We start from the raw sequence: 144,179 nt of genomic DNA, 5'->3' as shown, positions 1-144,179 counted from the left end.
AAAAAACACAATAAATTAAACACTGTTCCCCGGCAACGGCGCCAAAATTTGGTAGCGCTTAATCGTGTCACGCCCAAATTACCCAACTAAATCAGATAAACAAATAATGAAGTAGTGTGAGTAGGGATCGTTCCCACGAGAAAAAGGTAAATTTAATGTGTTCTAAATAAACTAAAGGGGGTTTTGAGATTGGGATTAACTACTAAAATTTAAGCAATTAACATTTAATATTATCACTAGCATGCAAGATCAAAAATTAAACTGGAAAAATCAATAAGAGACGAGACTTGATATCGGTCGACTACACCCTTGATATTTATTCATTCAATCATCGATTCCCTAAAAATAATTAATCATATCAAATATTCATCATTGGAAAACTAATTCTTGTTTCACCTTAATTTTAGTTAATTAGACACCAGCATTCTAGATTAACTCTTACCCCATAAATTAAACCAATACCAGCGATCAGATTTAAATACGGTAGCATTCAAACGAGTAAAACTGATGAATCTAGACAACACATGCACCAGCGAATGTATTTAGCCTAGTAAATAGTTGATCCTACGGTTTAATAAATTCAACAACAGAAAATATCAAACGTAGTTGCTTCGCAAATTAATTGATTCAAACAATTACGGATTTGAATTCTAATTTAGCTATAGTTTTCATAGCAAAATCCTAAGATGGCCAATGCTAAAATCTCACACACAAACATGAAATAAAACAGATCAAAAATCGATAGTCAATAAGAATTAAACAGTGAAAATTGAATCTCATGAATAAATTATATCAAGGTTTTGTCTCTCTCAACCAAGTATAAAAGTTAGTTACAACGATTCATCAAAAACTCAAGAAAAATTCAAAAGAAGAGAAGAAAACTTGAGAGAGCGATGGAAAATAAAATATAGCCGCCTTAGAGATCTCCAAAAGTATGATAATAATCTCTAAAAATCGGAATTAAAGCCTAATAAAAGCTAGAGTCCAAAATAACAAAGTTTCCAAAATTACAAAATATTTCCCGAACAGACTAGCGCGCTCGATCGCATGAGTACGTCCGATCGAGCTCATGAAAAATTGCGTTCTTACTTTTTTGACTTTCCTCGGCCGCACTCGATCGCGTGAGTTCCTTGGATCGCGCACTTGAAAAATGCTTTGCCCACTGCCTTGAATCTTCAGATGTCGCGCTCGATCCTAGGAGTATATCCGATCGAGCGCATGAGTCTTTGCAAAAATCCAATTTCTTCTTAAAGTTTGATAATTTCTACACATTAAACCCGGAATTATATTATGTAGCTAAATGCATGCATAAAACAAAACTAAGATAAAACATGAACACATACATATGAATGTATGCAAACTACTAACAAAATAACATTAAAATATGCAAACAAAACACGACTATCATTGTTCGTTATATAATGTTTGATACGATTTTAATAATAGTGATTAAATTTATATATTGGCTTGTAATGAAGAAATTAACCTTACCATAATAAATGTTATTTTTCATTGTTATTCAAGATCTTGCACATAGACCTGGCCACGGTCCGGGTCCGCCGGTTTCGGGTTGGTTTTTTACCAACCCTTAACCGGCCCGCCCATGGTCGGTTCTGGTCCGGATTGGTGAACCGGCTGTTTCGGTCCGGTTAACCAACAGTTCAGGGTCCGGTTCAAACCTTGTAATTTAAAAAAAAACTCCATTTTCTTTTGAATGCGCAGGGGTGGCGCGGCTGCGCCTATCACCTGCGCCGTTGCGCAGCTGCTGCGCATTAATTTCAGCAAAGCGGCCGCGTCTCTCACCTGCGCGGGCGCGCCAATGCTGGCGCAATCCTGCGCAGCAGCCGCGCGGCCGCGCAGGTGAGAGGCGTGGGCGCGCCTCTTGGGCGGTGAAGGCCTGAAACTGAATTTTGCATTCAAATTTTTTTAAAATTTTTTTATAAGACATATGCGCAGCATTGGCGCGCCCGCGCCGCGATGAAGGCCTGAAACTGAATTTTTCATTTCAAACTTTTTTTAAAAAAAAATTTATAAGACATATTCTTTAAATAAACTCAATCAAATAGTTCATATCTCTATAAAAATATCTATTATATTTATTAAATAAATATATATTAGAATTTTAACATCTTATATTACCAATCTATAACATTTTATTCTGCTTCACTCGCATTTTATCCCGTCGTAGTTTCGGATATTCCTTCGATATCATCTTGGTCTTCTTCATCACTTTGAATATGTTGTGTTCGAGTAGCGGCTTTTGATCAACCATTGAGCAAACATTGGGCTTCCAAATTTTCCATATATTGTATACTACAATTGTCTACTAATGTACTACGAGTTAGTACAGCTAGTATTAAATTTTTTAATACACACCAACACCACCATGGTAAAAATTATGGAAGATATACCAAATTTAACATAATATTATACCACAATAAGTCTCTATCATACTATCTTTTCCATCTATTGTACTACTGTTCAATATAATCGATACTGCGTTTTTGCCCACGAACCAACACCACCATGATAAACATGTATGAAAGATGTACCAAATTTAACATAAACTCATACCGTAAATAATCTCTATTGTACTTACTTTTTTCATCTATTGTACTACTGATTAAAATAACTAGTACTACGTTTCTGACTACAAACCAACACCACTATGGTAACCATGTTGGAAGATGTACCAAATTTAACAACATATAATACCGTAAATAGCATCTATTATACCTCATTTTCCATATATTGTACTACTGGACAATATAACTAGTGCTGCGTTTCTGACCGCACACCAACACCATCATGGTAAATATGCATAGAACATGTACCAAATTTAACATAAACTCATACAGTAAATAGTCTATATTATACTTCATTTTCCATTTATTGTACGACTGATTGATATAACTAGTACCGTGTTTCTTACCACGAGCCAACACCACCATGGTAAACATGTATGGATGATGTGCCAAATTTAACAATACATATTACCTCAAATAGCCTTTATTATACCTCATTTTCCATATATTGTACTACCGGACAATATAACCAGTATTGCGTTTTTGACCACGCACCCACACCACCATGGTTAACATGTATAGAAGATGTACCAAATTTAACAACACATCATACCACAAATAGCCTCTATATATACCACATTTTCCCTATATTATACTACTAGACTCTTAAACCAAATATGCGTTTCTGGTCGCGCGCCAATACCACCATGGTAAACATGTATAGAAGATGTACCAAATGTAACAAACCATCATATCGCAAATAGTCTCCATTATACTTCATTTTCGATCTATTGTACTAATGGTCAATATAACCGGTACTGCGTCTGACCACCCACCTACATCACCATTGATGTTACAAAATCAGGTCATTGGATGCATGTAGTGACCCGTATTCGTAATTTACCATTATTGAGTAATTAATCATGTAATCATGCTTGGATTAAGTAAAACATGATTAAGGATATTCCTAAGGAGTTAACGGAGTCCAGAAATGGATCCAGAACACTCGAAAATGGCCGAAAGGGTCCAAGACTCGAGTGGGATCGGAACCACCGATCCAGGATCGGAGCCTCCGATATTGGTGAGTTCGGAACCACATCGAAAGCACGGAGATCGGAACGTCCGATCAGGATCGGAGCTTCCGATCAGCTGTCGGTGACAGGTGTGTGGTTGCATGTGGACCGAATTGACATGTGGCGATCGGAGCGTCCGATCGGAGAACGGAGCTTCCGATCTGCCGGAACGGAACGTCCGATCGAGGAACGGAGCTTCCGATCGACGTCTATAAATATGAGGTCCGAGCTCCTCATTTGGTGCCAATTCCGAATTCCTCTCCTCCGCCCTAGTAGCTCTATTTTGGGCTTTGGGTACTCTTATTTTAGAGTTGGAGTAGGAAATATATATTAGTATAGTCAGGCAGTGTCTGACATAGTAGCGAGGCAGTGCTCGCGTAGCGGAGCAGTGCTCGAGGCTGTGGAGCTGCAGCAGGGGTGTGCCCCTAGTTGCAAGGTAGTCGCCATCAGTGGGGTGACGACGGACGTAGGTATAGCTATGGTCTCCTTAAATTATTTAGGAGTATGCAGTAGCTTAGTTAAGGCTTTTAGAGCTTTATTATTGATGCATGGGTAATTGCATTGTAGTAGCAGTAGATGGACTAGTAGGCTTGGAGTCTAGGTCAGCGGAGCTAGGTTTGACCAGCAATTGTAGAGGTACGTAAGTACTGACTGAGATGGCCAGCATGATATATATTATATGTGTTGTATGAGTATGTGCTATATGATTTACCATGTTTTACGGTTTTAGCACATGCATATGTTTTTACGGAGACTGCATCGGGATGATGTGAGTCATGATAGTTTCCATCAGTCGAGGCGATTCTTCCTGAGGATTCGTGTCTTAGGAATATACGAGTACCCCGCAGAGTCGCTCTCTAGCCGGTACTGTGTATTCCCGGCGCCCAGAGAAAGTGATTTAACCATTGATTTTAAAGTCATTTATGTGTTGCATATATTATATATATCATTGCTTCCGTATTGAGCTTAGAGCTCACGTCCAGTATTTCTGTATGGACACCCCATTCGACGAGGCAGTTGTAGGTGCAGGTTGAGCACCAGGGGCTTGGAGTAGCCAGAGACCAGTGAAGACGGCAAGATTAGCTGTAGGTCTTTACCTTTAGGTTATTTATTCGATTTGGTTGTATAAATCGAATTTGTTTAACCGGTTGTATTCTGCCGGTTTGTTTATTTAAGTCTTCCGCAGCGACTTATTTTAATGCATGTTTAATTATGCTCATAATCTCTGATTAGGTAGTGGATCCGGGTTGGGTTGCTACATTTATTGGTATCAGAGCATATGCATGCAAGAGACTTGGGATATAGTAATGAGACTTTGGGTTATCCTTATAGGATTGACGAGACCTTGGAAGAGGTGTTGATGCGGCGATCTGATTGCCCCAAGACTATCATAATCGGAAGGATTTCTGAAGATTTGGCTTATGGGATTCTAGCAAGAGCGGGCATGAGAGATGGATTGTGTCCGAGTTTTCAAGACTTCTACTCATGTGGATCCTAGCTTTGGATCGAGTACCGGATGCCAGAGGCAGTGGTATAGGATTGGTGAGGACTTACTTGATGCTTGCATCTGTACAGTCATTACCATGATTACACTACTCTGAAGATTCTCCATTCGTAGTTGGAGAGATTGTCAGATAGATCTTCACCAGAGAATGCCTCGAGTGCCTAAAGCATGACAGGTTTCGAGAGTGAGATCTTTAAACTCATGCAGAACATAGTTTTGCCGGTATGTTTGTATCGACGCTTTTGGTACACGTACGGGAAACTTCATGTTCCAAAGCATGATGTGGTTACAAGAAGAAGGCTGATGATAGATCGAGAGCAGAAGATGTCGACTGACATGTACTGACGCAGAGCATAGCTGGTTAGCTATCATGTGCCATTTCTCCGGAGTTCTTTGTAGGAGGACATGTAGAGAGACTTGGACGAGGAGTATGCTTGCATAGATGCATGTGTCGATGAGAAGCTTCATGCTCAAGGAACAAGACTTGTACGATGATTTAAATACTGTATCATTGTAGTTGTAAACAGTATTTTCAGTTGTAAAGAATCATCATACTTTGGTTGTATCATTTTAAGTTGGTTGTACATTTCATTGTATTTTGAATACTGTATATATTACATGGGATTGTAATAAAGAAATTGTACATAACTTGAAGCAATGATACGTGTGTTATTTATTCAGCAATTGTGGATGATTGCATGATTTTGCTAAGATTGGCATTGTTCTAGTTGATTTGTGTTCGACTATTGTAGCTCATGAGATTTGAGTTGGCCGACTGTGACAGTTTGACTTGTGATTAGTCTAGGCGTTATCCTAGGATTGATCTAGTTAGTCAGTGGACTAAGTTAGTGCCAGCGATGAGTGGACTCATCTGGGGGCAGTAAGGATTATTCGGTTTGGAACCTTTGGGCTTTGTTCTAGGTTGTTTCCTTAGATCAGTAGGTTGTCTGACCTTCGTTAGGTTGAGAATTGTGATGATGGGATTTCATCAGGGTTGCCAGGTCAAGTATATGCCGAGAGTTGTGGACTATGACCATGACTAGACGTGATGGGGCGCGACCCTATGCCAGTGTTACTCTGGAGTCCTTGTACTTCAGAGGTTGCCTGGGAGCCTTTGTGCTTCAGGATATGGCGGTGGGAAGGCTACTCAGTCTAGGGATTTGGCGACAGTCCCAACAGGGTATGACCTTGGATTAGATATCAGGTTTGATATCGATGGTTTGATATCTTCTAGCGTGCCAGAGATATAGTTGGAATATTCTGTTGTGAGAACCAGTCTTGGAGGGATTCCTTGACGAGTGTGTACCTAGAACAGATAGGTTTTGACCTTTGGGATTACTGCTAGGCGTGTGGATCTAGTAGGTGGACGGATTCTACCAGCGATGACTAAGGGTTGTCATCAGAGTATGGTTGGAATTTTCCTGTGATAGGAATTATCCAAGAACTTGGTTAGGATGTTGTTTTCAACGCGTATGCGAGGACTACTCCATGATGAATGACTTCATCAGTATCGGATTATATCAAGTGTTGAGGATTGGACATGACTATTGAGATGTGAGGGAAGCGTGGCCTATGACCGGGAAACCTTGTTGATTGTCCAGGAGGGTTATCATGGTGAGCTACCTTGGTCTTGTATAGTCGTACAATCTTAACAAGAGATATGATCAGGAGCGTGTCCGAAGATTGTTGAAATCTTTGGGATTCTTTAATTATTCTTCTTGGACTTGACGAACCGTGGTGTTCATTCCGAATGAACGAGGTAAGGATAGTGAGTCCAGTGGTTGCGCTAGTACTGTCTGATGTTTTTCAGAAGTTGAGCGTATGATTTTCCATGGGATGGAAATGGGCTTAGTTCATCTCGATGTTTGCCTTGGGTGAACAAAGCAGCGGTTAGTAGTGCTGGGATGGCGCAGGATTTGTGCTAATGACTACTAGTGATTTTTGGCTAACTCCGTCAGAGTTAGATGGATTAAGTCATGTATACGAGGTAGCTGTCAATAGAAAGACACGAGATTGTGTCATGAGATTTCTAATAGCTATAGTGCGGTTACCAAGCGTTGGTTTGTTAAAACCAGAGAGTTTTTGGTAATCCAGTGTTTGAAATGGTAGACTTGGGACAGTCAAGTCAAGAGAAATTGATCAAACCACTTAGGTGTTGATGGTCAGGAGTTATCCGATTGATAGATTTGAGTATCAATCAGTAAATCGACGAGGTCGATGAGTAAGGTCCAATCAGTAAAGAATTGGATGTAGCAACAAAGAAATACTTGGGATAGTATTTCGTCGCTTTATGCTTAGGAGATTAGTACTTGGTACAATCTGAGAGCATTCGACATTTCGAATGATTTAGAGTCTCTAGGTTTGCCAGAGATGAATCTATCGAAAGATTACAATTGACTTGTATGGTCAAGTTAAGTGATAACTTGATGTTAAGAACAAACGAAGAAATTTGTAACTCACAAGATAGTGTTTCTGTGACGATGACTTAAGTATGCCGTTGGGTTTAGGATCCAATGAGGATTGGATGTTTCTATGGACATTAGTTGTTTGATTTTGGGATGTGACTCTAACCAGGATCTAGTACTCTAGGTCTGGCAGGGGGTGACGTTAATTTTCAGCGTGTGGTGCGCGAGATCATTGAAATGATCGAGTCAGTAGTTGATCGACTAGGAAATCGACGAACTAATTCGTTCAGTGATGAGACTGATGCGTTCAGCAAGGAAGCGATTTGACTATTGAGATCTGTCGGGATTTAGTCCCAGGATCAGAATGTCAACCTGGGTAGGTTGGGACGAGCGATGATGATATCATCAGGAACTCCGAGTTGAGTTATACCAGGCGCATGTAACTGTTGAGTTTCGAGACGGAACAGGAAGCGTTTCCATATGTCTGTGTACTGTGGAATGTCCCAGTCGAGCATATTGGTGGGAGCTTGCCTTAGTCTTGTGTACAGTGATTGCGAGTATGTATAACTGTTGGGAGAATATCCATTGATTTGGAATTCAGGGGTGAATAACCTATGGCTGAGATGATGTTGATCGTCAGAGGCTAGGAAATGACTTAGCGTCATTGTTGGAAAATGATGATGGTTTTCATCATAGCAGGGTGCTGAGATACCCTAAGAAACATGAACTGTGATTGTTACTAGACTGGATGGTCTGAGTTCCCAGTATTGCCTTGTCTGTATGGCATGAGAAGGATAATCAGTCTATGGAATTGTGTTAAGCAGTTATGTTGTAGTTTGACCCTGTGTCAACTAGATTCTCCTGAAGAGAATTAGGGCTTGTTGTGTCAGCACAGTGTTGGGATTGTTTCCTAACTAAAGGTGTTGATCACTATTGACTTTGGAACCATTGGATGGTTAGTTTCAGTCAGGTTATGACTTGGACTTCGACAGTATAAGATCTTTACTTGGAGTGATAATCTTGATCAGTCAGATGATTGCATCCTTTGCGAATCAATGAGATCATGGTTTCGACGAAGGACGTATCAGTGCCACGATACGTTGTTGACAAGGAAGATCGATTGCCATCGAGTAGCGCATTGGTTTCCAGTTAGGACAATGCTGTTGTGGTTTAGAGTTTATGCAGCTTGCATATAATTAGACAACAGTCTGAGTATGTCGGAGGCTATTTCGACTAAGACACTCGGGCAAGAATCTGTTTTACGTTCTCGAGGTGTTACCCTAGATTTCGAGGACGAAATCTTTTAAGGGGGGGAGAATGTAGTGACCCGTATTCGTAATTTACCATTATTGAGTAATTAATCTTGTAATCATGCTTGGATTAAGTAAAACATGATTAAGGATATTCCTAAGGAGTTAACGGAGTCCAGAAATGGATCCAGAACACTCGAAAATGGCCGAAAGGGTCCAAGACTCGAGTGGGATCGGAACCACCGATCCAGGATCGGAGCCTCCGATCTTGGTGAGTTCGGAACCACATCGGAAGCACGGAGATCGGAACGTCCGATCAGGATCGGAGCTTCCGATCAGCTGTCGATGACAGGTGTGTGGTTGCATGTGGACCGAATTGACACGTGGCGATCGGAGCGTCCGATCGGAGAATGGAGCTTCCGATCTGCCGGAACGGAACGTTCGATCGAGGAACGGAGCTTCCGATCGACGTCTATAAATATGAGGTCCGAGCTCCTCATTTGGTGCCAATTCCGAATTCCTCTCCTCCGCCCTAGTAGCTCTATTTTGGGCTTTGGGTACTCTTATTTTAGAGTTGGAGTAGGAAATATATATTAGTATAGTCAGGCAGTGTCTGACATAGTAGCGAGGCAGTGCTCGCGTAGCGGAGCAGTGCTCGAGGCTGTGGAGCTGCAACAGGGGTGTGCCCCTAGTTGCAAGGTAGTCGCCATCAGTGGGGTGACGACGGACGCAGGTATAGCTGTGGTCTCCTTAAATTATTTAGGAGTATGCAGTAGCTTAGTTAAGGCTTTTAGAGCTTTATTATTGATGCATGGGTAATTGCATTGTAGTAGCAGTAGCTGGACTAGTAGGCTTGGAGTCTAGGTCAGCGGAGCTAGGTTTGACCAGCAATTGTAGAGGTACGTAAGTACTGACTGAGATGGCCAGCATGATATATATTATATGTGTTGTATGAGTATGTGCTATATGATTTACCATGTTTTACGGTTTTAGCACATGCATATGTTTTTACGGAGACTGCATCGGGATGATGTGAGTCATGACAGTTTCCATCAGTCGAGGCGATTCTTCCTGAGGATTCGTGTCTTAGGAATATACGAGTACCCCGCAGAGTTGCTCTCTAGCCGGTACTGTGTATTCCCGATGCCCAGAGAAAGTGATTTAACCATTGATTTTAAATTCATTTATGTGTTGCATATATTATATATATCATTGCTTCCGTATTGAGCTTAGAGCTCACATCCAGTATTTCTGTATGGACACCCCATTCGACGAGGCAGTTGTAGGTGCAGGTTGAGCACCAGGGGCTTGGAGTAGCCAGAGACCAGTGAAGACGGCAAGATTAGCTGTAGGTCTTTACCTTTAGGTTATTTATTCGATTTGGTTGTATAAATCGAATTTGTTTAACCGGTTGTATTCTGCCGGTCTGTTTATTTAAGTCTTCCGCAGCGACTTATTTTAATGCATGTTTAATTATGCTCATAATCTCTGATTAGGTAGTGGATCCGGGTTGGGTTGCTACAATGCATGCATAAGGTTGTTTTAACCATAGATGTTACAAACATATACAATGGATACATATATATGTTTTTGTTAATCATCATACATGCTACCAAATTAGACATTAGAATGCATAAACATGTGATAATCATTATAGATGCCACAAAATTAGACATTTGATGTGTAAACATGTGTTATGTATGCATCCAATGTCCTAATTTTGTAGCATCAATGATTACTAACACATGTTTACACATTAAATGTCTAATTTTTTAGAATCAATAATGATTATCATATGTTTATGCATTATAATGTCTAATTGGTAGCATATATGGTAATTAACAAACAAATGTATATGTATCTATTGTATATGTTTGTAACATCTATGGTTAAAACCTTATGTATGCATCCAATGTCCTAATTTTGTAAATCAATAGTCATAAACATGTGTTTACACATCAAATATCTAATTTTGTAGAATCAATACTGATTATCACATGTTTATGCATTCTATCGTCTAATTTTATAGCATATTTGGTGATTAATAAACACATGTATATGTATTCATTGTATATGTTTGTAACATCTATGGTTAAAACAACTTTATGTATGCATCGATTGTCCCAATTTTGTAACATCAATGGTGGCGTTGGTGCGTAGTCATAAATGCAGTACTAGGTATATTAATAAGTAGTACCATGGATGGAATATTTGGTATAATAGATATTATTTGCGGTATGTTGTCCTATTAAATTTGGTAAATATTCCATATATGTTTGCCATAGTGGTGTTGGTGTGTGATCAAAAACGTGGTACCGATTATATTTTCCAGTAGTACAATAGATGAAACATGTGGTACAATAAATACTATTTGTGGTATGATGTGTTGTTAAATTTGGTACAACTTTCATACATGTTTACCATGGTGGTGTTGGTGCGTGTCAAAAATGCAGTACCGATTTTATTGATCTGTAGTACAATAAATGAAAAACAAAGTATAATAAACATTATTTGCGATATGATTTTTTGTTAAACTTCCATACATTTTTACCATGATAGTGTTGGTGCTTGGTAATAAATACAGTACCGATTATATTAATAGGTAGTACAATAGATTGGAATATGAGATATAATAGGGGTTATTTGCAGTATGATGTACTATTAAATTTGGTACATCTTCCATACATTATCATGGTGGTGTTGGTGCGTGGTCAGAAATGCAGTACCGGTTTGATTGAGCAGTAGTACAATAGATGGAAAGGTTAGTATAATCAAGACTATTTACGGGATGATGTTTTGTTGAATTTGATACATCTTCTATACATGTTTACCATGGTGGTGTTGGTGCATCGACAGAAACACAGTATTGTTTATATTAATCGGTAGTACATTAGCCGACAAATAAATTACAATACGGTCTTATTGTTGTATAATCTTATGTTAAATTTGGCACATCTTCCATACATTTTTACCATGGTGGTGTGAATTTAAAAAACTCAGTACCAGCTGAATTTACTTGTAGTACATTAGTAGACAAATGTAGTAAAAAATTGGTTTTACTTGGTATAATATTTTTGTGCTTGATCAAAAACTTAGTACCAGTTGTATTGACTCGTGATACATTAACAGATAAATGTGGTTACAAATTGATTGTTTGTCAAATTTTGTACAATCAATAATGATTATCACATTATATCATAATAATAATGTCCTTCTACGTCCTGGCTACGATCGGACATCCACCGATCTAATTACATCACCATTAGAATGTGATAAATCTGTATTAATGTCAAATGTAGGGATTGGATCGACAACTTCCAAATAAGCTCTGCGATAATTTTTAACTTTTTAGCAAGAGTCACAAAAGTTATATATTGATAAACCCTTTGATTTAATCGCAGCATAAGCATGGTTTCAAGGGATCCCATTAATACCCCAATAACAAATTCTGCAGCCCTACCTCGTTCTCTCGCATGATACAGTTAATATTTGTTTCTTTTTAAAAGAAAACCCTAAAGCTAGATTTCTTCCTATTGCCTTCTCTATCCGTGGGTTTTCGCGGGAAGGTATTGTCGAATTCACCGGTGGTTGTCTACGTCGGTAGCTTCGGTGGTTATGGATTTATTTTTTCACAAATTGAGATTGAAGAAATGAGAGAAAATAGATCGGGAGAAAATGTCAAAATAAAGCAATAATAAATTACTTTTCCAACAATCGAAAGTTCTTACTCATTTTGAAGTATAACCACTAACAAACAATATGATTTTAAAATCAATCAAAAATAAGTATCCCTTTACACAAATATAAATCAACAATTAAACTAATAAAACTAGAAGAAATTATCAACATAAATATAAATATATAATTACCATAAATCGACACAAAATAAAACAATCACCACAAATTGGAGAAATAATTGGAGAAATCGAACCAAAATATCAAAACTTGGAGAGACACCCTGTGACGCCCGGGGCAGAAGAGGCAAGGAGTGATCGTCGGTGCCAAGAGGTTGCACGGACAATGAGCGGCTCCTGGTAGGCTTCTAGGCGGAGGGAGACATGAATGAACCGATCCCTTACCGGAATGAGAGGGATTCTGAGATTGTGTAGGTATGGGACTGCATAGTTGAGGAGGGTTTAAAAGATTTCATATGTAGTACTCATATCAAGAAGGTGCATCTTCTTTTCGGTAGCTCATCACATAAGAACTCCAAAGTTAAGCATGCTTGACTTGAGGCAATTTTAGGATAGGTGACCCCCTGGGAAGTTTCTCAGGGTGCGTGTGAGTGAGGACATAAGCACGCTGGAAAGACCCGTCTTGATAAGTGGGACGTTACAAATGGTATCAGAGCCGACCTCTCTTAGTACGGTATGGTTCGGGGACGAACCAAGCGGAAGCTGGTGGGCATGTGACGCCCGGGGCTGAAGAGGCAAGGAGTGATCGCCGGTGCCAAGAGGTTGCACGGAAAATGAGCGGCTCCTGGTAGGCTTCTAGGCGGAGGGAGACATGAATGAACCGATCCCGTACCGGAATGAGAGGGATTCTGAGACTGTGTAGGTATGAGACTGCATAGTTGAGGAGGGCTTAAAAGATTTCATATGTAGTACTCATATCAAGAAGGTGCATCTTCTTTTCGGTAGCTCATCACATAAGAACTCCAAAGTTAAACGTGCTTGACTTGGGGAAATTTTAGGATGGGTAACCCCCTGGAAAGTTTCTTAGGGTGCGTGTGAGTGAGGACATAAGCACGCTGGAAAGACCCGTCTTGATAAGTGGGACGTTACACACCCACTGTCTTCATCTCCTCCATTGCTTCTGCTTGTTTCTTGTCACGGCTCGCTTCAAAACATTCATTCTTCGTATGGCAATGGCCAGTGGTCGGTTCCATCGGTTGTCATTTTTTGCTAGAGTTTTCTAATTGACACTTGAGGGGGCATGAGACCTCAAATATGAAAAAAGAAGCATGAATTTTGGAAGAAAGAAAAAGCATAAAGAAAAGAAGGAAAACATTTGGTAATTTGGTAAAATAATAAAATTAACCATTTTGATCTAAAAATGCTGCTAATGGAATCATAACAAGATTAGAAGGCCAAAATAAATACGATGTAATTACTTTCGTGATACTTCTGCTAGTAAAACTTTGATCATTTCAACGAATGATACTGCAAATATAAACGTACAATGGAAGGTACCGAAAAAATTTTGCCACGAAAATGCAGGTCTTAGATAAGATCAATCACGTGGGCATTGGAGCAAAGAATGACAGTAATACTCCAAAGATTATACCACTAATACATTATACATCTCTACTAACATGAACAGTAAGAAGAAAATAGAGGGAAAATTACTCATATTGAATTAAATTATTGAAACAAAAAAGATTGCACTCATTTTGTGAGTATCATAATCACCTAAATATACATCGTTTTATTCAAACAAATCGTTCACTAAATCTGGTTTGAACTATCAAACTTACAAATAAATTTTCAGAACCGGACATACGATTGATTTCCAAGAATTTGAGAAGATTAAAACATTCCGGCACAGATCGCATGAAAATTGACCAAATTAAAAAACAAATAAGAAAAAAATCACTTTCTCGTTTACTTTGCAGCTCGTTTTCACCCATAGTTGATTGGTTCCTATGGACCCTGGATTTTTTGTGGGTTCTCGACGTTGAGGAGAAGAGAGGAGGAAGAGATTTAACTATCTCAACGGAATCGAAGAATGAGAGAAGAGATGAAATTGGGTAGAGTTGGGTGGCTAGGGATTTACGTTAGAATGAAAATTGGGGAAGGGGAAAGGGAAGTAAAGTGAATAAAAGGAAAGTAAAATTAAGAAGGTAAATAAAATAAAATAAATTATAAAGGGAAAATCTGATAAAATGTGGAATAGGGAGTAGAAACAAAGATTTTGTTGTGTTGGGGATTGCAGAATACAATTTTATGACATGGAGACTGATCATTAACTTGAGTTTTGGATTGGGGATTTATCTCCAAATTCCCGTTATATCAACCTAATATTACTCACTTTTTATTGGCTAATAACATTGTTTATTATTTTTAAAATTTAATAATTTAAAATATCATTGTATATATAATTACTAATATAATTGATCTAACATTTCATTCACACAATAAAAAAATATCATCTTCATAAATTTCATATCATGAATAAATTTTTATGAAAACAAATTAAATGAAATCGACATGTTAAGTAACGGGAAGTAAAGGGGGTCTTGTCCTAAATTTGATTTTTTATTGATACTTGTTTTTACTATTAAAATATCATTCCTTCTAAACCTATTTTATGGTTATTGTTATTATTATTTAAACATAACATTGTTTATTATTTTTGGAATTTAATAATTTAAAATATCATTGTATAAATAATTAATAATATAATTGATCTAATATTTCATTCACACAATCAAAAAATAATCATCTTCATAAATTGCATACCATGAATAAATTTTTATGAAAACAAATTAAATGAAATCGTCATGTTAAGTATTGGGGGTCTTGTACTAATTTTGTTTTTTTTATTGATACTTGTTTTTATTATTAAAATATCATTTCTTTTAAACCCATTTTATAGGTATTGTTATTATTATTTAAACATAGCATTGTTTATTATTTTTGGAATTTAATAATTTAAAATATCATTGTATATATAATTACTAATATAATTAATCTAATATTTTATTCACACATTCAAAAAAACATCATCCTCATAAATTGCATACCATGAATATTTTATGAAAATAAATTAAATGAAATCTTCATGTTAAGTAACGGTAGCCTTATCCTAAATTTTATTTTTTTTATTGATGCTTTTTTTTACTATTAAATAAATCATTTCTTCTAAACTCGTTTTATGGTTATTGTTATTATTATTTAAACATGGCATTTTATATTTTTAGAATTTAATAGTTTAAAATATCATTGTATATAATTCATATTTTAATTACTAATATAATTGATCTAATATTTCATTCACACAATCAAAAAAATTTCTTTGTATATGTTATTCATATTTTAGTTGTAGAAGACACCATTTTGACCAATTAAATGTCAATAATAAATGTCTAATAAAAAGATATATGAAACCATTATGAGGCACTAATTAATGCCCTATAAAAATTTACTTATATGTCCTTACACAAAATGTACTATGTGTGTTGTATATTACTTTTATATCCCTATGTATATTTATTAGGAATACATGGGCAAGAGAATAAAAGGGCAAAGTCGATAATTCACAATCGTAAAACTTTGCCATTTTATTAACTATTTTAGATAGGTATAAATATAAATAGATAGATAATAGATAATAGGTAATAGTAAATAGAGATCTTTGATAATATAGTATTTGTACTTAACCTATGGAAGAGGGCAAACATTGTAGAAAAAGTGATTCAAGATTGAATATATAAATGGACAAGTTAGTTAACTTCATGGTATTGCCATCCATCCTCTGGCAAAATTCGAGTAATTATCATCAATGCAATTGTGTTATTATTTGGATATCAACTATAATGTATATGAACGATAGTGCTATGGAAGAAAACGAATTTGGTCTCTCGAGGTAAGAGTAAATCTCTCTTTCCGTAAGACTAAACTGTCTTGTATCTATGTGATTTAACGGTGTAGACAATCATCTTTAATACTGTCGGATTTAATAGCACAGTGACATGTTTTCTTGAACTAGTCAACCTTTATGTAAAGCAATTCAATATTATTTACATAATAGTAACCTTAACATATTTAGTTCTCATGTTGTGTCCTGGACCATATCTTAGATTTATAAGTATTCCCATCAAAGCGACCATCACTTTGAACTTATATAGGTGATCTCCTATCTAGAGTAACCTGATGTAATCTACTTTTTAGATATCAGTAATATTCATTAAAAGATAACTTAACCTCACCACATGTTGCAGGTCTATCCTACTTGGTTGTTCTAGGAATGAGATATTGTAAATTCTAAGTACTTGAACTAATATTTATAACTCAGTTGCCCCATTGAACCAAGATTTTGGGATCTCCAATTCACAAGATTGGATTACTGCTTTAAACATTTATTGTGGGTTTTAAAGCTCATCCCTTTTAACAATTTGTACATTTGATCTTTGATTTTTTGCATTGCTTGAGTTTGTCCCTCGGTTGTTACTTCTCCGGTGATCCCATTGTTGCCCTTCATCGACAGTGAGTGTTTTATGATTTGTTCATGCGTTTGGACAGATTTTGGTTCATGGATTGTGTCAGTTTGAATAGTCAAATGAGCTGGAAGGCAAATGGCAGCAAGTGGCATATTCAATCGAGGACAACAAGGAGACATGCATTAAATTCATGCAAAGAAAATTCAATTGTGAATTTGTTTTGCATGTCCACACCGAAGATGAAGGTCTATAAATAGATGCATTCCGCGATACTTTCAGAGCATCCCATTCTCAAGTTCTCTCATCTGATTCTTGAGTGTTCTTCATCTCCCATATTTATTTTTATATATATTTGTGAGATAATTTTTTCTCCTGTATAAAAGAGTGAGTGTCTTTTTGGAAACACAGAGAGAGGTTGTAATTCTCCAAATATTATAGTGGAATCTTTTGGTCTTGCCCGTGGTTTTTACCCTAATGATTTTGGGGTTTTCCACGTAAATCTTGGTGTCTATTTTATTCTTCAATTTCCATAATTTTTATCTCGTGATGCCGCACCTGGGACCAACAAGTGGTATCAGAGCCTTGGCATAACATTTCTTAAAATTTTGAGTATGCTATATGGTTGCAGCTTTGACTGATCTTCCACATCAGAAAAGATTTTTTGAAGATTTTATAAGGCAGGATTCTTGTAGTCAAGATGACGAAAAAATACGAGATAGAAAAGTTCAATGGGAGCAATTTTTGCTGTGGAAATTGAAGGTGAAAACAATTCTAACAAAGGAGCGTTGTTTGGAAGCTATTGGAGATAGACCGACGGACATCACGGATGCTCAAAAGTGGAATGAGATGAATCACAATGCTGTTGCCAATTTGTACTTGACAATAGCGGATTAAGTCTTGTCAAGTATCTCTGAAATAAAGAGCGCAAAAGTTATTTGGGATACTTTGGCAAAACTGTACGAGGTCAAGTCACTACACAACAATATTTTCTTAAAGAGAAAGATTTATACTCTTCGGATGGCGGAATCATCATTGATGACCGACTATATCAACACACTGAATACTCTATTTTCCCGGCTCACCTCTATGGGGCATAAAATAGAGGAAAAAGAACTGTGGAGCTTCTACTTCAAAGTCTACAGATTCATACGATCAGCTCATCATCAATGTTACCAACAATGTTCTTTCAGATAATTTAAATTTTGACGACGTATTAATTGCGGTTCTTGGAGAAGAGAGTCGTCGAAGGAACAAGGAAGATAGGTTGGCAACATCGAAGCAAGCAGAGGCTTTATCGATGACGAGAGGAAGATTGACGGAGCGTGACTCCAGTGGGAGCCACAAATATGGTAGAAGTAAGAAGAAGAATATTTACTGCTTTATATGTGGCGGTAAATGGAAATTCAAGAGAGAATGTACGAAGAGCATCGAGAAGGGATCTCAAGGAAATGTGGCCAGTACTTCAGGCGGTGGTGAAATATTATTCAGCAAAGCAGCAACGGTTGCGGAAGGCAGACACAAATTTTGTGATGCATGGATTATGGATTCAGGAGCGATGTGGCATATGACATCAAGGAGAGAATGGTTCGACCAGTATGAACCAGTCTCGGGAGGATCTGTATTCATGGGAAATGATCATGCCTTGGAAATCTCTGGGGTCGGTACCATAAAAATCAAAATGTTTGATGGTACTATTCATACCATACATGAGGTACGACATGTGAAGGGTCTGACAAAAAATCTTTTGTCTTTAAGGCAATTGGATGATATTGTGTGCAAAACCCGTGTCGAGAAAGGGATCATGAAGAATGTAAAAGGCGCGCTTGTGGTTATGAAGGCGAAAAAGGTTGCTGCAAATCTATATGTATTGTTGGGGGAAACACACAAAGAGGCGGAAATAGCTGTTGCATCACTTGGTTCGGGGGAAGAATCAACAGTGTTGTGGCATAGAAAGCTTGGGCATATGTCAGAACGAGGAATGAAGATTCTATCAGAACGTAAGCTGTTGTCGGGGCTTACAAAAGTGACTCTACCCTTTTGTGAGCATTTTGTTACCAGTAAACAACACAGATTGAAGTTTGGCACGTCTACTGCCAAGAACAAAGGAATATTGGAGCTGATTTATTCTGATGTTTGGCAAGCACCGGTGGTATCCCTAGGATGAGCGAGATATTTTGTCTCGTTTATTGATGATTTCTCTATGAGATGTTGGGTGTATCCAATCAAGAAAAAATCAGATGTATTTTAAGTCTTCAAAGTTTTCAAAGCGCGGGTTGAACTTGATTCTGACAAGAAAATCAAGTGTTTGAGGACTGACAATGGAGGAGAATATACCAGTGATGAGTTTGATGCATTTTTTCATCACGAGGGCATCAAAAGACAGTTCAAAATGGCATACACGCCTCAGCAGAATGGAGTGGCAAATCGGATGAACATAACTTTTTTGGACAGAACAAGGGCCATGTTGAGTACTGCGGGTCTATCAAAGTCATTTTGGGCAGAAGCAGTCAAAACCGCTTCTTACATCATCAATCGTTCTCCTTCAGTGGCGATTGATTTGAAGACTCCAATGAAGGTGTGGACTGGCAAGCCAGCTGATTATTCTCGGTTACATACATTTGAAACTCCGGTGTACGTTATGTACAATGAACAAGAAATATCAAAGTTGGATTCCAAATCTAGAAAGTGTATTTTCTTGGGCTATGCTGATGGAGTAAAGGGGTTTCGCTTGTGGGATCCTACTGTCCACAAGCTTATCATCAGCAGAGATGTTATCTTCGAGGAAGATAAAGTGAAGGGAGACAAAGGCACACTGAATTCAGAAACTACTATCATTCAAGTGGAAAATAAGACAGACGAAGATCAAGTTTCTTGTGAAGCGGTACCAGAGCACGAGGTACAAGAACCAGTTGATTCAGAAGTTTCCAAAGTGAGACAGTCAACTCGAGAGAGAAGACCACCAGGTTGGCTTTCAGATTATGTCACTGAAAGCAACATTGTATATTGTCTATTAACAGAGGATGGTGAGCCATCGAGTTTCCATGAGGCTACTCAAAGCTCGGATGTATCCCTGTGGATGACAGCGATGCAGGAAGAATTGGAAGCATTGGACATGAATAAAACTTGGGATCTTGTTGCACTACCACGAGGAAGGAAATCTATCGGTAACAGATGGGTCTATAAGATCAAGCGTGATGGCAATAACCAAGTGGAGCGGTATCGTGCAAGATTGGTTGTCAAAGGGTATGCTCAGAAAGAAGGTATTGACTTCAATGAAATATTTTCTCCTGTGGTTCGACTTTCAACAGTCAGAGTAGTATTGGCAATGTGTGCGGTGTTTGACCTACATCTAGAACAATTATATGTGAAAACGGAATTTCTTCATGGCGATCTTGAAAAAGAAATCTATATGCTCCAGCCAGAAGGTTTTGCAGAAAAGGGCAAAGAGAACTTGGTTTTCAGGTTGAACAAATCTCTGTACGGTCTCAAATAGGAGCCGAGGTGTTGGTACAAGAGATTTGATTCCTATATCATGAGCCTTGGGTACAACAGACTCAGTTCAGACCCTTGTACGTTGTGGGGATCTCGGGTTGCTAATCTCGTTTTAGGGCAACTAATGATTAATTAAACAATTAATCAAACAATTAAAGAATAATAAATCAAGAGCAGAATATTTTTTTTAAAAAAATCCCGAGCCTCGCTCGATCGGTTAAAGTCAGCCGATCGAGCGAGCAAGAAAAAGCAAATCCTCGGGTATGTTCACATTTTGGCCTCGCTCGATCGGCCAAAACCTACCGATCGAGCGGGCAATAAAAATCAAGATCTCTGCCCGAGAAATACAAGTCTCGCTCGATCGGTAACATTTACCCGATCGAGCAAGCCGCCTTTTGCTCGAATTCTGCTGCTGACTTTTGCTGTCAAAACTTTGAACAAGGTATATATTATCATACAAATCAGTTCTAAGCATGTTATAAAATCTGAGAACATGCATACATTTATATACCAAGTTCCTATCAACAACTCATATAATATAATACATCCAATGAATAGCATAAAAGACATAAATCAATAAGCTACACTAATTCTCAAAAGTGAGCTTCTAAACAAGATTTCAATGTCAAGTTCAATGCTATTTAACTATCATTCTTCAACTTAACCCGAGTCCACACTTGCTACATCACTCTCCCGAGCTATCAATTTACTCTCAAGCAAGCTCCTGCCCCATCTGTTGCAATGCACACATACAAAACAAAGACAACAGCCGGATAAACTCCGGTGAGAAATCATTCTCAGTATAATCGACATATAAATGCGTTAAATAAATTCATATCAACTCTAAACATGTCAACTCAAGAATAGAGTAAACATAACGCAATATCGACTCAAACTTCAAATCAAGACTTCAATTTATATAGCGCGCTTACCTCAAGAATTGATTCTTATCACTTCATTTCCATCAAGAATCGTAAACGATCTTGACATGGATATCCATCTATCGTAGCCATTTCGGGCTAGAAAATAAGGTTAACCGCAACCTTGGCATAGAATCAATTCAATATACAATCATATCAAAAGTAATAAAGATCCACTACCTATGATGGATCGACAAAAACAATAACAAGTTCTCAATCAAAAGTAAAACATAACAAGTATGTGATTTGGCGGACTACTCAAGATTCATCAATCTCGAGTATCAGAGTCCTGACTCTCGATGTCATCTTATACCTTTCATTCTTGAGTTTGTCATGTTCCACATCTGGATAGGAAGTACCACAACTCCTACAAAATCTGATCATCCAAACATCAATCAATCTTCAATCATTTTCACTTCAATCTTGATCACTTCTTCTTCGGTTTCAAGTTGAGGTTCTTGAGTCAATAGTCTCCTATTAAACTCTGAAACATATAATCAAAACATGTATATCAAACCTCATTCTATTCAATCATTTTAGAATTGAATCAAAATCATCAATATAGATTCAATCAACATCATTTCAAACTTTAACTTCTTCTTATTCGATACAACTCGGAGTTGTGAATCGTTAGCCTTCGAAACTCAATTGAAATCGAGAAATACAAATGCCATAACATTCATAACATCTAAACAACTATCTCAACTCAGTTATAAGCTATCAAAACGATGTCAAAACATCAATCGGCGGCGTAGCGATTGAAAATCGGGAACCGACTTAATATCGACTTCGAAGCTAACTTATTTAACTTCATATGAAAATCATACGTGCATCTAAATCATTAATACATCATTCTAATCCTCATAACAGCAGCTAAATATATCAAATACAAGCCGGGAATCATAACAAGTTCGTTCCTTAGTTCATTTTCAATCCGACTTCGATATTGCACGGCATACGAACTCAAAACACAAACATACATTCATAATATGATCTTTGCCACATTTCAATCTTCAAAACATTCCGAGATAATAAAATACTTACATCAAATCTAAGGCCTCATCGTAAGGATTCCAGAACATCTTTCGGAATTGAAATCGGACGACCGACGCAAAAGTTACGGCGATTTGAAAATCGAAAAGAAAAGGAAATGGAAGAGGGTTCGAGCTCCTCTGTTCTCATTTCTGAATTTGATATTGACAGACACGTATCAAGTCTGAGTAAGCTTCAGAAAATCGGATATGTATTGCATATTTGAAATTTAGTCCCTCAAGTCTTCATTAATTGCAATTCAGTCCTCGGCCTTCTTTTTAATTCAATTTCAATCCTAAATAATTTAAGAATGTTAGAATTTAAATCGAAACTCTAAATATTCCCAAATTAAATATACTCGGATTAAAATAAATTAAATTCGGATTAATTAAATAATCCCGGCCGTTTGCACTTTAGCCCTTGCAACTTCGATATTTGCAAATCAGTCTCTGATCGGGTTGTATCTTCAAAATTCATCCTCTTTAATTCCCGAAACATGGAATTTAATCTTAAATCCCATAAATATTCAAATCGAATATTTATTCGTTTAATTTAAGAATTCTCGGAATTTAATTCTCAAAATCCGTAAATTCTCAAATTAAATATTTTCGGTTCGGAAATTTAAATCTATCCTTTCTTTAACTTCTCAAATCAATATTAGCCCATAAGATGGAATTAAATTCTAAAATCTCATAATTAATAATTTAATATTTTAGGGCCTTACATACGTATTTCAAGAGGTCTGGTGATGATGATTATATCATTTTGTTGTTGTACGTGGACGAAATGTTGGTAGCAGGCCCCAACAAAGATCGGGTCCAAGAATTGAAGGCACAGTTGGCTAGGGAATTTGATATGAAGGACTTGGGACCAGCAAACAAGATTCTAGGGAAGCAAGTTCACCGAGACAGAAGCAACAATAAGATTTGGCTTTCCCAGAAAAATTATTTGAAGAAAGTCTTGCAACGCTTTAACATGCAAGATAGTAAGCCAGTTTCAACCCCTCTTCCTATTAACTTCAAGTTATCCTCTGAGATGTGCCCTAGCAGTGAAGCAGAGAGGATGGATATGTCTCTAGTACCTTATGCATCAGCAGTGGGAAGTTTAATGTTCGCCATGATTTGTACAAGACCAGACATTGCACAAGCAGTGGGAACAGCCAGTCGGTATATGGCGAATCTTGGACAAGAGCATTGGAGCACGGTTAAGAGGATCCTTAGATACATTAAGGGTACCTCAAATGCTGCATTATGTTTTGGAGGATCAGATTTTACGCTTAAGGGCTATGTGGATTCAGATTACGCAGATGATCCAGATAAGAGAAAATCTACTACAGGTTATGTGTTTACAGTTGCAGGAGGTGCAGTCAGCTGGGTTTCAAAACTGCAAATAGTTGTGGCATTATCTACAACGGAGGCAGAATACATGGCAGCTACTCAAGCTTGCAAGTAGGCAATATGGATTAAAATGTTATTGGAAGAGCTTGGGCACAAACAAGAAAAGATTCCTTTGTTTTGTGACAGTCAAAGTGTCTTGCACATTGCAAGGAATCCAGCCTTTCATTCTAGGACTAAACATATTGGAGTGCAATTTCACTTTGTACGGGAAGTAGTAGAGGAAGAAAGTGTGGACATGCTGAAGATCCATACAAAGGATAACATAGCTGATATTCTGACCAAGCCAGTTAGCACAGAGAAGTTTGAGTGGTGTAGATCCTCAAGTGGCCTCGCAAAAACGTAAGCAGCGGGAATGGCAAGATTTAAAGGATGTGTGAAGATGTGTTTGATTCTCAATCAAATCTCCAAGTGGGAGAAATGTCAGTTTGAATAGTCAAATGAGCTGGAAGGCAAATGGCAGCAAGTGACATATTCAACCGAGGACAGCAAGGAGACATGCATTAAATTCATGCAAAGAAAATTCAATTGTGAATTTGTTTTGCATGTCCACACCGAAGATGAAGTCCTATAAATAGATGCATTCCGCGATACTTTCAGAGCATCCCTTCTCAAGTTCTCTCATCTGATCCGTGAGTGTTCTTCATCTCCCTTGTTTATTTCTATATATATTTGTGAGATAAGTTTTTCTCATGTATAAAAGAGTGAATGTCTTTTTGAAAACACAGAGAGAGGTTGTAATTCTTCAAATATTATAGTGGAATCTTTTGGTCTTGCCCGTGGTTTTTACCCAATGATTTTGGGGTTTTCCACGTAAATCTTGGTGTCTATTTTATTCTTCAATTTCCATAGTTTTTATCTCGTGATGCCGCACCAGGGACCAATAGATTGCTGCACCAACTGGCTGTGGTTTGATTATCATGTGCATTTTCTTAGTTGTTTGGATACTTGGTGATTGTCACGAAATGAAGCTGAATGAGGTGAAAATCGAGTCATTAAAGTATTCAACAAATCATAATTGTCTAAAATGATAAAAAAAAATAAATAAATTATATAACACTTTGTGATATTAAAAAGATGTTAAATAAATAAATTATATGCCTATATTTATTTAAATATTTTACGGTTATTCGTTGTGCATTCATGTTTACCCACGTGTGATGCACATATATCATACTAGTTGGTAAAAAATGTAAAAAAATAAGTATTATTAAATATGATATATATAAATATATATATATATTTTTGTGACAAACAAATAAAAAATGTGTTTTATATAATTGAGACGGAGGGAGTAACATTTTTAGTTCAATCATATAACTTCTTGGTTATAAAACATGTTTTTTACTAGTATTTCTAAAAGAATCTTGTGATTTAGTATCTCGTAGATTTGGACTTGTGGACTTTCCATTGAACTTTTTTTTTATTATTATTTTTTATTTTTTTATCAAGTGTAATTATTTTATAATTTATGTCACGCACCTCAGAGATGCTAGACTCTTTCGTTGCCTTTTGCTTTTGAATTTTTTACTCTTTGGGAGTCGTTTCTTGTCTTCTATTTCTTGATTATGTATGTTATTGGTATCACCTAAATTAATGGGTTAAAATGGGAGATTTCGTCAATAAAGATCTTATTAAATTGTTTGTTCTGTTAATTGGTTTCTTAATTCTTAGCATTAATCGTGTTATTCTGTTATTGCAATTTGTAAGACTATTTTATTATAAATAGTCCAAAGTGTATTGAATAAGATATATAAGGGGGTGTTTGCAATCACTAAAAAAAGTGATTGCTTTTGACTTGAAAAAATTATTTTTGTGTGTTTTTTAAACCTAGATTATGTGTTAGTTTATGCTTAATTTAATTGAAATTCAAAAGCTAGTCATGTGGTGATTATGATTCTACAAAAGTGATTCTTATAAAAAGGTCATTGTTAAAATCACTCTAATCATTTATTTATCAAACACAACCCAACTTTGATTTTTAGATTTTCACATTTGTTTTCAAACACTACCAACTTTTGATTTTTCTTAACTTTTTTATAATCTATAAATTAATCACTTATACAAAATCATAATCTATTGCAAAAACTCCCTTAGTCTTCCGCTTTCAGCTCCGTATTAGATTAGTCCATAACACTAAAGTACGAAGATTGGTTTTTACTCAAGAATGGAGCAGCCAAGAGAATGTGCACATTCATGCTCAACAAGACATTTATCGCGGTGCAGTCACAGAACGAACTTTGCTGTTTTTATCAATGAAAAAACCCAATGAACGAGAAGTTTTTGAGATTGTTCATCTACTATCTTCTATTCTGCAACAATCTGGACAACATCACATATCTAGGAACTACGAGTTTTCAGTGTACGATAGGATCACATGAAAGGGCTAAAAAATGTGGGATTCCTTGCAAGATCAACAAACGAAGGAAACATATAGATATTAATAATAAACAAACGAGTTGAATCAAACACAACCGGCACAGCAGAAATAGGATCACATGAGACCAGCAAGGAAAAGAGCACATAAAATCAGATGAGATGCAATCAAAGAACGAACAAAGGCTGCAGGTAACACAAACATGATGCTGGACAAATACATACCGATTAAAATACATCAAATGACGGCATTGAAGGTGAAGCAATACAGAAAACGAATTAATAATGTAGTTTACAAATTACATCAATTGTCTAGTACCCCAGCTCACTGGAACCTGGACCAGAAGGTCATAATTTCCAAGGTCTTGTTGTTCCTCTTGTATCTTCTTTGCAGAAGAATAGGCTGAATCCCTACAGAGTGCTAATGAAATCGATCGAAGTGTTGGTATTTCTCCAATACCTTCTGGGATTTCCTGTAAGCATCTAAGACACCGAAGTTCCAGTTTCTCAAGGCTAGGGAAATGAGAGCTGTCTGCTATCCACTCCACAAGATCCGTAAGTTCAATTCGTAAGGACTTCAATTCAAGGAATTGTCCTTCCACAGGGTTCCACTCACGCCCTTTTGCTGCATAATGTGCCAAATCCAGAACTTCAAGACGAGGCAGTGTGCCAACCACCGTCAAATCTTCCCAAGGCACTCCGCACCTTTCCAAAGTCAACTTCTTGAGTGATTGTGGAAAGCGGAGATTTCGCAGCACGTTCTCATAACTGTCAAAGATAAGTGATTCGAGATTGTGTAAAATGGAAAGATTGTATACTTCATGGTAATCCCATCCAATGCCCCTGGAGAATCGCTGGTAAGTAATTCCCAGTTTTTTTAAGTTTGGGATTCTATCAACGACCTCATCTGTACACTTGAAGTTCCTTATCTTGTAGAGTGTTTGCAGGTTTTTCAGAACAATGATATCTCCCCTGCCATTTTCTATGTTGGTGCTCGGTGGATCAGGCAAATGAAAGACTCCTACTTCCCTTTTCAGATGCCTGAGTTGTGGCATTTCCCATATTTCGGCGGGTAGATTTATTGGCATCATACCAGAAATGGTGACAGTCTGCAGATTCCATAGTAGGGATAGGGATTCTAAAGTATTCAACAGACTTGAAAAAATTCCAGCGTCGTAATCTATGAATCTAGAGTTAACTAATCGCACGATGTCTTCGGTAGAGAAGATATAATCCCTTTTCTGTATTGTTGGAAGTTCATGCAGCTTTGCCAACGTGGATTTTAACTCCTCTTCGTCGGAGCTTCGCTTACTAATAATCCGACGATTATTATCAATGACTGTGCTATGATTGTTGAGGCTATGCATCATAGTGACACGAGCAAATTTCTCATTTTGAGCTTCCCTGAGGCATAGGTCTTTGAAGAGATCATGGATGGTGCAAGTTTTGATTTTGTTTCTAGACCCATAGTCATGAACCTGAACAAGATTTCTATCAATTAGATCTTGTAAATTATCCTTTGCAATTTCCTCCAAACTTCTAGATCTTATCGGTTTAAGAATCCCCTCCGCTATCCATAGTTTAACGACCCTTGAAATTCTAATCTTATGGTCTTCCGGAAATATCGCCATGTAAAGGAAACATGGTTTTAGATGAATAGGTAAGTGCTTATAACTTAAAGAAAATACCTCAGAACAGAGCCCATTACCTCCCATATTTAATGACTCATATGTGTTTTGAGCAACATACTCCCAATAATGAACATTTAGGCTAGACTTTGCAAGAAGTCCACCGATGGCAACAATAGCTAGAGGAAGTCCTCTACAATTTCGCACGATTCTCTGTCCTAAATCCTCTAACTCAGGAGGGCAACTTTCTTTACCAAACGCCTTGTCACAAAACAAAACCCAACTTTGATCCTTGTCCAGAAAATGTAGTTGATGCGAGGTACACGATACACAATAGTCAGCAACATTTGATAGTCTCGTGGTGACCATGACTCGACTACCATTGTTATTATCCGGTAAAAACCTGTTTATGCCATCCCAAACCTTGACATTCCACATGTCATCCATCACAATGAAATATCTTCTATCAAACAAACTTCTATGTAGAGTTGATTCTAATTCATCATCATTCTCTTGAGTGATTTCTTCAACTCCCATCTCTTTTAATAGGTCTAAAAGGATTTTGTGCACGCTATATCGTTGAGATATTGTAACCCAAGCACAAAGATCAAAGTGGTTCACAATCAAGGGATCGTGGATAACCTTTTTAGCGAGGGTAGTCTTGCCGATGCCACCCATCCCGACGATGGAGAGAATCTGGAGACTTGATTGGTCCCCAGTGAGTGTGTCCATTATTTGAATCAAATCTTTATCAAATCCCACCATAGTATTATTGCTACTGGATGCAACTCGTACGAAAGAACCAACAGTGGCATCTTTTCCGATTTTGATCCCTTCGGTTCTCTTAATCTTCATCGCATCGTTCCTCAGAGAACGGAATTCTTCTAGAACATTCTGCAAATGTCGACTGAACAGAGTGGAGCTCCACAATATATTGGGGAGTGACATTATCTTTAAAAAAAGGTTAATTTTGCTAACAATGAATATCTGCTTCAAAATATCACTTTTGAGTTTAGAATTTTGACGAATTTGCAACTTTTGACGGAACAGAGTACTTCTAGCTTCAGAATCTTCAAGAATTTGATCCACCAGACGACCTTCGATCATATCTTCTGCTGCATATGCTAAGATTACAATTTTTTCCTCCAGTGCCCGAATCTCATCCCCCCTCGTCAGCGAAAACTCTTCCAGAAATTCTTGCAAGAAAATGATATTTGGAAGTAGAGAACGGATCTGAGCTTTGTCAAGAACAACCATTTGGCGCGGTGGGTGTTGCGATAACTGATCGAGAATATGCGTGAGAGAGAGAAGAGATGCATAAGCTGCTGCCATTGTTGATTTCTGATTTCACTGTGCCCAAAGCTGGGCTAATTGCATTTACACCCCAATGAAAAGTCTAAAAGGCATAAAACTCCTTGTGTAAAATTAATAGGCTAATGCATCCCTCATTTTTTTAAAATGTAGCATATTTCACCCCTATGTTATACAAAATCGGGTACATTTATACCCTCTCATAGGGGTTTTTATGCTAATTTTTTTAAAACATAGGGTCTAACATGTTATTAATTTTACACATGGGGTTTTATGTCTTTTAGACTTTTCACAGGGAATGTAAATGCAATTAGCCCCAAACCTGTGATATCTTTGTATTTAGACTTTTCACAGGGAATGTAAATGCAATTAGCCCAAACCTGTGATATCTTTGTATTAGCGTTGACTTTATTTCCATCGTGTTCAGCACAATTAATTTAATTCCCGTTTGGATCATTTCAAGGAATATTTCTGTGTATAAGCTGCGTTGACTTTACTTTCATTGACCTTGAATCATTATGTTATATGTTAAAAAAAAATTAGATGTTTTGTGAAAGGAGACGGGAGTTTTGAGACAAGTTAATTTTATTTATATTTATAATAAAAAATAATATTTTTGTAAAAAAATTTTATAAAACGGTCTAAATGGTCATTTTATTTAGACGAATTTTTTATATGAGTTATCCATTAAAATTATTATATTTTATGTCAAATATATTATTTATTATTATAAATATGAATACGGTTGACACGTCTTACGAATGAGACCGTCACACAGTAGTGTTACTCATACGTTTTAGCAAATAAAGGTAGGGTTGGTCTAAAAATTAAATAATATTTTTTAAAAAAATATTAATTTTTATTATAAATATGAAGAAGGTTGATGTGTCTCAATAATAAATAATATTTTTTATGGATAACGTAAATAAGATATCTGTCTCACAAAATTAATTTATAAGACCGTCCCACGAAAGTTTTTGTCATTAATTTAATTCCCGTTTTGGATCATTTCAAGGAATGTTTTTTTTCCTAATTAAATATTACTAATTTAATTTTTATTTTTATTTTTAAAAATTTTAATAATACGAAATTGAAAGCAAAATTTCAAACTAATAGTAATATATGCTTTTGGAGGTGACATAAAACGTGGCCACCAGCTTGTTAAAAATGATAATAAATAAATAAACTTGTGGTCTTTGGCACGCAGAGCAACGTTTTTTACTAATTTTTTTTTTCTAGTTGTAAAATATTTTAATTATTATTGAAATATGATCAAATTCAATATCTATTGAATTTTTTTGTGAAAATATATTGTATATATTATTGAAATATATTTTATTTTGTGAAATTTAATTAATGTCTAGTTTTTAATATTGTTAATTTTAGGGGTGGGATCGGGTTGGGACCCGTCCCGTAACTCCATTACCCGATTCCTGCTCCGATAAAAATCGAGATATTTTTTCTCTCGATCTCGCACCCAAAAAGTGTCGGGACCCGAATGTTCGGGATCCCGTCGGGTGGAAAAAGGGTAATCCCGAAAAATAATTTTTAAAAAAACTTTCTATGAAAATATTTTTTTAAAAAAATAATGAAAAAACTAAAACAATTTCTTAGTACATTACAAATAAATTAAAATTTCTTTATATATAACCATTAAAAACTAAAACATCTTATTAGTAAATTATAAATAAACTAAAACAACAATTTGATTATTACAATAAAAATATTTAAATAATTCAAGAGTAGACTATTGGAAAATAGTCAATTACGTATTATGTAATTTACAGAAAATAAAGAATTATATGCTCACATATTAGATGTCAGATCGGTTTTGAGATCATTTGGTATACCGACTCTGATTTAAGGGATGCCTAGGTAGTGTGAAAACTATGTTGGACTATTTAAATCTACTGTCAAGGTGTCATCTCACAAAAGAGTACTAAAAAGTCACTTGTTATAGTCTTATTTGACATGACGGTAGATTTTATAGTGTGTTATAAGACATCCAATCAAGTTTCATATTATTTAAGTAAGATTTCAGAGTGAATAATGACTATAAAGCACATCAGTAGTGGATCCATTTGCTAAGGGACTATCACCCAAAAGGTATTGTGTGCACATTATTTGTATGAGTGTTTTGTCAATTAAGGATATTCGGTTTTTGTGGGAGTTTGTAGTTTTAAATGCTTTTATAGACATGTTTCAGTTATTCGGTTTTTGGTTTATGGATACATAAGAGAAGGTTATTTCTGCAGAAATAAAGGTTTTGATTTATTCACACTCTGAATCTGTTATGGTTGATCTCACTAAAGTTTAAGGGTGGACCAGTTGGAAATAGGCATGTTAAGATCACGTTACATGAAATTTCCATGTTACACATCCACGTCATAATCCATGTCGTTCAACTATATGACATATGTGACCATTGATGGGTCGAGTTACGATAAATGTGATGAATGCCTCTTTGATCCTATGTTAGTATGATTGATGGACCGGATTAGCAGTAGATACATTGCGGTAATGACAGTGAAGTTGAGCTCATTTGGTAATTTTTGCAAAACATAATTATAAAGTTTCACATATACCCCAGTGGGAGATTGTTGGATCATAAATCCAACTTTGGGCTTATATGTAAATAATTATGTGTTGTGGACTTTCAAATAAAGTTAGCCCATAAAAGTGATCTAAATAAGTTTTGGTTTATTCGGGTTTTAATGTATCTAATAGGTTGTGACCTTTAATGTGTAAATAATAGTGAGCTTTTTTATTTGATTGATGGGCTTAAATAGAATCTCAAATATAAATAAAGGGATATGATCCCCAGATCACACGACGATGTAACAATCATTCTATTCTATTTTCATCGATAGTTAGAGAACATGAGAGAATTGAAGGAACTCTCAAGGCAAATCGTGTTGATCTGGAAGACCAAACCATGCAGATCTACATGAGTATCTATTGTTATGAATTAAGGTACGCTTCCGCTTAAGTTTACAGTTTTAATCTTGATGATTTAACGTGATGATTCTGGATTTAAGTTTATATGGAATTTTTCCCAACACAACATACTCCCAATAATGAACATTTCGGCTAGACTTTGTGTAACGCCCCATTTTTATCTTAAATGAGTTTATTTGATTTAATCAGAGATTTCAGAGTTCTCGAGCCGACTTGATTTTGATCAGGGTCTATTTTGCAAATTTCGGTTTTTCCAGGGACTAAAACACAATTTTGGACTTTGTTAGATATTTAAGCAAGTGTTGACTAATCTTTTTCACTCCATCTCTCCCCCATCACGCCTAGACTCCATTGAAGCCGCCTCCAACGCCTCCCAAGCTTTCAGATTTCTCCCCGAGCTCGATCCGTCCGTTAGAATTTATTTCTGAAGGCAGATTAGCGATCACGGCTGCGAGAGCTCCGTTATATCGTAAGTTTTTCTACGATCAGATACATTCTAGTTTTTGGGTGTTGTTAGAATCGTTCGAGATTCGAGTATGTTGTTCTTGACAGAGTTCTGACCGTTTATTATCTATCGGTTTTGAAATAGAGCGACGTTCGAAATTGTTATGATTTTTGGAAGCTATTTTCGAAAATGAAGTTTTGAGATGTGTTGGGTTTGACTCATTATTGTTGTCTTAGCATTGATATGAGTTGATATCGTTATTGAACTGATGTCTGCGTTTTTGGTTTGTTCAGTAATAGTCGTTATTCCGCCGGTTTGAGTTTTTGGGATTTCGAACCATTTTTGAGTTGTTGAACTTTGGCTTGTGAGTGATCGTTGTTTTTGATCATCTCTTGTCTTCGTACAGATTCGTTGGAGTTTTTCGAGCCCCGTGTTAACAGCATTTGATCGTCAAGAGATTGGACGAAGAACGGTAAAGAGATTTACCTTGAACCGTAGTTGTTGTTTAGATTGTATAGTCTTTGATACAACCTTTTATTGTAGCGTTTCTAGAGTTGGAGCTACTGCATTGAAAGGTAAAAGCAGTGATCGTTAGCGGGATAGCATACTCGGGACAGCTGGTTTTCGAGTTTTCCCTTAAAAATCACATATTGCATCAATACTTGTTCTAGCATGTGAAACTAGTATTTTGTTGATTGATTGAGCTTTCGTTATGTGGCTTATGTTTTATGTTTTGGTATGCATTCATTTTGAGCCAGCTTTGATTTCAACGGGCAGAACAGCCCTTTTTGTTTAGACTTTTTGGGAGCTATACTGTGATTGGCCTGGGTGTAGAGGTTTACCTAGTGTTAGCATTGTAACGTCCCGTTTTTATCTTAAATGAGTTTATTTCAGTTAATCGGAGATTTCAGAGTTCACGAGACGACTTGATTTTGATCAGGGTCCTTTTTGTAAATTTTGGAAATTTCAGGGACTAAAACGCAAATATGGATTTTTATATATTATCTACTCATTTGTTTGACTTGTGAATCACTTCCTCTTCTTCCCTAAACCGAGTTCCACCATTGTAGACGCCCCAAATCCTTTCCAAGTTTTGGGATTTCAGTCCGAGCTCGATCCGGTCGTTGGAATTTATTTCTGAAGGCAGATTAGCTATTACTGCAGCGAGAGCTCCGTTATATCGTAAGTTTTTCTACGATCGGATACATTCTAGTTTTTGGATGTTTTTAGAATCGTTCTAGATTCGAGTATGTTGTTCTTGACAGAGTTCTGATCGTTTATTATCTGTCGGTTTTGAAATAGAGCGAAGTTCGGATTTGTTATGATTTTTGGAAGCCATTTTCGAAAATCATGGTTTTGAGATTTGTTTGGTTTGTCTTGTTGTTGTTGTATTAGCATTGAATTGAGTTGATATCGGTATTGAACTGCTGTCTGCGTTGCTGGTTTGTTCAGTTATAGCCGTTATGCCGTCGGTTTGAGTTTTTGGAGTTTCGAACCGTTTTGAGAGTCATGAACTTGGCTTGTAAGTTGATCGTGGTTATTGATCAATCATATTTTGTATCTGAACATATTCGTTTGGAGTTGTCAAGCCCTGAGTTAGTAGCTGTTTGATCGTTTCAGAGATTTGAACGAAGAACGGTATAAAGAGTTTACCTTGAACCATTTCCATGTTGTTGTATAGATTGGTTAGACTTTGATACAATCTCTTTTGTAGCGTATCCAGAGTTGGGAGCTACTGTATTTAAAGGTAACAGCATTCATCGTAGCGGGATAGCATACTCGGGACTGTGGTTCTTGAGTTTTCCCTTTGAAATCACATACTTGCATATACCCTTGTTCTACCATGAGGAACTTGTTTCTTGTTTGATTGTATTGGATTTTGTTAAATGGCTTATGTGTTATGTTTATGTTATGCATTCATCTTGAGCCAATCTTGTTTTCAGCGGGCAGAACCGGCCATTTTGTTTAGACGTTTGGGAACTATGATTGAGTGGCCTGGGACGTAGCCGTTTCTCCTAGTGCTAGCATACTCATCACAGTTGCTCAAAGTCTAGAGGAGCGAGATACGTGGCACCACCTCGATTGGGAGAGTCGGTGAGTTGTTACGTGATCTTCTCCTCGGGATCCCAAAAGCACTGCAGCAATCCCTCGTTTATCAGTTTTGATATCCTGGTTTAAAGACATGCATTTCATTACGTTGTTATTGAATTTCTTGTTGCATCGAAAGCATGTTTATTGTTGTATTACTTGTTATGTTGCTTTTACTGGGAATGTCGTTCTCACCGGTTATCCGGCTGTTGCTTTGTTTTGTATGTGTACTTGGCAACAGGTGGGGCAGGAACCAGTCAGAAGAGGCATGGTTAGCTTCGAGGGAAAGTAGTAGAAGTGAGACTCGGTCTAGAAGTCGTATCAGCATGTACAACTAGTTGTATTGGAACATGTTTAGATATCGAACTTTGTCGTTATGTTATTGTTGTATGTCCTCTACTTCTGAACAGCTGTTGAACTCTTTTTATTTAATGTATTTATGATGTTTGGATCTTGATTGCCTTTGGTATTGTATACGGAACTTGGAAAGGAGTTTTGTAGTAAAAAATGCCAAAATTCGAAGGGGCAGCGCGGGCGCGCGCTCTGGGAGTTTTTATTTTTTTGGTGCGTGAACACTGCGCGGGCGCGCGTGAGTTTGTGCGAAGGCTCTGCGCGGGCGCGGGCGCAAAGTGCTCTTCTTTTAAAAAAAAAAAATTTCTTACTTTGGTCTTGGATCTTGTATGCTTAATTGTATGCTTAATTGTTGTTTATATACGAGATTAGTTGTTTAGAACCGAGGTCTCACAAGCATACTCCTTATAGTTGCACCAAAGTCTAGGGAAGTGAGATACGTGGCACCACCTTGATTGGAAGAGTCGGTGAGTCGTTACGTGATCTTATCCTCGGGATCCCAAAAGTACAGCAGCAATCCCTTGTTTACCAGAATTGATATCCCTATTTTAAAGACATGCATATCATTATCTTGAGTTGATTATGTTGTCTTGAAAACATGTTGTTGAGATATTACATGTATTAATTGTTATGTTGCTTTTACTGGGAATATCATTCTCACCGGTTTATCCGACTGTTGCTTTGTTTTGTATGTGTACGTGGCAACAGGAGGGGCAGGACCAAGTCAGCGTAGACCTGGTTAGTGTCAAGAGTAAGGGATAGAAGTGAGACTCGGTTTAGAAGTCGAATCATCATGTCAATCTAGTTTATGTTTTGCGAGCATGTTTAGTAATTCGAACTTCTCGTATTTTGTATTGTAAGCAAGAATCGATGTAGGTACTACCGAATCGAATGTTTTACGTCACAAAACTCTTCTTGTATTGTTATTGTCTTGTCAGATACTTTAAATGCAAGTGTTTAGTTTTGGTTGGGTTTCATTTCGGTGTTTTGGCCTTTCGGAGCGAGAGGACGGCGCGTGTGAAGCCACGATTATATGCATGTACTTGAAGGAAAAAGATGTAACTGTGAAGCCACGGTTATATGCATGTACTTGAAAGCAAAAGATGTAACTCTATCAGTCATATACACGCAAATAACTGATGGTATAATGATATTAAATTTCGAAATTCAAAGGGGCAAGAACCAACTGAACATAAGGAAGGGTAACAGTCACAATGATGGAGAGTAGTGGCTACTGAAACTGATGGAGTATGCTGTCAAATTCGAAATTCATGCTGTTGTAACAGTCAGAAATGTAACAGCCACAATAATGGAGAATGATGGCTGTTAATATGAGTTATTGACCATGAATGAGAGGCTCTTCAGTTTCTTCTTACACCTATATATGGTGGTAGATTCGGAAGGGAAATCACACAATTTTTCGAGCACAAAAGACTGAGTAAAACTCTGCACATTTTCGAGTTCCAACCTTCTGCCACTTTCGAAGCATAGCAGAAGCAGTACCAGTTTGATAGCAGCAGTTCGAGCATATTCCTGTCCAAAGTTTGAGCAAGGTTTCTGTCCCAGTTTCAAAGCAAGCATTCTGTTCTATTTTGAAGAAGTTTTCTGCTCACGTTTGAGGCTTACTATCAACATCAAGTTCTGCACGATTTCTTACAAATCGCTTAAGGTAAGAGGGCTTATATCTATATATGTTTTAAAAACGTTCATGATCGGTTTGTGAAAGTTCAATCGTACATCTCCTGGTTCATATTTCTTTGAATTATGTACAAGTTATTCCATGAAATTCCTTGTTATGCACTGTTAGAATTCGACTTAAGAAGTGGTAAGAATTCTGAAAACATGATAAGGTATTATATGGCCCTTTATGCGGTGGGTTATAATAACCGTTTAAGGCCTCGCCCCCTTATAGGAGTAAAAATTAGGGACTGATCAGTAGCCATGCTTAACAAGATGAATAACAGTGTTATGTCTAAGTTTATATGTCATTCATGATATGTATTGATGCTCAGTTTCAAGTCTCGCATTGTTCTGATTTATGTTGCGACATGTGTTGGAGCGTGCTTCCTTTGAACTCCTATATATATGTATATTCGACATTTGCATGTACGATTGGCCCCCTCTTGCTGAGTGTTTCCCAAAACACTCATCCCCTTACTTCCCTTCCCAGATACCGAAGAACAGTTGGATGATGATGAGCAACACACTTTCTGGGGTTGGTGATCAAGAATTTCTAGCAGTCTTACTAGTTTTATTATCTTTTACATTTCGCTTCCGCTATTGTCATGTTTTGGTTATTGTAAAGACATTTCTGGATTTGTAAAAGACTGGTTGAAGGCTATTTATGCACTACATGGCTTGTTGTTTTACGATTTAAAATTGTTAACAACGCCGATGCTATGTTCCGATCACGGGGCGTGACATTTTTGTGGTATCAGAGACGCCAGGTTCATAATCCGGGTGGGAATACCTTAGAAATTTTTTGGCAATTTCTCATAGTAGGCCAAAGGGCCAATGTAGTCCCCTCCGAAACGATATCACGAATCAAAGTCATCGCAAAATTATATTTTTCCATGAGGTAACTCATTTTTCGGCCGAATTCCTTCGTTTAGGCCTCCGAAATCATGTTTTTGCCGTTTTAGGAAAGATTTAGAATGTTTATAACTTTTTGTAGAAAACTCGAAATCCAATTCCGTCGATTGTGTCACGATCCTCACAGTAGATACTATCAGCTCAATTAAAAATCTCAAAATTTTCTTTCTTTGGAAAATTTTTCCGAACAGTCCTGTTTCGTTTGAAATTATTGCAAACTATTCATGTGTTGTGTATTTGCTGATCTCTGATATTTTGTTCTAAGCCTTTCCTTTACATTTGTTTTATTTCAGGAAATGGCGCCCAGTTTTCCTCGTACCCGTGCCCATTCCATCTTTCGCATGAAGCAACTGGTTATTGATAACCAGAAGCGTAAGATTACTCGACTTTGCGCTAAGGTTGTCCTTGCTAGGCGTGAGCAGAGAGAATGGGAGAAGAGGGCCAACACGTACTTCTATGAGTTAGAGAAAGTGAGGGGGGATAACATATATCTCCGTGATGACATGGACCTTAATCATTTCCGTGAAGAAGCTCTGCGCAACCAAGTGATTAAGTCTGAAGAAGATCATAACAAAACGAAAGGAAAAATGGAGGCAGCTGAGATAGAGCATAAGCAGACGAAAGAAAGATTGGGAACAACACATGACACCATAGCAGAGATTTCTGGTGTTGTTAGCTACTTGACTAATCAAGTGGAGCATGAGAAACAGTTGGGGCAGCAGTCCTGCACAGAACATGGGCAGCGTCGGCAACAGATGCGAGATCGCATCCAGCAGCTGGAAGCTCAAGTCCAGCAATTGTAGGGTACAATGGCAAACTTGAATAACCATAATGCCATTCTACTCCAGGCCGTAAATCAAGTGCAAGAAGAGGATTCCGAGGAGGAACTCGAGGAGGATTCGGAGGAAGATCCGGAAGATATAGAAGTCGAGGAGGAGCCCGTCGATGTTATGGGGAATGGAGAAGTTATAGACTTAGATTAGTATGGTTGCATTAGTTTTATTCAGCTATGTTGTCTTGTCATTAGTTCCAATTACGTTGTTGCTTTCAATTCCAAAACTATCAATTGTTATTTCAATTTGGTTGTTATTCTGCAATTCAATGAATGGTCTTTTGTTTACCTATGTGTCCCTCTTGTTAAGTTATTAGAATCTTAGAAACTTTTACGTATGTAGGACATGGAAGATAGACCAGTACGCAACAATCGTAACCCTCGCTATAGAAACCGCAACAACATCAACAATGAAGGTAACCCGCCACCGCCACCACCGCAAGGGTTAGGCCTAAATCATGCTGACTTGGCGGCTATAGCATCCATTGTGGCTAACACCCTTCAAGGGTTGGGAAACTCGCCTGCAAATGGCAATCCACCACCACAGGCAATACCACAGGTGCATGGGGTGAAGTATCATTATGAGTCACTGAGAAAGAACCGAGCCCAAACCTTTAAAGGAGATCCAGATCCTGAGGTTGGCCAATATTGGCTCAAGAATATCGAGACTCAACTTCACTTACTCGAGATCCCTGATGAGTTTAAGGTGGATGTAGTAACACCCTTCTTGGAAGAAAAAGCAGCCAAGTGGTGGGAGGCAGTGTCACCACCTATGATAGCAGCTGGTCCAATCACGTGGCGACAATTTAAGGATGTGTTCCTGAAGAAGTATTATCCTGCGGAAGTCAGATTGCAAAAATTAAGTGAGTTCGAAAATTTCACTCAGACTCAGGATATGTCAGTGGTTGAATACACTTCAAAATTCAATTCACTTGGAACGTATGCTCCTACTATCATGGCTGATGATGTCTTGAAGATGCACCGTTTCAAAAGAGGTTTGAGCAGTCGTATTCAGACAGATTTAGTTGTTTACCATGCCACAAGTTTCGCTGATTTAATGGGAGCTGCAATTCGAGCTGAGATCGATATCAAGCGAAGGGATGATGAGAACACGAACAAAAGACCTCTTGTGGGGCAATATTCAACAAGAAAACAGACATTCAAGAAACCATATCAGCTTACTGGAACAAACAAGAGCGCTCCTTCAAAACCAAGCAATCAAGAAATCACAACATGTAGTACCTGTGGATTTAAACACTTTGGAGAATGCCGCAGAGCAAGTGGCGCCTGTTTTGGATGTGGAAAGACTGGACACCGCATTGTAGATTGTCCAGAAAACAAAGGCAAAGAAACTGAGGCAAAATGCAGTTTTTCTCCGAATAAACCAAAGGAGAACAAGCCAAATGCCCGAGTTTTTGCTATAACCCAAGAGGAAGTCGAGAATGCAAATGACGTTGTAGCAGGTACCATTCTAATCAACAAAACTTCTGCTTATTTATTGTTCGATTGTGGTGCTACACATTCATTTATATTTAAGAGGTTTGCTTAGAAGTCAGGACTTACTCCTGAGATACTGGTGGAACCTTTTAGAGTAGCAACTCCCAATAGCAAAACAATTGAAACACATAGGGTTCACAGAGATTGTGTAATTACAATTAGTGAACACATATTTCAAGCTGAACTCATTCAACTACCCATGGTAGAATTTGATGCCATTTTAGGAATGGATTGGCTAGAAAATAACCATGCTTTAGTAGATTGTCGCATGAATAATGTCAAATTGAAAGCTGCAAATCTCGACAAAGTCATTTATCATGGAAAAGTCAAGGAGCAGAAATCCCTTTTATCTGCTTCTCAAACTTGGAAAGCTATGAAAAGTGGCGAAGAAGTATACCTAGCAGTGGTAGGCGAGATAAAGGAAGAAGTTACAATTTCTTTATAAAATATTCCGGTAGTTCAAGAATTTTTGGATGTGTTTCCTGAAGAACTTCCTGGGGTAATTTCCGACCGCGAAGTGGAATTTGAAATTAATCTGGTACCTGGTGATGCACCTATCTCGAAAGCACCATACCGAATGGCTCCAGCAGAATTGAAAGAATTAAAAGAGCAAATCCAAGAATTGTTAGATAAAAATCAAATACGACCAAGTGCATCTCCTTGGGGAGCCCCGGTGCTATTTGTGAAGAAGAAAGATGGGAGTATGAGGTTGTGTATCGACTATCGAGAACTCAATAAGATCACAACCAAGAACAAGTACCCCCTTCCAAGAATTGATGATTTGTTCGATCAAATCAAAGGAGCTACAGTCTTTTACAAGCTCGATCTAAGGTCAGGTTACCACCAGTTGAAAGTCAAGACAGAAGACGTTCCGAAAACAGCTTTTCGGACACGTTATGGGCATTATGAATTCATGGTGATGCCTTTCGGGTTAACTAACGCACCGAAAACATTCATGGATCTCATGAATAGAGTGTTCAAGCCGTTCCTTGACAAGTTTGTGGTGATGTTCATTGACGACATCCTCGTATATTCACCAAGTGAATAAGACCACAAGAGCATCTCCGGCTCACTCTTCAGACGCTAAGGGAGAAAGAACTCTATGCCAAATTCAAGAAGTGTGAATTTTGGCTAAAGAGCGTCACCTTCTTGGGCCATATAATATCCAAAGACGGAGTATCTGTGGATCCCAAGAAAGTGGAGGCAGTTATGGATTGGCCTAGACCAAAAACAGTAACTGAAATTCGAAGTTTTATAGGTTTGGCTGGCTACTATCGAAAATTCGTGGAAGGTTTTTCCTCAATAGCTATACCTCTCACCAAACTCACACAAAAGAACTCTAAGTTCAACTGGGATGAAACGTGTGAACAGAGCTTCGAAATTCTGAAGAAAAAGCTGGCATCTACACCAGTATTGACACTACCAACTGAAGGCAAGAATTTTATCATCTATAGCGACGCATCAAAAGGAGGATTGGGATGCGTGCTCATGCAAGATGGAAGGGTAATTGCTTATGCTTCAAGACAACTAAAGTCATATGAGCAAAATTATCCCACGCATGACCTTGAATTAGCCGCAGTGGTCTTTGCGCTAAAGATTTGGAGGCATTATCTTTACGGTGCAAAGTGTGAAATATTTAATGATCATAAAAGTCTCAAGTACTTGTTTACTCAAAAAGAGTTGAATATGAGACAGAGAAGGTGGATTGAACTATTGAAGGATTATGACTTGACAATAAGCTATCACCCTGGAAAAGCAAATAAGGTAGCTGATGCTCTGAGTCGGAAGAACATGGGTAAGGTAATCTTAGCCTCACTCTCAGCACAACCATGTCTTCGAGAAACAGTCAAATTGAAACAGAGACAAGATCCTTCTTTAGCAAAACTCAGGGAGCAATCAGGAGAAGGAAAGACACCAAATCTTGAAATAGATTCCAATGGAGTTATGTGGATGAAAGGACGATTGTGTGTACCCGAAATCGATAATCTTAGTCATGAGGTAATGTCTGAAGCACACAAATCAAAATTTACAGTTCATCCCGGCAGTACCAAGATGTATCGAGATTTAAAAGGAATTTTTTGGTGGAATGGAATGAAGAAGGATGTTGCTGAGTTTGTGTCTCGATGTCAGGTCTGTCAGAAATTCAAAGCCGAACATCAACGACCTGGAGGATTACTTAAACCTTTGGAAATTCCAGAATGGAAGTGGGAACACATTTCTATGGATTTTGTTGTCATCTTACCCAAGTCCAGGCATAGTCATGATGGAATATGGGTAATTGTTGATAGAATTACAAAGACAGCGCATTTCCTACCGGTCCGCATGAACTACAACCTGGATAAGCTAGCTACCCTGTACATGGACAATATCGTAAGATTACATGGCGTACCTGCTAGTATTTTGTCAGATAGGGACCCGAGGTTTGCGTCCAGATTTTGAAAAAGTTTTCAGAATGCCATGGGAACCAAGGTCACTCCCAGTACGGCTTATCACCCCCAAACTGATGGTCAAACAGAGAGAACAATTCAAATCTTGGAAGATATGTTGAGGGCTTGTGCCCTAGACTTCAGTGGTAACTGGAGTGAACATTTTCCTTTAATCGAGTTTGCTTACAACAATAGTTACCACAACAGTATTGGTATGGCACCATACGAGGCATTATATGGGAGAAAGTGTCGTTCACCTTTATACTGGGATGAAGTAGGAGAGAAAACCATCACTGGACCTGAACTGATTCAATAAACGATAGAAAAAGTAACCATCATCAAGAAAATACTCAAAGCTTCTCAATATCGACAAAAGAGTTCGGCTGATATGAAGAGGCGACCGTTGGAATTTGAAGTAGGTGAAAAGGCATATGTAAAAATCTCACCCATGAAAGGAGTTGTTCGATTTGGTAAATCTGGAAAATTGAATCCCCGATGTGTCAGACCATTCGAGATTCTAGACAAAGTAGGAACCTTGGCGTATAGACTGGCCTTACCACCAGATATGTCAAGGATTCACAATGTTTTCCATGTTTCGCAATTAAGAAAGTATATCCCAGATCCCAGTCATGTTCTTCAAATTGAACCTCTTGTAGTTGAAGGGAATCTAAAGAAGGAGATCAAATATGAAGAGGTTCCAATACGAATAGTGGATACCAAGAATCAAGTTTTGAGAAGAAGAACCATTCCATACGTAAAAATTCAGTGGTCTAATCACACGGAGAGGGAGGCCACTTGGGAATTGGAAGAGAAGATGCGCAATCTGTATCCATTTCTTTTTGCAGAACAAGCCAATCCAATTTTCGAGGACGAAACTTCCCCCAAGGTGGGAGGAATGTGAAGCCACGGTTATATGCATGTACTTGAAGGCAAAAGATGTAACTGTGAAGCCACAGTTATATGCATGTACTTGAAAGCAAAAGATGTAACTCTATCAGTCATATACAAGCAAATAACTGATGGTATAATGATATTAAATTTCGAAATTCAAAGGTGCAAGAACCAACTAAACATAAGGAAGGGTAACAGTCACAATGATGGAGAGTAGTGGCTGCTGAAACTGATGGAGTATGCTGTCAAATTCGAAATTCATGATGTTGTAACAGTCAGAAATGTAACAGCCACAATAATGGAGAATTATGGCTGTTAATATGAGTTATTGGCCATGAATGTGAGACTCTTCAGTTGCTTCTTACACCTATATATGGTGGTAGATTCGGAAGGGAAATCACACCATTTTTCGAGCACAAAAGACTGAGTAAAACTCTGCACATTTTCGAGTTCCAACCTTCTGCCACTTTCGAAGCATAGCAGAAGCAGTACCAGTTTGATAGCAGCAGTTCGACCAGATTCCTGTCCAAAGTTTGAGCAAGGTTTCTGTCCCAGTTTCAAAGCAAGAATTCTGTTCTATTTTGAAGAAGTTTTCTGCTCACGTATGAGGCTTACCATCAACATCAAGTTCTGCACGATTTCTTACAAATCGCTTAAGGTAAGAGGGCTTATATCTATATATGTTTTAAAAACGTTCATGATCGGTTTGTGAAAGTTCAATCGTACATCTCCTGGTTCATATGTCTTTGAATTATGTACAAGTTATTCCATGAAATTCCTTGTTATGCACTGTTAGAATTTGACTTAAGAAGTGGTAAGAATTCTGAAAACATGATAAGGTATTATATGGCCCTAATGCGGTGAGTTATAATAACCGTTTAAGGCCTCGCCCCCTTAGAGAAGTAAAATTAGGGACTGATAAGTAGTCATGCTTAACAAGATGAATAACAGTGCAATTTCTAAGTTTATATGTCATTCATGATATGTATTGATGCTCAGTTTCAAGTCTCGCATTGTTCTGATTTATGTTGCGACATGTGTTGGAGCGTGCTTCCTTTGAACTCCTATATATATGTATATTCGACATTTGCATGTACGATTGGCCCCCTCTTGCTGAGTGTTTCCCAAAACACTCATCCCCTTGCTTCCCTTCCCAGATACCGAAGAACAGTTGGATGATGATGAGCAACACACTTTCTGGGGTTGGTGATCAAGAATTTCTAGCAGTCTTACTAGTTTTATTATCGTTTACATTTCGCTTCCGCTATTGTCATGTTTTGGTTATTGTAAAGACATTTCTGGATTTGTAAAAGACTGGTTGAAGGCTATTTATGCACTACATGGCTTGTTGTTTTACGATTTAAAATTGTTAACAACGCCGATGTTACGTTCCGATCACGAGGCGTGACAGCGCAGGCGCGCGGCCTGATGGCACGGGCGCGCGACCTTTTGCCAGGTAAGAGCGCGGGCGCGCGATATTGACTTTAAAAAAAACTTTTAAGGCTTCATACCATGTCTTGTGGTTGCTTGTTAGTTTAATCCTTGTTTAGAACCAAGGTCTCACATTAAGTGGTATCAGAGAGTTAAGATTCATGGTTGAACTAGAGTGAGCGGGGTAGTTCGAGTCCGCATGTATTGACTCCTTGCATGTGTTTGAGTTCTTTAATTGTTTAATTAATACCATGCGAGCATGCTTTATTATTTGAGAATTAATTGAATTACATGATTTGCGATTTAATTTATAAATCATGAACTACTTGAGATATATCTGCTTCTATTATCGACTGGTATCCGGTATTCCAAGCGGTTGTAAGGGCACCAAATTGTAGCGATTGAGATATCTTGTTTCCTAACCTTTGATTATCAGATGGGTCCTCGTCGATTGATTAACAGAAACACACCGCCAGTCATTCCTACGACTGAACAAGCTAGCACTGAAGTTGACCAGTTGGATGCTACAGCGACGCCAATGGAAACCTTGCTGAAGAGGTTTCAGTCGTTTAATCCGCCGTTGTTGATGGGTACTGAGAATCCAGTTGACTGTGAGAGTTGGTTGGATGACATTGATCAGTTTTTTGATTCCATTGATTACACAGATGATCGCCGAACCAGGTTAGTCATTCATCAGCTTCGTGGTGTTGCCAAGAACTGGTGGATCACGACAAAGAGATCCATGGAGAACAGAGGTACAGTTGTCAATTGGTCTCTTTTCAAAACTGAGTTTTATAAGCGGTTTTTCCCTGTTTCGTACCGAAAGGACAAGGGAGCAGAGTTTGCCAATCTGAGGCAAGGGAATCTGAACATTGAGGAGTATGTAGCCAAGTTTGACAGCTTGTTGCGTTTTGCACCGCACATTGCTGACAGTGAGGAAGCCAAAGCCGATCAGTTCATCAACGGCTTGAATTCCGACATTTTCACGTTGGTAAACATTGCTAGACCTGATAACTTTGCGGATTCCATGAATCACGCAAAGGGAGCTGAAGCGGGCTTGTGGAGGCAGAGAGGTAATCAGATGGTGCCTCAGCAGCAGAGGCAGTCTCAGAACCAACCGCCTCAGCATCAGAATCAGCCACCTCAGTATCAGAATCAACAGCATAGGTATGAAGGTGGAAACAGTGGGGGAAACAGAAGGGATCAGTACAAAGAAAGGGGGAAACAGTTCAAGAGGAAGGGGAACAGTTCTTCTAGTTCCAGTGGTTCCAAGAAGTTCGGTTCAGGACAGAATTCTGGATCTTCATCCATGTACGACAGCAAGTGTGGGGGAATACACTCACCGGATCAGTGTGTGGGAGTCTTTGGAACCTGCAAAACCTGTCAGCAACCGGGACACTTTTCTAAGGTGTGCCCTCAGCGTAGTAGAGAGCGAGCTCAGAGTGGGAGTTCATCTAAACCTACAGCTCAGCCTGAGAGGCAGTCTTCTGAAGTTCACTTTTTCCAGCCTCAGCATCAGAACAGACAGGAAGGTAACCCTAGTGTGAACCAGCCTCCGAGACAGCAGGCACGAGTCTTTGCTCTGACAGAGGCTCAGGCTCAGGCAGCGCCGGATGAAGTTATAGCAGGTAACTGTTCGATTTTCGGTTATTCTGCTCATGTTTTGATAGATACAGGTTCTTCCCATTCCTTTATCTCTGATAAATTTGTGTTATTGCATGCTTTGACTATTGAGTTGTTTCCTAGTGTAGTAGATGTTACTTCACCTTTGGGTGGAGAAATTGTTTTTGTCAGATTAGTCAGGAATTGTGAACTTTGTTTTGAGGGAAATTTGTTAGAGTTAGACTGTATCGTACTTTGGTTGTCAGATTTTGACTGTATTGCTTGTATAGATGCTTTAACCAAGTACAGGGCGACAATCGATTGTTTTCAGAAAGTTGTCAGGTTCAGACCTTAAATGGCAGACGATTGGAAATTCTTTGGTAAGGGTTCTCGATCTATAATTTCTTTGATTTCAGTGTTATCTATGACTCGTTTGTTACAGAGAGGTGCAGAAGGATTTTTGGTTTATGCAGTTGATGTACTGAAATCTATCCCTACATTGGTTGATATACCAGTGGTTAGAGATTTTGCGGATGTGTTTCCGGAAGATGTTCCTGGATTGCCACCTATTCGAGAGATCGAATTCAACATTGACTTAGTGCTAGGTACTCAACCTATTTCCAAATCTCCTTATCGTATGACACCTATTGAACTGAGAGAGTTGAAGGAGAAGCTTGAGGATTTGATTGCCAAGGGATACATTAGATCTATTGAATCGTCTTGGGGTGCTCCAGTACTGTTTGTTTGGAAGAAGGATGATTCTATGCGGCTTTTTATCGATTACCGTCAACTGAATCAGGCTACAGTCAAGAACATATATCCTTTACCCCGAATAGATGACCTTTTTATCAGCTGCAGGGTTTTTCTATCTATTCGAAGATTGATCTGAGGTCAGGTTATCATCAGCTGAGAGTGCGAGAGTAAGATGTTCCTAAGACCGCATTCAGAACGAGGTATGGTCATTTAGAGTTTATAGTCATGCCGTTCGGTTTGACTAACGCTCCAGCGGTTTTTATGGGTTTAATGAACCGTATCTTTCAGCGTTATTTAGATGAGTTTGTCATTATTTTCATAGATGATATTCTTATCTATTCGAAGAACCGTACTGACCATGCAGAGCACTTGAGGATCGTCTTGCAAATTTTGGGAGTTGAACAGCTGTTTTCCAAGCTATCTAAGTGTGAATTCTGGTTAGATCGAGTTGTCTTTCTCTGTCACATTATTTCTGGAGATGGGATTTCTGTCGATCCCAGCAAGATTGAAGCGGTTATGAATTTGCCTAGACCGACATCAGTACCTGAGATCCGAAGCTTTATGGGTTTTGCTGGTTATTATCGCAGATTCATCGAGGGTTTCTCTTCTATTGCCAAGCCGATTACCCAGCTGACTCAGAAGAATGCGCCTTTTATCTGGACTGCGGATTGTGAGGCTAGCTTTGTTGATTTGAAGAGGAGACTGACCAGTGCTCCGATTATTTCTATTCCAAAAGGTACTGGAGGTTTCACAGTCTATTGTGATGCTTCTAACCGAGGCTTGGGTTGTGTTCTTATGCAGCATAAGCATGTGATAGCGTATGCATCGAGGCATCTGAAGCCGCACGAGACTCGTTATCCGGTTCATGATCTTGAACTAGTTGCGATCGTTTTTGCTCTGAAGATCTGGCGTCACTATCTTTATGGTGAGTCTTTCGAGATATTTTCTGATCATAAGAGTCTTAAGTACTTGTTTTCACAGGAAGAGCTGAATATAAGACAGATAAGATGGTTAGATATGTTGAAGGATTTCGACTGCGAAATAAAGTATTATCCCGGAAAGTCGAATGCAGTTGCAGATGCCTTGAGCCGAAAGCTTTGTTCTTTATCTCTTTATACTATTGGTGTTTCTCAGTTGATCGATGATTGTTGCACTTCTGGTTTAGAGTTTGAAACAGATAGGAAGACTATCAGAGTATGCGCTATTCAAGCCGAGCCAGAGATATTTGTATTGATCAAAGAAGCACATAAGTCTGATCCGAGCATTCAGGTTTCAGTAGAGAAAGTCAAATCTGGGCATCAGTTTGAATTCCAGGTTAGAGATGAATTTTTTGTTTGTGAATGTAGCGACCCTACCCGGATCCACTATCTAATCAGAGTTTAATAAAAAAAATGCATGCATTAATCCTTAAAAGCGTAAGGTGCGGATAAATTAAAGTACAACAAATCAGATCGGCAGAATACGATCGATGATAGCAAAAGTGTATAAATATTTTTATACAACCAAATAAAAGGTTCAGGGTAAAAAAATCCCTACCCTCTAAATCCCTACGCTAGAAAATCCTCAATTCTGCTGAGAGCCTCCTGGACCGTTCAGCCTCAAACCTACCCCGCCACAAGGTATACCACAAATACCAAACACAGGGGGCGTGAGCGACAACTCTCAATACGAAAGCAATGATATATGTACAAATATGCGCACACAAATGGTTTAAAATCTCAGGTAAAACACTTGCTCAGGGCGCCGGTAATATACAGTACCGGCTAGAGAGCTACTCCGCAGGGTACTCGTATATTCTCTATCAGGGTTGAGCCAACCCCATCCTGACTCGAATCCAAAACAGGATACATGTCCCATATGAAAACTGTCATACCTGACTCGAGTCCAACATGAGATCACTGTTCCCTATGGAGACTGTCAATTACTCGCATCTCTCCGGATGCAGCCACACGTAAAATCATGCATGTGCTAATGGCGGTAAAACATGCTTAAAACATAATAAAACATATAGAACATATACATGCAACATACATGCAAATATATCATGTCGGCTATCTCGGTCAGTACTTACGTACCTCTAACAATTTCTGATCAAACCTAGCTCCGCTGACCTAGACTCTAAGCCTACTAGTCCAGCTACTGCTACTACAATGCAATTACTCATGCATCAATAATAAAGCTCTAAAAGTCTTAACTAAGCTAAAGCATACTCCTAAATATTTTTAGGAAGCCAAAGCTATACCTACGTCCGTCGATAGCCCTTTGCTGTTGATAGCCTCAAAACTAAGTCATAGCTCCGCGACGACGCCTGAATCACTAAGCCACTTCCGGATTTCCCGTAGGATGCCTAGATCTCCCAAGATCTGAGTTAGAAGGCTTAGGAATCAGAGAGAAGAGAGGAGAGAGGTGCGAGGAATGAGCTCTCAGACCTACTATTTATAGACGGAGTTCGGAACCTCCGAACCCGGTTCGGACTGTCTGATCACGATCGGAACCTCCGATCGAACCTTCGGAGCTTCCGATCCCCCGATATTATGTCAGCCACGACGTTACCTTGCTGACGTAAACAATGACGTGTACCCTGAGTCCGATCGGAGCTTTCGATCCTGCCGATGGAGCCTCCGATCTCGATCGGAGATTCCGATCTTGGCATCGGAGCTTCCGATCCACTTCGGATCCTCCGAACTTCTCTTCGGATCGTCCGAACTCTTCGGACCTTCGATCCTTGGCTCCGGTCATGTTCGGGTCCTCCGAACTCAGGTTCGAAGCGTCCGAACATCCCAAACCATGCTAACTATTTTTGAGTGTTCTGAATCCCTTTCTAAAGTCCGTTAATCCAGCATGAACTTCCTTAAGCGTTTTTTATTAAATCTACACATGATCCCATGATTAATATACTCATTAATCATTAATTACGGATACGGGTCACTATAGTGAATAACCGTATTGTTGTGCCTGATAATTTGGAGTTGAGACAGCGTATTCTCTGAGACGCTCATTGCAGTCGGTTCAGTGCTCATCCTGGAGGTCGTAAGATGTACAACGATTTGAAAAACCAGTTCTGGTGGAAGAAAATGAAGAGCGACGTTGCGAGGTTTGTGTCTCAATGTTTGAACTGTCAGCAAGTGAAAGCAGAAAGGAAGCGACCGGGTGGTCTGTTGCACAGTCTATCTGTTCCTGAATGGAAATGAGATCACATTTCTATGGATTTCGTCACGAAACTACCGCGATTTGTTTGAGGATGCGATGCTATTTGTGTAGTGATCGACCGATTGACAAAGTCTGCTTGTTTTATTTCGTACAGGATGATGTATCGTCACGATCAGATGGCTGAGTTATATGTTAGCAATGTTGTGAGATTCCATGGGGTGCCGAAGTCGATCGTTTCAGACCGAGACCCTAAATTCACTTCGCACTTTTGGCATAGTCTGCAGGAGGCACTTGGTACTCGATTTCATCTGAGCACAGCTTATCACCCTCATACCGATGGACAGTAAGAGCGGACTATCCAGACGTTAGAGGATATGTTGCGAGCGGTAGTGCTAGACTTTGGCACTAGTTGGCAAGATTCTTTGCCTCTTGTTGAGTTTTTTTACAACAACAGCTTCCAAGCGAGTATCGGTATGGCTCCTTTTGAGGCTTTGTACGGCAAGAAGTGCTGATCACCGTTGTTTTGGGATGACTTGTCCGAGTCACCTGATTTGGGACCGGATATGCTTAGAGATATGGCAGAGAAAGTTAAGATCATTCAGTTGAGAATGAAGTCAGCTCAAGATAGACAGGCGAAGTATGTGAATGTCAGATGTAAACCTCTGAGTTTCAAGCAGGGAGACCGTGTATTCCTTAAGATTTCTCCTTTCAAAGGTACTGTCAGATTTGGGAAGAGAGGAAAGTTATCTCCGAGATTCATCGAACCGTACGAGATTCTTGAGAAGATAGGCAATATTTCCTACAGACTTGCACTTCCTCCGTATTTATCTAGTATTCACGACGTTTTTCACGTCTCTATGCTGCGAAATCATCCAGATCCTTATCATATTCTTCAGCCTGACGAAGCTAAGTTAGAAGAGACTCTGAGCTATTTTGAACGACCAATTCAGATCCTTGATCGGAAGAGAAGCAACTCAGAACCAAGTTGATTCCGTTGGTGAAAGTGCAGTGGAGCCATCACGGAGTCGAGGAAGTGACTTGGGAGACAGAATCCGACATAAGACAACATTTTCCTGAGTTATTCGGATGACGTGAGTTCTTCTTACTGTCTTTAGTTCTTTATTCTATATTATGAGTTGCGATTCTTATTGATTTCGAGGACGAAATCTCTTCTTAGAGGGGGAGAATTTTAACGCCCCGTTTTTATCTTAAATGAGTTTATTTGAGTTAATCAGAAATTCCAGAGTTCTCGAGCCGACTTGATTTTGATCAGGGTCTATTTTGCAAATTTTGGTTTTTCCAGGGACTAAAACGCAATCTTGGACTTTGTTAGATATTTAAGCAAGTGTTGACTAATCTTTTTCACTCCATCTCTCCCCCATCACGCCTAGACTCCATTGAAGCCGCCTCCAACGCCTCCCAAGCTTTCAGATTTCTCCCCGAGCTCGATCCGTCCGTTAGAATTTATTTTTGAAGGCAAATTAGCGATCACGGATGCGAGAGCTCCGTTATATCGTAAGTTTTTCTACGATCAGATACATTCTAGTTTTTGTGTGTTGTTAGAACCGTTCGATATTCGGGTATGTTGTTCTTGACAGAGTTCTGATCATTTATTATCTATCGGTTTTGAAATAGAGCGATGTTCGGAATTGTTATGATTTTTGGAAGCTATTTTCGAAAATGAAGTTTTGAGATGTGTTGGGTTTGACTCATTATTGTTGTCTTAGTATTTATATGAGTTGATATCGTTATTGAACTGCTGTCTGCGTTTCCGGTTTGTTCAGTAATAGTTGTTATGCCGCCTGTTTGAGTTTTTGGGATTTCGAACCATTTTTGAGTTGTTGAACTTTGTATTGTGAGTGATCGTTGTTATTGATCATCTCTTGTCATCGTACATATTTGTTGGAGTTTGTCGAGCCCTGTGTTAATAGTATTTGATCGTCAAGAAATTGGACGAAGAACGGTAAAGAGATTTACCTTGAACCGTAGTTGTTGTTTAGATTGTTTGATACAACCTTTTATTGTAGTGTTTCCAAAGTTGGAGCTACTACATTGAAAGGTAAAAGCAGTCATCGTTAGCGGGATAGCATACTCGGGACAGCTGGTTCTCGAGTTTTCCCTTAAAAATCACATATTGCATCAATACTTGTTCTAACATGTGGAACTAGTATTTTGTTGATTGATTGAGCTTTCGTTATGTGGCTTTTTTTTGTGTTTTGTTATGCATTCATTTCGAGCCAACTTTGATTTTAGCGGGTAGAACAACCTTTTTTGTTTAGACAGTTTTGGGAGCTATACTGTGAGTGTCCTGGGTGTAGAGGTTCACCTAGTGTCAGCATACTCTTTATAGTTGCACCAAAGTCTAGGGAAGTGAGATACGTGGCACCACCTTGATTGGAAGAGTCGGTGAGTCGTTACGTGATCTTATCCACGGGATCCCAAAAGTACAGCAGCAATCCCTTGTTTATCAGAATTGATATCCCTATTTTAAAGACATGCATATCATTATCTTGAATTGATTATGTTGTCTTGAAAACATGTTGTTGAGATATTACATGTATTACTTGTTATGTTGATTTTACTAGGAATATCATTCTCACCGGTTTATCCGGCTGTTGATTTGTTTTGTATGTGTACGTGGCAACAGGAGGGGCAGGACCAAGTCAGCGTAGACCTGGTTAGCGTCAAGATTAAGGGATAGAAGTGAGACTCGGTTTAGAAGTCGAATTAGCATGTCAATCTAGTTTATGTTTTGCGAGCATGTTTAGTAATTCGAACTTCTCGTATTTTATTGTAAGCAAGAATCGATGTAGGTACTACTGAATCGAATGTTTTACGTCACTAAACTCTTCTTGTATTGTTATTGTCTTGTCAGATACTTTAAATGCAAGTGTTTAGGTTTGGTTGGGTTTAATTTCGGTGTTTTGACCTTTCAGAGCAAGAGGACGGCGCGGGCGCGCGGCCTTTTGCGAGGTAAGAACGCGGGTGCGCTGGTATTTTGCGAGACACCGGCGCCGGTGTGCCTGTTTCGGTGCGGGCGCGCGGTATTGCCTTTTAAAAAAAACTTTTAAGGCTTCATATCATGTCTTGTGTTTGCTTGTTAGTTTAATCCTTATTTAGAACCAAGGTCTCACACTTTGCAAGAAGTCCACCGATGGAAACAATGTCTAGAGGAAGTCTACGATTTCACACGATTTTTTTTCCTAAATCCTCTAACACAGGAGGGAAACTTTATTTACCAAACACCTTGTCACAAAACAAAACACAACTTTGATCCTTGTCCAGAAAATATAGTTGATGCGAGGTACACGATAGAAAACAATCAGCAACATTTGATAGTCTCGTGGTGACCATGACTCGACTACCATTGTTATTATCCGGTAAAAACCTCTTATGCCATCCCAAACCTTGACACTTCACATCTCATCCATCACAATGAAATATATTTTATCAAACAAACTTCTATGTAGAGTTGATCCTAATTCATCATCATTCTCTTGAGTGATTTCTACAACTCCCATCTCTTTTAATAGGCCTAAAAGTATTTTGTGCACTGTTAGACTTGTACAAATACGAGTCTAATACTAATGTGGGTTTTGTGTGTGTGATTAAATCACTAGGCTAAATTAATGGTTTAAGGCTTTTGGTATACCTAACATTATGTGATCTAATTAAGAAAAAGGTTTTTGGTATTCTTAACGGTATGGAATTAATAGGTAGAGACTCATACTAGGCCCGTTGGGTTTTAATGGGAACCCTATTGGAATAGTATATAAAGGGCTTTTGTGGTTATGGTCCCCAAGATATCAAATTGTATTGGCACCTAACTCTCTTAAAATCCCATCATTGAGAGAGAACCATTAGAGTCGTTCGGTGGTTTGATTGAGGAAGACCAACAACCTCTCCTACAGCATAATCAATCGTTATCACGATGAATTCATGTAATGAGTTGTTATCGTTTATTCTAAAAATTTTCGGTATGATTTAGATCTTGGTGTTGTTCTAAGTTTAGAACATATTAAAAGGAATTAATTGATTTAACAATTGGTATCAGAGACAATAAATCGTGCTTAGGTTGTTAGATTTATTCTTCATATGCTGAATTCTTTGCCTATTCGAAATTTGGGTGATTAATATGTGTTGATTATGAATTTAGGTTAATTTTTATATGAATATATTTGTGTAAGTTTGTTCATACTTATGTTGACGTCTTAAACACGATCAATTAATCAATTCGTGCCATGGCGAAGGAAAAGTAACGCCATGGCGTGAAAAGCTCTGTCCTCACTTCTTCAAAAATAATTTGGTTCACGCCATGAAGCAGGAAATGTCACGCCATAGCGTGAAATTCTCTGTTTCCATCTTTTGAAATAAACCAAGTCACGCCATAACGTGAAATACAACTGATTTGAAATATAAAGATGTGTATATTTATTATTCATGCGGATAATAATCGACCCAAAGAAAGACTATTATTTGGCCGAGTATTACATATGCGAGTGGTAATGAGCGTGTGACAGTTATAAAAGTTTTACTCATGTGGATAGTTGTCGATCCAAAGAAAGACTATTATTTGACCGAGCTTATTGTCAATGATTTGATTACTACGTGGATAGTACTGCTTGCAAATTAATATTATTTCCCAAAGGTTAAATATTAATGTTGTGTTTAGTATCTTGTTTAAATTGGACCCACCATTATGCTATTAAATTATGTATATTTTTTTTGGCATAATGTATTAATTGTGAGTATATATATTTAATATTTTTGTTCTCAATTCAGTTACTGCGGCATCACATATATCTAAAAATTTGAACTCGATCCCTATGTTTAATGGGCCGAACTTTAAGGTTTGGAAGGAGAATGTGGAAATCGTTCTAGGATGCATGGATCTGGACCTTGCCTTGAGGACCGCAAAACCCACTACTACTCCGGAAGACCCTAATACGGTCAATATAGAAAAGTGGGAACGGTCAAACCGCATGAGTCTGATGATCATTAGGCGCTCCATTCCGGAATCCTTTCAGGGCTCTATGACTGAGGATAATGATGTCAAGAAGTTCCTCGCTCAGATCGAGACTTACTTTGCCAAAAATGATAAAGCGGAAGCTAGTAATTTTTTGACTTCTCTGATTTTCATGAAGTATCAAGTCAAGGGGAACGTAAGGGAGTAAATTATGAAAATGTCTCATCTCGCTGGAAAACTTAAGCAATATGAGATCGAGATTAAGGAAAACCTTATCGTTCATTTGGTTCTTGTTACGCCTTAAACACATACAAATCTCTTAAACGAGATTAATTTTTTTAATGCGATAACTTATCTTGTTTTGATAATTACAAAACTAGGTTATTATTTCTAATCGTTTAAAGTGAGACTTTGCAGATTAGATTATTATAAACATTATTATGGAGAAGAACATTGCAAAAATTACTGAGCATTTTTAGTCATCCAATTTTGATCTCTACAAGTTAGCTACGGTTCAAATCTCAGCTCAATCCAACGGCTAGATCATGAGAAATGAATTTTTCAAAAGTGCCGCGCAGAACAAGAAGCAAAAATACGACGAAGTAACTTCAAAAAAATACTGGAATTGTTTGAGGAATTCAAATTCGATCTTCATTGTTCACAATGATTCAGGATGTTTTAAAGCTACTATCCAAATTTCAAGTCGATCCGACGGACGGATTGTGAGTTATGAATTTTTAAGTTTGTCGCTCAGTCCGCAACGAACCCGAACGGAAGCAACGTTTCTATCAAAAACATGATCCAATTTTTAAGGAATAAATTAGCCCGACCAAATCCACAATGCGCCGAACGGACGCAACAAACCTAGTAACGGATGCAACGTTCGTCACCAACGTCGAAATAATTAAATGTGCGCCGAACGGACGCAACGAAGGCCAGAACGGACGCAACGAACCTGCCCGAATTTTCAGCTATAAACAGATGCATTCCAAGGCCATTTCAAACACAACTCAAGCAATCCTCTCCTCTACTTCTCAAGTGTTCATTCAAGAGTTCATACATATTTCTTTCAATTAGAGAGTTGATTGTAAAAATTGTTTGTGAGTTGTTGAGCTTTTGTTGTACTCTCGAGTTTGAAGCCCGAGTGTGTAATTGTTGTTGAGGCTATCCTTGGAGCCCTTAAGTCCAAGTGTTTGAGTTGTATCAGCGCGGTGATCGTGTTGAGTTGTACGGCTATCCTTGGAGCCATCAAGGCCAAGGCGTTGAAGTGCTAGTGGATCCTTGGTTAATCTATCTTAACCAAAAAGGGGAGACGTAGATGATTTCGTCGAACTTCCATAAACATCTCTTATCCTTTTTACTGCTTTATTTACTTAACGCATTTATTTACTGCACTTATATTTGATTGTTTTAAGTCTTTCGCTTGCGTACTTGCATAATTGCTTTAAATTGCTAAAGTTGTCAATAGAACCTAAATCCCCCACATTAGGTTCTAACAAATGGTATCAGAGTCACATTTTTACAAAATATTTTCAAAAAGGCTCTATGGAAAATCTACGAGCGATTATACTCAAGGGTAATCAACCAATCATCCTCCTCTTTTCAACGGCATAAACTACGGCTAATGAAAAAATTGAATGTCCCTATATATCCAATCCATATATTATGACCTTTGAAAAGTGACGGTGAAAGGTCCCTATATACCTATGAAAGAGGTTGAAGGGGTTAACATTCCAAAGGGAATGAATGACTTTTCGAAAGAGGATATGAAATTAATATCTCAAAATGCTAAAGCTATGAATATTTTTCATTGTTCCCTAGATATGAACGAGTACAACCGGATCTCGATGTGCTCATCCGTAAAAGAGATTTGGGACAAATTGGAGATATGCCACTAGGGAACCAATCAAGACAAAGAGACAAAGATCGATCTACTACAACTCAAATATGAGACCTTCGAGATGGAATCCAATGAAGACATAGATACAATGTTCCGAAGGATTTCTCAAATCATCAATGAACTATCCCAACTTGGAGAACAATATCCAACCAAGCAAGTGTGGAGGAGATCTCTACGCGCCCTACCCAAGGAGTGGGATGCCAAGAGAATGGCCATCATTGAATCCAACAAAGGCGACACCGCATCCTATGATCTTGATCAACTTCATGGAACCCTTAAAACCCATGAGTTAGAAGTGTCTACAAAGAAAGACTCAAAGAGGGAGGATGAAAATACCAAGGCAAAGGGGATTTCCTTATCCACCCAAGTCGGAGAAGAAGATGATGATGATATGGCACTCTTCGCAAGAAAGTTCAAAAGATTTATGCGAGGAAACAACTTCAAGAAGAAGACGGACAAGGAAGTAACATGCTACAACTGTCAACAACAAGGCCACTATGAAAATGAGTGTCCTCTCAAGAAGAAGGTTGACAAGAGAAAGAAGAAAGCACTCATAGCCACTTGGAGCGATAGCGATGATGACGAGGAGGAAGCTAACATCTGTCTCATGGCTAAGAGTGATGACATCGTTTCTGACGACGATGATGAGGTACCTTCCTATGATGAATTACTACACGCATATAAACACATGTTTGATATGCACTACAAGAAAAAAAAAGTGAAATACAACGCTTTTTCCGCGTTGTTAATGTCACCGAAAAAGCATTGTCGTAGCCAGTGTTGTAAAAGACCACGCTCAAAGACAACGCGGAAAAAGCGTTGTCGTTTTGGGCAAAGACAACGCTTAAAAAGCATTGTTGTTTCTGAAAAAGACAACGCTTAAAAAGCATTGTCGTTTTTGATAAAGACAACACGTAAAAACGTTGTCGTTTCTGGTAAAGACAACGCATAAAAACGTTGTCGTTTCACAAAAAGCGTCTTCGTTTTTGGTAAAGACAACACATAAAAAAATGTTGTCTTTTTTTAAACAAAAAACAAAAAAAAATTAAATCACAAATTTTCAATATTATAAATCACTCAAAATTCAAAAAAATTTCTAAAATAAAATTTAGTATACAATCTTCCAATATTATTTATCATTCAAATATAAAAAAATAATCGCATTCTAAATTAATGAACACTAGGAAAAAAATATGCATTAAACTTGAAAAACTTTGATTCCTCACTTCATCAAATGTTAGCATCCCGAGCTTTCATAAAAGCCACAACAATATCTTTTTCTTTAATTTGTATCTCCATACTGCAAATTATTAAAATAAAAACAAACATAAAACAAATATGAATAGATTAAAATAGAAAGTAAACTTAAACACCTATTTATCAGTAAAAGAACATGAATTTAAAAAAATTATGATGTTGGATTGTTCCGAGAAGTGATAAAGAATCTGAAATATGATATCATGTTTATGTACTAAACATGGAATCAAGTAAAAAAATCAGAAAAAAGAATACGCTGTTGAAAATGAACCTGCCTAATGGAGGTAAACCCCCTGCAACTGATGATGATGATTGCCTCCTAATATTTTGAGTCTTCTCTTGGTTGGATAATGGATCAGCTTCTGGAATGGTTAATATCCTGTTGCTACCCCTTCCCTGATATTAATCCTGCACAAACATTAATCAGAAAACAAAGAAAAGCTAAATCCATCTAAGAAAAAAAATCAGCTTTGTCACACCTAGCTCTAAAAAATATAGATATAAGGGAGATAAATGTCAAATTTTAAGAGAAATGAGAGGGGGGAAAAGGTTTTAGTTAAATTATATTTTAAAAGTTACTTTCTGAAATCGTGAATTCAAACCTGGAATAGAAGATCCATTAATCAGACATAGTACATAGACTTTGACAGTAAATTTTGAATTCTTAAGATGAATGCAACAACCAAATTGTATGTACACCAACAATGAAGTGTGAATAAATTACTTGCATCATGAATATTTTCACCATGTGAATGAATGTTCGAACTTTAACTTTCCATGAACCAAAAATGACAATGATTGTTGTTCTGCTCTAAGCATAAATTTTCTCAACTCTGCAACTATATAGACTCATTGTCCCTGATACGTGTATGATCGTAGGACGAAAACACAAAAGAGATGGAGAAATATACTAAATTGCATGAATCATCTCCGGGTAAGATTAGTGAACCTTCTTCAACCATATACATGAAATAAAAGAGAACCCTAAAAATGGGAGAATAACTAGCACAATGTGAAGTAGAGTTGACAAAAGTATCTCCAACATCACAACAGTACACAAATTTATCCACCTCAAACACCAAAAGATACATTAATGTAAAAATAAAACATAAAAACAAGCATGCATTCTATTCAACAATAGTTAGTTTTGTTAATGCTTCAATCTATCAGGAAACCCAAACCAAATCCACAAAACAATCAATCCTTATATGAATTTTTACAGTCTATCTTGTCTATCTGCTTAAGCTTCTCTGATTGGTTGCATTTAACAATAAAGATGCAAAACTGTGAGCTATTCATTCATCTATTGCTATATATCAGATTCTGAATTCTTAAACAAGGGTAAGAAACCGAAGCCAGAGGGCCGAAAGAAAGGAGTACCAATCTGATTAGAACTCTGGTTAGCAACCAACAAATCAATGCTAATAATATACAACATGAGGTTGCAACTTGATTTCTGCACCTTTTTCAAAATCAAATACCTATACTGATGCAACTGTGCTCGTGTCTGTATGCACAATGGAATCATCAGTGAAATGGTTATGCCTTTTCCTTATCCTAGCTCACATTCCCCATCCATGGATTGTCTCTCTTATTCTTTTTGGAATCAAGGATGCTTTATAATTTGTTCCCTTCTAATAAAATAAAGAAAATATACAGTTATATTTAATCAATGTTCAATTTTACTAGGATGGTTTGATATGATGAATACTCGAGTAACAACCGCGTAGAGTGGTAAGGGGGTGTAGCTGAGCCAAAACTGTCCAGAAAATCCGATGATAGAAACTCAATTAAGTCTGAGAGTTGTGAGGTAATGACATAAGGTTAAATATGTAACAACTTAAATATTTATGCATACCACACAAAGAGACGTATATAAACGAGAAAGTGGTTCTTTATGAAAGCATGAATTGTATCCAAATTGCTACTAAGTTCAAAGATACAGATATATCAGAACTAATGTCAATCCCACATAAACAAAATAGAAGGATTACACCAATGCCAAAAATAATTTTACCATTTCTGAATTTCATCCACGAACAACAATTGTACCTGTCAAATAATAAATAATAATTTCATATTATTTTCAAAGCACATCTGAGATGTCGTTATCAATCTCACATGTAGTGATAAATATTATTTTCAAATGCACTTATAGACATGTTCTTAGGCCCTAGTGATATCATCTAATCTCCCCAAATAAACTCGGTGTAAAGCCTACTCCTTTTATAAAGAAAACGAAAGAATAATAAAGCAATGACATTGTAGGAAAAAGGAAAGAATAATAAAGCAATGACATTATAAAAATTGCCAAAGGCATAGCTGCATTTTTCCATTGGAACCTCCGCAAATTCACTAGATGTTGAAAATCCAAGTGGACCAGGAATGATGACCTTAGAAATATTGAAATGTAGAAAAACGAGAGCAAACTAAGATGACAAGAATCTTGCATTTGAACCCAATTCAAAGACATCAAGACTCAGCTACTGACTGGTAAGATAATCAATGAAGAAACTTTTTAACCTTGATATAAACCTCGGAATTCTTAGGAAAATTAGGAAGCTTCCATCAGGGAACTGGAGTCGGCAACTAAAAAAAACATTTTAAAAACAGATACAAGCCATTCAAAACACTCGACCATCAAGTCAAACAAGCCAAAATAAAAAAGAGATGACACACAAAAAAATAAAAACTATGAGTGCTTATACACGTACATGGCCAAGTGAAAAGACATGAAAAGGAATGGAATGGGATTGAGGTGGGATGCCCACGAAGGTGGCAAATGCAGCTTCTTGGTGAGGAACTACAACCGATTATCTTTACCACTGTTATTTCAACACGTTTGATGTGATTAGGTGTTGTAGAGAAAAAAAACATGATGTGGGTATTCTTTCTTACCATGAACGGGCGAGAAACACGCATATTTCAAATTATTGATGCTTTAATATAATTAGATATGTATCTACATATATAAATGTGCAAAACATGTGTTAACGACTAATAAACATTTTTAAAAAATCGACTAATACACATAAAAGCATTACAAGCCCTTATATTAAATTAGAGATCTTTAAAAAGCCCATATTTTTTAAAAATCATATATATTGTCATTTGCAGGGGCTTTTGCATTGTATTTACAAAAACTCGGGATCTTAAAAGAAAATTAATTACATATAACAAGCATGTTTTATTTTTGTAAAAAAAAAATCAAATGATTCTATCTAAGTATTGCAGAGTCACGATAGAGTTACCAACCAAATACTTTGTTCTGTGATCGAGTAAATTTCCCATGTATATCTAACTAAATTGATGAAAAACTTTCCATAAGAAACAAGAATAATGAATTTAGATGTAACCACATTGGTTAGGAGGACCCCGGAAGGCCATTATTGGGCAGAGATGGTCCTTTGATAATTCCATAAGAGCCCAAAAATTCAAAGTTAGTAATCAGAAACCCAATCTTGTCAGTACAAAAAGGGTCAGCCAACATCAGATTTCAATTCATTGAATGCCTCTGGGCCACCTAAAAAGGCCTAAAATACATATACAATGAAACTGCAAGCCTGTTTCTGTGAGCATTTGAAATTATTAAAATTGATCTCACCAAATCTGATATTTTGGGTATTATGATGGATGGGGACTGCAGGATACAAGGGCAGAGGCCCACTGTGAATCTGATGTAGACTTTATAGTTTGAGGAGACATGGATATTCCAGACATTAAATGCTCATTCATTTCACCAACGTGAAATGTAGTGTAGGTCGATCTTTCCTTGTATTTGTCCTTGCAAGAAAAGGACAATACACCACAATTCTCACTATATCTCATCATTTCTTTTCTTTCTTTCTTTTTTATTTTTCCCCTGTGAAAACTGCTGTTTTTAAACTCTTACCATGATGGAAAAACTGCGCAAACAATAAGCAAATAAATGATGAAAAACTTTCCAGATGTACCGATTTTGTTTTGAGCATCCAGCACTCTAAAGTCTAAACTCTTACCAGGATGGAAGACAAATTCAAAACCGACATCTGGGTACTAGTACTAGTACAAACAAACAATTGAAAATAATCTCAGGGAACTAACTTAGCCTCTGATGCCTTAGTCGAAGAAGAAGCTTGCGCAGATACAAGAATACTATCGAGCACTTGGTATGCATAGATGTAACACAGCCGAGAACTCAATTACAACCTCACCCAACAACTCCAGAACATCCACAACAAGATCAACACACGAAAAGAAAGCACACAAGAAGAAAACTAGGCAGAAATACCCTCAAGATCAAGCAAGGCGAAGTACCTCAATGCAATCTCAAATATGAAACTGCTCGAAATTAGAACTCAAAGCTCAACAGTTAACAAGCTTCTCAGTCTCTGAATCATCGTCCAAACACAGCAATGAACACCTCCAAATACCATAAAGTCGAAGAATAAGATGCATCAGCAACAATGGCGATTCCCGCCAAGCTTTGATAATCTGCATCTCGAGTAGCAACTTAATCCAGAACTTGGAACAATATACCCAGTCCAAAAGCTTCACAACCCACGAATAATCAGAGAAAACGAGCAAGAGATGAAGCAGATTACCCAAAATCAGAACAAAAGCTCTAGCCCTTGCCGCCGGAATTTATCACCGTCGCAGCGGCCGACGGAGAACTGCGACGTCGCGGCGATGGAACTGATTGTGGGTTTATCAACAATAAGGGTACCGAATAAAGGGTTTCGACCATGAGGAAAAAATGAGATTTCAGAATTGTATCGATGAGATGATGAGAGGATTTCAGCCATGAAAAAAAATGAGGGATTAGCAGTACACAGCGTGCTATAGAAATCGCAGTTCTAAGAATATACGGATGACTATGGCGGCAGAAGAGGGATGGGGCTAGGGCTCGACGGGAAAAGGATTGGGGATTTGGGTTTCTGCACTAGTTTCTACAGTGCAGACAAAGCTTTAAATAGATTTTAATTAAAGATTTGTAGTAAATATGAAAAAAAACACTCAGTAACAACGTTTTTTAAAAAGCATTTTGATGAAAAAAATGTGTTGTTTTTTATAAATTTTTTTAAAAAAGACAACACTTTCTTATAAAAGCGTTGTGTTTGTTTTTTTGACAACGCTTTTTGTAAAAAGAGTTGTCTTTCAACTGTTGTTAATGACCATTTTTGTTGTAGTGATGGCTAAATCACTTAGAAAGGAAAATAGAAACCTCAAAAATGAATTAGAAACTAAGAAGCATGAAAACCTAAGATTAAAGGATGACATAGCTCATTAAAAAAAATCATTTGATAAATTCAATGTTAGTAGTAATAAATTGAATAATTTTCTAAGCATGCAGAAATGTAGCTTTGATAAGGGTGGAATAGGGTTTGGTAAGAAATCAATAAACTTTACTAGTCTTATTGCTAAAGCAAAAATGAGATCACCCCATACATGCTCTTACTGCTGTAAAATAGGTCATGCTAGACATAAATGTAGATGTTTGAAATATCAATATGATCAAAAGAGCTATATGAAATGGAGGCCTAAGAGTACTTAACAACTCATCAGTCGGCATTATGAGATCATGATCTAAGAGAGTTCATCATAGACCGGTTTAAACTGCCTTGAATTGCGACTGATCTTCCTGATGAAAGCTGCTCTGTCCAAGAAAATAGGTTTTTAAAGAGGCCATAGCCCTACCCACTACTGTGAGCACTCTTGAAAAATGGCGATGATGTTGCTATGAGAGACTGAACTCTTAGAAGTCCATTTTGTATCTCTCTTTTCTAACATTGTGGACCCAAAAAAACTAAAGGGTACCAAAATCAATTCTTGCAGGAAAATAGGAAAAATATTCTTCCTAGCATATGGTATCTAGACAGTGGATGTTTTAGACATATGACGGGGAACAAGGAGCTACTTCAATCCATCAAACAAAAGAAGAAGGGAACTGTCACCTTTGGAGACAACAACAAAGGAGTAATTAAAGGAATCGGCTCAATATGTATATCTAAATCATGCTTGATTTATGATTTACTCCTAGTGAAAGGACTTAAGCATAACTTACTAAGCATAATTCAATTGTGCGATAGAGGTTATGAAGTCAAATTCACTCCCCAACACTGCACTATATCACTCAAGACTGACAAATCCATAAATTTCAAAGGATATAGAAGTGAAAATGTTTACAAGGTTTCTTTAAATAATTTATCTTTGACAAATATTAAAAGTCTTGTATCCTTTAATGTTGATGACAACATTCTTTGGCAAAAACGATTAGGTCATGTTGGTTCTAGTACCATTGAAAAACTTTTTAAACTTGATCTAGTAGTTGGTATGCCAAAACTCAATTTGAAATTAGATTATGTTTGTGATGCGTGTCAACTTGGCACACAAATGAATCCTTTAAAAGCAAAAATTTTGTATCAAACTATTCCCCTTTAACTTCTTCACCTAGATCTATGTGGTCCCTCGAGGAACGCTAGCCTAGGAGGGAAGCTTTATGCATTTGTCATTGTGGATTCAAGTTTCACGTGGACATTGTTTTTAGCCCACAAAAATGATGCCTTTGATTATTTTAAAAATTTTGTCAATCATGTTTAGAATGAGAAATTTTTTTCAATAAAACAGATCCATAGTGACCACGGAACTGAATTTCAAATGAGAGTTTTACAAATTTTTGTGAAGAGAAAGACATTGGTCATAATTTTTTTGTCCTAGGACTCCTCAACAAAACGGGGTCATTGAGAGGAAAAATAGAACACTTGTAGAGATTGCGAGGACCATGATATGTGAGAATTCTCTACCAAAATATTTTTGGGCTGAAGCAATGAACACTGCCTGTTACATCATTAATCGTGTATCAATAAGGCTCATTCTCAAGAAAACTCCATATGAATTATGGAGAGGGAGAAAGCCTAAAATTTCATACTTTCAAGCTTTCGGTTCAAAATGCTTCATCCATAATAATGGTAAGGATAATCTCGGTAAGTTTGATGCCAAGTCTGACAAGGGAATCTTTCTTGGATATTCTACCTCAAGTAAGACTTTTAGAGTATTTAATAAACGCACTTTATTAGTTGAAGAATCTATGCATGTAATATTTGATGAATCTATGTCTATAGTTTCTCGCGCTAACAATGATGATGTAGAATTACTCAAAGAAGAGATGACCTCCTCAAGCTTAAATGATATAGATGTTTCTGTTGATGAAACACCACTTCCGAAGGATTGGACGCTTCACAAAGATCATCCTATGGATCTTATCATTGGAAGTTCTTCTAAGAGAGTAACCACTCGATCTTCTCTTAATAATATTTGCAATCATCTTGCTTTTGTTTCGCATGTTGAACCTAAGTGCATTGATGATGCTTTATTAGATGATTCCTGGATTATTGCTATGCAAGATGAATTAAATGAATTCAAGCGCAATGATGTTTGGTATCTTGTTCCTAGGCCGCATGATAGATCTATTATTGGTACTAAATGGGTGTTTAGGAATAAACTTGATGAGCATGGTACTATCACTAGAAATAAAGCTAGGCTAGTAGCGAAAGGTTATAGTTAAGAAGAAGGCATGGATTATGATGAAACTTATGCGACTGTTGCTAGACTAGAATTCATTCGCATGCTACTTGTTTTTTGTTTGCTCTAGAAATTTCAAGTTATTTCAAATTGATGTTAAGAGTGCATTCCTGAATGGTGAATTAAAATAGGAAGTTTACATTGAACAACCTGATGGCTTTGTTGATGCTTTATTGCCTGATCATGTGTATAGACTAAACAAAGCTTTGTATGGTTTGAAACAAGCTCCTAGAGCTTGGTATGAAAAATTGTCTACTTTCCTTCTTTCAAATGGTTTTTTGAGAGGAAATATTGACATTACTTTATTTACCAAAAATGTCAAAGATGATTTATTGATTGTGCAAATTTATGTTGATGACATAATTTTTGGTTCTACTAACGAAACTCTCTGTCAAGATTTCTTCAAGCTTATGCAGGAACACTTTGAGATGAGCATGATGGGGGAACTTAACTATTTTCTCGGATTGCAAATCAAACAGTGCAAAGATGGGTTCTTTGTGAACCAAAGCAAATACATCAAGGAGATTCTAAAGAAGTTTGGGATGGAGAATACAAAATCACCATCCACACCGATGAGCACAACAATCAGACTCGACAAGGATGAAAATGGTACATCTGTAGATCAATCTTCCTTTCGTAGTATGATTGGCTCCTTACTTTATGCTATTGCTAGTAAGCCGGACATTATGTTTAGTGTTTTCTTGTGTGCACGATTTCAATCATGTCCAAAGGAATCATATTTGTTCGCCTTAAAACGCATTTTCAAATATCTTTCAAATACCCCAAATCTTGGCTTGTGGTATTCGAAAAATTCTTTATTTGATTTAAAAGCTTATTGTGATGCCGACTTTGGTGGATAAAGGTGGACAGAAAAAACACTAGTGCAACTTGTTTCTTTTTAGGAAACTGTTTAGTTTCTTGGTTTTTCAAAAAGCAAAATTGTGTTGCGTTGTAAACGATCGAAGCCGAATATATGGCTGCTGGTAGTTGTTGTGCGCAAATTCTCTGGATGAAGCATCAATTGCTTGATTATGGCGTCTCTTTTTCAAAAATCCCTATTTTCTGTGATAACACTAGCGCCATATGTATTAATAAGAATCCGATTCAACATTCGCGCACCAAACATATTGATATTCGTCATCATTTTATTCGTGACCACATCGAACAAAATGAAGTTGAACTTCAATATGTTGACACAAAAAATCAAATTACCGACATTTTTACAAAACCACTAGATGAAAATACTTTTATTCGTTTGCGTGGTGAACTTGGCATGATTGAGTTGTAATCGCTTGTAGACATAAATTAAAATTTAATGTCATATTAACGGAGAGCTTAATATTAAATTTGAGCAATTTAATGTTGGATAATACAAATTAATTGTATTTATTCATAATTATAAGCTCACATTTTATGTGTATTATTTGGTATAAATTTTTCAAAAATATAATTCTAAGAGGAAAAATCCAAAATTTGCTTGTCCTGCCCGAACGTTGCATCCGTTCCATGGAACGTTGCATCTGTTCGATGCACCATCATTGCAAACGTTCTTATAATGTTTCTTTCGTTCCCTACTATTTCCGCCTCAGTTTAATATTTTTTACCGCGAACTTTTACCGCCAAAAGACCAAATGTTGCTTCCGATGGTAGAACGTTGCTTTCGTCAGCAAATTTACCGCCTTCTTTTAAATTTTTCAGTTCAAACTTCCCGCACATTTTACCCGCCAGGACGAACGTTGCGTCCGTTGAGTAACGTTGCGTCCATTCCGACCGAGGCCTATATATAGAGGCCGAAAGTTTCAGAATTTTGCACACCAAAATCCATCTTCTTTCTTCCTTTTGCTCGAAATATTTCTCCAAAAATGGCTTCTCGACTCCAAGTTGATCCCGCCAATCCGAGGCGACGCACTCGTGCTTGTACTCAAACCTTTGTCCACAACCTTAACCAACCTTCTATCTCTCGACCTATTCCTGCCGACTATAGTGATAGGCATATTCTTCCTGGTCGTATTTTTTATCGCCCTTATTTATCAAAATCTCATCTTCGTTTGTTGGATCTTATTGATTTCCAACAATGGGATGCGTTTTTCCAGTCTTCTCACCCAGATTTCATCTATACCTCCCTTATCCATGAGTTCTACGCCAATTTTGAACTTGAATTGTACAACGATGACATATATGTTGTTACAATTGTTCAAAATCGATACATTTGTTTCTCTTTAGGTGATCTCGCTGCTTGGTTCTCTTTTCCTAGAAATGGACCCGGTGAGTTCTTTGCATTCAAATGGCCTGAGGATAGTCCCGCGTTTAACCGTGTCGAGGCTCTTTCTGCCATTATCGGTCGACCACCTCACGCTGGTGATGATCGACCATCTCTTAAGATGCTTTGTCCTGATTTCCAAATTATCCAAAAGTTTATCACCTCTTCGATCATTCCTTGCGCTGGAGACCACTCCAAGTGCAAATATCTGGACCTTTATGTCCTTTTTCACATTGTTGCTCAGCGACCTTTTAACCTGCCTAGGTTTATCATTCAGGTCATGCATCACACTGCCAAAAATTCAAAAAAAGTCATTATCCCTTTTGCTCGGTTTATTAACCGAATTCTGACTCACTTTGACATAGTCTTCGATGATTTGGATAAGATACCTATCACTGAGACTTATACTCTTGATCATGACTCCATCACTAAAATGGAGTTTTCATGGAATCCTGCATTGTCTCGATGGGTGCATGATCCAGCTCATATTTTCACCCGCTATCATCCTGAAACCAACTTTCACTTTCCTTTTTCTCTTATTACTCCTTCATTCAAGAGCAAGGATTTCCTGGTAGTTTCACTGACACCGATATTCCTTCCTCTTCTACGGTTCCTCCATCTTCTTCACATACGTTTGATTATGGCGATCTACCTTTTTCTCCTCCTATGATGCCTCAGCCTCCACCTACTCCGGCTCCACCTTCCGATCGACTCTTTGAGTATCTTCAGTGGCTTGATATCAATATGGATCGCAACTACTCCGCCATTCAGTTTATTCAGACATATATCGCAAACTTGACTGAGGAGATGCAACGCTCTTTTGATGGTGTTCACGAGAGATGTAATACGTTGGAAGATCTCCTTAAGCCAAATTCTTCGGATGATGACTCTTAGTTTTATATTTTGCTGTATTTTGTAAATTTCTCTATCAATAAAATATGTCTTTTTATTTGTGTTATTCCTTTATCATTTTTGTTGTTTTTTTAATTATCACAAAAAGGGGGAGAATTAATTTGGTTAAATATTCAAATGGGATAAATAAAAAATGATTATGGGATAAACAATTTGTTTAAAATATTGTTACACTAAGGGGGAGCTTTTTATATGTATTTAAATTGCACATTATATCTCCTGTTTAACCAAGTTTTGAGATTATCAAAAAGGGGAAAATTGTTACGCCTTAAACGCATACAAATCTCTTAAACGAGATTAATGTTTTTAATGCGATAACTTATCTTGTTTTGATAATTACAAAACTAGGTTATTATTTCTAATCGTTTAAAGTGAGACTTTGCAGATTAGATTATTATAAACATTATTATGGAGAAGAACATTGCGAAAATTACTGAGCATTTTTTATTCATCCAATTCCGATCTCCACCTGTCATGTTCAATTTTAGGATGCTCAAAAGCTACGGTTCAAATCTCATCTCAATCCAACGGCTAGATCATGAGAAATGAATTTTTCAAAAATGCCGCACAGAACAAGAAGCAAAAATACGACGAAGTAACTTCAGAAAAATACTGGAATCGTTTGAGGCATCCAAATCCAATCTCCACCTTTCACAATGCAATTCAGGATGTTATAAAGCTACTATCCAAATTTCAAGTCGATCCGACGGACGGATTGTGAGTTATGAATTTTTGAAGTTTGTCGCTCAGTCCGCAACGAACCCGAACGAAAGCAACGTTTCTATAAAAAACATGATACAATTTTTAAGGAATAAATTCGCCCGACCAAAGCCGCAATGCGCCGAACGGACGCAAAGAACCTATGAACAAACGCAACATTCGTCACCAATGCCGGAAGAATTAAATGTGCGCCGAACGGACGCAACGAACCTGCCCGAATTTTCAGCTATAAATAGATGCATTCCAAGGCCATTTCAAACACAACTCCAGAAATCCTCTCCTCTACTTCTCAAGTGTTCATTCAAGAGTTTCATACATATTTCTTTCAATTAGAGAGTTGATTGTAAAAATTGTTTGTGAGTTGTTGAGATTTTGTTGTACTCTCTAGTATGAAGCCCGAGTGTGTAATTGTTGTTGAGGCTATCTTTGGAGCCCTTAAGGCCAAGTGTTCGAGTTGTATCAGTGCGGTGATCGTGTTGAGTTGTACGGCTATCCTTGGAGTCATCAAGGCCAAGACGTTGAAATGATAGTGGATCCTTGGTTAGTCGATCTTAACCAAGAAGGGGAGACATAGATGATTTATCGTCGAACTTCCATAAACATCTCTTATCCCTTTTACTGCTTTATTTACTTAACGCATTTATTTGTTGCACTTATATTTGATTGATTTAAGTCTTCCGCTTGCGTACTTGCATAATCGCTTTAAATTGCTAAAGTTGTCAATAGAACCTAAATCCCCCCCCCCCCCATTAGGTTCTAACAGTTCTTATCACTCTTCTTGCACAATTCAATCAGTTCAAAATAAGTTATAATACTCAGAAGGAAAAATGGAGTATTAATGAACTGATCTCTCAGTGTGTGCAAGAAGAGGATAGGATTAAGCGAGAGAAGACTGAAAGTGCTCACTTGGCATCTACTTCTCATGATAAGAAGAGAAAGAAACCCAATTATGCTGCTAAAGTTACATCTGACCAGAATAAAGGCAAGAAGCAGGATAAGTAATTTACCTGCCACTTCTGCAAAAAAACCTGATCACTTCAAGAAGGATTGTCCAAAGTACGCCACCTAGCATATAAAGAAGGGTAAGATTTTCGTTTTGGTTTGTTCTGAAGTTAATTTAGCTTCTGTACCAAGACATTCCTGGTGGGTAGATTCTGGTGCTACTACTCACATAAGTATGTCTATGCAGGGTTGCCTGTGGAGCCGACCGCCAAGTGATGCTGAAAGATTCATCTATGTGGGTGATGGCAAAACAGTTCCAGTTGAAGCTGTTGGGAATTTCAGATTATTGTTAAAATCTGGATATTATTTGGATTTTAATGAGACTTTTGTTGCTCCGTCGTTTAGACGGAATTTAATTTCTATTTCTTGTTTGGACAAATTCGGTTATTCTTGTTCTTTGAGATAATAAAGTTACTTTCTTTCTCAATTCAAATCTAGTTGGTTCTGGTTCTTTAATTGATAATCTGTATATGGTTGATTCTGTTGCTTCACATAATGAAATTCTTCATACTAACTCAAGAGGTACAAAGCGTAAATTATAATAAAATTATGTCACCTTATGGCATAAGAGCTTAGGCCATATCTCAAAAGATAGAATTCAACGGCTTGTGTCAGACGGAATCTTAGATTCCCTTGATTTATCAAATTTTGAATTTTGTGTGGAATGCATCAAGGGAAAACAAACCAATAAAATGAAATTAGGTGCTTATAGGTGCTCGGGCGTCTTAGAACTGATTCATACGGATATTTTCGGTCCATTCCTATCTTGGAATGGACAACAATACTTTATCACGTTCATAGACGACTACTAGAGATATGGATACATTTACCTCATTCATGAGAAGTCACAATCCTTGGATGTTTTTAAGTCCTTTAAAGCTGAAGTTGAACTTCAACTTGATAGGAAAATTAAAGCCGTCAAATCTGACCGTGGAGGGGAATATTACGGTAGATAGGATGGATCAGGTGAACAACGTCCAGGACCTTTTTCCAAATACCTAGAGGAGTGTGGAATCGTCCCCCAATACACAATTCCGGGTAAACCGAGAATGAATGGTGTTGCAGAAAGACGAAACCGCACTCTTAAGGACATGGTAAGAAGCATGATAAATCATTCTTCTTTGCCAGAATCACTCTGGGGTGAGGCACTTAAGACTGCAGCATACATTCTCAATAGAGTACCAAGTAAATCAGTAGCTAAAACCCCTTATGAGTTGTGGACGGCGAGTAAGACTAGTATTAGGCATCTTCACGTTTGGGGTTGTCCAGCTGAGGCTCGAGCATAAAAACCTCAGGAAAGAAAACTGGATGCAAGAACAATTAGCTGATATTTTATTGGTTACTCTAAACGCGCACGGGGTTTCAAGTTCTATAATTCCACTAATAATTCAATTTTTGAAACGGGTAATGCTAGATTCTTTGAGGATTGTGATTTTGAGAAGGGAGAGGATTTAAGGAATGTTTTCTTTGAAGAGGATTTTATCTCTCTTCCTGATGTGGTTTCAATTGATGTCCAGGCTTCAATGCCTGACGTCAATCAAGAACCAATTATGGAACAAGACAATAATCAAGTTCCTCATGAAGAACAAAATCACCAACCTCAAGAAAATATAGAAGTGTCGTTAAGAAGATCCACTAGAGAAAGAAGGAGTGCAATTCCGGATGATTATTATGTATTTCTTCAAGAACATGAGGAAAATGTAGGCATAATGGATGACGATCATGTAAACGTTCATAAAGCCCTACAAAGTTCTAACTCTCAAAAGTGGATCATTGCCATGGAGGAGGAAATAAAATCCATGAAAGACAATGATGTTTGAGATCTTGTCAAGTTGCCATTCGGTGAGAAACCTATTGGTTGTAAATGGATATTTAAGACCAAAAGGGATTCGCAAGGCCACATCAAAATATATAAGGCTCGTCTTGTCGCAAAAGGATTTACTCAAAAGGAAGGCATTGATTATAAAAAAACCTTCTCTCCGGTATCGGCGAAGGATTCATTCATAGTAATCATGGAACTTGTAGCTCATTTTGATCTAGAGCTACATCAGATAGATGTAAAGACTGCGTTTCTCAATGAAAACATTGATGAAACAATTTATATGGTGCAACCAAAAAACTTTATATTTGGAAATTCAAAGTATATGGTATGCAAATTAAATAAATCCATCTATGGCCTTAAGCAGGCGTCCCGTCAATGGTATCGCAAATTTCTTGAAGTTATTTCCTCGTATGGTTTTGAGGTAAATTTAGTAGAAGATTGCGTATATCACAAATGTAGTGGAAATAAGTTTGTCTTTTGGTTATATATGTCGATGATATACTGATAGCAAGTAGTGATGTTGGCTTATTGCACGACACAAAGAATTTTCTCAAAAGGAATTTTGAGATGAAAGATCTTGGTGACGCCTCTTTTGTATTAGGAATTGAGATACTACGAGATCGCTCTCAAGGTATTTTGAGATTGTCACAAAAGAGCTACATAAATATAGTATTGCTAAGATTCGGTATGAGTGGTTTTGCACCAGCAGACAACCCTGTAGCTAAAGGAGATAAATTTTGTCTCGGTCAATGCCCTAAGACCGAACTTCAAAAACATGAAATGCAAAAGATTCCTTATGCGTCAGCTGTAGGGAGCCTTATGTATGCTCAAGTATGTACGCGTCCGGATCTTGCGTTCATAGTTGGGATGTTGGGTAGATATTTGAGTGACCCAGGAATGGATCATTGGAAAGCAGCCAAACGGGTCATGAGGTACTTGCAGAGAAAAAAAGATTATATGCTCACCTATAAGAAATCAGAAATTTTGGAGATCAATGGGTTTTCTGATTCCAATTTTGTCGGATGCCAAGATAGTAAGCGATCCACTTCGGGCTATATCTTCATGTTGGCTGATGGAGCTATTTCCTGGAGGAGTGCCAAACAGACACTCATAGCTTCTTCAACCATGGAGGCAAAGTTTATAGCTTGTTTCGAGGCATCCAATCATGGTTTATAGCTTTGCAATTTTGTCACAGGGCTGCGTGTTATAGTTGGAATTGAAAGACCACTAAAGTTATTTTGTGACAATAAATCTGCGGTGCTATATTCAAATAACAACCGAAGTACTACGAAGTCTAAACATGTGGACATTAAGTTTATGGTTGTTAAGGAAAGAGTTCAGAATGGTCAAATTTCTATAGAACACATAGGAACTGGACCCATGCTTGCTGATCCTATGACTAAACGTTTACCACCCAAGGTCTTTCATGAGCATGTTGCTAATATGGGTGTTGTTTCGTATGATCCTTTGGTCTAGTTGGAACCAGTAATTTTGTGATTGTTTTGATCATATTTTAGTATTTTTCTATATAGAATAAAGTTGATGGTTTATGTTTTACTCACTGAACTTGTTTGTACATGTGTGCGGTTTTTTGCATTAAGGTATCTTGCGGTTTTGCACTCAAGGGACTTCAATTTTATGATCTCACTAAATAATGAAGTCAAGGACCAGTTGGAAACATACATGATTATGATCACTTCACATGTAGTTTCCATGCTACCTATCCATACTTGATTTATGTCATTGAATGTGTTTGGTGTTGGTGACCACTGAAGGTCTAGTCACGTTAAGTGTGACGAAAGCCACTTTGATCCCACACTAACTCATAAGATGGACCAGATTGAACTAAAGAAATTAATATTAGCCTTAAGAAAGAGCTCTCTAAGGTATATGTGATTTTAAGGTATTCAACACACAAACACAACCCAAGTTGGAAATTGTTAGACTTGTACAAATACGAGTCTAATACTTATGTGGGTTTTGTGTGTGTGATTAAATCACTAGGCTAAATTAATGGTTTAAGGCTTTTGGTATACCTAACATTATGTGATCTAATTAAGAAAAAGGTTTTTGGTATTCTTAACGGTATGGAATTAATAGGTAGAGACTCATACTAGGCCCGTTGGGTTTTAATGGGAACCCTATTGGAATAGTATATAAAGTGCTTTTGTGGTTATGGTTCCCAAGATATCAAATCGTATTGGCACCCTAACTCTCTTAAAATCCCATCATTGAGAGAGAACCATTAGAGCCGTTCGGTGGTTTGATTGAGGAAGACCAACAACCTCTCCTACATCATAATCAATCCCTATCACGATGAATTCAGGTAAAGAGTTGTTATCGTTTATTCTACAATCTTCGGCATGATTTAGATCTTGATGTTGCTCTAAGTTTAGAACATATTAAAAATAATTAATTGATTTAACAGTGCACACTATATCGTTGAGATATTGTAACCCAAGCACGAAGATCGAAGTGTCTTGCTGATGCCACCCATCCCGACGATGGGAAAATCTGGAGACTTGATTGGTCCCCAGTGAGTGTGTCCATTATTTAAATCAAATTTTTATCAAATCCCACCATAGTATTCTTGCTTTTGGAAGCAACTCGTGGGAAAGAACCAACATTGGCATCTTTTCTTGGCTGCTGCACGATTTTGATCCCTTCGGTTCTCTTAATCTTCATCGCATCTTTCTTCAGAGAATGAAATTCTTCTAGAACTTTCTGCAAATGTCGACTGAACAAAGTGGAGCTCCACAATATATTGGAGAGTGTCATTTTTTTTATAAAAAAAAGGTTGAAATGACTAATGCTCCGTTTGGACATGTACTTATAAAACGTTTTTATAAAAGTGTTTTTTTAAAAAAATTATAAAATGTTTTTAAAGTTGTTTTAATAATAAATATATGTTTGGAAAAGTATTCTATAAAAATATTTTAACATTTCAAAAGTCATGTTTTTCATCTTTGTCTTTCATGGTTCCTTGCTAAAAACATCTAAAAGCACATTTCACGTATTCTTCAAAAACTATATTTGGGGAACACTTTTTAAAAAATAGTTTTCAAAAACATTTTACCAAATTTTTATCCAAACACATGCTTTTAGTTTTTTTCACTTATAAAACACTAAAAACGTTTTTAAATTATTTGATCAACCACACGACTTTCGATTATATTTTCTGCTGCATGTGCTGAGCTTACAATTTTTGCCTCCAGTGCCTGAATTTCATCCCCCCTTGTCAGCGAAAATTCCTCCAAAAATTCTTGCAGGAAAGTTATATTTTCAAGCAAAGAATCGATCTGGGCTTTCTCAAAAACATCCCCTTGGCGCGGTGGGTGTTGCAGTAATGATCAAGAATATGTCCGAGGAAGAGAAGAGATGCATAAGCTGCCATTGTTGATTTGAGGGCCCAAAATCAATCAATCTGTGATTTCTTCTTTGTATTAGCATTGACTTTATGGCTAATTGCAGTAACTCGTTTGAATGTTACTGAGGGAGGCTGCTAATTGGAATTTTATATTACTTTGTGACAAACTGTATGGGTTTTGAATTGAATAACACGAATTCTAAACACATATTTCAAACACGGATCATTTTAATCTAGCTATACAGACATTATTCATGATAGATCTAAGATGATCATCGGGGTCAACAAAAAAATAATAGACCCCGATAAATGTAAAACATATGATATATATCAAGATAGTGTTTGTATATGTAAGATCTAACTTACCTTCAAACACATCGAAAGAGCGCAGTGGCCGCCAGCTTGTTTGAACATTAAATATAGAAAGACTTGTGGTCTTTCACATTCTAGCAATCTTTTTGGAACATATTTTTTTAATATCCAATTCTTTACAGCTTATGTAAAACGTGACATTGGATGCTTATAATATGTTAGTGTTGTTTAAAAAAAAATTATTGTTTTCTCAACAAAACCACGGGTGTTTTTAAAGCAACAGGCAGGTTTGGGACGAGTTTGGCTAAACTTGGGACCCGTCCTGCGAATTCGACTGATCCAATTCAATTTAGATCCGTTGGACTCGTAAAAAATTAAATACTTTTAGATTTATTAATGTTGGGTTGGTGTCTTCAAATCTGCCCACATATCCGGATCCAGTCCAAAGAGATGTTGGGACTTGGGCCGTGAGCTTATCCACTCTCTAGAGTGTGATTATTTCTTAATAAATTTCCTATGCTTTGTTTTTTTGTTTTGTTTTGTTTTTTTTTTTCCGATTTTTGCTTTCATATTGATTGATTTTATATATGTTTATTTGCAGATTTAGGATTGTTCGTGTCTTAAACATAACATAATGCAAATAAATAATTTTTTTGTGTGTAAATAAATATATGTTGCGATTACATTTTAATTTTGAAAACGTAAATAAAACTTATGAAAGGTTAGGTAGTTATTTCCACACCACACTACAAAAAATACAAAAATGATATAATAAGAACAAAGAAGTAGTGATATAGTGATATGAAATATTCCTCTCCCCAGGATTAATGTAGTAATGTCTGTTCGTTATATATTTTAGGTATAAAAAAAATTTCGGCCAACACTGAAATTTTTATCTTTTATTTATCCTGTAAGTCATTTTTATTTTTATTTTTTAAAATTTTCAAAAACTAGGGGTGAGAAAAAAATACAAAATTCGATTTAGCAAATTAGATATCAAATCATGGTAATCGAAGTTTGAAATTAGTTGTAAAAAGTATCACATTAGTTTGAACAAAACTAAACAGTTACAGCGAACATGAAAATTTTGGTCTCAACAAATAAAATTGTCGTCACGTGTACTTGCAATTTTGTAGTCTTTAGAAATAAGTTTCATTTTAAGATCAGAGGCTTCTTACTGGAAGCAAGGAAATTGTTAGATGCACTGATATATACTGAAGCTTCCATACAAATAAAGCTGCTATCCATCGATTGTCCAAGTTAATAATTCCTAAACTCATTTGTAACAAATCAAACTTAATGGATCCAAATCTTTTGCCAGGAATCCGGTAAATGACGAGTAAGGAAGGATAAGATGTTATCATTCAACTAAATCCGCATGGATTAGTCTATGTCATTACGAAATCTTCAACCGAGATGACTTCAATGTTCAATTTTGTGAAATAGATATCTTATTTGACAAACTTATTTCTTTCCATTACAGAAATGAACCCGAATATAAATTCGTGAAGAAACATACTCGAAATGAAATATCCAAGTGATACATAATAGTGAACAATAAATGAATGGAATGATTTTGATTTCAGGATGAGTGAGAAGTTACACGAACCACAAGGTCAAAATTTCCAAGGTCTTTTTGTTCCTCTTGTATCTTCATTGCAGAAGAATTGGCCGAATCACTACAGTCTTCCAATGAAATTGATCGAAGTGTCTGTATTTCTCCAATACCTTCTGGGATTTCCTGTAAGCATATAAGAAACACAAGTTGAAGTTTCTCAAGGCTTGGGAAGTGAGAGCTGTCTGCTGTCCATTTCTCAAGAGATACAAAGTCAATTCTCAAGGACTTCAATTCAAGGAATTGTCCTTCCACAGGATTCCATTTACGCCCTTTGACTGAATCATATAACAAATTCAGAACTTCAAGATGAGGCAGTGAGCCAACCACTGTCAAATCTTCCCAACACACTCCACTGCTTTCCAAAGTTAACTTCTTGAGGGATTGTGGCAAACAGAGATTTTGCAGCACATTCTTCTCTCTACTCCCTAAGAGAAGTGATTCGAGATTACGTAAACGGGCAAGATTGTAAACTTCATAGTGATCCCATCCAAAGCCACTGGGGAATTCCCTGTAAGTAATTCCCAGTTTTTTTAAGTTTGGGATTCTATGGACAACCTCATCTGTACACCTGAAATTCCTTATCTTATGGAGTGTTTGCATGTTTTTCAGAACAATAATATCTCCCCCGCCATTACTGCTGTGAGGATCAGGCAAAGAAAAATCTCCTCCTACCCTTTTTATATGCCTGAGTTGTGGCATTTCCCATATTTCAGCTGGTAGATTTATTGGTGTCGGACTATGACCGATGAAACCATCCATGATAACAGTCTGTAGATTCCATAGCAGGGATAGAGATTCTAAAGTATTCAACATATTTGGAAACCGTGAAGCGAAGAATTTTATGTGTCTATAGTTAACTACTCGCAAAATTTCTCCATAAAAGCAGATACCATTCATTTTGAGTACTCTTAGCAGTCTATGCAGCTTCGCAGATGTGGATTTCAATTCACTGCATGCCAATGAACTGGTATCAAAGGCCACTTTTAGGAATTCCTCTCTGTCGGAGCTTCGTTGAATAATATGCCGACGCCGCGGCTTACTACGTGAGACTGCGCTATGAAAATCGAGGCTGTGCAACTTAGTGAGACGGAGAAATTTCTCCTTTCGAGCTTCCTTGAGGCAAAGGTCTCTTATGAGATCATGGATGGTGCAAGTTTTGATTTTGTTTCTAGACCCGTAATTTTGAACCTGAATCAAATTTCTATCAATAAGATCTTTTAAATTATCCTCTGCAATTTCCTCTAAACTTCTAGATCTTATCGGTTTAAGAATCCCCTCCGCTACCCATAGTTCAACAAGCCTTGAAATTCGAATCTTGTGGTCTTCCGGAAAAATGGCCAAATAAAGGAAACATGGCTTTAGATGAACAGGTAAGTGCTTATAACTTAAAGATAATATCTCAAAACAGAGCTCATCGCCTCCCATATTTAATGCCGCGTGTGTATGATTAGCAACATACTCCCAATATTCAACCGTTCGACTAGACTTTGCAAGAAGTCCACTAATAGCAACAATGGCTAGAGGAAGTGCTCCACAATTTCTCATAATTATCTTTCCTACTTTCTCAAACTCAGGAGGGCAACTTTCTTTCCCAAACACCTTGTCACAAAACAAAGCCCAACTTTGATCCTGGTCTAGAAGATGTAGCCGATGAGGGGTACATGAGCGAAAATCATCGCCCACATTTGATAGTCTCGTCGTTACTAGGACTCGACTGCCATTACCATTATCCGGCAAGAACCTCTTTATGCTATCCCAAACCTTGATAGTCCACGTGTCATCCATTACAATGAAATATCTTCTATCAAACAAACTTCTATGTAGACTTAATCCTAATTCATCATCATTCTTTTGAGTGATTTCTTCATCTCTCCCTGCAAGAACTCCAATCTCTTTTAGTAGGCCTGAAAGAATTTCGTGCACACTATATTGTTGAGATATTGTAACCCAAGCAAGCCGATCAAAGTGGTGCACAATCGAAGGACTCTCGAAAACATTTCTCGCGAGGGTGGTCTTGCCGATGCCACCCATCCCGACGACCGGGAGAATCTGGAGATTTAATTCGTCCCCAGTGAGTGTCTCCATTATTTGATTCAAATCTTCATCAAATCCCACCATAGTATTCTTGTTATTGGAAGCACCTCGTATGAAAGAACCAGCAGTGGCATCTTTTCTTGGCTTATGCAAGATTTGGATCCCTTGAGTTTCCTTAATCTTCATGACATCTTTCTTGATAGAACCCAATTCTTCTGTTACTTTCTGCAAATCTCGACTGAACAGAGTGGAGCTCCACCATACATTGGGGAGGAGGGTCATTTTGTTTAACAAATGGTTGAAATGACCAAATATCCCGCTCCATCTCCTTTCGGCTTTAGAAAATTGAAGAATTTGATCCACCACGCGTCTTTCAATGATATCTTCTGCTGCATATGCTGATCTTGAGACTTTTCTCTCCAATGACTTAATCTCTTCCCCCCTTGTCAGCGAAAATTCTTCAAGAAAATCTTGAAGGAAAGTGATATTTTCAAGCAGAGAATCGATCTGGGCTTTCTCAAGAACAGCCGTTTGGCACGGTGGATGCTGCAGTAACTGATCAAGAATATGTCCGAGAGAGAGCAGTGATGCATAAGCCGCCATTGCCGATCGCTGATTTCTTCTCAGTGATTTCTTGCACTTGCACCGGCGTTGACTTTGGGATGCACTAGCTTTAGAGCCTCGTTTGGATTATTTTTCGGGGGAGTCTATGCTCGTCCGGGAGTATACTCCCTCTATCTTCAAAACGTGACATGTCACTTATTTATATATATATATATATATATATTAATTTTTTATTTTCTCTTTCTTCATTCACTCCTCCCATTCTTTTTTTTGTTCCTATTCCTCTTATTTATTAGGTATTTTCTTATTTTGCTTTTGCTTTTTTTTTATTTACTATTGTTTATTTATTTATTATTTACTCTTTCTTTTAACCATTTTATTCCTATAAAATTTTCCGCTCTCTTAAATTTTGGTGAAAATAAAATATAAAATTCTTATATGATACAATTTAAAATTTTATATGGGATTTACAAAAAAAAAATATGTCTCATGCAAGATCATAAAAAATAAAAATAAATAAACTTGTTTCTTCCCTTCTTTCAATTTTAATAATTTTTCACAAAAAAAAATTACAAGTTGATGATCAATATTAAATTCACTATTTCTTGAATTTGCATAGCACAATATTTAATTTCACAAATAGTTTCAACGTGCAGTTCCTTTTTTTCAATTTTTTTTGTAATTTTAAATATATGATTTTAAATTTTCATTTTCAACAAAAGGTTACAAAAAGATATTTTGAAATTTAACAAATTGAAAGTAATTATAATGAAGTTTTGTTTGTGTAGATGATTACAAGATTTATTAAAATAAATGCAACTTGTTGATAATTTTTACATTTTATCATATAAAGTTTAAGATATTTAGTTTCATGATCCAAAATTAAATTCCATATATGTATATATTAATATTAACTATCGGAAAAAAATATTAATATTAACCATTAAAATGACAGATAATATCAAAAATTTATAGGAATACACATGGATAAGAGAGAATAGATAATAAATATATAAGTAATAAAGAATAAAAACAATAAAAGGATAAAATAAAAAAAATTGAAAATAAACAAAAGGAAAAGAGAACGATTAATTGCAAACAAAAAAACAAAGAATACAAAAATTGATTAGGGGCACGTGACACTTTTTGGGCAACAAGAAAACATTTTAAAAAACAGTAAAGAGAAATTAAAAAAAAAAAAAGAAAAGGAAAAGGAAAACAGAATTGGGACACATGTCAATCAAAGGTAATAGGTAGCTCCTCACCACCAGGAGTAGCATAGAACGTGTCTTATTTTCTAATTAATAAGTAACAAAATATCCTAGATTGTCTAAAAATAATATAAAAGGCTTGTGCCTTGTGGGCTTTGACGTAGCAATTTTGTTTTTTAAAAAAACAATTGAACTTCTCAAATATTTTTAATCTTATCGTTTGATTTGCCAGAAATGATAAATAATATATAAATAAATAATATATATAATATAATAAAAATAAATAAAAAAAAGATTGTTAATATAGTATTTAATTTGAATGATAGATTATAATTTATTTAATTGAATAAATTTTATATAAAAATAATAAATTAATATTTTGTCCTTCTAACAATAAATAAAATAAAATATAAATAATTTTTTTATAAGAGATAATATAATAATTTAAATTCAATTATTTTATTTATATAAGATTAATAATTAATGATTTGATTGATATAAAATAAATAATTAATATATGGATAAATAATATGACAAGAAGAACGCGTGATTGAATAAGATAAGCTATTGTTGGAGGATCGATTTGGCTTGATTCGAAGATAAAATGCTTTAAAGTTTTCTTGTTAGGAAATCGGTTTGATCATTGTAGCAGTTTATCTCTTTAATAGGTTACGTTGTGTTCAGTTGAGGTTGGTCAACTAAACTACGTCTTTCTCTATGTCGATGTTAATCAGCAAACATAATACTGTGCGGAAAGATGCCGAATAACAGATTCTGAACTTAATAATCAATTAGACTACTAGTTTTGTGGGTGAGTGATGATGAAGAGCAAAAACGATAAATAGACAATGAATTGTTTCTGGATGTTCGGAGATTTCAATCACTCCTACGTCATCCATTCTTCCACCTCGAAAGGATCCACTCTAGAAGACTATGAATATTACAAGTAATTTTCAACAGCCCGATCCAAGACTAGGACTTACACCTTAGCCTATCCCAGAACTCCTAGAAACAGGAACACAACCCTCGACTATTTCTTCTAACTATGAGGTTTGAAGTACCTCAACTGCTTACACCAGATACAACAATCTTTGTGTTACAACTTAACACTTAACAACAAATTGATCCTTACTGATCTGATATGCTTGATGTGTGCGCTTGTGTTCCTCGGCTTTTGAATATAATCTTCAATGTGTGCTTTTAAACTTTTCGAATGAATATCTGTGGGTAAACTGTTCAGTTTACCTCTTAATGACTTGAGTGTGTTTTTTTGAATTCAAAAGAGCCGACTCTGCCTTCTGAGCTCTTTGATCTCTATTTATATTCTCTTACAACGGCTCTTATTTGAATTTGAATTGTTACCGTTACCTCTACTTCGTACTTCTGTCATGGTGGTACAAAGTTGCATCTTTGCGGCATCAGCTTTGTACGGAAAATCTTATCCATAAGTGTTAAACTGATGTAGCGATTATGCAGTCTTATGGACGGTTCAGTCTTCAGTTTAGCTAGGTAAACTGATGAGGTCAGTTTAGCGTTTTTGGCAAGTTTGAGTGCGGCAGTTTAGCGTGATGCAGTTTAGCTCCATAATATGCAGTTTAGTAATTCTTAGATGCTCGATCCGTTTTGCCTTCATTTAAGCTTTGTATTTGTTAAACACCAAAACTTAATTTCCCAACAATTTCCCCTTTTTTGGTGTTTATCAAAACTTCGAGTCATTGAGTGGTAAAATGATCTAGATATTCATTATCAACTGAACTTTATCAAAGATATCCAAATCTTCCCCCTTTTTGATAAATCAAAAATAAAGAGATGTAGGCCTTGAATGTTTCAACTTTGTTATTTGACGAAGTGATTTCTTGGTTCTTTGTTTTTGCTCTTGAGCTTGAACATGTCATCTCCCTTGATTGTAATTCTTTTTATCGATGATCTTCTGTAAACTGATCTTCTTCCCCTATATCCCAGTTGTTGATAATTCATATGATATGAATTGTTGGTAATGGATTGTTCCTTCATTGAAGTCACTCGTTGGCATTTGGTATGCTCAGTGTGTATTCGTTCCCCCTCAATTGATGAGTAGTTTTGGGTTGATAGCATTGGTTTGGATCTTGATGTGAATGATCAGTTTTGGCGCTACTGTACATCATTAGTGCAGCTTTTAACAGCTTTTCTGTCATCGTACTTATTTATATTTCCTTGTAACTTGTCATATATGAACATTTTCCTTTCTGTAGCACGCTTTTCCATTTTCAGTCTTGGGCATTTATTGAAATCTTTAATTTCGTCTCCTTGGTACCTGCACAAAATTTAATTCTTTTTATTTATCATTATAAATATCACTCTTTCTCCGAGATGTTATGGATTATGCCGGAGTGATCATGATGATAATAATTGCGGAATAAATAATCAACCAGAACACCAAAGATTTACGTGGTTCACCCAATATAGGCTACGTCCACGGAGCTGCTGCAAATATATTATAACCGGAGAAATATTACAAGTGTATACAAAAAAACTATATCTCTCACCAACCCAAACCCCGAGTATTACCGAGAAAATATTTCTCTAACTCACACAAAAAAACACTCAAGAAAACCCAAGAAACTATTTTGTTTCTTTTTCTTTTGCTCTCGTATTTTTTCTTTCTATTTGGATAATATATTTTGAAGTCATGGAAGCCAATTTATAGGAGAAAGAAACGCGTGAATTATGCGTGAATTAAATGCTTCATTTAATTCCCCAACTACCAACCGATAGCTACCACCTACCTAACAAATCTCCCACTTGAAGACTTGATTCCAATCATGGTTTCACACAGTCAATGTAGCAGCTCATGCCTCCTCTCTTATACTTGCAGTTCAACTAAAGTTGAACATAACTTCAGTTTGTCAGTGGTCACTGCCTTCGTGAACATATCAGCTGGATTTCTTCTTCCAGGAATCTTCTCAAGCATCAAGATTCCATCTTCCAAAACGGATCAGATGAAATGGTACCGAACCTGTATATGCTTCGTTCTAGCATGATAAACAGGATTCTTTTCCAAATGAATAGCACTCTGACTGTCACAGTGAAATGTGCTATCCTCAAGCTTCTAACCCAGTTCCTCAAAAAATGATCGCAACCAGATCATCTATTTGCTAGCTTCCGTCACAGCAACGTACTCAGCTTCAGTAGTCGAAATTTCAACAATCTTTTGCAACTTGGACACCCAACTTACTGTCGTACCACCCAATGTAAACACATATCCAGTAGTACTCTTCCTGCCGTCTAGGTCACCACCCATGTCGGCATCTACAAAACCTTGTAAGCCTGAATTTGACTTTCTGAAGCACATAGATGAACTGATAGTACCTTTCAATTATCCGAGAATCCACTTCACTGCTTCCCAGTGTTGTTTTCCCGGATTGCTCATAAATCTGCTCACAGCTCCCACTCCATGTGCTATGTCTGGTCGGGTGCACACCATTACATACATGAGGCTTCCAACAGCATAGGCATAAGAAACCTTATTCATATAAGCATGCTCCTGCTCCGTCGAAGGTGATTGGGCTTTGGTTAGTTTGAAATGACTAGCCAAAGGAGTAATAACCGGTTTAGCTTCATCCATGTTGAATCTCCTAAGAAATTTTTTCACGTACTCTGCCTGAGATAACTTCAAGACTCCGTTCACTCTATCTCTCAAGATCCACATACCAAGAATTTGTTTTGCAGCTCCCAAATCCTTTATTGCAAATTCTTTTGATAACTCTCTCTTGAGATTATCAATCTCCTCCAGACATGATCCTGCTATCAACATGTCATCCACATATAGCAGTAGAATGATATAGGAATCATCAATCTTCTTCACATAACAACAGTGATCCGCCTAGCACCTCAGGAAACCGTTTTTATTCATGAATCCATCAAAATTTTTGTACCACTATCTTGGAGCTTGTTTGAGACCGTACAAGCTCTTCTGAAGTTTTCATAACATTTTATCCTCCTCTCGTACTTCAAATATCTATGGCTGTTTCATATAAATTTCTTCATCCAAGTCACCATGAAGAAACGTTGTCTTTACATCCAACTGCTCCAGATGTAAATCTTCCTTAGCTACTAGTCCAAGTAATGTTCTGATAGTGGTTAACTTAACCACTGAAGAGAAAATCTCGGTGTAATCAACGCCTTCTCTTTGTTGAAAGTCTTTTACAACAAGTCTTGCCTTGTACCGTTTGCTGCCATCAACTTCTTCTTTGATCTGGTAAACCCACTTGTATAATGCCTTTTTGCCTTCAGGAAGTTCTGTCAACTTCCACGTATGATTGGATGACAGTGAATCCATCTCATCTTCCATGACTAACTCCCACTTGATTGAATCATCATTTTGCATCTCTTCTTCAAATGTCTCCGGTTCAACTTTATTAGTCAGCAAAATATGGTGAAGTGCAGGGGAGTATTTTTGAGGTGTTCTGATTGTTCTCGACGATCTTCTGAGTTCAATCACCGGAGTTTGTGGATCAAGTTCTTGTGCAGTTTCTTCTTCCTGGTTACTATCCTCCGACTCATTCATATGAATATCTATCAATGGCACTTCATTTGACTTCTGGAATTCAGGACATTTATCTCCTGCTGCAATGTCTGACTTGTCCTTGTACAAAACTTGTTCATTGAAAATGACATCTCTGATCCGAACGATCTTTCGATTTTGGTCATCCCAGAACCGATAACCAAACTCATTATCTCCATAACCAATAAAGAAACACTTCTTTGATTTTGGTTCAAGTTTTGTTCTTTTGGCTGAATCGATGTGAACATATGAGAGACAACCAAACACTTTCAAGAACGAAAGGTTTACTCCTTTTCCGCTCCAGACCTCCTCTGGTATTCTGCAATCAAGTGGTACCGAAGGTCCTCTGTTGATTAGATACGCTGCAGTGTTAACTGCATCAACACAAAATGATTTCGGCAGTACAACGTGCAATCTCATGTTACTGGCTCGCTCATTCAGGGTCATGTTCATCCTCTCAGCTACACCATTCTGTTGAGGTGTACCAGGATGGTTTTCTCCATCTTGATCCCGTTCTATGCACAATACTTCTTGAACTCAAAATCTTCATATTCTCCTCCGTTATTAGACCGTAAGCACTTCACCTTCAAGTTGGTCTCATTCTTCACCATGACTTTCCATCTCTTAAAGGTTTCGTAAACATCTGATTTATTTTTCAAAAAATAAACCCAAACCTTTCTGCTCGAATCGTCGATGAATGTGACGTAGTATCTTGAGCCTCCAAGGTATGTCACAGGAGATGGTCCTCATACATCAGTATGAATCAACTCCAACTTTGCTGTTTTTGGTTCTCTACCTTCTTTGTAAATGATCACCATTTTCTGTTTTCCAAGAACATAACTTTCACATAATTCGTGTTCGATAGTTTTTAACTCTGGTAGCTTTTCTTTTGATATCAGCATCTTCATTCCCTTCTCACTCATATGTCCAAGTCTACAATGTCATAGACTTGAGTTAGCTCCAGCAACCACAACTGCTAACATGTCTCTGCAACTGAAAGTCATGTAGCGGCTCCAGTTTTTATTTATCGAGCAATAATCATGGCTCATTTGCTCACTTTCCAAGAGCCATCACCAAAGGTCACTTTATGACCTTCGTAATCGAGTTGACCCACTGAGATCAGATTTCGGGTCAACTTTGGTACATGCCTCACTTTGTTGAGCTTCCAGATGGATCCGTTTGACATTTTCAAACTGATATCACCCATACCAGCTATTTCCAAAGGTTTTCCATCATCCAGGAAAACTTTTCCGTAATTACCAGCAATTTAATTACTGAATACCTCACGATCACCGGTGGTATGAAATGAATCTCCCGAATCCATAACCCAAGAATCGACCGGGCTTTCCATGGATAGTACTAAGGCATAATGTACATCCTCAGTAACAACATTTGCATTATTCTTGGGTTATCTGCAGTCCTTTTTCATGTGACCAGTTTCACCACAGCTCCAGCACTTTAATTTCTTTTCGAATGTATTTTTGTCTTTTTCACTCCTTGATTTGGATCTTCCACGCCATCAGTTAGAACCTTTTTCGCTACTCCTGCCCCTGCTTCTGTTTTCGATATTTAGGGCAGATCTTGATGATGTTTTTTCTCCCGGATCCATCCTGCGGACTTCTTCTCCAAGAATCCGATCTCGAACATCATTGAATTGTAACTTTCTTTTTCCAGCAGAATTGCTAACCTCTGCCCGCATCGGCTCCCAAACATTTGGTAAAGACGCCAAAAGAGTAAGTGCTCGAATTTCATCATCAAATTTAATTTCAACCGATGTTAGCTGGGAAACAATCGTGTTGAATTCATTGATGTGTGCTGCCACCGAAGCACCTTCTTCCATCTTCAAGTTGAATAACTTTTTCATGAGGAACACTTTATTATTTGCTGATGGCTTCTCGTACATTCTGAGGTGGAAGAAGGGGTGACGTAGGAGTGTATTAAATTTCCGAACATCCATAAACCTTTATTCGTGTCATTATCAGTCTACCTGCCTACTATTCATCTTGCATAAACTATTATTCATCAAGTGTTCAAATCTGTAACTTGACATATTTTTGCACATATATTGTTTGTCAAATTACATTATACATCAAGATAAACTAAGAATTCAATCACTAAACTGATTGAATTCATACTCAACTTCAAAGGAATTTTTTAGGTGTATTCACCCCCCTCTACACCCTAAACCGATCCTAAAAAGTGGTATCAGAGCAAGGTTATTATCTTGTTCTTGAACACTTTACCAAGATGTCTTCATTTAGCAAAATTCACATGTTCTCCAAAGAGGACTTTGATGATTGGAAAATTCGCATGCAAGCTCATTTATCATCCCTAAATGATGATATGTGGTTTGTCATTACTGATGGACCTCTCACCATCATCAAAGTAAGCACGACGATGAGTATCTATAGTGGTGGACCACAATACATTGAGAAACCAATGATGGAATGAACTGCTGAAGATAAGAAGAAGGCAAATCTTGACAATGTTGCCAAAGATATTCTTTACAAGACTCTGGATAAAAACACATTCAGCAAAATCAAGATGTGTAAAACGGGAAAAAAATGACTTACAGACATTAGGAAAAATTTGAGTATTAAATATTATCTTTCTTAATTTAGAGTTGTTTTTGGAGATTCTAAAATAATAAAAAATTGACTTACAAACATTAGGAAAAAATAAAATAATAAACTTGGTATGGGTAGTATTGACCTAAAATTTTATATACCTAAAATATTTAACAAAATGAGTAACAAACTTTAACTCCATTAATCCAATGAAGAGGAATATTTTATATCACAACTTCATTATTTTTATCATATCTATTTTGTCATAATCCAAACCCAAGGCGATCAACTCCAACGTCGTTCTCAAATTATTCATTCGAAAACAACAAGTCTCAAAAGTACAGATTCAAAATTATAATCAGTCTGTTTATTATAATACTGAATTTACATTGTCTTTAAAATGCTTAACTGATAAAAAAAGTCTAACGTCTGCAGTGAATAAAAATATAAAATTACACATCATAAATCACGACCCTTCTTCACTTACCCGATACAAGCAATGATTAAAGCATTTTCCTGAAATTTTGAAAAATTATATAAATTATTCATTTTTTGGAAAATTTTATTTCTCTTGACTATTTTATGTCCAGTATTCTTTCAAATAAATTATACTACGTTTTTTGGAAAAAAAATTATTTCTCTTGACTATTTTATGTCCAGTATTCATTTCAAATCATTTGACAATTAATTTTACGATTACAAAGAACTGGATAAGTTTTATATATCTATATATAGCTGTTGGGAAATTAAGTTTTGGTGTTTAAAAAATACAAATCTTAAATGAAGGCAAAACGGATCGAGCACTAAGAAGTACTAAACTGCATATTATGGAGTTAAACTGCATTGCGATAAATTGCCGCACTCAAACTTTCCAAAGACGCTAAACTGACCTCATCAGTTTACCTAGCTAAACTGAAGACTGAACCGTCCATAAGACTACATAATCGCTACATCAGTTTAACACTTATGGATAAGATTTTCCGTACAAAGCTGACACCGCAAAGCTGTAACGTTGTACCACCATGACAGAAGTACGAAGTAGAGGTAACGTTAACAATTCAAATTCAAATAAGAGCCGTTGTAAGAGAGAATATAAATAGATATCAAAGAGCTCAGAAGGCAGAGTCGGCTCTTTTGAGAATTCAACAAAAAAACACACAAGTCATTAAGAGGTAAAGTGAACCACATATATTCATTCGAAGAGTTCAAAAGCACACATTGAAGATTATATTCAAAAGCCGAGGAACACAAGCGCACACATCAAGCATATCAGATCAGTATGATCAATTTGTTGCTAAGTGTTAAGTTGTAACACAAAGATTGTTGTATCTGGTGTAATCAGTTGAGGTATTGCAGACCTCGTTGTTAGAAAAAACAGTTGAGGGTTGTGTTCCTGTTTCTAGGAATTCTGGGATAGGATAAGTTGTATGTCCTAGTCTTGGATCGGGTTGTTGCAAATTACTTGTAATAGTTAAAGTCTTCTAGAGTGGATCCTTTCGAGGTGGAAGAAGGGGTGACGTAGGAGTGATTGAAATCTCCGAACATCCATAAACATTTCATTGTCTATTTATCGTTTTTACTCTTCATCATCACTCACCCACAAAACTAGTAGTCTAATTTATTATTAAGTTCAGAATCTGTTATTCGGCATCTTTCGCACAATATTCTGTTTGCTGATTAACATCGACATAGAGAAAGACATTGAAAGAACGTGGATATCACGTTTCTTTATCTTTTAGATTTTGCCTTTTCTTGACAATATTGTTTAATTGATCTTATCTTGTATATCTTCTTGATCGACATTGAATATTTGTTATCTTGTCAAATTTGTTATCTTATCAAATATGTTATCTTGTCAAATATGTTATCTTATCAAATGTATATTGTAAATTGGTGATATATCTTAATGGTTTTGTTGATGAGATATCTTATCAAATCCTTATTCACTATTGTGTAGGATTTACAAAGACTGAAAATCTATTTAAGAAGATAACTATACACAAATGAAAATTGGCGAGGAGAGTGCAGAAATGTAAAGCTAATTATTACTGCAAAAATTCAGAAACTGAAGGTTGAAGATCGATCGGAGAATTTCTGAAGTATTCCTTGCCGTTGCACAGTGTTGCCGAGTAGTGTTGGAAACACTGAAGAACACGCGAGTGAAGTGTTGTTCAGAAAGTGGTTCCTTGGTTTTTTGTTTTTCGGCACATGTGTTTTGAACTTCCTATTGGTTTTTACATTCTACTTCTTACTAGTTTTTAGGAAGTTATTTATTTTCTCAACTTGTTGAGAAATGTAGGTTTTCATATACAATCACTAGTTGTTTTTGTAAACTGATTTGTTTTTCTAGTGATTATTTTGCCATGAGGCACCGCACAAGTATTAATTACTTGTGCATAAATATTTTTGTGTTATTTACTTTAAAGTTTAATTATTCCGCTGCGTATGTGTTTCTTGAAGTATTGAAGAGACAACACTTAATCTGAAATTTATTTATGGCATTCCTGCAGTCCATACTGTCAAAACCCTAACAAGTGGTATCAGATCCATACACTTGACTATACTAAGTGAGATTCTGGTTTTTATGTTTTGACACGATGTATTAATAACTTGTTGAATTGACGCAGGATGTCGGTGAGGATGAGTTCACTCTTGAAAATGTACAGAAAATTTATGAAGAGTTTTTTGCAGATTGGGTGATGAGGAACAAATGGATACTACAAGATTTTTGGTAGTATTTTGTTTTTTGAATTATTGTCGATTTGATATTATGCTCATTATGTGTTTATGTGCATGTTTTTATTGTGATAATTCGAGAGAAATTGACATTTCAAAGAAACCATCTCGACACTCTCGCAAAAAACACATTGACATTGGACATTAATTTATTCAAGTATTTAGTAGAGAAATGTTTGATCCGTGTGGAGTTTGTTGGAACAAATAACCAACTGACAGCTATATTCACAATAGCATTAGATTTTGAGAGATTATCCAGCCTTAGGAAATCTCTCAGCATGTTTTAATATTAATCACTCATGGTTGCTGTTCCCAAGTGTTGTCAACAGTGAAGGACAACACCTGTCTTGCATGTGCATTTTTAGGACTTTAGACATACTGCATTTTCATTTTGTCCTATGTTTTGAACTGTTTGATAACATTGACTAACATGCTGTAGTTTTTTTGCAAAAGTTCTTTTTAGATCACAATTGCCATGATAATGTGCTCTAACTAAACCACGAAGTAGTTGAGGGATGTTCGTGTATTCCATGATCTTGTCCCATGTGAAAAGTGGTTTCGCAAATTTAGAGTATTGTTTGATAAAATCTCACTGATTAATCTTTCATGAGAATCAAACTCAAAATCAGAAGAAAATTGGAAAAAGCTACCTAAAGGAGTCCGAGGAAGACCGTTCTTTTAGTGTGCAGGCTACCACTTCTGAACCAAAATAAAAAAATTGTGATACATGGCTCTGTAAGTGTGAAAAATTCATCAAAATATTTTGAAAACTACAGTGTTGTTGAGATATGTTGCCAACACTAGTGCTTAACACGTACTGTACACACACTCTACATGCATTTTTTTGTTGAATCACATTGCATTCTGTTTTAGGCATAACTTAGGTCATGCACATGCATATAATTGTGAATATTTTCTGTTCAGGGGTTGTAAGTTCTAAACAGACAAAATAAGGTGAAATACCATATTTGCTAAAAATTGATATTTTGTGGTTGACAATGTTTTAGTGGAGTTGAGCCGATGTGGAGTCATTCATGGGAATATTTGGCTGTTTTTAATATCAGATTATTGACATGATTGGGTTGAATTTTATCTCTTTAATTCAAAAGTTTACACAATTATTTTTTTTTCTCATTGGAAAGTTTTTCTGCATAGGTATTTTGGAAGGTAAAGGTTTTTTTGTGGAATTCTTTGTATTGTTCAATGGATGATTTTTTTCACCCCATATTTTGTACAAATTTGATTAACATCTCTTCTCTATTTTGTGTTGTTTAGTTTGATCTCTAACTTTCTGCTCAATCTTTTTATATCTCTTACTTTCTTAAACTTCATAGATGACAGGAAAATATTTTGAATCTCATGGTTGGTGAAGAATTTCAGGTTGCTCCTATTTTGCTGAAGGGAAAGAGGAATATAGACCTAACTTGGTCTGCATTTGGTGTTGAGTCGTGTGTTGCCAACACGATATGTCAACACTAGTTAAGCTTCGCGCTACACTGCTCCCGTCATTAATTTTTTACAGTTCACTCTTTGTACTATGAAGCCTTACTCGTTGAGTATTGTTTGTTCTTTGGACTGAACTTTTCTGGACAAAAAGGGGGAGTGGTAACAAAGACAAATACTGCAAGTACTTCTAGAGAGGTTGATGAAATAGTCTGCAAGTACTTTTGGTATTTGTCTTTGTTACCACTCCCCCTTTTTGTCCAGAAAAGTTCAGTCCAAAGAACAAACAATACACAACCAGTAAGGCTTCATAGTACAAAGAGTGAACTGCAAAAAATTAATGACGGGAGCAGTGTAGCGCGAAGCTTCACTAGTGTTGACATATCGTGTTGGCAACACACGACTCAACACCAAATGCAGACCATTTTCTAGTGATCATTTTGCCATGAGGCACCGCACAAGTATTAATTACTTGTGCATAAATATATTTGTGTTATTTACTTTAAAGTTTAATTATTCCGCTACGTATGTGTTTCTTGAAGTATTGAAGAGACAACACTTAATCTGAAATTTATTTATGGCATTCCTGCAGTCTATACTGTCAAAACCCTAACAAGTAGAATAAAAACCAATAGGATGTTTTCCAAAAATGAGCCGAAGACAAAAAGAATCAAGGAACCACTTTCTGAACAACACTTCACTCGCGTGTTTCTCAGTGTTTCCAACACTACTCGGCAACATTGTGCAACGGCAAGGAATACTTCAGAAATTCTCTGATCGATCTTCAACCTTCAGCTTCTGAATTTCTGCAGTAATAATTAGCTTTACGTTTCTGCACTCTCCTCGCCAATTTTCATCTGTGTATAGTTATATTTTTAAATAGATTTTCAATCTTTGTAAATCCTACACAATAGTGAATAAAGATTTGATAAGATATCTCATCAAAAAAACTGTTAAGATATATCACCAATTTACAATATACATTTGATAAGATAACATATTTTACAAGATAACATATTTGATAAGATAACAAATTTGACAAGATAAAAAATATTCAATGCCGATCAAGAAGATATACAAGATAAGATCAATTAAACAATATTGTCAAGAAAAGGCAAAATCTAAAAGATAAAGAAACGTGATATCCACGTTCTTTCAAAACTTTAATGTAAATAACACAAAAATATTTATGCACAAGTAATTAATACTTGTGCGATGCCTCATGGCAAAATGATCACTAGAAAAACAAATCAGTTTACAAAAAAACTAGTGATTGTATAAGAAAACCTACTTTTCTCAACAAGTTGAGAAAATAAATAACTTCCTAAAAAATAGTAAGAACTAGAATGTAAAAACCAATAGGAAGTTCAAAATACATGTGCCGAAAAACAAAAAACCAAGGAACCACTCTCTGAACAACACTTCACTCGCGTGTTCTTCAGTGTTTCCAACACTACTCGGCAACACTGTGCAACGGCAAGGAATACTTCAGAAATTATCCGATCGATATTCAACCTTCAGCTTCTGAATTTCTGCAGTAATAATTAGCTTTACGTTTCTGCACTCTCCTGGCCAATTTTCATCTGTGTATAGTTATCTTCTTAAATAGATTTTCAATCTTTGTAAATCCTACACAATAGTGAATAAGGATTTGATAAGATATCTCATCAACAAAACTGTTAAGATATATCACCAATTTACAATATACATTTGATAAGATAACATATTTTACAAGATAACATATTTGATAAGATAACAAATTTGACAAGATAACAGATATTCAATGCCGATCAAGAAGATATACAAGATAAGATCAATTAAACAATATTGTCAAGAAAAGGCAAAATCTAAAAGATAAAGAAACGTGATATCCACGTTCTTTCAAACTCCCCCTTTTTGCCTTTCTGGACAAAACACACAAGAGCAAATAACTCCCCCTGAGTTAGATTACTAATGCTCCCCCTGAATTTAATCACGTTAGTACTAAGTGTTGTGGAGTAGTGTTGGCAACACTTACTCTCAACACTTAACAGATCAGAGCAGTAGTAGCAGAAAAGCATATTAGAACATTTAGCAATTTTAACAAGACTTCAGAGAAAAACAATTTTAATAATCAGATCAAACAAGCAAACTAATAAGAGAAAACAAATCCAGCTTCCGATTATTCTGTTTCATCAACTTCATATGCTCCAAAAGTACTTGCAGACTGTTTCATCAACCTCTCTAGAAGTACTTGCAGTATTTGTCTTTGTTACCAATCCCCTTTTTGTCCAGAAAAGTTCAGTCCAAAGAACAAACAATACTCAACCAGTAAGGCTTCATAGTACAAAGAGTGAACTGTAAAAAATTAATGACGGGAGCAGTGTAGCGCGAAGCTTGACTAGTGTTGACATATCGTGTTGGAAACACACGACTCAACACCAAATGCAGACCAAGTTAGGTCTATATTCCTCTTTTCCTTCAGCAAAATAGGAGCAACCTGAAATTCTTCACCAACCATGAGATTCAAAATATTTTCTTGTCATCTACGAAGTTTAAGAAAGTAAGAGATATAAAAAGATTGAGCAGAAAGTTAGAGATCAAACTAAACAACACAAAACAGAGAAGAGATGTTAATCAAATTTGTACAAAATATGGGGTGAAAAAAATCATCCATTGAACAATACAAAGAATTTCACAAAAAAACCTTTACCTTCCAAAATACCTATGCAGAAAAACTTTCCAATGAGAAAAAAAAATAATTGTGTAAACTTTTGAATTAAAGAGATAAAATTCAACCCAATCATGGCAATAATCTGATATTAAAAACAGCCAAATATTCCCATGAATGACTCCACATCGGCTCAACTCCACTAAAACATTGTCAACCACAAAATATCAATTTTTAGCAAATAGGGTATTTCACCTTATTTTTTCTGTTTAGAACTTACAACCTCTGAACAGAAAATATTCACAATTATATGCATGTGCATGACCTAAGTTATGCCTAAAACATAATGCAATGTGATTCAACAATAAAATGCATGTAGAGTGTGTGTACAGTACGTGTTAAGCACTAGTGTTGGCAACATCTCCCAACAACACTGTAGTTTTCAAAATATTTTGATGAATTTTTCACACTTACAGAGCCATGTATCACAATTTTTTTTATTTTGGTTCAGAAGTGGTAGCCTGCACACTAAAAGAACGATCTTCCTCGGACTCCTTTAGGTAGCTTTTTCCAATTTTCTTCGGATTTTGAGTTTGATTCTCATGAAAGATTAATCAGTGAGATTTTATCAAACAATACTCTAAATTTGCGAAACCACTTTTCACATGGGACAAGATCATGGAATACACGAACATCCCTCAACTACTTCGTGATTTAGTTAGAGCACATTATCATGGCAAGTGTGATCTAAAAAGCATTTTTGCAAAAAAAACTACAACATGTCAGTCAATGTTATCAAACAGTTCAAACATAGGACAAAATGAAAATACAGTATGTCTAAAGTCCTAAAAATGCACATGCAAGACTGGTGTTGTCCTTCAGTGTTGGAAACACTTGGGGACATCAACCATGAGTGATTAAAATGAAAACATGCTGAGAGATTTTCTAAGGTTGGAGAATCTCTCAAAATAAAATGTTTTGTGAATATATCTGTAAGTTGGTTATTTGTTCCAACAAACTCCACACTGATCAAACCTTTCTCTACTAAATTTTGAATAAAGTGATGTTCAACGTCAATGTGTTTTGTGCGAAAGTGTCAAGATGGGATCTTTGAAATGTCAATTTCTCTCAAATTATCACAATAAAAACTTGCACATAAACACATACTGAGCATAACATCAAGATGACTACCATTGAAACACAAAATACAAACATTAATCTTGCAGTATCCAGTGTTGTCAACACAGCCTACAACACTGTCCTCACACAGTTTTTCATTCAAATCCATAGGCGTTTTATTTGGCACAATATTAAAAATGAAAATAGGAGTGACTTACCTGTGAGTATATATAACTCATGCATACTAACCCAATCATCTTTCGATATTCAACCTTCTCTTTGGTGAGCTAGCAATAAATATCATCTCCAACTTGATAACAATTGTCTGATGATCTAGTGCCTGTCAAAATACAAGAATTATTCTTATCAAAGACTTCACAAAAAGTTTTATTGAATTTAACATAAAGATCATCATCACAAAGTTGACTAATGCTAATAATATTAGCATTCAATCCTTCAACATGTAGAACATTGTAAAGCTTGGGCAGTCCTTCTACGTTCAATGTGCCTTTACCAACAATCTTTCCATTAGCTCCTCCTTCATATGTCACCTTTCCTTTATCTTGTTCAACATAATCATCAAGATACTTCTTTGATCCTGTCATGTGACGAGAACTCCCACTGTCAAAATACCAATAACCTGCAACATTAGTTTTCAAGGAAGCATAAACAACATTACAATTAGATTTAGCTTTTGGAACCCAAACAGTTTTCTCAGTATTTTTCTTCATGGCAGTGTTCTGGTGCAGTTTTGGCAACACTGGTGACAACACTTGCCTGGTATTCCAGTACATACAATCATACATGAGCTTAAAACAGAAAGGCTTTATGTGCCCTGGTTTGTGACAGTAGTGACAGATGAACCGACGCTTCTTTTGCTTGGTCCTTTGAGCAGGAACTTGTGCTTTCAATGGAATTGGTTTTGGCTTAGGAGATTCACTTGGAATACTAGTAGAGTTATTGTTATCCTTGACAAACACAGTTTTCGATGACTCTCCCAATTCAAACTTGCTGTTCTCAAATCCTAGTCCAATTCTATCAGTATGTCCCATTACTAGCATTGATTCCAGTTTGGCTTTGCTTGAGTTGAACTTGGCAAGTGAAGCTGTAGCTTTTTCAAGTTCCTCTTTTATTCTGTACAACTCCAAATCTTTCTTGCTTAGAATAACTTCAAGTCTAGCCACTGCTGCCTTCAGTTCACTGTTTTCTTTTGATAGAGCCGAGTTTGATTTGTTCCTCAATACCCAATCAGCAAACAACTCTTCATACATCTTCTGGGCATCTTTGAGCGACATCTCATTATCACAAACATCTTGATCATTCAAATTTTCAGGTACATATATATTCAAGCAGAACAACTTTTGTTCAGTGTTGTGGCCAAGTGTTGAGACACCTGTAACAACACTGCTCTCCTTCAGCTTCAGAACAGCCAGTGCATTGTGGGTCACTTCTGCTTCCCCTTGTTCTATACCCTCTTCATCTTCATCATCACTTAAGGAAGCATTCATCCCTCTTCGAAGTCTAGTTGGACACTCACTTGCATAGTGACCAAAACTTGTGCATTCATGGTGTGAGACCTCGGTTCTAAACAACTAATCTCGGATTATACAACATGTAAGCATACAAGATCCAAGACTAAAAGCAAGCAAGAGAAGTTTTTTTTTTTTTTTAATGGGGTGCGCTCGGTCTGCTAAAAAGTGCAGACCGAGCGCCTCCTAACAGCAACCTGCTGTTTAGCTTGGTGGGGTATGCGCTCGGTCTGCTAAAAAGTGCAGACCGAGCGCCCCCTGCTGCAGATCAAGGAAACAGCAGAAATAAGAAGGCTCGACTCCAACACTTCCAAGAAAAACTCATGCATTAAAACGCAACTCAAAACGTTAATACACATGCATACTCCAATACACGATAGTTCTAAAGTTATACAATCTCGAACTAATAGAACATGCTTTCGTCTAGCTTATTCAATACAAAACAAGTTCGAATAAAATCTAAGTTCGATTACATATTCGACTTCTAAACAACAAGGCCTCACGTCTATCAACTCGTCCACCTAGCCATGTGATCTCTGACTCGGTCCTGCCCCACCTGTTGCCAAGCACACATACAAAGACAAGACAACAGCCGGATAATCCGGTGAGAATAACATTCCCAGTAAAAGAGACAAACATACAATATCAGATAAGCATTCCAAACAAAATGCATCAACTTCCAAATAATCAATTAACAATCATGCAATTCCACAAGCATATCTAAAACTCAATTCATATGCATAAATGCAATGCATGTCTTTAAATCTGGGATTATCAAGTCGGATAATCAAAACATTTCTACTTTTGCTTTTGGGATCCCGAGGACGAGATCACGTAAACGACTCACCGACTCTCCCGATCGAGGTGGTGTTACGTATCTCCATCCTCTAGACTTTGGTGCGACTATAAGGAGTATGCTAGCACTAGGTAAAACGGCTACACCCAGGCCACTCACAATATAATCCCCAAAACGTCTATCATAAAAGGGCCGTCCTGCCCGCTACTCAAATCAAGGATTCATGTTCAATATGAATGCAATGCAAACATAACTCAAATAACTCAAATAATCAATTAACATGCAAGTATGTGATTTTTCTGGAACACTCGAATCAAGTCGGATTCGAGTCATTCGTTCCATTCCATTCCAAGTCATCTTATACCTCTTTTCAACAACGTCGATGCTCCAAAACCTGGAAACAACAACGATTCCTCAATCAAGATTCAATCAAACTTCCTCAATCGATAATAATAAATCGATACTATACCGGCTACAAACTCCAAGTCGAACAAAGCTGAAATCTCGCAACTCCACTGGCTTCAAATCAAACTGTACAAGAAGTAATAAGACTCGAGATTAACATACAACTCAATCGAAGGCTTGGCTCAAACAATTCTAGCCGATAGAAAATCCAAAACTCAAACCGACGGCATAACGGCTATAAATTCAAATAACCGGAAACGCAGACAGCATAATATCAATCCCATAATCTCATATCAATGCCCAAAACAACAATAACAAGGCAAACCCATCAATCTCAAAATCCAAGTTTTCGAAAATGGCTTCCAAAAATCATAACAAATCCGAACGTCGCTCTAATTCAAAACTGACAGATAATAAAAGATCAGAACTCCGCCAAGAACAACATACTAGAATCTAAGTCGATTCTAACAACCTCCGAAAAACAAAACATATCTGATCGGAGAAATACTTACGGTAAAACGAAGCTCTCTCAGCCGTGATCGCTAATCTGCCTTCAGAAATAATTTCTAACGGACGGATCGAGCTCGGGAAGAAATCTAAAAGCATTAGAAAGCTTGGGAGGCGCTTCAATGGAGGGAGGCGTGAAGGGGGAGGAGGAGGAAGTGAAAAGAAAAGTCAAAGGAGCTTAGATAATATAACAAATCCACTTTTTGCGTTTTAGTCCCTGGAAAATCCAAAATTTGCAAAAAGGACCCTGATCAAAATCAAGTCGGTTCTTGAACTCTGGAATCTCCGATTATCTCAAATAAACTTATTTAAGATAAAAACGGGGCGTTACAATTCTCCCCCTCTAAGAAAAGATTTCGTCCTCGAAATCATACACGGTTCCACACGAACTGTGTCTCTCGATTACTCCCTCAAGTCCGTCGATCAAAAGTAGACTCATTCTTGTCAGCAAAATTCCTACTAAGCTCAGTCACAATCGAATCATATCTTGTTCCAATTCCAGGCATAACATTTAAAGTTCGATTCGTCTGCTCTGGCTGTCCGTAGTTCTGAGGGTATAGAACTGAAAAAGTTGAATTCGGACAACAAAATCTCATCGAAATCTATGCCGAAAGAACGAGTGCATCAAGGATCTCTGTCTAAACTGTCAGACTTCGACAAAACAAACAAGACATATGAAGACCTCTGACAAGATATCAATCCTCTAATCTTGACTGAAAGTCATTCTGTACAGAGAACGGTAGAAGATTCCAACAATCGGTCGATCAAATCAGATAGTAGATAAAATAAGAACAGTTCAAAACATCGGTTGCTGCATAAAATTCCTCAGATAAAGATTCGCAGTCAGAATCTCAAACATTCTAATCTTATTTTCTGTCTCCAAATCAATTCCATCTGTGAAAACAATTTCTGCAACTCCAAATATTATAACAGATCACGTAAATTTTCTCATAAGACAAAAGAAAACAGATATTCAAATCAATAAGATTGCTACGAGCTCGAAGTCCAGATTCGGACATTGAGTCTCGAGAGTCTTCAACTGTCTCTACGTCTAGCTTAGAGTGTGATTCCTCTGAATAAGAATACATCCCGTAAATTTCTCGATAAGAATAGATCTCTGATCGGCACAAATTCCATTATCAAATCATATAATCGAAGAAGACCATTCAATCCTAAAGAATTTAGACATCGAAGAATAACATACAAATGCTTGGTACCACAATCTGCTATCCAAATCTCAAAAGCTCCGAAAGATCAATACAATTCTCATTCCAAAAAGATAAGAAATCAACGATAAGAATTCATAACCTCTACTAATTCTTCTGAAAGATCCGGTTAATAGAACAACACTACTGGAGTATTCATTAATCCGACAATTCAACAATTTAATAGAGGCACGTTAAACAAAACATATTCTTCAATAAGAAGGCAAGAGACTCGCCAGAATCTAACATTCCAATAAGAATAGAGAACTCAATATCGAACGTTACCTGATCTGTCATTATCGGGTGCAGCCTGAGTCTGCTGATCCTCAGACAAAGCAAAGACTCGTGCCTGCTGTCTGGGAGGCTGGCTTCTATACTAATTACCTTCTTGCCTATTCTGCTGCTGAGGTTGGAAAGAGTGGACAGAAGGTGCTTGCTGCTGAGGCTGAGCTGTCTGTCTCAAGAAATTTCCACTCTGAGCTTGCTCAGGGACACGTTGAGGACACGTTCTTGCAAAGTGCCCCGCCTGGTTACAAATATGACAGCTTCCAAAAATACCTCTACACTGATCACTGGGGTGACGACCTCCACAATTGGCACAAGACATGCCTGACTGTCCCGAACTCTGTCCCGATCCATACTGCCTCGAACCACTAGAGCTCGAAGAACTGGTTCCGTGCTTCTTAAACTGCTTCCCTTTTGGATGATAGTATTCCTTCCTATTACCTCCACTGCTACCACCTTCAAAACTCGGTGGTTGATTCTGAAATTGAAAGGACTGATTCTGGTAATACGATGGTTGGTTCTGGTATTGGTAAGGTTGTGCCTGAAACTGTTCTTGCTGCTGCTGCGGCACAAACTGACCTCCTCTCTGTCTCCATAAACCTGCTTCAGCACCTTTTGCGTGATTCATAGCATCCGCAAAATTGTTAGGCCTATTGGTATTTACCAACGTGAAGACCTCGGGGTTCAAACCATTAATGAACTGGTCGGCTTTAGCTTCCTCATCGCCGACAATCAGTGGTGCAAAACGCAACAGACTATCAAACTTGGCTACGTACTCTTCAATATTCAAATTCCCCTGCTTCAGATTTGCAAACTCGGCTCCCTTGTCCTTTCGGTACGACACTGGGAAAAACCGCTTATAGAACTCAGACTTGAAAAGAGTCCAAGTAATTTCCATACCTCTACTCTCCATTGCTTTCTTTGTCATAATCCACCAGTTCTTAGCAACACCACGAAGCTGATGAATGACTAACCTGGTTCGGCGGTCATTTGAGTAATCGATAGAATCAAATAACTGATCGATATCATCCAACCAACTCTCACAGTCAACTGGATTTTCAGTGCCAATCAACAACGGCGGATTAAAAGACTAAAACCTCTTCAGCAGGGTTTCCATAGGTGTCGCTGTAGCATCCATCTCAACAGTTTCAGTACTAGCTTGCTCAGTAGCAGGAATAACTGGTGGTGGGTTCCTGTTAATAACTCGTCGAGGACCCATCTGATTATCAAAGGTTAGGACACAAGATATCTCAATCGCTGAAATCGATGCCCTTGCAACCTCTCGGAATTCTGGATACAGGTGAAATACAGTTCATATCTCAAATAATTCATGCTTTAAAATTCAATCACGTAATCATGTAACTCAAATAATTCTCAACAAATAAAGCATGCTCGTATGGTATTTAAATAAATCGATTTAAATAACTCAATCACATGCGAGAATTCAATTCATGCGGACTCGATCTACCCCGCTCACTTCTAAATTCAGTCCAAAGAATCTTATGGCTCTGATACCATTTAATGTGAGACCTCGGTTCTAAACAACTAATCTCGGATTATACAACATGTAAGCATACAAGATCCAAGACTAAAAGCAAGCAAGAGAAGTTTTTTTTTTTTTTAATGGGGTGCGCTCGGTCTGCTAAAAAGTGCAGACCGAGCGCCTCCTAACAGCAACCTGCTGTTTAGCTTGGTGGGGTATGCGCTCGGTCTGCTAAAAAGTGCAGACCGAGCGCCCCCTGCTGCAGATCAAGGAAACAGCAGAAATAAGAAGGCTCGACTCCAACACTTCCAAGACAAACTCATGCATTAAAACGCAACTCAAAACGTTAATACACATGCATACTCCAATACACGGTAGTTCTAAAGTTATACAATCTCGAACTAATAGAACATGCTTTCGTCTAGCTTATTCAATACAAAAAAAGTTCGAATACAATCTAAGTTCGATTACATATTTGACTTCTAAACAACAAGGCCTCACGTCTATCAACTCGTCCACCTAGCCATGTGATCTCTGACTCGGTCCTGCCCCACCTGTTGCCAAGCACACATACAAAGACAAGACAACAGCCGGATAATCCGGTGAGAATAACATTCCCAGTAAAAGAGACAAACATACAATATCTGATAAGCATTCCAAACGAAATGCATCAACTTCCAAATAATCAATTAACAATCATGCAATTCCACAAGCATATCTAAAACTCAATTCATATGCATAAATGCAATGCATGTCTTTAAATCTGGGATTATCAAGTCGGATAATCAAAACATTTCTACTTTTGCTTTTGGGATCCCGAGGACGAGATCACGTAAACGACTCACCGACTCTCCCGATCGAGGTGGTGTTACGTATCTCCATCCTCTAGACTTTGGTGCGACTATAAGGAGTATGCTAGCACTAGGTGAAACGGCTACACCCAGGCCACTCACAATATAATCCCCAAAACGTCTATCATAAAAGGGCCGTCCTGCCCGCTACTCAAATCAAGGATTCATGTTCAATATGAATACAATGCAAACATAACTCAAATAACTCAAATAATCAATTAACATGCAAGTATGTGATTTTTCTGGAACACTCGAATCAAGTCGGATTCGAGTCATTCGTTCCATTCCATTCCAAGTCATCTTATACCTCTTTTCAACAACGTCGATGCTCCAAAACCTGGAAACAACAACGATTCCTCAATCAAGATTCAATCAAACTTCCTCAATCGATAATAATAAATCGATACTATACCGGCTACAAACTCCAAGTCGAACAAAGCTGAAATCTCGCAACTCCACTGGCTTCAAATCAAACTGTACAAGAAGTAATAAGACTCGAGATTAACATACAACTCAATCGAAGGCTTGGCTCAAACAATTCTAGCCGATAGAAAATCCAAAACTCAAACCGACGGCATAACGGCTATAAATTCAAATAACCGGAAACGCAGACAGCATAATATCAATCCCATAATCTCATATCTATGCCCAAAACAACAATAACAAGGCAAACCCATCAATCTCAAAATCCAAGTTTTCGAAAATGGCTTCCAAAAATCATAACAAATCCGAACGTCGCTCTAATTCAAAACTGACAGATAATAAAAGATCAGAACTCCGCCAAGAACAACATACTAGAATCTAAGTCGATTCTAACAACCTCCGAAAAACAAAACATATCTGATCGGAGAAATACTTACGGTAAAACGAAGCTCTCTCAGCCGTGATCGCTAATCTGCCTTCAGAAATAATTTCTAACGGACGGATCGAGCTCGGGAAGAAATCTAAAAGCATTAGAAAGCTTGGGAGGCGCTTCAATGGAGGGAGGCGTGAAGGGGGAGGAGGAGGAAGTGAAAAGAAAAGTCAAAGGAGCTTAGATAATATAAAAAATCCACTTTTTGCGTTTTAGTCCCTGGAAAATTCAAAATTTGCAAAAAGGACCCTGATCAAAATCAAGTCGGTTCTTGAACTCTGGAATCTCCGATTATCTCAAATAAACTTATTTAAGATAAAAACGGGGCGTTACACATGGCACTTCACAGAATCAATCCTCTTTGATATAGCCAGCGTTTTTCCTTCACTGTGTGTTCGAAATTGACTCTTAGATGGGGTGGTGTTCTGTTCTGGTCCACCAATTCTTAAGGGTCTTCCAACAGCAGGAGTGATTGAAGCTTTAGATTTCTGTCCAGATTTCTTTGAGTCTCTCATCCTCTTTAAGTAGTTACCAAATTGTTTGGTAAGCAAGTCAATGGATTCATCTCCTAAGTCAGACTCATTTACTTCCTGCGTCAGATCAAAAAAATCATTGTATGAGTCGTTAGAAACTTGTAGAGCAATAGACTTACCTTTGTCCTTTCTCCCCATATTTATATCTAACTCATACGTTCGCAGTGAACTCATCAGTTCATCCAAACTCAGAATTGATGTATCCTTAGATTCATCAATAGCACATATCTTCATTTGAAATCTTTCAGTCAGTGATCGCAGCACTTTGCTTACAAGGCGTTCATTTGATATAGCATCTCCTAGATCGATTGCCTCATTTTCAATCTTCCTCAAGCGGCGTTCATATTCATCAATTGTCTCACTTTCCTCCATTCTCAGATTTTCAAACTGAGTAGTGAGAATTCTTCTTTTGGTTCGGCGCACACTTTCAGATCCTTCACAGTGCATTTGAAGTTTTTTCCAAGCCTGTTTAGCACAAACATAGTTAGTCACCAGTGCAAACATGTTAGAATCAAGAGAAGTAAATATAGCATTAAGGGCTTTGTTATTCATGTTTGAAACGGCTGTTTCTTCAGCATTCCAATATGTTTCTGGTTTGAGGAGAAAATCTCCTTCTCCATCAGTTCTTCTGGGTGGAATCCATATAACAAAGACAAATACTGCAAGTACTTCTAGAGAGGTTGATGAAACAGTCTGCAAGTACATTTGGAGCATATGAAGTTGATGAAACAGAATAATCGGAAGCTGGATTTGTTTTCTCTTATTAGTTTGCTTATTTGATCTGATTATTAAAATTGTTTTGCTCTGAAGTCTTGTTAAAATTGCTAAATGCTCTAATATATTTTTCTGCTACTACTGCTCTGATCTGTTAAGTGTTGAGAGTAAGTGTTGCCAAAACTACTCCACAACACTTAGTGCTGACGTGATTAAATTCAGGGGGAGCATTAGTTATCTAACTCAGGGGGAGTTATTTTCTCTTGTGTGTTTTGTCCAGAAAGGCAAAAAGGGGGAGTTTGAAAGAACGTGGATATCACGTTTCTTTATCTTTTAGATTTTTCCTTTTCTTGACAATATTGTTTAATTGATCTTATCTTGTATATCTTCTTGATCGACATTGAATATCTGTTATCTTGTCAAATTTGTTATCTTATCAAATATGTTATCTTGTCAAATATGTTATCTTATCAAATGTATATTGTAAATTGGTGATATATCTTAACAGTTTTGTTGATGAGATATCTTATCAAATCCTTATTCACTATTGTGTAGGATTTACAAAGATTGAAAATCTATTTAAGAAGATAACTATACACAGATGAAAATTGGCGAGGAGAGTGCAGAAACGTAAAGCTAATTATTACTGCAGAAATTCAGAAGCTTAAGGTTGAAGATCAATTGGAGAATTTCTGAAGTATTCCTTGTCGTTGCACAGTGTTGCCGAGTAGTGTTGGAAACACTGAAGAACACGCGAGTGAAGTGCTGTTCAGAAAGTGGTTCCTTGGTTTTTTGTTTTTCGGCACATGTGTTTTGAACTTCCTATTGGTTTTACATTCTAATTCTTACTAGTTTTTAGGAAGTTATTTATTTTCTCAACTTGTTGAGAAAAGTAGGTTTTCATATACAATCACTAGTTGTTTTTGTAAACTGATTTGTTTTTCTAGTGATCATTTTGCCATGAGACACCGCACAAGTATTAATTACTTGTGCATAATATCTTTGTGTTATTTACTTTAAAGTTTAATTATTCCGCTGCGTATGTGTTTCTTGAAGTATTTAAGAGACAACACTTAATCTGAAATTTATTTATGGCATTCCTGCAGTCTATACTGTCAAAACCCTAACAGACATAGTTCAGTTGACCAACCTCAACTGAACACAACGTAACCTATTAAAGAGATAAACTGCTACAGTGATCAAACCTATTTCCTGACAAGCAAACTTTAAAGCAGTTTATCTTCGAATCAAGCCAAACCGATCCACCAACAAGTGGTATCAGAGCGAGGTTTTCTTTCTCGTCTCTGAACAAAATCAAAATGGCTAAATTTGGAGATTTAGCTAAGAGCTTTTGGAACACTACTATGGAAAATTGCAGTATCAAAACCATAGTGACTTATTCTACAGTGAAGAACATTTGGCAGTAGTTTATCAAGCTAAGTGAAGAAGAAATGAAAATTGAAGGAAGTAAGAGTCAAATGGATGACTCTACTAAAGAATTATGTGGCTCAAATAACTCTGTAACCTCAGAAAAAGAAGAAAACGACGGTTTTCTTATAGCCCATGATGAACAAACTTCTATCCAAGAGCGAGAGCAAGAACCTGATTTATCAAATATGAGTGAACAAGTATTTGAATTTGACTCTGAAAAATTCACTCGGGAAGAGCTAGCTAAAGCACTACATGAGATGGCCAATGAATATCAAAGACTCTGTGTAGAATTGAAGAAACCAAGACTAAAAGGAGTAAACTACTGGATTACTCAACTGAACCAGATTGGCAGATGTCAGTTGAGAAGAATAATCTAGAATAAGAAATTGCAAAGCTCCGAATGCAAAATGAAGAGCTACATGTTGAAAATCACCAACTGAAAACAGAGAATCTAAGGATGACTGAAAAATTTCAAACATGGAATAAGTCATCAGTTCGGTTGAACGAGTTACAAGAAGCTCAGAAACCAAATGGAGACAAAACTGGTCTAGGATTCACCGACAAAGATTGCAAACCTACTGTGGATAATGATCAATCCAGACCAGATATGGGCAAAGGAAAGTACATTCAATTCATCAAATCCAGCTTAGGGGATAAGCAAAGTGAGCCAATTCGACACAATGAAGGAATTGTCAAAAGCTCCAGTAATATTCAAAGATTTGGAATTGGATATATGCCGAACAAATATTATCAACAAACTGCGAATCAAGCCAAACTGAGCATATATCATCAACAAAAAGTTGCAACTACAAAACCTACCAATGGCCAGACTCAAAGTGGAATAGAAGAATCTATTACAAGGACGGTTAAAAACGCACACTAACTATTCAGAACATTCACAAACACATTATTCACGATCAAATGCACACTATTTGTAACACCCGGTATTTTAAATACGTAAATCTGCATGCATAATTAGGGTATTTAATTATTTAAATTTGTGATTTATGAGTTAAATAATTATGTGAATTATTTGTGCATGATTTAATTTATTTTTAAGCATTTAACCCAAAATTAATGATTTTTATGATTTTTAGTATTTTAATTATTTTGATCGCGTAGACGGGACCGTGGACGGACGAGATGACAACTTTCTAGCCAAGTAATTTCATGAGCCTTTTTAGAGCCCAAAAATATTATTTTGAGTTTTATTACCTCAATATTTTTAGTATTTAATTTTATATAATTTTAGGAGCCCGTTTTTATTCAAAATAAGCCAAAATATTGATTTTAATTATCTTTAAAAATTCCCTAACTTAATATTTCGGGATTTTTGTATTTTTGAATTAAGTATCCGATTTTAACCTTTAATTGGAGTTTTAGAATTTTATATTTTTAAATTTAAAAAAAACTTATTAATATATTTTAATTAACCTAAAAGCCTACTTTAATTAAAATAATAACCTAACCTACCCAAGACCCCACGGATTCCCTTCATCAGCCGACACCCACCTCCTGTTCATCATCCCCTTCGTCTTCTTCAGTTTCCAGCACCTCCATAACCGATTCCCTTCAAGTTTTTTTAAGGTTTCTCGTCGCCCCGTCGTCCCGGAACCGTCCCACGCCCGTGTTTCTCGTCGTTTACGGTGAAAGGCATGATTCTTTCGTTTCTTTTTGTGCCATGTCAGTACTAATTTCGTGTGTGTGGTGTATGCATTGAAACCTTTAAGTTTTTTTCAGAAAATGGCATCGGTTTGCTGTTGCAAATTGTTCTAGTGTTTTATGCTATCATTCCCACGTTTTATTCCTTCATGGCATGTCCAGCTGCTGGTCAAGGACCTTAGGTCGAGAGAGGGTGGCCTGGACTCGAATGGCTCGAGTGGTTCGAGCCAAACGAGCCCAGGAAGCCTGCTGGTGGAGTTCGGGTCCCTTGGATGCGCAGGTAGGGTTCATGGGAAGGGGGCTCGGTAGTGATGGCTGGGGCTGCATGGTTTGGGTTTAAGGGCTGGGTTCGAACCGCCCAGACGTGGGCTACGTCTGGGCGGCGGGGCTCCGGCCAGGGGCGGCCGGAGCAGGCCGGCAGCAGCCAAGGAGTGGCTGCTGCAGCAGATCTGTGAAGAGGGGAGGGGGCCGACGGGTTAGGGCTCCAGGGTGGTTCCGGGTCGGGTCTTGGTCCGGGTCGGGTCAGTTAAGTCGTGGGTCAAGTTAGTTGGGTCCGGGTCCGGGTCCGGGTTAAGTTAGTTGGGCTCGGATATTTTTATTTTAGAGTTTTAAGTTTAATTAAAGGTTTAATGGGCCTAATTAAATTTTAAAATTTTATTGGGCTCAATTTAATTGATTTGGGCTAAGTTTAATTTTATTTGGGCTTAATTAATTTAATTAAGTGAGTCCAATAATTTTTATGGGCTTTAGGGCCCGTGAAAGTTATTGGGTCAGTCTTTGGGCTTTTGGGCCCATTGGGCCAGAATTGGTTAATTATGGGCTTTAATTATTTAATTGGGTTTAGAATAAGTTTATTGGGCTTAATTATGTTATTGGGCCAGACTCAGTGTTAATGGGCCAGATTTAAGTAAATGGGCTTGAGTGTTAGGGCCAGCAGTCTAGTGCAATCCATGAAAAAATTGCATGTGTCCTGAATATATATTTAATTATTTTTATGCATTGAAGTTATTTTTAATATTTATATGTTAGTAGGAAATTAAATTAAATATATATGAAGGACACACATGTTTATTTAAGTACATGCATTCATGAAATAATATTTTATGCATGATTTAATGTTTAAGGTTGAGCAAGAAAATATTTTATGTTGGAAGTTGAAGTAGTGTGACAATTTAAGGGGGATTCGTCCCCATATGATTGAAGGGCAGTTTACTGCCAATTTAAGAGGTGATTCGTCACCGGCCACGTACGTTGGTTTCCACGCTGATCAGTATTTAATGTATGATTTAAGGTTACACTACGGATACAACCATGCTATGTTAGAAAATTAATTGCTCAACAATGTTATGTATTATGTTATTTTTAAGTTAATGTAAGTTATGTTATGTTATGATATTTTTTAAGCATGCTCATGTATACGTATGTATTAGTATGAAATGGATTTAAATTATTTTTAACCCTTGTTATGTTAGCATGTTGGGCCTCTAGGCTCACTACACTGGTATGGTGCAGGTGAGTACGTAGAGGAGGATGTAGCTCCTACCGACGGCGAGGACCTATGAGCGAACATGCAGTGACCTCGTGACCGTGATAGATGTCTGAGTCACAGTGCATGTTTTGAGTATTTTTAACATGATACATTTTTATTATTTTTCAGTATTTGTGGTTTGAATATTTCATTGGAATATTTTCAGTGCATGCAAACTTTACTCATTTTTAATTATGCAGTATTTTTAATTAAATGTTTGACTCAGATATTTATTCTATTAAAGAATGCATTTTATTTAAGTTATTTATTTATTTAATTATTTTAAAACTTTTTATTTTGTGCATATATGTATGGGCATGTATGTACATATTTTATTTAATAAGTATAAAAAAAAAAATTCCGCATATTTATTTATTAATTATAGAGTTAGGGTCGTTTCAGTTGGTATCAGAGCAGGGTCCTTGGAGGGGTCATTACTGCTATGCGAGCTCAGAAATCCACGCTACCGTTCTGTAAGTTTTAAGTGTTTATTGCATGATTTAATTCTTTGAATTTAAGTTAGCATTACTTTTAAACCACTTAGTTATGCATGGCGATTTACGTAAAAAAATATGTGGTGGATTACATTACCCAGTTCGAGAGAGGGTGTCGCTTCGTGCCTCTTTTTGCTGAGTGTACCAGACAAGTTGAGACATTTGTGGATGGATTGCGGGATGACATCAAGCATGACGTTCGCATGTTGGATTTCACTACTTACGAGGCGGCAGTTAGCAGAACATTGCGTTCTGAGGAAGGGAGACGAGAGATGCAGAGGTAACAGCAAGGCAAGAGGCAGTTCCAGCCAGGAGCTTAATGACCATCTTCGCAGACTTCTGCGAAGAAGCAGTTTACTGGACCATATAAGGGCCCGAATCAGCAGGGACAACAGCAGTGGGGCGGGGCCCCTAAGACAGGAGTAGTTCCCTTGTGCCCATAATGTCAGAGGCCTCACACAGGTCAGTGTTTGATCGGTTCCAACGTTTGCTACCACTGCAAGGAGCTAGGGAATGGGGCATACAACTGCTCAAGGAAGAAGAACACCACTGGGCGGGTGTTTGTCATGCAGGTTGAGGAGGCAGACCCAGATACCTCCTTAATCATCAGGAGAATACTAGTGGGAGGAAACTCCACGTTTGTGTTGCTAGATTCAGGGGCTACGCATTTGTTTATCTCCCTAGAGTTCATCAGACGAGTAGGCATCACACCTGAGATTGCCAACAGTGGTTATATGTCACTATGCCGTCAGGACAGATTATTACTATCACCAGTGATATCCGAGAGCTGGAGTTAGAGCTACAGGGACACTCCATCCGCGCAGATGTAGTGGTTTTGCCGTTGAGCGGGTTTGATTTGATTTTGGGTATGGACTGGTTGACAGTCAATGGAGCTTTGATTGATTTTCGTCGGAGGACAGTGTCAGTAAAACCATCGGAAGGCGACTCGTTTACTTTTCATGCATCTCAGAGCAGTGATATTCCTCAGGTGATATCTCTTATTCAGGCGAGGAAGTTGTTGAGACGGGGTTGCCAGGGGTTTCTAGCGAGTATTGTCACGGCCTCAGAACCATCTAGCAGATCATTATGAGAGATAGAGGTGGTTCGTGATTTTTCGGATGTCTTTCCGGAGGATGTTGCAGGAATTCCACCAGTGAGAGATGTGGAGTTCGGTATCGACTTAGTGCCAGACACCGTGCCTATCTCTAAGGCACCGTACAGACTTGCTCCTACCGAGATGAAAGAGTTGAAGGAGCATATTCAGGAATTATTAGAGAAGGGCTTGGTTCGTCCTAGCTTTTCTCCTTGGGGAGCTCCGGTGTTGTTTGTGAAGAAGAAGGATGGCAGTATGAGACTGTGCATCGATTACCGAGAGCTTAACAGGGTCACAGTGAAGAACAAGTATCCACTGCCGAGGATAGAGGATTTATTTGACCAGTTGCAGGGAGCTTCAGTGTTCTCCAAGATCGATCTGCGATCTGGTTATCATCAGTTGCGTGTTAGAGATGCAGATGTGTCCAAGACTGCTTTCCGGACACGATATGGGCATTACGAGTTCTTAGTGATGCCATTTGGGATGACCAATGCTCCAGCGGTTTTCATGGATCTCATGAACCGAGTCTTTCAGCCGTATCTAGATCAGTTCATCATAGTCTTCATTGATGATATCTTGATCTATTCTAGGAGCATTGAGGAGCATAGACAGCATCTTCAGACAGCCTTGCAAACTTTGAGGGAGCATCGTTTGTATGCCAAGTTCAGCAAGTGCGAGTTTTGGCTTGAGCAGGTGGCATTTCTTGGCCACATTATTTCGAGAGATGGGATTGCAGTTGATCAGACGAAGGTTGAGGCAGTGTAGAATTGGGGTATTCCGAAGAATGCTTCGGAGATTCGCAGTTTCTTGGGTTTGGCAGGATATTATAGGAAGTTCATGAAGGGTTTTTCCTCTATTGCAGTACCCTTGACTTCCTTAACCAAGAAGAACGCGAAGTACATCTGGAGTGCAGACTGTCAGAGGAGCTTCGATCAGTTGAAGGAATCACTCACTACTGCACCGGTGTTAGCAGTGATAGTACCACACGAGGAGCTTGTGGTGTACACCGACGCGTCTAAACTGGGTTTAGGCGCAGTACTTATGCAGTGTGGCAGGGTTATTGCGTACGCGTCAAGGCAGCTGAAGATTCATGAGCAGAATTATCCGACGCATGACTTGGAGTTGGCAGCAGTTGTTTTCGCTTTGAAAATCTGGAGGCACTATCTGTATGGCGAGAAGTGCAAGATTTTCACAGACCACAAGAGTCTCAAGTACTTCTTCACACAGAAGGAGTTGAACATGAGACAGCGCCGATGGTTGGAGTTGGTGAAAGACTATGACTGTGACATTAGCTACCATCCGGGTAAAGCTAATGTAGTGGCCGATGCTTTGAGTCGAAAGTCGTCAGTGGTATCGTGTTTGACCGTACAGTTACCACTACAGAGCGAGATTCAGAGATTCGACTTGGAGTGTTATCCGAGGAGTGCCAGAGGTTGCACAGCGATTTGGGTGATTGTGGATAGACTCACCAAGTCAGCTCATTTCTTGCCGATGAGGAATACTTATTCTTTGACACAGTATGCAGAGCTTTACATCAGAGAGATTGTTAGACTGCATGACATACCAGTGTCGATTGTGTCAGACAGAGATCCGAGATTCACATCCGCGTTTTGGAAGAGTCTGCACACAGCTATGGGGACTAGACTTTTGTTCAGCACAACATTCCATCCCCAGACAGATGGTCAGTCTGAGAGAGTGATTCAGGTTCTCGAGGATATTCTGAGAGCTTGTGTCATCGATTTTCAGGGCTCTTGGGAGACTAGACTGCCATTGGTGGAGTTTACCTATAACAACAGTTTTCAGTCGTCTATAGGTATGGCTCCGTATGCAGCGTTGTATGGGAGGAGATGCAGATCTCCTGTACATTGGGATGAGGTTGGTGAGCGGATTGTACTTGGTCCAGAGATTGTGCAGTAGACAGCTGACATAGTGACTCAGATTCGAGATCGGATGAGGACTGCTCAGAGTCGGCAGAAGAGTTACGCAGATGTCAGACGTCGAGACTTGGAGTTCGCTGTAGGTGATCACGTTTTCCTGAAGGTGTCACCTATGAAGGGAGTAGTGCATTTTGGCCGGAGAGGCAAGCTTAATCCGAGGTATATAGGGCCATTCGAGATATTGGAGAGAGTTGGCACGTTGGCCTACCGTTTAGCTTTGCCGCCAGGGCTTGCAGCGGTACACAACGTTTTCCATGTATCCATGCTTCGGAGATATGTCTCCAATCCGTCGCATGTGTTGGATTTTGAGCCTCTTCAGTTGACACCGGAGTTAGCATTTGAGGAGATGCCTATTCGTATATTGGCTAGGGAGGAGCGTAGGCTTAGGACACGAGTCATTCCGATGGTCAAAGTCCAGTGGCTGAATCACTCGGAGGAGGAAGCTACTTGGGAGACCGAGGCAGAGATGAGGACTCGTTTCCCGGAGTTGTTCGGGTAAGTGCTTTAATTTCGAGGACGAAATTCAATTTAAGGGGGGGAGAATTGTAACACCCGGTATTTTAAATACGTAAATCCGCATGCATAATTAGGGTATTTAATTATTTAAATTTGTGATTTATGAGTTAAATAATTATGTGAATTATTTGTGCATGATTTAATTTATTTTTAAGCATTTAACCCAAAATTAATGATTTTTATGATTTTTAGTATTTTAATTGTTTTGATCGCGTAGACGGGACCGTAGACGGACGAGATGACAACTTTCTAGCCAAGTAATTTCATGAGCCTTTTTAGAGCCCAAAAATATTATTTTGAGTTTTATTACCTCAATATTTTTAGTATTTAATTTTATATAATTTTAGGAGCCCGTTTTTATTCAAAATAAGCCAAAATATTGATTTTAATTATCTTTAAAAATTCCCTAACTTAATATTTCGGGATTTTTGTATTTTTGAATTAAGTATCCAATTTTAACCTTTAATTGGAGTTTTAGAATTTTATATTTTTAAATTTAAAAAAACTTATTAATATATTTTAATTAACCTAAAAGCCTACTTTAATTAAAATAATAACCTAACCTACCCAAGACCCCACGGATTCCCTTCATCAGCCGACACCCACTTCCTGTTCATCATCCCCTTCGTCTTCTTCAGTTTCCAGCACCTCCATAACCGATGCCCTTCAAGTTTTTTTAAGGTTTCTCGTCGCCCCGTCGTCCCGGAACCGTCCCACGCCCGTGTTTCTCGTCGTTTACGGTGAAAGGCATGATTCTTTCGTTTCTTTTTGTGCCATGTCAATACTAATTTCGTGTGTGTGGTGTATGCATTGAAACCTTTAAGTTTTTTTTTTCAAAAAATGGCATCGGTTTGCTGTTGCAAATTGTTCTAGTGTTTTATGCTATCATTCCCACGTTTTATTCCTCCATGGCATGTCCAGCTGCTGGTCAAGGACCTTAGGTCGAGAGAGGGTGGCCTGGACTCGAATGGCTCGAGTGGTTTGAGCCAAACGAGCCCAGGAAGCCTGCTGGTGGAGTTCGGGTCCCTTGGATGCGCAGGTAGGGTTCGTGGGAAGGGGGCTCGGTAGTGATGGCTGGGGCTGCATGGTTTGGGTTTAAGGGCTGGGTTCGAACCGCCCAGACGTGGGCTACGTCTGGGCGGCGGGGCTCCGGCCAGGGGCGGCCGGAGCAGGCCGGCAGCAGCCAAGGAGTGGATGCTGCTCACGGCCGCAGCAGATCTGTGAAGAGGGGAGGGGGCCGACAGGTTAGGGCTGCAGGGTGGTTCTGGGTCAGGTCTTGGTCCGGGTCGGGTCAGTTAAGTCGTGGGTCAAGTTAGTTGGGTCCGGGTCCGGGTCCGGGTTAAGTTAGTTGGGCTCGGGTATTTTTATTTTAGAGTTTTAAGTTTAATTAAAGGTTTAATGGGCCTAATTAAATCTTAAAATTTTATTGGGCTCAATTTAATTGATTTGGGCTAAGTTTAATTTTATTTGGGCTTAATTAATTTAATTAAGTGAGTCCAATAATTTTTATGAGCTTTAGGGCCCGTGAAAGTTATTGGGTCAGTCTTTGGGCTTTTGGGCCCATTGGGCCAGAATTGGTTAATTATGGGCTTTAATTATTTAATTGGGTTTAGAATAAGTTTATTGGGCTTAATTATGTTATTGGGTCAGACTCAGTGTTAATGGGCCAGATTTAAGTAAATGGGCTTGAGTGTTAGGGCCAGCAGTCTAGTGCAATCCATGAGAAAATTGCATGTGTCCTGAATATATATTTAATTATTTTTATGCATTGAAGTTATTTTTAATATTTATATGTTAGTAGGAAATTAAATTAAATATATATGAAGGACACACATGTTTATTTAAGTACATGCATTCATGAAATAATATTTTATGCATGATTTAATGTTTAAGGTTGAGCAAGAAAATATTTTATGTTGGAAGTTGAAGTAGTGTGACAATTTAAGGGGGATTCGTCCCCATATGATTGAAGGGCAGTTTACTGCCAATTTAAGAGGTGATTCGTCACCGGCCACGTACGTTGGTTTCCACGCTGATCAGTATTTAATGTATGATTTAAGGTTACACTACGGATACAACCATGCTATGTTAGAAAATTAATTGCTCAACAATGTTATGTATTATGTTATTTTTAAGTTAATGTAAGTTATGTTATGTTATGATATTTTTTAAGCATGCTCATGTATACGTATGTATTAGTATGAAATGGATTTAAATTATTTTTAACCCTTGTTATGTTAGCATGTTGGGCCTTTAGGCTCACTACACTGGTATGGTGCAGGTGAGTACATAGAGGAGGATGTAGCTCCTACCGGCGGCGAGGACCTATGAGCGGACATGCAGTGACCCCGTGACCATGATAGATGTCTGAGTCACAGTGCATGTTTTGAGTATTTTTAACATGATACATTTTTATTATTTTTCAGTATTTGTGGTTTGAATATTTCATTGGAATATTTTCAGTGCATGCAAACTTTACTCATTTTTAATTATGCAGTATTTTTAATTAAATATTTGACTCAGATATTTATTCTATTAAAAAATGCATTTTATTTAAGTTATTTATTTATTTAATTATTTTAAAACTTTTTATTTTGTGCATATATGTATGGGCATGTATGTACATATTTTATTTAATAAGTATATAAAAAAAAAATTTCCGCATATTTATTTATTAATTATAGAGTTAGGGTCGTTTCACTATTTAATTCACAAACACACAATTCAAAAATCGAGAATCTTGTGGGATCCATCCATAAATCGATCAGTTAAAGTAATTCAGGTATGGATACCTAAAGGTTTAACCAATCAAGGACCCACGAACAATGGGTACCATAGTCGAGTTTGATTTTGTGATTACAGGAAAAGAAGAGCCAGATGACCAGTTTAGCACATATTAGCTAAACCAATAGTCCAACCCGAATGACAGAAAAAGATTCAGTCTGCTGCAGTAAAATTGATCAACTGATAAAAAAAATATCAGTTCAGAAGAAAAAGTCTCAAAATGAGGGGGAATGTCAGTTGCGATAACTCAACTGATGACAACATCAACTGAATCTCTCAAACAGACTAAGACATTTCTTCTCAAAACTCTTATTTATTTATTTCTTGTACTTTATACTTATTATATTAAGTCAAATTCCTTATAAAGTGTTAGACATTCTTTTATAAGTATTTTTTTTATAGCATCTCATTTTTTAGGCAGATTTATGCTTCTTTAACAGTCAAAGAAGAAATGTAAATCACTACAGTACAGAAAAATAAAATAAGCATAACTCTTTAAACAAATACATCAATTTTCTTATATAAGTTCACCCCTAGCAATTTCAATCTCCCATACAACAGTTGACTCACAAAAAATTATAGCAGAATACAACTCATTAGTTGCAATCTCATGATATGCAGAGGAAGCAGTAATTTTTTGAATTATTTGAAGCCTCTTCAAAGACTAAAATAGTAAAATGTCTTTCTCACTGAAGATATTTTCATACTTGGCTTCACCAAGTCTTCTCTTATACTTCTCCAATCTTCTGTCCTCATAACGAAGAAGGGGAAAAGGAAGTTCTTGCAGAGCTTTTATCTTTGTCTCCAAAGCTTTGATTTTATCTTCAACACCATCTTCATAAAATTTCATCCAAGTCTCTGTTTCCATATTTTGTTGGTCAGAGAAAAGGTTAGAATAAAACTGATGGTGTTGAACATCTTATTTATAATAAGTTTTTAGGAATTCAAAAAGACCTACTCTTAAGGAATGCGAAGAGTCGACCCACATTCCAATAATTTTTTTTTACACGCATTAGATTTTCATTCATCAGCAAAATCAGTCTGTCAATGCTTAAGTCATCAGCTATCACATAGTAAGAAGGAACACAAACTAACTTCTTTACTTTAATAAAGATAAAGAAAAATAATATAGTAATCATTCTTCCTCAGCAATTATTATTGCTCTCTGAACCGCATCAATCCAAAATTTAATAAAATTACTTAGACCACCGTTTGAAAACCGTTGATATCGCTGATAAGTAGTAATTTTTCGCAAAGCACTTAGTTCTTTCTTAAGACACAAAAGGTATATACCATCAGAACTAAACACATACTTAGCTCTAGTTGTACCAAGCTGTCTCATATATTTTTCTAGTTGATAACTTCTTTCCTCAGGATATGTAGTAAAAAACACACGGAGTAAATTGATTCTAGCCCTTAGTAGTTGAATCTTAGATAAAACTTCGTCTTCAAAAATACACTTTAGAACTTCCATTGTATATTTATGAAAAACAGTACTCTCACATCTATATATATATATATATATATATATATATATAGGGAAAAGAGGTAATAAATATAACAATTATTTACAAGGCAAAGAAAAGATGTTACAAAAATAAAGGATTCTTTAAGTAAAAAGGACGTACATAAAACGAGTTTATCATTTCTTGATAATACAAATTTCTCTTAACAAAGATGTCTTCCAAGACTCAATCCATAAACTTAAAGTTGCATCTTGATAATCAGGATCCCTGTTCAGTTTACATAGAGTACGATATCGCTTCATGAGTGAGAGTAGATATATTCCCTCAGAGTTAAAAACATCCTCCAGATTGGCAGCATTGAGACGAAGCTTGTACTTCGTCAATTTATAGCGTCTATCTTCAGGATACACATAGAAACAATTTTTAGCAAATTGGACTCTAAGCTCCAAAAGATTAACCTTAAATGCTACAATACGCTGACATCTTTGCTTCAAAATCTCCATGATCTGATCACAATTATAAATCTCGTGTTAGGTAGGTGGTAGCTATCGGTTGGTAGCTGGGGAATTAAATGAAGTAATTCACGCGTAATTCACGCGTTTCTTTCTCCTATAAATTGGCTTCCATGCCTTCAGAATATATTATCCAAACAGAAAGAAAAAATACGAGAGCAAAAGAAAAAGAAACAAAATAGTTTCTTTGGTTTTCTTGAGTTTTTTCTTGTGTGAGTTAAAGAAATATTTTCTCGATAATACTCGGGGTTTGGGTTGGTGAGAGATATAGTGTTTTGTATATACTTGTAATATTTCTCCGGTTATAATATATTTACAGCAGCTCCGTGGACGTAGCCTGTATTGGGTGAACCATGTAAATCTTTGGTGTTCTGGTTGATTATTTTATTCCGCAATTATCATCATCATGATCACTCCGGCATAATCTATAACAACTGGTATCAGAGCTGTTACGGTGTCCGGGAGCCTTGGTGAAAAATTTCTTAAAATTTTGAGTATGATTTGTGGTTGTAGCTTTGTCTGATCTTCCACATCAGAAAAGATTTTTTGAAATTTTATTAAGGCAGTAGAAGCGATGGCCGGAAATGACAGATTGGAACCTCGAATCAATAAGTTCGACGGTACAGATTTCACGTTCTGAAGGATGATGAGTGGGAGCTTCTTGACCGACAAGTGTTAGGGGTAATACGATTGACCCTAACAAAGAACATGGCACACAACGTGGCGGAGACAAAAACCACGGAGGAGATGATGTCCATTTTTTCGGACGGAAGGATATCACTAGAAGACTTTGAATCTTACAAGTAATTTGCAAAATCCAGATCCAGTTTAGGACTTATACTTTGCCCAAACAAGAACTCCTAGTACAACCACTCAGTCTATGTCCTAAACTGATAATGAAATACAGATGAATACAACTCGAAATATTTAACACAAGATTGATCATTCAATGATCTGAATAACACTTAGGTGTTTGTGCTTCGAGTTCTTTGATCGATTTTCAAGCTCTTTTGAATATTCACGCAATGAATGTTGTTTGCAAAGGTTTCCACTTTTCACTACTTTCTTCAATCGATCGAAATCCCCTTTTATACTCTTTGGATGCCAACGGTAATAATTTCAAATTGGATCTTCAAATGGAATTTCGAATTTATTCCCGTTGCATTTGTCACTTTCAAGAACAATTTATGAGCCCGACAATTCCCTTTGAATCGCGGCACTAACTTCTGTGAATGTGTCAGAGTACGGAAAACTTTATCCTTATGCGATGCTTCATGTTTTTGTCAGCTTAGCTTAGCACTTTCGTTTTAGCATCCGCTAGATCAGTTTATCTTGGCCGCTTCAGTTTTGCTTCCATTTGATCAGTTTAGCTTAGCTTTCAGTTTTTAGCTTTTGCTGGATCAGTTCATCTTAGCGCATCAGTTTTGCTTAATAACTCGTAAACACCAAAACGTAATTTTCCCAACAAAGATGCCTATTAAAATTTTACAGGAAAAAAATGTGCATTTTCAATATTTCACAAGATATTTGGTGCAAATAACTCTATTAATTTCTCTATATGACTTCTGTTATGTTAAAGTGATTACCTAACTGCATGATATTTAGTTTCAAAAAAAAAAAAAAAAACGGCATGACATTTTATTATTATATCAGAGTATCTTTTATGAAAAAACATTTACAGCTATTAATTCATAAGCCATAAGAAAATAAATTTACAAAAAGTATGTTTTTATTTTTTTTATTGCTTTGAAATGACAACCAATCTTCAAAATCAGCCAACCAAACTAATACAATAATCATCAACAAAATTCCCCGAGTGTCCTTGTGCTAAGATCCAACACATTATAGCTCTTGATTTAATTCAAAATTGCACCAAGCGTATGCGAGTAAATATATAAAACAAGAACGAGTTGTTAATTGAAAAACAAGGATTAGGGGCATAAATGATCGAGTCATGCGGACTTCTTGAACCAGCTCAAAAAATATTCGATCAATATTTTAAATAATCCAATTTAGGCCAAATTTAAACATGTTCCAATATTTTATTATTGTAAAAATTACATATTAATAGAAGATCATTCAAACCTTTCAATTCAACCCATAATTCGAATATATAGCTCGCAAATATGGTTAAAAAACACCCGGTTTCAAGTCACTCGGTAGAATCGACAACCGACAAGTAGTGGAAAATTACCATGATATTTGTTGTTACTTGTAGAATATGTGCCACCCGAATGCATCTTCATGATCTTAATGCATCCATCTTACCATTTTCATGGACATATATGCTTTTCCTTCTCTTATTGTTCCGATGCGATTCTAAGTTTCCTCGTGGAATTTCATTCTGGATTGATCACAGCCATGATCTTCTCGTCTTGTTTCCTCTTGTCCCTCTTTCATTTTTCCTTACTACGTTGTAAACTTGAATGAAATGGTTCCACATGATTACTCTGATGCTTTCGCGAACCTCGTGTGCTAACTGTTTCAGATTGGCATGATAAAAAGAAAAGGTAAGCCAAGACAACTAAATGATGATGGAAAGTAACTAAATAAAGAGGGCACTGATCACTAGAACAACTCTGATAACAATATTGATACGACATAAATCGCTCTAAGCAGTCATCTAGCATCCAGAGTGTTTCTATTATCTATAGTCCGAGCATAAATTCGCGAGTATATTTAGAAATAAGCGGCATTTATTCGCTAATGAAAACTTTCTAAGCGTTATTCACCTCACGTTTCGATAATTTTGAGATCAGAGGCTTCTTACTGGGAGCAAGGAAATTATTAGCACGCACTGATATATACCGAAGCTTCCATACAGATATAGCCATCCATCGATTGTCCCAGTTATAATTCCTAAACTCGTGTAACAAATCAAACTTGAGAAGACTGGGGATAAGTTTTTCAGAAAAAGCAAAACTGGAGAAACAACAGTTACCTGAAACAACTTTTCCAGTACCCTTCACAAACTTTGTACAAAGGCAACAACATTTGACAGGCATAACTAGCAGAATAGTCATATACAATAAGTGAATCCTTGCCATAGTGACCAAGAAGTTCTAGCGAAATTGATTTGAAACAGTTGATGACAATTTTCATCTGCAAAGAAGGTTTTTTTCTCTATGATCAGTTTAGCTAGCAACTGCTTATACAAATGTAGAAGAATAAAAAGCTTGTTTTATTTGGAACAAGAAATTCAATAGTTAGATATACACTCCCAATAGAAATAAAAGTGCAGTCCCATTGAATTTATTTGCATGATTTAAAATGTAAAATTTATCGTTGTGTTCTATCAAGCATACCCGAGTAGCATTCATTCGAAATGATGTTTTCCCCAATTTCTTAAGCAAATAGGAAATAAATGGATGTGATTTTGATCACGCAGAACGCAGAAATCAGAAGTGAGAAAAAAGTGTCCTCCTTCCTTTTAAAGGAACCATAACTTCATTAGCATCTATGCAGAAAACAGGATCAATATGCATGAAAACAGCAATGTACAGAAGCCTCCTCTTTATCACTAACCAAGTTTTTGCATTTTAGATACCAGCAAGTCAATCATCAACAGATCTGCCAAATATTTCCAGCTGCAATAGCTATGGAATCCTTCAGCGAGATTCCTTATGTTCTCAAAAGAAGATTTCGTTGACTGGAAAATCAGAATGTACAGAAACCTCATCCTCTTTATTACTAACCAAGTTTTTGCTTTTTCGCACCTGATTAATACCAGCAAGTAAATCATCAACGGATCCGCCAGCCAAATATTCTGTAGAGTGTCTTCTACGCAGTAATCCTACGCGAAGAACAACTTAACAACTCTCAAACAAATAGCATTTTAATTGAGAAAATGATAGGTAAATGGGTTGCGTCCTACAGAGAGACACCAAATAAATATTGAAGCTTCCGTAGCATGGGGTGTCATTTCACTTGCTCTATCATTCAAACCATTGCATCCTCACCGGGATTCCACTATTTTCAGCTGCAATAGTGGTTGTAGGAATGATTAAATTTCACAAAACATAATAAAGAAAAATGTTTGTTGTATATTGACATTATAAATGAGTAAAAACATAATGGAAAAACTTGAAAGTGGTAGATTTTCGCTTTTACCTAATATGAAATGGAATAACTGTCAATGGCATATAATAGGAAAACAAATAGATAAAAATTCATCAGGTAAAATATGTCATTGACATATGCATATCCACTCATAAGTTAATAATATTACAGTAAATTTTAATAATGAAAGTTAATCAGTTTCTTGTTAATAAGAGTGACATATCAAAGCCATAAATAATATCAAACAAAAATTTTTACTAATGAGTTGAATCCATATTTGATTTCAAAATATTAGAATGCATAAAAAGAATCGACATGAACCTGAAGGTCAGAATTTCCAAGGTTTTGCTGGTCCTCTTGTATCTTCCTTGCAGAAGAATTGGCTGAATCACTACACTCTATTAATATAATTGATCCAAGTGTTTGTATTTCTCCAATACCTTCTGGGATTTCCTGTAAGAGTTTAAGACACCGAAGTTGAAGCTTCTCAAGGCATGGGAAATGAGAGCTGTCTGCTATCCACTCCTCAACATCTGCATGTTCAATTCTCAAGTACTTCAATTTAAGGAATTCTCCTTCCACAGGACTCCATGCACGCCCTATGACTGCAATATACAAATGGAGAACTTCAAGATGAGGCAGTGAGCCAACCACCGTCAAATCTTCCCAACACACTCCGCAGTGTTCCAAAGTCAACTTCTTGAGTGAACGTGGAAAGCAGACATTCTTGTAACTGTCTGAAATAAGCGATTCGAGATTACGTAAACGGGCAAGATTGTAAACTTCATAGTCATCCCATCCAAATTCCCGGCTGTAAGTGATTCCCAGTTTTTTTAAGTTTGGGATTCTATCAATAACCTCATCTGTGAATCTGAAATCCCTTATCTTATAGAGTGTTTGCAGGTTTCTCAGAACCAAAAAATCTCGCCTGCCATTTTTGCTGTTGGTGCTTGGAGGATCGGGCAAATAAAAGTCTCCTTCTTCCACTTTTAGATGCCTGAGTTGTGCCATTTCCCATATTTCAGCCGGTATATATATTGTAGTCCGATTAAGTCTCCCAGCTCCATCAATGGTGATAGTCTGCAGATTCCATAGTAGGGATAAAGATTCTAAAATATTCGACATATTCTGAAACATCCTACGTGTGAAATCAATGTATCTAGAGTTAACTAGTCGCACAATTTCTTTATCAGAGCAGGTATCACCCATTTTCAGTACTTTTCGCAGTCTATCCAGCTTTGCAAAGGTGGATTTTGATTCCTCTTCGTGGAAGCTTCGTTTAATAATAAACCAGCGCTCATAATCGATGATTATGTTATGATTGCTGAGGCTATGCTTCATAGTTACACAAAGAAATTTCTCCTTTCGAGCTTCTCTGAGGCATAGGTCTCTTAAGAGATCATGGATGGTGCAAGTTTTGATTTTGTTTCTAGACCCGTAATCATGAACCTGAATGAGATTTCTATCTATCAAATCTCTTAAGTTATCCTCTGCAATTTCCTCCAAACTTCTAGATCTTATCGGTTTAAGAATCCCCTCCGCTACCCATAGTTTAACGAGTCTTGAAACTCTAATCTTATGGTCTTCCGGAAATATCGTCGTATAAAGGAAACATGGTTTTAGATGAGCAGGTAAATGCTTATAACTTAAAGACAATATCTCATAACAAAGCTCCCCACCTCCCATATTCAGTGCTGCATATGTATCATTAGCAACATACTCCCAATATTTAATTGTTCGACTAGACTTTGCAAGAAGTCCACCGATAACAACAATGGCCAGAGGAAGTGCGCCACAATTTCTCACGATTGCCTTTCCTACTTCCTCCAACTCAGGAGGGCAACCTTCTTTTCCAAACACCTGGTCACAAAACAAATCCCAACTTTGATCCTCGTCTAGAAAATGTAGTTGATGAGGGGCACACGAGCGAAAATCATCTGCCACATTTGTTAGTCTTGTAGTGATCATGACTCGACTACCATTGTTATTGTCCGGGAAAAACCTCTTTGTGTAATTCCAACACTCGATACTCCACAAGTCATCCATCACAATCAAATATTTTCTACCACACAAACTTTTGTATAACTTTTCTCCTAATTCATCATCAGTCCGTTGAGAAATTTTTTCACTTCCTTCTTCTATACTTTCAGCAAGAACTCTAATATCATTCAAGAGGGCTAAAAGGATTTCGTGCAAGCTATATTGTTGAGAGATTGTAACCCAAGCATGTATTTGAAAGTGCTCCACGATCAATGGATGATAGTAAACATTTCTAGCAAGTGTAGTCTTACCAATACCACCCATCCCGACAATTGAGACGATCCGGAGATCGGACTGGTGTCCGGTGAGTGTGTCCATTGTTTGAATCAAATCTTCATCAAATCCCACCATAGTATTCTTGCTATTGGAAACACCTCGCTTGGAAGAACCAGCAGTCGCAGCTTTTCTTGGCCGTTGCATGATTTTGATCCCTTCAGTTTCCTTTTTAAAAAGGTTCAGAAAGTCTAAAAAACTGAATATCCCCCTCCTTCTCCTCTCGGCTTTAGAATTTGGAAGAATTTGATCCACCATACGGCTATCAATGATATCTTCTGCTGGTTGCTCCATGATTTTGATCCCTTCAGTTTGCTTAATCTTCATCACATCCTTCTTCACATAATCAAATTCTTCCATCACTTTCTGCAAATTTTGACATAATAGAATGAAGCTACTTTCACTTTCAGCTTCAGAATTTGGAAGAATTTGATCCACCACACGACTTTCAATGATATCTTCTGCGGCATATGCTGATCTCGCGATTTTTTCCTCCAATGCTTGAATCTCGCCCCCCCTTGTCAGCGAAAATTCTTCAAGGAAATCTAGCAGGAAAATGATATTGTCAAGCAGAGAATCGATCTGGGCTTTGCCAAGAACAGCCATTTGGCGAGGTGGGTGTTGCGATAACTGGCCAAGAGTGTGTCCGAGGGAAAGCAGAGATGCATAAGCTGTCGCCATTGTTGATTTCTGATTTCTCAGTGCCAAAAAACTCGATCCATCTGTGATCTCTTTGTAATTCAGCGTTGGTTCTACTTGTGTTATCATCGTTAGCCCAATAATTGAGTCCTTTTCGATCATTTTCATAAATACTTTTTAAATTAAATATTATTAATTTGATTTTTATTTTGTATTTCTTTATATATGTTTTCAAGGTTCCTTTTTTTTTTTAATTAAAAAATTCAAGCAAAATTTGAAACAAATTTCAAACTAACATTAAAAGAAAAGGTTATTGTTTTTTACATGCGAGCGTTTTTTTTAAGATTATATTTGTAATTTAATATAAATTATTACAATCTATTATTCTATATTCTATATCCATATTTTTCTATATAAATATGTATGCATTAACTAAAATAATTAATCGTTCAAATACAAATTTATTAAAGTTAATAAGAGCACATAGACTCTATTAAAGTGAGAGTTAGTGACAACCATAAGATACTTTATGATAAGTAAAAATTATTTTGATATATGAGTTATTGATAAAATATCAAATATGTGCATAAACTAATAAAAATAGTCTAATTGATATATAGTCAAAATTTAAAGGTCAATTTTATCATAATAGTTTTTAAGTCCAATCTTGTTAATAAATTCAATTATATATATTTATTTATTAAATTATTTTGTTGATTAAAATGGTAAAAATAAATTTGCATTTACTATACTATACTATAAAAAAAATATTATATATCATGCATCCAAAAAAGTATTCAACATGAAGTTTTATTCAATGTGATCTCATACTAACAAGTGACGTTAAATTTTCAACATTATATGTTGAGAAATTTAGTTTTGGTATTTACAAAAGAAAGCCAAACTACTCAAGCAAAAGGCTAAATTGATATTCAAAAAATGATGACGTCATGATGATCTACAGGCATTCAGTTTACCTCGACTAAACTGATCTACCTCGACTAATCTGATCTATCAGTCACGCTAAAGGAACACAATTCAGTTTACCTTGCTAAACTGAATTCATCAGTCCATCCTTACTCAACTGATTATTTCAGAGATACAAAGCAGTTTACCCTGCTAAACTGAATCTATCAGTATATCATTGCCCAACTGATTGCGTAAATGAATTCACAGTACTTTCGGATAAGATCGTCCGTACTCTGACATCTTTGCAGAAGTTAGTGTCGCGACGCCAAGGGAATGTCGACTCCAAATATCGTTGATGATAGTGACAAATCCAACGGGAATAATTTGAATCTCATCTGAAGAACATTTTGAAATTATGACCGTTGGCAAACCAAAGAGTATAAATAGGGATCTTGATCAAAGTTCAAAACAACCAAGTGCTGATATCTCTGTTATTGCTCAAAATAAAAAAAAGCATCTTACGCTCAATACTTGATCAAGAAACTCGAAAGCACAAACACTCAAAATCATCATTCTGACCATTGAAGGGTCGATCTTTGTGTTAAAAGATTTCGAGTTGTATTCATTCTACTGTAAGATCAGTCTAGGACTGAAACCAAGGTGTTATACTAGGAGTTCTTGTTTAGGCAGTGTCTAAGTCCTAAATCGGATTGGGTTTGTGCAAATTGCTTGTATAAATCAAAGTCTTCTAGTGAATCCTTCCGAGGTGGAACTTGGAAGAAGGGGCGACGTAGGAGTGTTTGAAAATCTCCGAACATCCATAAACAATTTCGTGTGTTATTTCAGTTTACCGTTCATCTTCATATCTACCCCTAAACTGATTTACACTAAGTGTTTTAAATCTGTAGTTTGACATCTTTTCGCACACATTTTGTTTGCCAAACTACATTCGACACTAAGATAAGCCTTGAACTCATTTTTAAATCGATCGAGTTCCTTTTTACTTAGCTAAAACTGCTTGAAAGTATATCCACCCCCCTCTAGATATTCAACCGATCCTAACAAGTGGTATCAGAGCGGTTATTATATTATTCTTAAAAGCACTTAAACAAAATGACTTCATTCAGTAGGATTCCTATGTTCTTGATAGGCCTGTCGTTAGCCAACAAACTTAAAATTCCTACTCCTTAACAAAACGAGTATAGCAGTGAGGAGGGTCGAATCCACAGGGAACGAGTATTTATTTCTTTCAAGTAAATGTAATTAAAAGGGGGGTTTTTGGTTTTGAAGAAATAAAATAAAAAAATAATACTAATGCGAGAATTAACTAAATGAGATGAACAAATAATTTAAAGAGAAAATTTAAATATTTTACCAAACTCTGATTCAAGGAATTTCCGTATTTCAATTATATCACTGGTCATCGGCTAACAAATAATTTATTCATGCAGTTCCTAGCAATTAACCTTAAAATCATAGGGATAGCCACTAAGATTTTTGTGTTCTCCTATTTTAATTGACCAAACCCAGCATCCAGTCAAAACTTATCAATAATCAACTAGGCACGATAGCGTTCCATATTGATTAAAAATAGCTTTTCGATTTGTGAAAACAGTTAATCCTAAAATCTAACAATCGAGATAGCTGCAACTGTTAAATCTAGTTCCGTTAATTTATTTAGATCAAACATGCTATGATAGCACAACACACCTAATCTATCGCTACTCAAGTAACAATCATTCATGACAATTACGGATCACTGAACTCATGGTTAGCAATAGAAAATCATAAATCAAATTAATTTTTCAGATTAATCGACCCACAACTTTCATGAAATAAATCATAAATTAACAAATACTAGAAACAAGCAAGAAATTCAATTCAAACACATAACCTCACAGTGATAATCGAAATATCGGAAAATATCCTTGAATCAGAATTAAAAAATTAACCAAGCATAGTTGGCTTCATAATTCCCTAGAAATATAAACGATCAAACCTAGAAATTATGAAGAGGAAAAGAGAAGAACTCTGGTCGTGCAGAGCGTGCAGAAGGAGGCAGAAATCTGTCCAAATCTCTATTCTAAAACTAACGTCTAAAACTAAGAAAAAAGGAAAAAATAATAAAATCCCAAAAAATTCAAAAAGAGATAAAGCCTAACTAAAAAGATAATGTAGAGATAATGTTTTTTAAATAGAAAATCTCCAACTATCTTTATTTATCTAGAAGAAAATCTTTTCTTCAAAAGTCTTTCATAAATTAAATATCATATTTATAATTACTAAAATATGGTATTTTCTTCTCAAATTCTGAAATCTTCAATCTCCCATCAGACAGTAAAAACGTAGTAACACAGCGCGCCCACGCCTTGCTTCAAAACCTCTTCTAGTTTGCTCAATTTCTCAAACTTTCCTCTTGGCAACTCCAAATGTGATAGAATTCAACTTTTTAGCCCAAATTTTGTCCAAGATCATCAAACTTCCTCCAACTACAAAACATGACAAAAACGCACCAATTAACAAATGCAAAAGATAAAAAACCGAGAGATACGACCCTAAAAAATATAAATATTATGAACCTATCAAAATCTTCCACACCTAATCCTTGCTCGCCCTCGAGCAAATTATGCAAAAACAATATGAAACAGAACAAACACATAAGCAAGGATGAATCATGACCTCATAGCCTCAGAGAAGTTTTCCAAAAAAAAAAAACTCGCAACGAATCTTGATTATCAATGATACACCTTCAGTCGAATGCGAACGTGCGTGTGTGACATGTTACCCCAGCTACATGAAACTTCAAAAGACAAAGCTTCAAGACTGTTCGCCAACCTAAAACAATTCAGTGCAAGTCTCACAATCAAGAACTCTTCTCTCAACAATATATCAACACAACACAACTCCCTTGAGAAATAATTACGCACCGTCGGATTTTGCACCCGACATTTTAAAAGTCCCAATAATTACCCGCAGACTTAGCTATAACTAGATAGGATTCGAATTTCAATCCCCTCGTCTATAGCCCGGATGGAACTACAATCCCATGGAAACCGCAAACTTAGCTAGGAAATAGTGAATATAATTTCATTCACATTCCAAGCCCGGATGGAATTGTTATTTCAAAAAAATTCAAAAGTTTAACCCCATTTTATCCGCATACATAGCCACAAAACAAGACGAATCGGATTTCAAACATCTCGCTCGCAACCCGGATGGAGTTGATTGCATTTTTGTAAACATAGCATAAAAATTGTTTAAAAGGTGCGCCCAAGAAAGTATATTTCATGTCAAAAAAATCATCAAGATTCAAGCACTATCAAGTTCCACAAGCACCTATTGTCGTGCAATGGTCCAACAGACATCCACAATATCCAATACATCGCTACAATTCATCAAGTTAAACATGCGTGCTTAAAAATATTCAACAAACAACCTACGGTTTCTCAAATCTGATCAAGAGCCAAAAAATTTCAAAAATTCATCATTTTCCAACTACCTCATCATAGGTTAAAATCTCATCCCCAACTCATGCATTCGAACAACACAAACAACGACACAACAAATCACAAATTAAATGCAATAACACAATAGGTTAAAATCTCTCACACCTAAATCAGGCATTGTCCTCAATGACATACATAGATGCTCAATTAAAACAAGAAAAACGTAAGGAAAAGTAGAGAACTCCCCTGAAAATTTTGAGCATTGACGAAAGTGTCATCTACTGCTGAGGTGGGGGAAACGGCGGATCAAAACCCATGTGTCGATAAAATTCCAGTTGATTTTTCTCCATTCTTATCAATTGCTGCCGGATATCAGAAATTTCCTCGATGAAGCGCCTGATAGACGGTCGAGAACCGGATGGTGGTGTAGAAATCGGTGATGGTGGACGAATGTCCAGTGGCTCGGGCGAGATATCAGGATCAAAATTGGTCTGGATGGACTTCGCTGTAGCAGGACCGATTAGACTTAGACGGCTTGCGGAGATGAAGAAAGGCAGCAGTGCGGTGATGTTCGAAAACGAGAGTGCTGAGCGAAAATGTAAATCAAAACAGCGGCGATGTGAAGATGACGGTGAATATCGACGACGTCGCTGGCAGAGATGGAGGTGAGCGGGCGGCAGCGTGGTGGTCTCCTGTGATCTGGAAAGGGACGGTCTGTGATGATGAAATACAGAGTTGTCGACTTGCTTGGAGATGAAGGAGAAGAAGATACGGTCTTTAAGAGAAACGAGAAGGAGAGAAATTGAGAAGGGAGGGAGAGGCCTGCAGAAGATAAGAAAAAAATTAGACGATAAACCCTTAGATTTTAATTATTATTATTAACGTAATTATTATTAAAAAAAACTAAAACAAATTCCTAACTTTTTTTAAACAGAAAATAATATTTTATAGGGCGTGGGCACGCCTTATAGAAAGTTATTTTCTGAAAATTTTAAATTTTAAAGAAGAAAAAATGATTTTTTTGTACAAAAAATGATTTTTCATAGGGCGTGGGCACGCCTTGTAGAAAAATATTTTCTGAATTTTTTTTTTCCAAAAGCAAGCATAAAAAATAAAAATAAATAAGAATAAAATTTTAAAAAAAACGTTGGGTTGCCTCCCAAAAGCGCAATTTTTTAGCGTTGTTATGCTCGACGTTACCAATCTCCTCAAGTTGTGGAATAATCAGGATTTGTTAACTCGATCTCCATCTACGACACACTTTCATCTTCGCAGAACAACTTCAGTCGATGTCCATTCACTTTGAAAATTTTCTCTGTATCCAAAATAATTAAATAACAAGAACTCGAAAGAAATAATTATAAACACCGTTCCCCGGCAGCAGCGCCAAAATTTGATAGGCCTGTCGTTAGCCAACAAACTTAAAATTCCTACTCCTTAACAAAACGAGTATAGCAGTGAGCAGGGTCGAATCCACAGGGAACGAGTATTTATTTCTTTCAAGTAAATGTAATTAAAAGGGGGGCGAAATAAAATAAAAAATAATACTAATGCGAAAATTAACTAAATGAGATGAACAAATAATTTAAAGAGAAAATTTAAATATTTTACCAAACTCTGATTCAAAGAATTTCCGTATTTCAATTATATCACTGGTCATCGGCTAACAAATAATTTATTCATGCAGTTCCTAGCAATTAACCTTAAAATCATAGGGATAGCCACTAAGATTTTTGTGTTCTCCTATTTTATTGACCAAACCCAGCATCCAGTCAAAACTTATCAATAATCAACTGGGCACGATAGCGTTCCATATTGATTAAAAATAGCTTTTCGATTTGTGAAAACAGTTAATCCTAAAATCTAACAATCGAGATAGCTGCAACTGTTAAATCTAGTTCCGTTAATTTATTTAGATCAAACATGCTATGATAGCACAACACACCTAATCTATCGCTACTCAAGTACCAATCATTCATGACAATTACGGATCACTGAACTCATGGTTAGCAATAGAAAATCATAAATCAAATTAATTTTTCAGATTAATCGACCCACAACTTTCATGAAATAAATCATAAATTAACAAATACTAGAAACAAGCAAGAAATTCAATTCAAACACATAACCTCACAGTGATAATCGAAATATCGGAAAATATCCTTGAATCAGAATTAAAAACTTAACCAAGCATAGTTGGCTTCATAATTCCCTAGAAATATAAAAGATCAAACCTAGAAATTATGAAAAGGAAAAGAGAAGAACTCTGGTCGTGCAGAGCGTGCAGAAGGAGGCAGAAATCTGTCCAAATCTCTATTCTAAAACTAACGTCTAAAACTAAGAAAAAAGGAAAAAAGAATAAAATCCCAAAAAATTCAAAAAGAGATAAAGCCTAACTAAAAAGATAATGTAGAGATAATTTTTTAAATAGAAAATCTCCAACTATCTTTATTTATCTAGAAGAAAATCTTTTCTTCAAAAGTCTTCCATAAATTAAATATCATATTTATAATTACTAAAATATGTTATTTTCTTCTCAAATTCTGAAATCTTCAATCTCCCACCAGAAAGTAAAAACGTAGTAACACAACGCGCCCACGCCTTGCTTCAAAACCTCTTCTAGTTTGCTCAATTTCTCAAAGTTTCCTCTTGGCAACTCCAAATGTGATAGAATTCAACTTTTTAGCCCAAATTTTGTCCAAGATCATCAAACTTCCTCCAACTACAAAACATGACAAAAATGCACCAATTAACAAATGCAAAAAATAAAAACCCGAGAGATACGACCCTAAAAAATATAAATATTATGAACCTATCAGTTCTCAAAGGAAGATTTTGATGACTGAAAAATTCGCATGCAAGCACATTTATCAGCACGGGATGATGACATGTAGTTTGTCATCACTGACGGACCTCTTGAGATCACAAAGGTTAATACTGCTATAGCCCTCTCTGGAGGTGGTCCGCAATACATTGAGAAACCTAGAATTGAATGGACTGCTGAAGACAAAAAGAAGGCAAACCTGGACAATGTGGCTAAGGATATTTTGTATAAAACTCTTGACAAGAATACCTTTAGCAAAATCAAGACATGCAAAACTGGAAAAGAGATTTGGGAGAAGTTGATTCAACTTTGTGAAGGAAATGAACAAACAAAGGAAAACAAGCTATCTGTAGCTACTAAAAAATTTGACAACATCAAAATGAGACCAGCAGAATCAATGAAAGAGTTTGACAAAAGAGTAAGCAGCATTTTTATTGAGCTCAACGGATTGGGCAAAACATATCCCAACAGGGAAGTTATCCTCAAAGTAATTCGAGGTCTTCCTAAAGAATGGGATGTGAAGACAATGGCCATGAGAGAATCAAAAAACTTGAACAAATAAGAATTTCATGACCTATTTTCAGATCTAAAAGCATATGAATTCGAGTTACAGACTCGAGAGGAAGATCAGTCCACCTCACAACTGACCAAAGCCTTGACTGCAGTAAAAATTGAGTCACCAGCCAAACCAGAAAAGTCAGCAGAACAACTGAGCAGTGATGCCATGTCCTTGTTTGTGAATAAGTTTGGCAAGTTCATCAGAAGAAACCAAGAAGGATCACACAGAAGAAATTTCCAAAAGAAAGATTCAGTTGAAGAACCAAGAAGCTGTTTCAACTGTGGGAAAACAGGACACTTCATTGCCGATTTTCCCAAACCAAATAACTTTGACAAAAGAAAAAGTTCAAGGAATGATAGACACATCTCAAGACAGAAGCATGAAACATTGGTTGCAAAGGACAGCAAAACCAAGTGGGCAGAAACAGACAATGATTCAGAGGGATCAAATGGCTCTTCTAGCTCAAGTGATGAAGAACAAGAAGTCAAATGTCTTATGGCAAACGATCATGAACTTCCATCCACCAGTGAACAGGTATTTGATTTTAGTTCTGAGGAATTTACCAGAGAAGAACTAATCAAAGCTCTTCATGATATGGCAAATGAATATCATCAAATGTCCTTAACATTCGATGAGTTCAGAGCCAAGAAAAAGGATCTGCAAGACAACTCAGCTGAACTCTCCTTTGAACAATCAGTTGAGATAAGCTGCCTTGAAACAGAGATTGCTGTGCTCCGAATGGAGAATGAACAGCTCAAGATTGATATGAATAATCTAACAACCGAAAACATAACATGGAGGAAATAATAAGATCATGGAATAAATCTTCGAGCTTGTTGACAGAAATGAATGATTCACAAAGACCACCCCATGACAAGACTGGTCTTGGATTTGGTAAGACAGTAGAAACTGGTAAATCAAGTACACTACCCAAACTGAATATGTGCAAAGGTAAATACATAAACTTTGTACGAGAAGTTAGGTAACATGAAGATGAAAAACCTATTCTGATGAATTGGCAACAAATAGAGAAGATGATCAGGAAACGATTTGGCGTTGGCTTCAATCCTCATGAAACTAAGGCAGAGATTGCTAAAAGTCCTAAACAGACTAATGCATATCAACCTAATCTCATGAGAGGAAGTAGAAATCAATACCATAATCGACATCCAGTTCAAAAGCAATATAGAAATATCAAGGATATTGGAAAAGGCAAACAACATACAGTCTCACAAGCACATTACACTCCACTATCTAGAGCATCTAACTTAGTATGTACCTATAGGAACACAGAAAATTGTAAACTAGTTAAAGTATTTCAGGTTTGGGTTCCTAAAGTATTAATCCACCTTGGACCCAAATATATATGGGTACCAAAAGTTATTCAACTTTGTGAATGCAAGAAGCAGGTATCAAGGAAAAATAAGAGGAATCATGGTACCTAGACAGTGGATGCTCAAGGCACATGACCGGAAATGACAAACTACTATCCGAACTTGTTGAATTCAATGGTCCCATTATCACCTTTGGTGACAATTCAAAGGGTAAAACTTTTGGAAAACTGTTTTCAGATCAAAGATGTAACGCCCCCGTTTTTATCTTAAATGAGTTTATTTGAGTTAATCGGAGATTATAGAGTTCAAGAGCCGACTTGATTTTGACCAGGGTTCATTTTGCAAATTTTGGAAATTTCATGGACTAAAACGCAAAATTGGAGTTTAATATATTATCTTGAGGCTTTGACTTGTCTTCACTTCACCATCTCCTTCCCTTAGCCGCCTCCCTCCATTGAAGACGCCACTTTTGGTTTTCAAACTTTTAGATTTCAGTCCGAGCTCGATCCAGCCGTTGGAATTTATTTCTGAAGGCAGTTTAGCGATCACTGCTGCGAGAGCTTCGTTTTATTGTAAGTTTTTCTAGGATCGGATACATTCTAGTTTTTGGATGTTGTTAGAATCATTCTAGATTCGAGTATGTCGTTCTCTACAGAGTTCTGATCATTTATTATCTGTCAGTTTTGAAATAGAGCGACGTTCGGATTTGTTATGATTTTTTGGAAGCCTTTTTCGAAAGTTTTAGTTTTGAGATTTATTGGGTTTGCCTTTTTGTTGTTGTATTAGCTTTGAATTGAGTTGTTATCGGTATTGAACTGCTGTCTGCGTTGCCGGTTTGTTCAATTTATAGTCGTTATGCCGTCGGTTTGAGTTTTGGGGATTTCGAACCGTATTTGAGTTGTTGAACTAGACTTGTAAGTTGATCGTGGTTATTGATCATTCTTTTGTCTCCGTAACAGATTCGTTTGGAGGTACCAAGCCCAGAGTTAGCAGCTGTTTGATCGTTTCCGAGATTTGAACGAAGAACGGTATAGAGAATTTCCTTGAACCGTTGCCTCGTTGTTGTTAGATTGTATAGTTGTTGATACAATCTCTTTTGTAGCATATCCAGAGTTGGGAGCTACTGCATTGAAAGGTAAAAGCATTCATTGTAGCGGGATATCATACTCGGGAATTTTGGTTCTCGAGTTTCCCCTTTCAAATCACATATTGCATCAATACTTGTTCTAGCATGTGGAACTTGTATCTTGGTTGTATTTGAGTTGTTTATCTGGCTTATGTTTATGTTTTGATATGCATTCATCTTGAGCCAATCTTGTTTCTAGCGGGCAGAACCGCCCCTTTTTGTTTAGACGTTTGGGAACTATGATTGAGTGGCCTAGATTGTAGTCGTTTCGCCTAGTGCTAGTGTACTCATTATAGTTGCTCAAAGTCTAGCGGAGTGGGATACGTGACACAACCTCGATTGGGAGAGTCGGTGAGTCGTTACGTGTTCTCATCCTATGGGATCCCAAAAGCACAGCAGCAATCCCTCGTTTATCAGATTTGATATCCCGGTTTAAAGACATGCATTTCATTTCATTGTTATTGATTACGTTGTTGTTTTGAAAGCATGTTTATTGTTGTTTTACTTGATATGTTGCTTTTACTGGGATTATCATTCTCACCGGTTATCCGGCTGTTGCTTTGTTTTGTATGTGTACTTGGCAACAGGTGGGGCATGAACAAGTCAGAAAAGTCATGGTTAGCTCCGAGGGAAAGATGTAGAAGTGAGACTCGGTTTAGAAGTCGTGTCGGCATGTTTATCTAGTTTTGTTAGAACATGTCTAGATAACGAACTTCGTATTATGTTGAAATGTGTCGTTGCATGTTCTATACTTTGAGCTGTTGTTAAGCTCTAGAACTTCATGTATAAGTTGGAAGAACGGCTTTTGAAATGCTTGATTATGTTTGGGATGTTTTGGACTTTGAGCGATGTTGCTTTTCTGCTGTTTTGTTTCTGCAGCAGGGGGCGCTCGGTCTGCACTTTTTAGCAGACCGAGCGCACACCTTATCCGGGGGAGGCAGCAGGTTGCTGCCTGGGAGGCGCACGGTCTGCATGTTTTAGCAGACCGAGCGCACCCCACTTTAAAAAAAAATAAAATCTTGCTTTGCTTTTAGTCTTGGATCTTGTATGCTTAATTGTTGATTAATCCGAGATTAGTTGTTTAGAACCGAGGTCTCACATTAAGTGGTATCAGAGAATTAAGATTCTTGGTCGAACTAGAGTTAGCGGGGTAGATCGAGTCTACGTGTATTGGCTCCTCGCATGTGTTTGAATTATTTAACTGTGTACTTAATTCCATGCGAGCATGCTTTATTGTTAAGAATGATTGAATTACATGGTTTTGTGATTTAATTTATAAAGCATGATCTACTTGAGATATAACTATTTCTGTTATCGACTGGTATCCGGTATTCCAAGTGATTGTAAGAGCACTGATTGTAGCGATTGAATTATCTCGTGTCCTAACCTTTGATTATCAGATGGGTCCTCGTCGAGTAATAAACATAAATGTACCGCAAGTTATCCCTACAACTGAGCAAGCTAGTACTGAAACGGTTGAGATGGATGCTACAGCGACGCCCATGGAAACCCTACTGAAGAGGTTTCAGTCGTTCAATCCGCCGTTGTTGATGGGTTCAGAAAATACAGTTGACTGTGAGAGTTGGTTGGATGATATCGATCAGCTGTTCGATTCCATTGATTACACCGATGACCGCCGGATCAGGTTAGTCATTCATCAGCTACGTGGGGTTGCTAAGAGCTGGTGGATCATGACAAAGAAAGCAATGGAGAGCAGAGGTACGGAAGTTACTTGGACTCTTTTTAAATCTGAATTTTATAAGTGGTTTTTCCCTATCTCGTATCGCAAGGATAAGGGAGCAGAGTTTTCCAATCTGAGGCAAGGAAATCTGAACATCGAAGAGTACGTTGCCAAGTTTGATAGTTTGTTGCGTTTTGCACCGCTAATTGCCGGAGATGAAGAAGCTAAGGCAGATCAATTCATAAATGGATTGAATCCTGATGTCTTCACGTTGGTTAACACCAACAGGCCTAACAACTTTGCGGATGCCATGAATCACGCAAAGAGAGCAAAAGCAGGCTTGTGGAGGCAAAGAGGTAATCAGGTGGCACCTCAGCAGCAGAGGCAGTATCAGAACCAACCATCTCAGTATCTGAATCAGCCACCTCAGCATCAGAACCAACAGCAGAGATATGAAGGTGGTATCAGTGGGGGAAACAGAAAGGATCAGTACAAAGCAAGAGGTAAACAGTTCAAAAGGCAGGGGAACAGTTCATCTAGTTCCAGTGGTTCCCGACAGTTTGGTTCAGGGCAGAGTTCTGGATCATCATCCTTATACTGCAGCAAGTGTGGAGGAAGACACTCACCGGATCAGTGTGTGGGAGTCTTTGGCAATTGTAACACCTGTCAGCAACCGGGACACTTCTCTAAAGTGTGCCCACAGCGTAACAGAGATAGAGCTCAGAGTGGGAGTTCGTCTAGACCTGCAGCTCAGCCTGAGAGGCAGTCTTCTGCAGTTTACTCTTTCCAACCTCAGCAGCAGCAGAACAGACAGGGAGGTAATACTAGTGCAAATCAGCCTCCGAGACAGCAGGCACGAGTTTTTGCTTTGACAGAGGATCAGGCACAAGCAGCACCTGATGATGTTATAGCAGGTAACTGTTCGATTTTTGGTTATTCTGCTCATGTCTTGATAGATACAGGTGCTTCCTATTCCTTTATCTCTGAGAAATTTGTGTTAATGCATGCTTTGCCTACTGAGTTGTTGCCTACAGTAGTAGCTGTTACTTCACCTTTGGGTGGAGGAATTGTTTCTGTCAGATTAGTCAGGAACTGTGAACTGTGTTTTGAAGGAAATTTGTTAGAATTCGACTGTATTGTACTTGGACTGTCAGATTTTGATTGTATTGTCGGGATAGATGTTTTAACCAAGTACAGGGCGACAGTCGATTGTTTCCAGAAAGTTGTCAGGTTCAGACCTGAAATGGCAGACGAGTGGAAATTCTTTGGTAAGGGTTCTCAATCTAGAATTCCTTTAATTTCAGTGTTATCTATGAATCGTTTGCTACAGAAAGGTGCAGAAGGATTTTTGGTGTATGCAGTTGATGTACTGAAATCTAGCCCAGCTTTGGTAGATTTACCGGTGGTTAGAGAATTTGCTGATGTGTTCCCGAAAGATGTTCCAGGTTTACCACCTATTCGAGAAATCGAATTCAGTATTGATTAATGCCAGGTACTCAACCTATTTCAAAAGCTCCTTATCGTATGGCACTTGTTGAATTGAGAGAATTGAAAGAACAGCTTGAATATTTGATTGCCAAGGGATATATCAGACCCAGTGTATCGCCTTGGGGTGCTCCTGTTCTGTCTGTACGGAAGAATGATGGTTCTATGCGACTCTGTATCGACTACCGCCAATTGAATCAGGCTACAGTCAAGAACAGGTATCCTTTACCCAAAATAGATGACCTTTTTGATCAACTGCAGGGTTCTTCTGTCTATTCTAAGATTGATCTAAGGTCAGGCTACCATCAGCTGAGAGTGCGAGAGGAAGATGTTCCTAAGACCGCATTCAGAACGAGGTATGGTCATTTCGAGTTTATAGTCATGTCGTTCGGTTTGACTAACGCTCCAGCGGTTTTTATGGGTTTGATGAACCGTATCTTTCAGCGTTATTTAGATGAGTTCGTCATTATCTTTATCGATGATATTCTTATCTACTCGAAGAACCATACTGACCATGCAGAGCACTTGAGGACCGTATTGCAGATTTTGCGAGATGAGCAGTTGTTTGCCAAGTTGTCTAAGTGTGAATTTTGGTTGGACCGAGTTGTCTTTCTCGGCCATATTATTTCTGAAGATGGGATTTCTGTCGATCCCAGCAAGATTTAAGCGGTTATGAATTGGCCTAGACCAACATCAGTACCTGAGATCCGAAGCTTCATGGGTTTAGCTGGTTATTATCGTCGTTTTATCGAGGGTTTCTCGTCTATTGCCAAGCCAATTACCCAGCTGACTCAGAAGAATGAGCCTTTTGTCTGGACTACAGATTGCGAGACTAGCTTTGTTGATCTGAAGAGGAGACTGACCAGTGCTCCAATTATTTCTATTCCGAAGGGTACTGGAGGTTTCACAGTCTATTGTGATGCTTCTAACCAAGGTTTGGGTTGTGTTCTTATGCAGCATAAGCATGTGATAGAGTATGCATCGAGGCAGTTGAAACCGCACGAGACTCGTTATCCTGTTCATGATCTTGAACTAGCGGCGATTGTATTTGCTATGAAGATCTGGCGTCACTATCTTTATGGTGAGTCTTTCGAGATCTTTTCTGACCATAAGAGTCTTAAGTACTTGTTTTCACAGGCAGAGCTGAATATGAAACAGAGAAGATGGTTAGATCTGTTGAAGGATTTCGACTGTGAAATCAAGTATTATCCAGGGAAGTCGAATGCAGTTGCAGATGCCTTGAACCGAAAGCTTTGTTCTTTATCTCTTTCTACTATCGGTGTTTCTCAGTTGATAGATGATTGTTGCACTTCTGGTTTAGAGTTTGAAACAGATAGGGAGACTATCAGAGTGTTTGCTATTCAAGCCGAGTCGGAGTTGTTTGTTGCGATCAGAGAAGCACAGAAGTATGAGCCGAGCATCCAGATTTCAGTAGAGAAAGTCAGATTGGGTCATCAGTCTGAATTCCAGGTTAGAGATGATGTTTTGTTCGTGAATAACCGTATTGTTGTGCCTGATATTTCGGAGTTGAGACAGCGTATTCTTCGAGAGTCTCATTGCAGTCGGTTTAGTATTCATCCTGGAGGTCGTAAGATGTACAATGATCTGAAGAACCAGTTCTGGTTGAAGAAAATGAAGAGCGACATTGCGAGGTTTGTATCTCGGTGTTTGAATTGTCAGCAAGTGAAAGCAGAACGGAAGAGACCAGGAGGTCTGTTACACAGCCTATCTGTTCCTGAATGGAAATGGGATCACATTTCTATGGATTTTGTCACGAAGCTACCACGATCCGTTCGAGGATGCGATGCTATTTGGGTAGTGATCGACCGATTGACGAATTCTGCTTGTTTCATTCCATATAGGATGACGTATCGTCACGATCAGATGGCTGAGTTGTATGTTAGCAATGTTGTGAGATTGCATGGGGTGCCGAAGTCTATCGTTTGAAAGAGAGATCCTAGATTCACTTCGCACTTCTGGCATAGTCTTTAGGAGGCTCTTGGTACCCGATTGCACCTAAGTACAACTTATAATCCTCAGACATATGGACAGTCAGAGCGAACTATCCAAACATTGGAGGATATGCTGCGAGCGGTAGTGCTAGACTTTGGCACTAGTTGGCAGGATTCTTTGCCTCTTGTTGAGTTTTCTTACAACAACAGCTTCCAAGCGAGTATCGGTATGGCGCCTTTTGAGGCTTTGTACGCCAAGAAGTTCCGATCTCCGCTGTTTTGGGATGACTTGTCCGAGTCACCAGATTTGGGACCGATATGCTTAGAGATATGGCAGAGCAGGTTAAGATCATTCAGACCAGAATGAAGTCAGCTCAAGATAGACAGGCGAAGTATGCGATTGTCAGACGTAGACCTCTAAGTTTCGAGCAGGGAGACAGTGTTTTCCTTAAGATTTCTCCTTTCAGAGGCACCGTTAGATTCGGTAAGAGAGGGAAGTTATCTCCGAGATTCATCGGGCCGTACAAGATTCTAGAGAAGATAGGCGATCTTGCCTACAGACTCGCACTTCCTCCGTCTTTATCTGGTATTCACGACGTTTTTCACGTCTCTATGCTGCGAAAGTATCATCCAGATCCTTCTCATATCCTTCAGCCTGATGAGGCCGAGTTAGACGAGAATCTGAGCTACTTTGAACGACCGATTCAGATCCTTGATCGGAAAGAAAAGCAACTCAGAACCAAGTTGATTCCATTGGTGAAAGTTCAGTGGAGCCGTCACGGAGTCGAGGAAGCGACTTGGGAGACAGAGTCTGACATGAGACAACGTTTTCTAGAGTTATTCGGATGAAGTGAGTTCTTCTTACTGTCGATAGTTCTTTATTCTATCTTATGAGTTGTAGTTCTTGTTGATTTCGAGGACCAAATCTCTTATTAGTGGGGGAGAATTGTAACGCCCCGTTTTTATCTTAAATGACTTTATTTGAGTTAATCGGAGATTATAGAGTTCAAGAGCCGACTTGATTTTGATCAGGGTCCATTTTGCAAATTTTGGAAATTTCAGGGACTAAAACGTAAAATTGTAGTTTCATATATTATATTGAGGCTTTGAATTGTCTTCACTTCACCATCTCCTTCCCTTAGCCGCCTCCCTCCATTGAAGACGCCACTTTTGGTTTTCAAGCTTTTAGATTTCAGTCCGAGCTCGATCCAGCCGTTGGAATTTATTTCTGAAGGCAGTTTAGCGATCACTGCTGCGAGAGCTTCGTTCTATCATAAGTTTTTCTAAGATCGGATACATTCTAGTTTTTGGATGTTGTTAGAATCGTTCTAGATTCGAGTATGTCGTTCTCTACAGAGTTCTGATCATTTATTATCTGTCAGTTTTGAAATAGAGCGACGTTCGGATTTGTAATGATTTTTTGGAAGCCTTTTTCGAAAGTTTGAGTTTTGAGATTTATTGGGTTTGCCTTGTTGTTGTTGTATTAGCTTTGAATTGAGTTGTTATCGATATTGAACTGCTGTCTGCGTTGCCGGTTTGTTCAGTTTATAGCCGTTATGCCGTCGGTTTGAGTTTTGGGGATTTCGAACCGTATTTGAGTTGTTGAACTAGACTTGTAAGTTGATCGTGGTTATTGATCATTCTTTTGTCTCCGTAACAGATTCGTTTGGAGGTACCAAGCCCAGAGTTAGCAGCTGTTTGATCGTTTTCGAGATTTGAACGAAGAACGGTATAGAGAATTTACTTGAACCGTTGCCTCGTTGTTGTTAGATTGTATAGTTGTTGATACAATCTCTTTTGTAGCATATCCAGAGTTGGAAGCTACTGCATTGAAAGGTAAAAGCAGTCATCGTAGCGGGATAGCATACTCGGGAATTTTGGTTCTCGAGTTTCCCCTTTCAAATCACATATTGCATCAATACTTGTTCTAGCATGTGGAACTTGTATCTTGGTTGTATTTGAGTTGTTTATGTGGCTTATGTTTATGTTTTGATATGCATTCATCTTGAGCCAATCTTGTTTCTAGCGGGCAGAACCGCCCCTTTTTGTTTAGACGTTTGGGAACTATGATTGAGTGGCCTAGGTTGTAGTCGTTTCGCCTAGTGCTAGCGTACTCATTATAGTTGCTCAAAGTCTAGGGGAGTGGGATACGTGACACCACCTCGATTGGGAGAGTCGGTGAGTCGTTACGTGATCTCATCATCGGGATCCCAAAAGCACAGCAGCAATCCCTCGTTTATCAGATTTGATATCCCGGTTTAAAGACATGCATTTCATTTCATTGTTATTGATTACGTTGTTGTCTTGAAAGCATGTTTATTGTTGTTTTACTTGATATGTTGCTTTTACTGGGATTATTATTCTCACCGGTTATCCGGCTGTTGCTTTGTTTTGTATGTGTACTTGGCAACAGGTGGGGCAGGAACAAGTCAGAAGAGGCATGGTTAGCTTTGAGGGAAAGATGTAGAAGTGAGACTCGGTTTAGAAGTCGTGTTGGCATGTTTATCTAGTTTTGTTAGAACATGTCTAGATAACAAACTTCGTATTATGTTGAAATGTGTCGTTGCATGTTCTATACTTTGAGCTGTTTTTAAGCTCTAGAACTTCATGTATAAGTT

General features: G+C 37.3%; 3 protein-coding genes and 1 long non-coding RNA gene across 21 annotated transcripts; 1 reads left to right on the top strand and 3 right to left on the bottom strand.

The window, feature by feature from the left end:
• Positions 1-26,193: 26,193 nt before the first annotated feature.
• Positions 26,194-29,504, bottom strand: LOC140864810 (putative late blight resistance protein homolog R1C-3). Its single transcript, XM_073269194.1, has 2 exons — positions 29,452-29,504; positions 26,194-29,122 (listed from the first exon to the last, which is right to left on the bottom strand). Exon 2 carries the CDS (start codon positions 29,090-29,092, stop codon positions 26,432-26,434), a length of 2,661 nt encoding a protein of 886 aa, XP_073125295.1. The 5' UTR covers positions 29,093-29,122; positions 29,452-29,504; the 3' UTR covers positions 26,194-26,431.
• A 13,144-nt stretch (positions 29,505-42,648) lies between these two features.
• On the top strand, positions 42,649-43,161 carry LOC140862116 (uncharacterized). The gene has a single exon (XM_073265121.1). The coding sequence runs from the start codon at positions 42,649-42,651 to the stop codon at positions 43,159-43,161; it is 513 nt and encodes a 170-aa protein (XP_073121222.1).
• Positions 43,162-58,037: 14,876 nt separating this feature from the next.
• LOC140866388 (uncharacterized) lies at positions 58,038-63,115 on the bottom strand. 2 transcript variants are annotated; one of them, XR_012144871.1, is made up of 4 exons: positions 62,507-63,115; positions 60,228-60,262; positions 58,482-58,618; positions 58,038-58,253 (listed from the first exon to the last, which is right to left on the bottom strand). It is a non-coding gene; the product is annotated as an uncharacterized lncRNA (long non-coding RNA). The 2 variants fall into 2 exon arrangements; XR_012144870.1 differs by lacking the exon at positions 60,228-60,262.
• Positions 63,116-77,679: 14,564 nt separating this feature from the next.
• On the bottom strand, positions 77,680-126,344 carry LOC140894774 (putative late blight resistance protein homolog R1A-3). 17 transcript variants are annotated; one of them, XR_012153928.1, is made up of 4 exons: positions 123,615-126,344; positions 122,176-123,213; positions 121,967-122,093; positions 121,247-121,713 (listed from the first exon to the last, which is right to left on the bottom strand). XR_012153928.1 is itself a non-coding variant. In XM_073303386.1 (2 exons), exons 1-2 carry the CDS (start codon positions 126,285-126,287, stop codon positions 77,748-77,750), a joined length of 2,841 nt encoding a protein of 946 aa, XP_073159487.1. In that variant the 5' UTR covers positions 126,288-126,344; the 3' UTR covers positions 77,680-77,747. The 17 variants fall into 17 exon arrangements, 2 of the variants coding, with proteins under 2 accessions (XP_073159487.1, XP_073159488.1); XR_012153930.1 differs by having other exon boundaries at positions 122,005-122,093; XR_012153935.1 differs by having other exon boundaries at positions 121,247-122,093; positions 122,176-122,241; positions 122,540-123,213.
• Positions 126,345-144,179: the final 17,835 nt, after the last annotated feature.

Source organism: Henckelia pumila, chromosome 4, assembly GCF_033568475.1.
Source record: "Henckelia pumila isolate YLH828 chromosome 4, ASM3356847v2, whole genome shotgun sequence".
In the NCBI taxonomy this organism is placed as follows: Eukaryota; Viridiplantae; Streptophyta; class Magnoliopsida; order Lamiales; family Gesneriaceae; genus Henckelia; species Henckelia pumila.
The sequence above is the reverse complement of the archived record's forward strand: the minus strand, read 5'-3'. Positions and strand labels throughout refer to the sequence as shown.

Coding starts and splice junctions, on each gene's coding strand:
- LOC140894774 (XM_073303386.1), bottom strand. CDS start 126,287: ATGGCGACAGCTTATGCATCTCTGCTTTCCCTCGGACACACTCTTGGC. Junction 80,009..125,707: donor TGCTGGTTCTTCCAAGCGAG/GTGTTTCCAATA, acceptor CTATCAAGAAAG/ATGTCATGAAGATTAAGGAA.
- LOC140864810 (XM_073269194.1), bottom strand. CDS start 29,092: ATGGCAGCAGCTTATGCATCTCTTCTCTCTCTCACGCATATTCTCGAT.
- LOC140862116 (XM_073265121.1), top strand. CDS start 42,649: ATGAAGAGGCGACCGTTGGAATTTGAAGTAGGTGAAAAGGCATATGTA.